The 144179-nt window shown below is 39.8% G+C and overlaps 3 protein-coding genes across 7 annotated transcripts in view; 2 read left to right on the forward strand and 1 right to left on the reverse strand.

Annotated features, from left to right (window-relative positions):
* Nucleotides 1-3918: 3918 nt before the first annotated feature.
* Nucleotides 3919-111585, forward strand: mad1l1 (mitotic arrest deficient 1 like 1). Of its 3 annotated transcripts, XM_088419257.1 has the most exons (19): nucleotides 3981-4067; nucleotides 7140-7273; nucleotides 15197-15352; nucleotides 15431-15571; nucleotides 34754-34933; nucleotides 40808-40932; nucleotides 40999-41080; nucleotides 41163-41293; nucleotides 41756-41870; nucleotides 42014-42075; nucleotides 60035-60121; nucleotides 67421-67565; nucleotides 76695-76835; nucleotides 79948-80004; nucleotides 85502-85593; nucleotides 86486-86558; nucleotides 92594-92813; nucleotides 93351-93544; nucleotides 109636-111585. In XM_088419257.1, exons 3-19 carry the CDS (start codon nucleotides 15206-15208, stop codon nucleotides 109786-109788), a joined length of 2145 nt encoding a protein of 714 aa, XP_088275383.1. In that variant the 5' UTR covers nucleotides 3981-4067; nucleotides 7140-7273; nucleotides 15197-15205; the 3' UTR covers nucleotides 109789-111585. The 3 variants fall into 3 exon arrangements, with proteins under 3 accessions (XP_088275382.1, XP_088275383.1, XP_088275381.1); XM_088419256.1 differs by lacking the exon at nucleotides 7140-7273 and having other exon boundaries at nucleotides 3919-4067; XM_088419255.1 differs by lacking the exons at nucleotides 3981-4067; nucleotides 7140-7273 and adding an exon at nucleotides 12197-12376.
* An 8744-nt stretch (nucleotides 111586-120329) lies between these two features.
* The window catches only part of LOC148420617 (protein ELFN1-like), a 104036-nt gene continuing 80186 nt past the window's right edge, over nucleotides 120330-144179 (reverse strand). For 2 of the 3 annotated variants that reach the window (XM_088419251.1, XM_088419252.1), the window contains 4 exons: nucleotides 129729-130172; nucleotides 129498-129651; nucleotides 128145-128311; nucleotides 120330-127996 (listed from right to left, as the gene is read on the reverse strand). In XM_088419251.1, coding sequence (XP_088275377.1) covers nucleotides 125968-127996; nucleotides 128145-128311; nucleotides 129498-129651; nucleotides 129729-129961 — 2583 coding nt within the window. In that variant the 5' untranslated portion in view covers nucleotides 129962-130172 and the 3' untranslated portion in view covers nucleotides 120330-125967. Of the gene's footprint in view, nucleotides 127997-128144; nucleotides 128312-129497; nucleotides 129652-129728; nucleotides 134565-144179 lie in introns of those variants that run through there. The other variant, XM_088419253.1, reaches the window with a different exon arrangement.
* LOC148420618 (syncytin-1-like) lies at nucleotides 137265-139672 on the forward strand. The gene has a single exon (XM_088419258.1). It carries the CDS (start codon nucleotides 138235-138237, stop codon nucleotides 139558-139560), a length of 1326 nt encoding a protein of 441 aa, XP_088275384.1. The 5' UTR covers nucleotides 137265-138234; the 3' UTR covers nucleotides 139561-139672.

A 144179-nucleotide genomic window follows, 5' to 3' on the forward strand; every position in this document is an offset into this window, starting at 1 on the left:
GTGGGAGCACGGCAACTTTCACAGGTCCCGACACGAGCGGGGAATGCAAATGGACCATGTGAAGTGGCGCACTAACTGCACTCACCTTAATTCCACACACAACTAAATCAGAACAACACGAAGTCTCCCTCGAGAGCGGCAACACACTAGATAGCATAAACGAATGACAGGCGGCAGTGTCACGGAGAATTGTCACCGGTACTTTATCAGGGCCCTTGTCTGTTAAAGAAACAAACCAGCGAGAAACGAACGGCTTGAAACGAGAGTCCACCGCTGCGTTCACCTCAAACTCAGGTAAAGGCGCAGCGTGACGCACAGGTGGGGACACCGTGTTGATAAAACCCACACCCGCGGAAGGTTTAGCATTTTTTTTCTTAAGCACCGGACAGTGAGCGATCAAATGGCCTGGCTCATGGCAGTAAAAACACTCGCGGCTCTCACCCGCAGCAGCTGGTGAAGGGCTTTTACGCGTCAGCTTTGGTGAGCGGTTTCTGCGCTCCGGTGAAGAAAAAACACTTTTGTGCGTTAAAATAAACTCGTCAGCCAAAACTGCGGCTTTTGTTACCGAGACTACCTTTTGTTCGTTTAAGTAAACGACAATCCGCTCGGGCAGACACTCTTTAAATTCTTCGAGCAAAATTAACTCTCTCAACTCCGCCATAGACTTAACAGTACAGGCTTGACATCACTTGTCAAACAACACGCTCTTGTCGCGCACAAACTCTACGTACGTCTGTTTAGCAGTTTTTTTACTATTTCTAAATTTCTGACGGTATGCTTCGGGGACTAACTCATAAGCCTGCAACACCGTCTTTTTCAATTTGCTGTAATCAAGGCTATCCTCAATCGACAGACTGGCACAAACCTCTTGGGCTTTCCCCACAAGGTTACACTGGAGCATAAGTGACCAGAACTCTTTGGGCCAACTCAGGGCACCAGCTATGCGCTCAAACGCGCTGAAATACGAGTCCACCTCGGACTCACGAAACGGAGGGACTAAACGAATGTGCCTACCAATATCAAAAGCAGGAGTGGATCCAGTGCTAGGGCTAACAGGAGACACCGGTGGGGGGGCTGCAAGAGCGCTTTTCTCCAGCTCCAGCGCCCTAATGCACAAATGCATGGCTTGCAGCTCGAGCTGCTTGTTTTTAGTTTCTACCTCTTTAATCTGGAGGGTTAGGCGGAGATCCTCCGTGGACATGTTACCCATGTGAGGATCTGTGAGCGGCCCAGGAGCCACACCCGCAGCGAGCGGAGCAGCCGCCTTCGCTACTGTCTCCTTCGCTTCCGATGCGTCACCATCCGCGTCAGCCGCAACAACCTCCGATTTAGGTAGGACGCCCCGTTCCACCAACTCCGCACACAGCAACTGTTTAAACTCCGCTTTTTTCATACTGTAGGGCACTTTTGCCCTATAATATTCCGCAACAGCCACTAAATCTGCTTTCCTGCATTCAACGAGTCTCTCTAACAACGGACTGGCCACAAACTCCTCCAACGAAAACTCCATAATTTCCCCCACACACCAAAACAAAAACTGCCAACCAGAGAGAACCGAAAAGCGAACACACACCAAAACCCACCGAAAACGAAGCGCGACAAGAAGCCGGACGAGCCCCCAATCAATGTTACGTCCCAGTCTAGGGTCTAGGACATAACATGAGTAATGGGCCGCGCCTTCCCCAACTCCCAAGCAGCCAGCCAATAACCCAAAGGTTTGGAAAACAAAAGATACATTTATTTACAAAAGGGTTACTAAAAGAGTGGAGCAATTAACTCAGGGTGAACCAAGGCCAAAATAACAAACAAAACAATCCCTGCAATAACCAAACTAACCTAGCAAACAAAACAACAAAAAGACAATAAACTTACCTCCCTAGCTCCAAAAACAGGAGGAAAGAAAATGTACAACAAAAACGGCGATTCACCCCTACTGCTCAGTTTCAAGAAATATATATATATATAATGTATGTATTTAGTAAAAATACATTTTAAATTAAATTGACTTACTATATTATATATTGACTTACTATAGTAAGTATATTGACTTACTATAGTTATTATCATTAATATAGTTTATTATAGTTATGATAATGTCAGGTTATATTAGGCTAGCAGAGAAGGCCTTGCTGGCCCTGACGCCCCACCACTGGGTGTCAGAAGTGAGATACAAGGATTTGGCATGTTTACAAAAGACAACACCTGGAACTTTTAAGCGCTTACAGCATTAATAGGGTAAGCATTGCTGCCAAAGTTGCTGTCAGAAGCAGGTTCCAAGGATTTGCTAGCTCAACAAAATGATAAAACAGACAATACTTTTTCCCCACGTTTTTATATGTGTTTGACAGTTTACAGTAGCGTTTGGAATACATAATGCCAGAAGTAAAATCCAAGGATTAACCAGCCTCATAAAATTACAAATAGTGTTTCAGCAGACTCACTCACATTGAAGAAAAAAAAGAAAGATTTTTGGTGTCTATTACAGAAGCATAGAAAATATTGCCACAAAGATTTGTATTTTGTCAGGAGTGGGATCCAAGGATTAACATCTGCATATATTGACAAAAAGACAATGCTCTATGTTTTTCTGAGGTGTTCGCAGTCATTTGCAAAATATAGCCACGATGTCTGGTGTCAGAAGTACGGTCCAAGTATTTGTCAGCCTAATAAAATGACACAAAGACAACTCCTGTACTTTTCAAACGTTTATGGCAGTGATGTGGAGAAGTGCCACAATAAGGTCAGAACTGGGATCCAAAGCTCCAAAGGTGGGATCTAAAAATTGGTCAAATCCGAGCAAAAGTGAAGTCCTGCTGTTTGTGATAAAAAGTGCAAGCAGAGTGCGGGCAGAGGACCCGATGGAATGGTTAAAAGGAAGGTGAGTCATCAAAAAATAAGAAGTTGTGGCACTAGGACCATGTCTCTCACCCAGTAGGCATGATGCAAGTGTCCGCCACAGAGTCGAATTAAAGTGAAAGTGACAGCCCTGCTGAGAATAGCGGCAATTGCGTCACCAGTCCGATCACCGACATATTTCAGGAGTTCATACACGCTATTCGAGCTCCCTCTCAAGACGGTACATTTTCAGTAGCGTCCTTCCAAGGTAAATTCGGCAACTGCAACAATGCACTTTTGTCCAATGGAACACTGGCACTATCTACTGGACAAACATTGCACATGTTGGCCTCTTTGTCGGAATGGCGCTGAGACTTATTTCGAGAAAATACAAATGCTTCGGATTTAATGCTAAAATCACCCAAACTTTATTTAATCGAATTTAGGCCTTGTCTACGTGTAGTCGGGTTCTTGCAAACCGGCAGTAAATATCTCCGCTTTGCCCTATTTGCTATATGTTGCCGGGCCTTTTTTTTTCAGCAAAAGCGAATGTTTCAAAACCTCCGGCAAATATGGAGATTTGCCCAAGCCACTTGATTCGTGGTTGAATGTAACCAGCTTCAACAGAAATTTGCGTCATCGCGCTTTCCCGCCAAAGACAAGGATACAGATCACGTCAGAGGCAGAGGTTCTTTCTGATTGGACAGAATTTGTGAAATTACTGCCGCCTAGTGACTTGGCATGCTATAAACAAATTTGAAACCGCTCTATGCGGTTTCATTTAGACGCGACTTTTTTTTTTTTTTAATAAACAAACAGCAACGACGAGAGGGTTTCGTGTTGACAAGGCCTTAGACAGCTCCTCTGTATGTTTTGCGACTTCCTGGTCTAATTTCCGTCACCTGCCATTTGAGTCCAGTACACCAAAGTTCAGCTTTACTATTATAAAGTACGTCTTACATAATTTACAAAAATAATTGAAAAAATAAACACCCTGAGAAATATACACACCACACAATGCTAAAATAAATAAATAAATACTGGCAGTAGTCGACATTTTGGAAAATCTTCGTTTGAGATATCAATTCTCGCGACGTTTGGTTTGAGCCAATCGGGAGGGCGCACGTTTTTCACGCGCTAACGTGAAGCTAGGCTACAGCCAAGCAAACCAGCTCTCTTATCACCAACAATCATCAAGTCGTCACCAACAAGACGGGACTGAAGTGAAGACGGTGCGTAAACTCTCATGGACCCGTTTTTTTGTTTCTTCTTGCTTAATTTTTTCGAAGACGCCCACTTATCGTACTTTGGCCGTGAATGGCGGTGAAAATGTGATGTCGGAATCTGGGACGTAGCATTCACTTTGCTCTTGGTTCATCATTATTGCGTGTTGGTCGTTTTTTATTATTTTAACAGTTATTTATGATTAATTAGACAATGTTTGGGTACGAATGTAAATTAAGACTTACAATAAGGTAAGCATTTTAATGTTTCCATTTAAACTTAATGATGACACCAAACTACCCATGGATTGATGGGTTTCAATAAATGTATAATCCGAACAGGAAACTTCAGGAATATTAACAATTTAAAAAATTGGAAGAGTAATCAAAGATTGTATTTAATTTTGAGTTGCGTACTCTTACTTTGGGATATTGGCCCACAAACGGGTTTAATCAGGCCCGCGAAATGAATTTGTAATGTGCAGTATATATTAAAAATAAATAAATACAATACTTAAAATGTTTTATGATTAATAGAAATGTAAATTTTATGATTAAAAGTGATGTTTTCCTTGTACTATTTGGGTTAGGGTTAGGTATTGAAAAAGAATAATGCATTTGAAGTTGTTGTTTTAAAGTTTTATAATTACTTAGCATGATTTCTTTGGCCCATTTGGGAATATATTTTACTCCATTTGGCTGGCAAGCTAAAACGAGTTTGACACCACTTCTGTATAGTATTAATACTCAAGCAAGCATAAAAAAAGTCCATGTGTAAGTTTATTCCAAACATGTAGTCATGAAAAAGCAACCAAACAATAATAAAAAAAAAAAAATCAACAACACAGTCATAAAGCAAAATCATTTCAAATGAAAACATGAACTATTAGTCCTCAAAAGTAGGAAGATAAGTTTTTTTCACTCCATAGCCCTAGCTTTGCATTTCTTGTAGTTGTTCACATTTTGGAAAAACTTCTATTTTAGACAAGTCAAAAATGCAGACCAAAATTCATGTATGGTGTACATAAACAAAATATATGAACAAACAGTATAGAGGAGTAAATGAAAAAATGATTCAAGTACTGCATAAATAGAAAAGTAAGTTATGAGTTTTTTTTTTTTTTTTAATCCAAAATTTAAAATGCCCAAAACAAAGTTTGAACATTCAGATATTGCCCAACAGTATCACTTTAACAACAACAATAATACAGTGATCCCCCCACTTCATGGTTAATAGGGGGTGTCAACCTCCCACGAAGTCTGAAACCCGCAAAGTAGGGTACCAGTTCCTAGATTTCTATGTACGCACCAATATAGCCGCAGTAATCATAAACAATCCTTTTTTTGTGTGTATTTTTTGCGTATTTTATTTCCTTTCTCCTATTATTTAACATTACATTAACCTTATTAACATTATTGTATATTTATTAAATAACTAATATTACTTAGTTTGTTGAATTGTTCTCAGGACTGGTTATCTGCACCAAGACTCCGGTGAAAGAGTACGCAAGTCATCACATTGAACTTCACATTTATTTTGGCTCATGTATGGTGTATCATGTAGTATCTGTTGAATAATAAATCAACAACAATGTTAAAGTCAGTAAACCAACATATAAACACTTGCCGAACTTTAATCTATGAATTTACTGTATATTAGCCGACATTAGCGGGTTAGCAACAACTACTAACTATAAAGTGCAACCTCTACACAAACGAACACATAAACTGAATAAACACCCGATAAATTAAAAGCATGCATTTCATAGTTATTAACTAATATTACTTAGTATTTGATGAATACAGTACTGTATAATGTACCATTTTGCTTTTTTTCAATTTTTTTTTTCCATTTTTGTGCAGTTTTTAAATTATTTTTTATTTTGAAATATTTTAAATTTTTCCTGGAAAAACCCGCAACGTACTGAAACCGCAATATCTGAGACCGCGAATTAGGAGGGATCGCTGTAAATTGTTTCAAAGATATTAAATGTAACATTTCCCCCAAACAACAACAACAACAATAATGTTAATAAGAGGAACATTCAATGTTACACATGTATTGTAGAAATAACATTCCTTCTCAACAAAAATACTCAAGTAAAATTTCAAATGTATTTTAGTTGCCATTAAAGGGACAGTGTTAAGATAATGGACCATTTTTCATTAAAAAGGAATAAATGATTGTAAATTAAAAAAACGTGCAAATAAATGTGTTCTGAATGACCAACAGTATGTTTTAAATGTAATCATAGGTCTAGTTATCATTAAATTGTATTATAAGAGGGATAGCACTTCTCCGGAGGAAGCCATATTTGTTCTCGCTATGGACAATGTTAAATGCAGCACCTCCTGCTGTCTGTAATGAAAAACTGTCTAAATTTTACACAATATCCCCTTAAACTACTGTATTATTTGGACTATAGACCACTATTTTTTTTTTCTCATGATTTGAGCCCTGTGGCTTATAATCAGTCCAGTGCAGCTGTTCTGCAAGTTTTTAGTCAGTCCAGTGCAGCTGTTCTGCAAGTTTTTAGTCAGTCCAGTGCGGCTGTTCTGCAAGTTTTTTTCGTTCTTCCTTTTTGTTTTTTGTGCTAGCCAAAAAGCAGGTTTTGTGAAAACTCTTGTTTGTTAACCCTGAGATGAGGGAAACTCTTAAGTTTTGAGAGGTAACTTAAACTCTTGAGTCTGTTACTGCAGTAACTTACTCTGCGAATCTAACCTGCTCACTGGCAGGTTTTATCAAATAAACCCTGAGTTTATCCCTATCTCCTCCCTCCTGTTGAGCTGAGAAACATGGTGTGTCTAAACCGTCAATTTTGAAGCGGAATAAAACTGCAGAGCCTTGCGTCAAGAGAAAGTTTTTCAATCACTGATTGATATTTTGTCATTGGCGGACAAATATTTAACTGAGCATTACCGTTTTTCATCTAACTCCATCATTTATCTGACCAACATTCTTCGGTCACACATTTGTAATCTCACACACCATGGACGTGCTTAGAGTTCAGATAATTTTTTTTTAAGCTGCTTTATGTTTCTTTGCAAATGGTAGTTTTCTCTATAATATTGTCGTTGCAGAGCATTTGGGCAAAGTGATGTCTACTGAGCGACAAGAGACGTGTCGTTGGCACTCAAACATTTGCTCCACAATTTTGTGGTGTTCCCCAGGCACAAATCTTTCAAGATAATTGAGGAATTATACAGGACTGCAGGTGACTGATATAACAATAATTCTGTTGAAGTTAAAAACCACATTTTAAATTGTATTCTATCCATGACATTCTGCTGTAACCTCTGACTTGGATCAGTAGTATGGTTTTATTTTGTAGGGCTTCCTCATGTTCTTATTTTTATAATAAATATATATGTAAAATTTATAAAATATATAAATATTTAAAATATACAATGTATTATATAATATTTTCTATTTGATTCCTAATCCTCTGCCTTCTTTCTGTTTGGTGAGTAGAACTCAAATGTTTATCTAAACTGCACACAGAATCTCGGGGTGAGTCAACTCAGAGCTCTGGGTTAAACTCAGAGTTTGTTGAACCTGCTTTCTGGAATCAGGAGACAATCCACCAGTAAAATAAGTGTATCTGTTCAATGTGTCAACTATGAAATAGAACTGAAACGATGTGAATGAATGGCTATGCTCAAAAGGGTTATAAAAAGGTAGTACAGCGGATTCCCGGGTTACGGCCTCCATGGCCTAAGTTTTTTTCACATTACAATGTGGAATGCGGTGGACCCCCGTATTACAACGTTCCTTACTTACGGTATTTTTATGTTGCAACCTGGAATCCTGACTTTTTTCCATTCGATCTTTATGACATTTTCCCTGATGTGTGCCCAAAACAACTCATGACACTAGGGGCTTGCCTGTATTTGTGTTGTTTCGTCTCCATCTGCGGGCGGGTTTTAAGTAATTTGGGCCCGAGCAGCCCGTCCATGGTGTGTTCCTCTCCAGATTATTATTATTATTTGGGCCCGAGCACCTACCGCTGCGAGAGCCCTCTTGTTTTTCTCCGGATTATTAGGGCCCGAGCAGTGACCACTGCGAGGTCCCTATTGTTCCTCCCCAGATTATTATTATTAGGCCCGAGCAGCGACCGCTGCGAGGTCCCTATTGTTCCTCCCCAGATTATTAGGGCCCGAGCAGCGACCGCTGCGAGAGCCCTCTTGTTTTTCTCCGGATTATTAGGGCCCGAGAAGCTACCGCTGCGAGAGTTCTCTTGTTTTTCTCCAGATTATTATTATTATTATTATTGGGGCCCAAGCAGCTACCGCTGCGAGAGCCCTCTTGTTTTTCTCCGGATTATTAGGGCCCGAGCAGCTACCGCTGCGAGAGCCCTCTTGTTTTTCTCCAGATTATTATTATTATTATTATTAGGGCCCGAGCAGCTACCGCTGCGAGAGCCCCCTTGTTTTTCTCCGGATTATTCGGGCCTGAGCAGCTACCGCTGCGAGAGCCCTCTTGTTTTTCTTTGGATTATTATTATTAGGGCCCGAGCAGCTACCGCTGCAAGAGCCCTCTTGTTTTTCTCCAGATTATTATTAGGGCCCGAGCAGCTACCGCTGCGAGAGCCCTCTTGTTTTTCTCCAGATTATTATTCTTATTATTAGGGCCCGAGCAGCTACCGCTGCGAGAGCCCTCTTGTTTTTCTCCAGATTATTAGGGCCCGAGCAGCTACCGCTGCGAGAGCCCTCTTGTTTTTCTCCAGATTATTATTATTAGGGCCCGAGCAGCTACCGCTGCGAGAGCCCTCTTGTTTTTCTCCAGATTATTAGGGCCCGAGCAGCTACCGCTGCGAGAGCCCTCTTGTTTTTCTCCAGATTACTATTATTATTATTATTATTATTATTATTATTATTTACTGTGCAGCGCTTTTCCATTTTTTAGGGCCTAAACATGCACGAAAAGTCACCAAAATTTGCGCATTTGTCGGGCCCGGTAAAAAATTTGATATTTTTGTGTTTCCCAAAACAATGCAAAAAAAAATGGCTCTGCAGCGCCACCTAAGGTCGAAAAAGTGCACCTGGTCCCGGCCCGTTTGACCTAGAGCTATGAAAATTTTTAGGCATATGTAGGACCTAGAGACCTACAAAAAAGTCCGCGCGAGCCATGTGCTCAGATGTACAGAGAAAGAGTTATGAATTTTTGAATGTGCATTTTTGGCCCATTTTTGCACGTTTGCAGGTCCCAAACTGCTCCTTGTTTCTCCTAAACGCTTTACTCAATCGCCTTCAAATTTGCTGTGGAATATAATTAGACATAGGGGCACAACTGGGCAAAATTTGGTGCAAATCCGCTGACATATATGATAGGGGCGTGGCTTCAAATTATGTGTTTAATTTTTCCTTCGCCAAGAGTGACATAAACCTTAATAACTTTGATGTACTAGCTTAAAAAAATCTTAAACTTCATAGATACATGCAAACTTATTTTTTTCACACCTTTGAAAAAGTTTTTTTAAGTATCTACTAGCGCCGCCTAGTGGTTGATTAAAATGTCATTTTTTACACTTTCATGTATTGTGCTCAGTCTGTTTGAGTAAAACAAGTGAAAATTGGTCAGAATATCATTAAGACATGGAATATTAAGATTTTATAATTTTACGACTTTTTGATAATGGGCGTAGTCTGCACGTCACCTCAAAGTCAGATGACTCGCCAAAACTAAAAAAGTGGCTGTAATTGGCCCCAAAATGGCCTTATGAGTGGAAAATAGCCTCTCACTCCCGGCCCGTTTGACCTAAAGCTACAAAAATTTGTAGCCTTATGTAGGACCTCGAGCCTTACAAAAAAGTCAGCGCGAGCCATATGCTCAGATGTACAGAAAGAGAGTTATGAATTTTTGAATGTGCACTTTTGGCCCGTTTTTGCTCATTTGCAAGTCCTGAACTGCTCCTCTTTTCTCCCAAACGCTTAACCCGATCGACTTCAAATTTGCTGTGATGTTTTATCTGACTGAGGTACAATTGTTCAAATTCTTGTGACGATCCGCCATCAAATATGTTGGGGGCGGGGCTTTATATTATGCCTTTGATGATTACTTTGCCACATGTGAAACAAACCTTTATAACTCAGCTTTACAAGCTTGGAAAAATCTGACACTTCACAGACACATGGAGACTCAAGCCCTTAACACAAGTGTTTAAACAAATCTTCAATTGCTTATGAGGCCATCTAGTGGCAAACAAGAATGTCAGTCTGATGTCTCGCCAAAACGAACAAAGTTGCTGTGTTTGGTCCCAGATGGTCTTATCTTTTCTTAACTTCATATATTTGATGGGTTTCCAATGCGGAATACACCTATCCACGTATTTTTTGTTATAGTGCCGGCGCCACCTAGTGGCAGCCAAAAATATAGCATTTTTTAAACGTTTTTATGTGTTTAGCTGAGCCCTTTGAAGTAATATCGCTGAAATTAATTCTGAAAAGCCTCTAGACAGCCCTGCTGACCTCCACCAAATTTTACGAAGTTTCGATAATGGGCGTGGCTTCTACGTGAAGATTATTATTATTTTCTTCTCCTAATCGCTATACCCAATCGCCTTCAAATTTGCTGTGGTCCATTATCAGACATAGGGGCACATCTGGGCAAATTTTCGTGCAGATAAAGGGGCGGGGGAGATAGGGGTGGGGCTTGAAATTTTGTTTTCAATTAATATAATTTGACCAAGATGATCTTCTCTAAATTTCATTTAATTGGAGTACAACGTGAAGCTCACTTTTCTTCTTTGTAGTGCTGGCGCCACCTGATGGCAGCAAAATTTTTTATTTTTAAATACATGTACTTTGTTGAGCCTGTCAAAGTAATATCACTGAATTTTTTTTCTGACAGGCCTTCAGACACGCCTAATTTCCTCCACCAAATATTACGATGTTTTGATAATGGCCGTGGCCTCTACAGCAGTTTTCATCCCGACGATTTATCGTAATGTACAGTATATGTAATTCTACCCCTATGATCTTATCATGTCACGACTTCACACATTGAATGAAAGTCAATTCCTACAGACATCAACAAACGTATATTCCATTGTTGTGCTAGAATCACTTTGTGTCATAAAATATTATATTACCTGATTTTTTATTCTGTATACTCAGCTCGGCCCGTTGAACATATCGTAATTGTATATGTAGTTCGACCCCTATGATCTCATCATGTCACGACTTCACATGTTGAATGAAAGTCAATTCCCTACAGACATCAACAAACATATATTCCATCGTTGTGCTAGCACCAGCTTGTGTCATAAAATATTATATTACATATTTTTTTATTCCATATACTTAGTTGAGCCCGTTGAACAAATGCTAATGAAAATTTGACCTTTTCTTAATCATTGACTTCTACAGTTCGCTTGCAAATGCACTAATATATTCATACACAAATATGTTCATACCTCGAACTGTTCATCCTTTAACGTGCTCAGGTCTGCGAGGGCCCGTTATAGCTGCTTGCAGCTCTAGTTACACTTATTTTCAGTTGCCATCCCGTCACTACAATTCTGGCCTGCTATTTGTCGGCATCTCCTCACAGAGATGGTGGTCTGCTATTTGTCGGCCTCACTTATTTCAAAATGGCGGAACAGTAAAACTTTGTTCGATTGTGAGTGGTTACAAAAGCGCATTATATAGTGCATTTTACTGCTTAATTCAAAATTGAAAGGGTTAGCCATGGGTCCCAAGATTGCTAATGATCTTAAAGAGAGAAGTAAGAAGATGATTTATATGGAAACGATGCTGGATATAACCCTTATTAGGGAATATGGGCATAACAAGCGGCAGTTAAAGGTAATTAAATCCTTTCTCTATTTTTTACTTATGATGTTTTCTGATTGTCGACATGTATTTTATATATACGTAGCTCTTACTATTTTGGTACCCATTTTTAATATGCATGTACAATTTAGATATTTCTACCTGGGGCTCTAAACGCATTGGCTATTTAACATAGGTTTGTGCCCTTTATGCGGTGAATGCGCCTTACGACCCCAACCGCGGAACAGATTTATCTCGTAACACGGGGCCCACTGTACTGGTTTTTTTTGTCCCCTCTTTAAGGCATTTATCACGCTTGATTATTAACATCAACAACTGTCATGACCTGTGGGGTTAGTTGTGTTTTGCTTCACTCTTGAGGCGTTTTTAAGTAATTGCTCTTATTTCCTGTTAGCGTCAAACTGCCTCCGCTGCAACGTGTAACTACAATGCTGGTCTGCTATTGGTTGGCGCCTCGACTCCCTAAGATACCTTTCTACTATTGGTCAGCGTGATGACGTCACGAAGATGCTAGTTTGCTAATGGTATATAATTGTATGTATGTATACTACAGTATATATATGTAGCACTTACTATACTAATTTAATACCCATTTTTAATATGTATGTACGATTTTAATGTTTTTCAATCAATCAATCAAATTTTATTTGTATAGCCCTAAATCACCAAAGTCTCAAAGGGCTTCACCGATGAAAAGAGGTCATGTGGAGACCTCTTTCGAAAAAAGAAGTCGTACAGAGACATCTTTTCAGTGTAAGGTACATAACAGCATCTCCTGTCAAAGCTCACAGAATGGGAAGGAAAAACTCAAAAACTCCAATTTGGGGAAAATCAGAACTCTCCAGAAGGGACCACAGGTGGGAGGACCCCCCTTCCAGGCCCACAGGTTGAAGTGGATGCTGCATGTACCAAATACAGACATACACATAAACAATATAGATTACAGAAAATATATTGTGCTATATAGTGCAGTGATGTATTGACAGCAGGCAAAGCCATTGGGCAGGAACCATCCCACATTCCAACCAAGTGGACCGCATGCGGCCGATCTCCTAACCCGCGATGGTCGATCAGCGCAGGACCAAATGGAGGCGGTCAAGTCAACCCTCACCATCGAGCGAGCCCCCTCTCCGAGCCGGAAGAGGGGGGCAGAAAAAAGGAAAAAAGAAGAAAGCTGCAGACAGGCTGATTTAACTAAATGCTTTTGAAAATAAGTGTTTTTAGTCGGGATTTAAAGATTTCTCCTGAGGTGGCTGCGCGAACTTCCATAGGTAGGGCATTCCATAGTACTGTCGCGCGAATGGAAAATGCCCTTGACTGAGATGTCGTGTGTCTAGCAAGGAGGCTAAAACGATTATGCGTCTGAACAGGCTCACCACGGCTAGCAGGCTTCTTAGGGCTAATGTTAGCCGGACTAGCGGGTAGGCTACGAACCGCACTAGCCGATGCTAGCGGCATTCCGGGAGGGCTACGTCCCGCACTGTCACTATCAGATGTGTCCGTCTGGTCTACGATTATCAGACTACTCTGCTCTAGCTGACGCTCTGCTCTAGCTGACGCTCTGCTCTAGCTGACGGACATGACACTCTAGGAGAGAAAGCCTCTCTATGAGAATAATGCAGGTGTTGCAGGTGACTGATGTAGCGGTGGAGGTGCACGAAGCCATGCTTACCTTAGTATAGCCGAGCGAATACTTACGCTAGCAGAGCTGCACGAGAACGAGGACGAACGAAGCTAGGAGCTGTTCAGAGAATCGGCGAATTACTAGCTATCGAAAAATGGAAACAGTCCTCAAAAATAAAGAAAAAACACCGAACACAGGTCCGACGAGTGGTGGTAAAATGGAAAAATAGAAAAAGAAAAATATTGTTCGTCTCTCCAGCTAAGGCTAAAACAACGACAGCAGGAAAACACCCGTTTTTACCTGGGGTTTTACACACATTAGCTAAACAACATAGATTTGGATTGCCCACCATATGGCAAATTTGCATTACGATCCCAACCACGGAATGGATTAATCTCATAAATTGGGGGCCCACTGTATTAAAAATATTAAAGTAATGTATAAATTGAAAAAGCGTGGCTTATCTGTGACAAAAACCGTTTTTTTGCTTATTGTTTGCTGCTATTCCTTATTTGCTGGAGCGGCTTATAGTCCGAAAAATAAGTTACTTTTTTGCATAACAACTTCTTCCATCTCATCTTGAACATATAAATCAGGGGTGTCGAAGTAATTTTAGTTCAGGGGCCGCATAGGGAAAGTCTATTCTCAGGCGTGCCGGACAGCTCAGAATCATGCTGTAAAAGTTAAAAACAATAAATTATAGGTAGATTTTTGTCAATTCTCAATTCATCAGAAAAAGCAGGAGTCAACTCTAAACATATTCTTGTAAAGCCAAAATTAGCTACATAAATAAAGATAATATTAAAAGATAATTTTGGATCTTTTGACAAGTGACATTTTTCCTTTAATTACCTGAAATGAATGAACATTTTCTGTTATTTTTTATTCTTTCATAAAATACATATTTTAATACACATAGTAAGATGCATAACAACATCCATGTTGTGTTGAAAATTCATCCATCCATCCATCTATCTTCTATAAATATGTTGGTGCTAAACATGCAGGCATGTTCAGTCTGTTGAAGATAGGATGTTGCTGTGAGAAGGAAATTTAAAAAAAAGTTTTAAATTAAAAAAACATGAAAAAAAAACTTCCATATGCAATCTTTCTGCCTAAATATCTGATGTACCAACATGCAGGTTATAGTGTGAAAAATACGGTACCCTGCAAATGCAAATTCACGCAAAATTCTATGAATTAAATGTAACACCACAAATACACTCTGCTTTGTCACTTAAGTCATACACTTCCAGCCATTTTAGAGCATTTTGACAGTATTATCAAGAGTGGACTCACAAACTGTGTTCATCTAAAATGGCCGGTGTCCTGCACGTTTCATGGTTTTCTCTCCTCAACACACCTAATTCAAATGATCTGCTCTTTAGATCTGCAGGAGCTTGAAAATCATCCTAATCATTTGAAGTGGTGCACTTGAGAGAAAAGGTTAGAAAACATGCAGGATATTGGCCCTTGTGGACTGGAGTTCGACACCTGTGATCTAAAACGAGGCCTCAATGCCATCTACTGGTGACTGTGCATAAGTAAAGTTGTTTACTAAATTGAAGTTCACAGTGGATGGCATCAAATGCTAACTTGCTTATCCATACTTAATGTTTATCTGCTAAATTGATTTCAAGTTCTGTGGATTGTGTGACGTAAGAAATACGTCTTGAACTAGCATGTACTGTAATACTTGTGATAAATTTGTCTTCTACAGACTTTTCCAATGGATTGTGACGAAACCACTACTCTGTTTTCCACACTGAAGTCCTTCAATTCCTTAATTGGCGGGTCGGTGCGTTCGCCCCATCTGCCAGCCACCTCAACGGTGGTCACGCCCAACCTGCAGAACAAGTACAAGCGCAGCATGGAGGTACACCAAGACACGCTTGCGCGACATGCATGGATGTTGTACAGTATTTGCTGTGGTGACGCGTATATTCCCACGTAGTTGCTAGAAGCGGCCGAGAAGGTCCAGTCGCACAGTCGCTACCTGAAGCTTTACCAGGAGAAAAAACAGATGGAGCTGAGTCACAAACGTGTTCGCGTGGAGCTGGAAAAAAGTGCCAGTGACACGGCATGCAACTTGAAGGTAGTGCTCACTTCAAATCTTGGTTGACTGCAGGAGGCTCCCAAAGTGTTATAAATGTTGAATTTTGCCACTTCAACATTAGTAGTTCAATATGTCAAGTTAGAGTGTGCACCTCCTCTAGGGCTGCACGATTATGGCCAAAATAATAATCGTGATTATTTTGTAAAATATTGAAATCTCAGTTATTCATCATGTTTGGTCAAACATGTCTATTTATTGCACTTTTTTTTTTAAACAACCAGTACATATAAACAAGGCTTCTAGGCTTAAAAACAATAATAACTAGAGCTGCAAGCAGCTATAAAGGGCCCTCGCAGACCTGTGCACGTTGGGGTATGAACAGGTCGGGGTATGAACAAGGACTATGAACGATGAAAAAGTAGTTGTAGATGACTTCAGTGCAGGACTCTTTCAAAATATGTAAAATTTAAACAAGGTGGGACAATGTGGGTGGAGTTACTGCAGCTTTTATAGTTCCAATTTTGTGACTTTCAATGCCATATAGGCCACACCCACTGTCGAAACATCGTACTGATTTGTGGAAGGCATAAGGCATGGCCACTGGCTTTTCAGAAAACATTTAAGGGATATCACTTCAAGGGGCTCAGCAGAGTACATAAAAACATTAAGGAATTGTTTATTTTTTGCTGCCACTAGGTGGCGCTCGTACTATGATAAAAAATAGGCTCTTAGGTGTGTTTCACATTGGACTCCCATCCCATATATGAAGTTTTAAAAATATCAGATCGTCTAGGTCCAATTACAGCAACTTTTACTGTTTTCGCGAGACATCGGATTTTGAGTTGGCATAGAGGCCACGCCCTTAAATGAAAAGTCATAAAAGTTGAGAACCTTAATGTTCCAATGTGTCATAGCTTTTCTGACCATTTTTGAGTTCATTTAGTCAAGCAGGTATTTCACAGTACATAAAAGTATAAAAAATGAGATTTTTGTCCGCCACTGGGTGGCGCTGTAAATGATTTGAAAGTTTATCACATAGCTGTATTATTGCATGACTTTTAAAGTCCCAGGAAAGTTTCAGATGGTTTGAAACTGTTATAGCTGAGTTATTAAGATTTTTGTCACTCTTGGCGAAGGAAGTATTAAACATAATTTGAAGCTCCGCCCCCATCTTTTATGTCAAGAGATCTTCACGATATTTGGCCTATATGTGCTCCTCAGTTCGATAATGATTCATGCCAAAGTTGAAGGTAATGGGGTGAATCGTTTAAGAGAAAAAGGCACTAGTTTGAGACCAGCTAATGTCTAAGAATGGGACAAAACTGCACATTAAAAAAATTCATAACAATTTTTCTGTATATCCTAGCACATCACTTCTATTGACTTTTTTGTAGGTCTTACAGTCCTTCATTTGCCTACAAAGTTTCATAGCTGTACGTCAAACCAAAGAGGATTGACTGTAATCTTTCGACTAATGACATTTTTTGCAGCCACTAGGTGGCGCTAGCTTTAAACTGGAATACATTTTTGTCAATATGTTCAGGAGAATATTTTCATCCAATGTGTGAAATTGTGAGAAGATCAGATCATCTGGGTCAAATTACAGCAACTTTTACTGGACAGATAAAGCTTCGGAATGAAAATTGTCGTAGAGGCCACGCCCATTATCGAAACTTTGTAAAAATTGGTGGAGGTCAGCAAGCCTGTCTAGAGGCTTTTTAGACTTAATTTCAATGATATTACTTCAAAGGGCTCAGCTAAACACATAAAAACGTTTAAAAAATGCTATATTTTTGGCTGCCACTAGGTGGCGCCGGCACTATAACAAAAAATACGTTGATATGTGTATTCCGCATTGGAAACCCATCAAATATATGAAGTTTAGAAATGAAAAGACCATCTGGGTCCAAATACAGCAACTTTGTTCGTTTTGGCGAGACATCAGACTGACATTTTTGTTTGCCAATAGATGGCCTTATAAGCAATTGAAGATTTGTTTAAACACTTGTGTTAAGGGCTTGAGTCTCTATACGTCTGTGAAGTTTCAGATTTTTCCAAGCTAGTAAAGCTGAGTTATAAAGGTTTGTTTCACATGTGGCAAAGTAATCATCAAAGGCATAATATAAAGCCCCGCCCCCAACATATTTGTTGGCGGATCGTCACAAAAATTTGAACAATTGTGCCTTACAGTCAGATAAAACATCACAGCAAATTTGAAGTCGATCAGGTCAAGCGTTTGGGAGAAAAAAGGAGCAGTTCGGGACCTGCAAACGAGCAAAAACGGGCCAAAAGTGCACATTCAAAAATTCATAACTCTCTTTCTGTACATCTGAGCACATGGCTCGCGCTGACTTTTTTGTAGGGCTCGAGGTCCTACATAAGGCTACAAATGTTTGGAGCTCTAGGTCAAACGGGACGGGAGTGAGAGGCTATTTTCCACTCATAAGGCAATTTTGGGGCCAATTACAGCCACTTTTTTCGTTTTGGCGAGTCATCTGACTTTGAGGTGGCGTGCAGACTACGCCCATCATCGAAATGTCGTAAAATTTTAAAACATTAATATTCCATGTCTTAATGATATTCTGACCAATTTTCACTTGTTTTACTCAAACAGACTGAGCACAATACATGAAAGTGTAAAAAATGACATTTTAATCAACCACTAGGCGGCGCTAGTAGATACTTAAAAAAACTTTTTCAAAGGTGTGAAAAAAATAAGTTTGCATGTATCTATGAAGTTTAAGATTTTTTTAAGCTAGTACATCAAAGTTATTAAGGTTTATGTCACTCTTGGCGAAGGAAAAATTAAACACATAATTTGAAGCCACGCCCCTATCATATATGTCAGCGGATTTGCACCAAATTTTGCCCAGTTGTGCCCCTATGTCTAATTATATTCCACAGCAAATTTGAAGGCGATTGAGTAAAGCGTTTAGGAGAAACAAGGAGCAGTTTGGGACCTGCAAACGTGCAAAAATGGGCCAAAAATGCACATTCAAAAATTCATAACTCTTTCTCTGTACATCTGAGCACATGGCTCGCGCGGACTTTTTTGTAGGTCTCTAGGTCCTACATATGCCTAAAAATTTTCATAGCTCTAGGTCAAACGGGCCGGGACCAGGTGCACTTTTTCGACCTTAGGTGGCGCTGCAGAGCCATTTTTTTTTGCATTGTTTTGGGAAACACAAAAATATCAAATTTTTTACCGGGCCCGACAAATGCGCAAATTTTGGTGACTTTTCGTGCATGTTTAGGCCCTAAAAAATGGAAAAGCGCTGCACAGTAAATAATAATAATAATAAGAATAATAATCTGGAGAAAAACAAGAGGGCTCTCGCAGCGGTAGCTGCTCGGGCCCTAATAATAATCCGGAGAAAAACAAGAGGGCTCTCGCAGCGGTAGCTGCTCGGGCCCTAACTATAGCAGCAAGCAGCTATAAAGGCCCTTCACAGACCTGTGCACGCTGGGGTATGAACAGGTCTGGGTATGAACAAGTAGTAGTATGAACGTGTTTGGGTACACGCACGTTGGGGTAAGTGAACATTAGAAGTCATTGTGTTAGAAAATGTCCAATTTTTATTACATTTGATCAACAGGCTCAATAAAGTATAAAGAAAACGCAAAAATGATGTTATATTATTTTGTGGTGTTAGCACTACGATGAAAAATGAGTTCGTAGATGACTCGTACAGGACTCTTATCAAATACAGTCGGCCCCTGATTTACGAACACCCTCTTTTACGAACATTTCGACTTACGAGCGTGGACCGCAAAGTTTTTTGTCCCCCACTTACATACAAACCTTCCGTCTTACGAACAATACGACATGCTGTTCATTGTATTCGTACATTTATTTTCGCTTTGCTACGTCAACTAAATCAGAAGTTGACGCTCATCACGGCAACGTCGAACGCTATTGCTCTTACAATGTCATAGTCACTGTCTCAGTCACGGTGTCATTCACGGAGTCAGTCACGGAGATGCCAATATGCTATTGGTCGATTAAGGTCACAGTCTCGGTCTCACTCACGGAGATGCTATTGGCCGGCGTCACGTCAATCACAGAAATGCCGATATGCTATTGGCCGAACGCCTTTATCTAGCTTGATGGCACAGCTGGTCGGGATGGAAGGAAGGAGAGAAAATGAATCAAAAACGGAAGGAAGGAATGTTGTGAAGACTTTGCAAACTTTATCTGTTAGACATGGCTTCTAAAATTGCAAGTGGCGGTAAAGGAAGAAATAAGAGGATGATGACAATAAAAACCAAGCAGGAGATAATAAAAAAATACGAAGGAGGCGCATGCATAGTTAACCTTGCTCGTGAGTATGGACGGAAATCAATAAATTCTGCAGGTTGGTCTCTGCTCACCTCCGTCTCCACTCAGCTCAAGTCACGTCGCCCCAGAGGAAAATGTCATTTATCCTTTGTATATCCATGTTAATTAAATTAACTGTACAGTAGATTATCGTACTATTTTTAAATATGTGTGTAAATTCGTGATGGTTCGAACTGATTTAATCACGCGTTGCCAGTCAATGTGTACGTACAATTGACCTCGCTCTGCTACATCAACGAAATCATCTGCTCACGCATGACACAGTAACGCTGATAGGCTATTGCTCTTACAATGTCACAGTCTTTGTTTCAGTCAGTCACGGTGTCAGTCACGTAGATGCCGATATGCTATTGGTCGAACGCCTTCATCTAGCTTGATGGCACAGCTGGTCGGGACGGAAGGAAGGAGAGAAAATCAGTCAAAAACGGAAGGAAGGAATGTTGTTAAGACTTTGCAAACTTTATCTGTTAAACATGGCTTCTAAAATTGCTAGTGGCGGTAAAGGAAGAAGTAAGAGGATGATGACAATAGAAACGAAGCAGGAGATAATAAAAAATACGAAGGAGGCGCGTGCATAGTTAACCTTGCTCGTGAGTATGGACCGAACCGCTCGGCAATCTTCTAAGGGCAAGACTTTCCTTGCCGGGGGACGAACCTCGCTCAACAACAAAATGGAGAGGCTTCTTCTATTATGGATTAAAGAGAAGGAAATCGCCGGTGATATGTTCTATTTTGAGAAAAGTTCCCGTTTAAGAAAATAAATAAATTCTGCGGGTTGGTCTCTGCTCCCCTCCGCCTCCACCCAGCTCAAGTCACGTCGCCCCAAAGGTAAATGTCATTCTTCCTTTGTATATGTTATTTAATTTAACTGTACAGTAGATTATGTTACTCATTTTTAATATGTGTATAAAGTCGTGATGTTTTTACCTAAGGTTTTTGCACGCGTTGCACGCATTCACTAATTAACATAGTTTTGGATTGCCCGTCATACGAGCAGTTCGAGTTACAAGCGTAGCCACTGAACGGGTTAAGTTCGTAACATGGGGTCTCACTGTATGTGAAAATTAGAGAAGGTGGGATTTCACGGGTTGAGTTACAGCAGCTTTTGTTGTACAGTTGTGTGACTGTGCTGCCATATACTGTAGGCCACACCCATTATCGAAACATCATCCTATTTGGTGGACGGCATTAGGCGTGTGTAATGGCTTTTTAGACAACATCTAAGCGATATCACTTCAAAAGGCTCAGCAGAGTACATAAAAACATGAGGTAATTGCTACATTTTTTGCTGCCACTTGGCACGTGGTGCTCGCACTACGATAATTAATAGGCTTGTAGGTGTATTTCACATTTTTTCTCCCATCCCATATATGACGTTTTAAAATGATCAGATCATCTAGGTCCAATTACAGCAACTTTTACCGTTTTGGTGATACATCGGACTTTGAGGTGCCATACAGGCCACGCCCTTTTTTTCAAAGTTGTACAAGTTGAAAACCTTCATGTTCCAATGTCTCAAAGCTTTTCTGACCAATATTCAGTTAATTTACTCAAACAGGCATTGCACAGTACATGAACGTGTAAAAATATTTTTTTTTTGTCTGCCACTAGGTGGCGCTTTAAATAATTTGTATGTTTAATGGACTCTAATCCAATGTAAAATATTGTAAGATCAGTTCAGATCATCTGGGTCAAATTACAGCATCTTTTACTGGTTGGATAAATCTTCAGAATGAGAATGGACGTTGAAGCCATGCCCATTATCAGAAATGCGTGAAATTTGGTCAGCAGGTCTAGAGCAGGGGTCGGCAACCCACAATGTTGAAAGAGCCATATTGGACCAAATAAAACAAAAAACAATTATGTCTAGAGCCGCAAAAAGTTAAAAGCCTTGTAATGAAGGCAACACATGCTGTATGTATCTATAATAGCTATATTAGCCTACTATCAAAATGATTAACTACGAATACATAATGAGGCTTCATGATTAAATGTTTATTTTTCCTGCAGTGCATCCTGACACACCACATGACTACTCTGTTGTGCGATGCCGCCTCAAGTTTAACTAAATTACAATATTAATGAATTATGTTTCGTTGCTTTGATTAAATTAAATAAAGCAGATTTTAGAAGATTTTATTTATGAGGATTCGAAAAAAACAAAATGGAACGTGTGGTGGCCCTTATCTGGGCAATAGAGTGCAATAAAACGTAGCCTGCATCTATAAAAATTAAACATCAGCCACATACCTGCATAAACGTGCAGTCTGTTCAATATCGATCACATCACCGGCAATTGAGTATGCTGGCGCTGAATTAATGTCCTTGGTTTGTTGATCGGTGTTGCCTGCCATTTTAATTGTTCTTTCCTTCACTGTCTTGGCGGAGAGAGGCGTGTCTTTTTTTTGTATTATCCCGGTTTTGTTTATGAAGTCCTTAAATTGGTGTTCTGATATGTTAATGAATGACTCCATGTAGTCACCAACTGTAAACGGTTTGCCACGTTTTATTATCTCCCGGGTTGCAACGAAACTTGCAGCAGTCGTGGAGTTTGAAGATGCAATCCACTTCTTAAATATATTTTTGCGCTCCTTTAATTTCTGCAGAAGTAATGCAATCGCACTTTTTCTCTCATTGCCACCTGGGTACTCGGCAACGAATGCAAATGATTCGGTCCGAGAAATGTCGAATCGTCTGTTCTCCTCAGTTATTTTTCTCTTTTTCCCTTTGGGATCCATGGCTCATGGCCGCCGGTTTGTTTACAACGGCCACTAGCCTAGCATCCTGCCCTGCTGATAGAAACGCGTGTCTCAGGCTATGACGTAATTCTTCGTTGACAGAAATGTTGAAATGTAATATTTATTTTACACATTTTTACAGCATTGGAAAATGTTAAGAATGTTTTTGTCATGTTTGTCCCCCTACAGAAACCACATTAAAACGAAAAAAAATATTTTTCTCCCCCATCTTTTTCCATTTTCAGTCATTTTTGAAAAAGCTCCAGGGAGCCACTAGGACCTCGCCAAAGAGCCACATGCGGCTCGAGAGCCGCGGGTTGCCGACCCCTGGTCTAGAGGCTTCTCAACCTTAATTTCTGCAAAATTACTTCAATGGGCTTGGCAAAGCACATAAAAACACAAAAAAAGCTGCCTAGGTGGCGCAAAATGGCGAAAAATACGTCGGTAAATGTTTTTCGCATTGGACACCCATCAAATTTATGAAATTTTAAAAAGATACAACCATCTGGCTCCAAATACAGCATCTTTGTTCGTTTTGGCGAGACATCTGACTGACAGTTTTGTTTGCCACCAGGTGGCTCTATAATGCAAAAAAATATTAAACAGATGTATTAAAAGCAGCGGTCCCCAACCCACGGAACCGGAACCGGTCCGCGGATCAACTGGTACCGGGCCGCGTGGGCTGCGCCCGAAATAATGTTTTGGAGATGATTTAGTTTAATGCTACGTGCAGACCGAACGCGAACGAGGCGAAAAAGCGGAGAGTTTTGTATTGTAGTCAATAGAGTTCGAGTGACTGGGCGCAAATGCACGTCGGGCGACGCGATGGACGCGAATGAAGCGACGCGAATGGCCGCGCGCGGTCACGAGAAGCGAAATTTCGCCTTTCGAGTGAAGTTAAAAAAAATTTTACGATTTCCGCATTTCGCGTCGCGAGAGCCAATCAACTTCGGGAACATTCAACGGCTCACACAGAGGGCAGGAATGAATCATGGCGGCCGCTTTGCGGTCACCGGGAGTGATCCAACACGGCCAGCTGAGCTTTCAATACGAAACAGAGCCAAGCAAGAGCACTCACCTGGCTTGTAGAAAGGCGGAAGCGACAACTTGGGACAACTGGTATGCGCAGCGTTTGCTTCACTTAACAGCTGTTGAACCGTAGTTACTGTGCTAAGCTAACGATAGTGCAGCATTGTCAGCATAATATTTAGCACGGTCTCTGCCACTTGATTGCGACATTGAAACTTTTTTTTTTTGGCAGGCGAGTATTGCCGCAAAGAATAAAGGTGCTGTCGGTGAAAATATTGGCTGTCACATCCCAGAAAAGTGAAAATTTTCACCAATGCTCTTCTTTCCGGATCTACCGTAAAGTGCACAGCAAGCTCGCTCCATTCCCCTCCCCTCGCGCGACAAAAAAGTGGACAAAAAGTACAAAAGCGAGAAGGATGATGTGGTTTTTAGAGGAGCCAGCCCCCCCCGTAAAGTTCTGTAAAGTTTCCGATTTTTTTTAAGCTTGCACAGCTGAGTTATTAAGGTTTTTGTCACATGTGGCAAAGTAAACAGGTAACACATATTTTGAAGCCCCACCCCCATCACATTAGTCGGCAGATCTTCACCAAATTTTTGATCAATTGTGCTCATTAGTCTGCCGATACACCACAGCAAGTTTTAAGTTGATTGGCTCAAGCGTTTAGGAGAAAAAAGGAGCAGTTCATGATCTGCGAATGAGCAAAAACGGGCCAACAGTGCACGTTCAAAAATTCCTAACTCTTTTTCTGTACAGCTGAGCACATTGCTCACGCTGACTTCTTTGTAGTGCTTGAGGTCCTACATATGCCTACAAATTTACTTAATTCGAAGTCAAATGAACCGGGACTGGGAGGATTTTTTCCACAATTAGAGCCATTTTTTTCATTTTGCCGAGACATCTGACTTTGAGGCGTTGTACAAACCACGCCCTTTATCGAAAAGTTGTTAAATTTGGAAACCTTCATGGTCCATGTCTTAATGGTATTCTGACCAATTTTCAGTTAGTTTACTCAAACAGACTTAGCACAGAAAGTGAAAGTGTAAAAAATGACATTTTTATTAACCGCCAGGTAGCACTATTTCAAAATGTTTTAATTATATTTAATAAAAGCATGAGTCTTTATGTATCTGCGAAGTTTGATTTTTTGAAGCTTGTACAATAGAGTTATATTTTTTTTTTGTCACGCTTGGTGGAGAAAAAATTTAACACATATTTTGAAGGCCCACCCCCATCATATATGTCAGCAAATCTTCACCAAATTTTATCCAGTTGTGTCCCTAAGTCTGATGATGTACCACAGCAAATTTGAAGTTGATCGGGTCAAGCGTTTTTGGCAAGACATCTGACTTTGAGATGGCGTGCAGACCACCACGCCATTATCGAAAAGTCGTAAAATTTGAGACTCTTCAAATTCCATGTCTTAATGATGTTCTGACCAATTTTCTGTTATTTTACTCAAACAGTATGAGCACAGTACCCTAGGAAGCGGCGCTATGAGCTATTTAGGGCCCGAGCAGCTACCGCTGCGAGAGCCCTCTTGTTTTTCTCCAGATTATTATTATTAGGGCCCGAGCAGCGACTCCTGCGAGGTCCATATTGTTCCTCTCCAGATTATTATTATTAGGGCCCGAGCAGCGACCGCTGCGAGGTCGCTATTGTTCCTCTCCAGATTATTTTTATTACTAGCGCCCGAGCAGAGCAGCGACCGCTGCAAGGTCCCTATTGTTCCTCTCCAGATTATTATTATTATTAGGGCCCGAGCAGCGACCGCTGCGAGATCCCTATTGTTCCTCTCCGGGTTATTATTTTTAGGGCCCGCGCAGCTGGGCAAAATTTGGCGAAGATCCGCCGACATATATGATAGGGGCGGGGCTTCAAATAATGTGTTCAATTTTTGCTTCGCCAAGAGTGAGAAAAACCCTAAGAACTCTGATGTACAAGCTAAAAAAAAATCTAAAACTTCATAGACACATGAAGACTCATGCCTTTAACACCTCTTAAAAAATATTTTTGAAATAGCTACTAGCGCTGCCTAGTGATTGATAAAAATGCCTTTTTTTTGTGATTTGAACTTTATTGGCTTTTACCATCTTTTACCACCTTTTACTTCAATCAAGTCATGGATAACGACCACTTAGGGCCACTACCTTACCACAGGGAATGTGCAATTCTTTGGATCTCGTAGACATATGGCATCATATTAACCCAACAGCCAGGGAAGTCACTTTTTATTCTTCTCCTCATAATGTTATGACTAGGATTGACTATTTCTGTATTTCAAAATCATTGATCTCCTCAGTGACCCCTTGTGAAATTGGCAGTATCCTCCTTTCCGATCATGCCCCAGTTTTCATGTGAGTCGTCCCACCTTACAGCCCTCAGAGATCTCCAAGATGGAGGCTCAACTCTAGCCTTCTCCTTGAGCGAGATTTTGTGGCGTCGTTGAAATCAGAAATTACTTTTTTGTTGAGGTCGACTGGGCTACAGCTTCTTCGGTGGGTGTGGCATGGGAAGCTCTCAAGGCATTTGTTAGGGGACAAATTATCCGTTATGCTTCTTTAAAAAAAAAAAAAAACTCGTATGGTAAAACAGCTTGAATTGGAGAGAAACATTGCATTAGCTGAGACATCATTTAAGCAGGATATGAGCGACACCAACCTATCGTCCTTAGTAAAACTGAAGTATGAGTTGAACTCTATTCTGACTCAGAAGGTGGAGTTTTCCCTGTTTCCTCTCCGGCACAAGCAGTTCGAAGAGGGAGACAAAGCGGCCAAAATGCTCGCTATGTATGTTAAAATCGAAGACTCACAGAATGTTATTCCAGCAATCAAACTGGATGATGGAACCCTGATGTTTGATCCCGGTGACATCAACAACAAGTTGTTTATATTATGGTTTTACCGGACACTCTACTCATCTGAATCTAAGGCTTAACCCCATGAGATACGCTCCTTTCTGTCCTCGCTCTCCTTGCCAACTCTCTTGAAGGAGCAAATTGATTCGCTCGATGAGAGGACTAGAGAGGAGCTATCCAAAGTTATAAGAGGTCTTCCAGCCAGCAGAGCGCCTGGTCCCGGACAGAATAAGTTGTGAGTTCTATGCGACGTTTGTAGAGGAGATCTCTCCCTTGCTCCTCAAGGTGTACAATGAGGCTCTGAATCGTGGGAGTCTTCCTCCTACGCTGTATGACGCCCTAATTACTCTGATTCTAAAAGGCGATAAGGAACCTCTTGAATCTAAGAATTACAGGCCAATAAGTTTGATGAACTGTGACTGTAAGATCCTTACAAAACTTTTGGCAACTAGACTGGATAATGTGATGTCCAGTCTAATACATTCTGATCAGGCGGGTTTCATCCGATCCTGCAGTGCCATTGACAACATAAGGCTTTTGGACGTCATTTGGGCTGTCCAAAATTATCCTACTCTTGAAGATCCTGGTCCTGTTGCAGCCCTTTCCTTAGACGCGGAAAAAGCATTTGACAGGATAGAGTGGTGTTAACTTTTGGCTACTTTGAAGGCCTATGGATTTGGTAAACAATGAGTTTTCTCACGTGTCGGGCTACAAAGTGAACTGGACTAAATCGGAGGCCCTCCCATTGACTCCTCGCTGCCCTGTGGAACTGTTTTGACCTGGTAACTTCAAATGGCCACAGTCGGGCATGAAATATCTTGGGGTTCTATTTCCTCACTGTCTTTCGGACTTAGTCCGGGTCAATATCGAACCACTATTGGATTCTTTCAAGGCAGATTTTGAACGATGGACTCCCTTGCTCTTGTCTCTCTGGGGTAAGGTTAATGTTATTAAAATGATTTGCACCCCTAGGTTCAATTATCTTTTTCAGATGCAGAATTCAACAAGATTTGTAATGAATTTCTATGGTATGGCAAACGTCCCAGGATCAAGTTGCTGCGTCTGCAGAAGCGTACTGACCAAGGGGGGCTAGGTGTTCCTAATCTGCTTCTCTACCACTATACTATGCCTTTGGTCTGAGACATCTGCTTCACTGGGCCCTCCCTCCTGAAAGAGCACCCCCTTGGCATGCCCTTGAGAGCTTCATCTGCAGCCCGCTTCCCTTGTGGCACTTTAATGTCATGCAACTCCCTGTTGTATTTCGGATTTATCCCATGGTGTCATTTTTGCAACATGTTTGGAAGAGGATTGCGTCTATAATCGGTTTTCATCCCAACCTTCACGTTTCGGTCCCTATCTGGAATAATCCAAGCTTGTGTATCAACAAGTCTCCATTTCACTGGGATTCCTGGGTGGAAAGGGGCATTTTGATGTTGGGGGACCTGTATGAGGTGGGTGCCCTTAAATCCTTTACTCACTTACGGTCACAGTTTGGATTGCCACAAAACCAATTCTGGAGATTTCTCCAACTTCGCCATTTGCTGGGTTAAGTGTTTCGCTCTTTGACTTCCCCGCCCGTTAACTTGGACTGGCTTTCTTGGTCGTGGCAAGTCTCGGGGAGGGTTGGTTAGGCCTCGCTTTTTTACAGTATGCTCCTTAAGGGCTCGGAGAAGGACCCACTGGCTTTGAAATCGGTGTGGGAAAAAGACCTCAATATAAACTTTACTGCTTTCGAGTGGGAAAGGATTTTGCGGAATGTTAAAAAGCTGTCGAGGGAGCTGAGAACACGCCTTGTACAATATAAGTTGCTTAATAGAATTTATTGGACACCCTATAAATTGTATAGAGTCAAAATTTCACAATCACCATTATGTTGGAAGTATGGGCTGGAGGATGGGACACTTGTCCACATGCTCTGGAGCTATCCGGTGATTCAGGACTTTTGGTGTGAAGTCAATCAGTTTGTCAGGCGGATCATAAAACATGACATACCCTTTTTGAAAAAGTTGTTTATATTAGGGGACCCATCCTCTCTAGACTCACTGCCCTGCTTTACGGCGGAGTGGACACTGACTGCTTTGATGGCGGGTCGCAAAATCATCTTGTCCAATTGGAAATCTTCATCCGCTCCTCTTATCAGAATATGGCATCAGACCCTGGGTAATTTGGCAGCATTTGAGGAGCTCTCATTCAAACTCAGTGACAATTGGATTGGGTATCTCCAGAAGTGGGGCCCTATCTCACCAGTTTGACTGGGACAATGTAAGGTTGAGACCGGACATTCACTTTGTATTCTTTACTGGGTGACTCAAATTTACTGGTGACTATTGTCGTGGACATTAGGTTTGCTGTTAAAATGGTTTACTTCATTTTTATTTATGTTTTATTTTTTTATTTATTACTTTATTTATTTATTTCTGTTTTATTTTTTTAATTATTACTTTTATTTATTTATGATTATTATTACTTAGTGTGTGTGTTTTTTTCTTTTTTCTTTTGGGTGATATGTTTGCAGAAGGACACCTACAACTTTTATGGTTCATATAGCTCCTCTTTCCTTGTACCTTGCTTATATATATATCTGTACTATTTGTAGTTTTTGTTGCAGGTGCAAAACACTTCCTCACCTAACTTCTTCTTTCCGGGGTAGCCTTCAGGTGACCCTGGGCCCTGGATGCTGTTTGACAGGGCCCTGAAAAGACTTCAACAACCGTTATCACTAACATGACCCGGAACGCACCTTGTGTGGGACATGTTGCTACCCTAATATCTAATAAAAAGGAGTCAAATGTATAATCACTATGTGAATCAACAACAATAATAAATCATCTCAACAATTAAGAACATTTGATCAATATAATTGCTAACACATGATTGATTGGTACACATTGATTGGTACTACTGATTGCTGTATTAACGACTTCAATTAACATGTCATAATTGATTGGCACATTTGATTAAACACTGATTTATTACATAATAAAATAAAAGGTTTACTAAATTTCTCCAACAGAGGCACAATTGTTCAAATTTTTGTGGAGCTCCGCCATCAAATATGTTGGGGCGGGGCTTCATATTATGCCTTTGATGTTTTTTTCGCCACATGTGACACAAACCTTTATAATTCAGCTTTACAAGCTTTGAAAAATCTGAAACTTCACAGACACATGAAGACTCAAGCCCTTAAAACATGTGTTTAATAATTTCTTCAATTGCTTATAAGGCCACCAAGTGGCAAACAAAAATGTCAGTCTGATGTCTTGCCAAAACGAACAAAGTTGCTGTATTTGGACCCAGATGGTCTTATCTTTTCTAAACTTCATATATTTGATGGGTTTCCAATGCGGAATACACATATCAACGTATTTTTTGTCATAGTGCCAGCGCCACCTAGTGGCAGCCAAAAATATAGCATTTTTGAAACGTTTTTGTGTTTATCTGAGCCCTTTGAAGTAATATCGCTGAAATTAAGTGTGACAAGCCTCTAGACAACCCTGCTGACATCCACCAAATTTTACGAAGTTTCGATAATGGGCGTGGCCTCTACGTCCATTTTCATTCCGAAACTTTATCGGTCTAGTAAAAGCTGCTGTAATTTGACTCAGATGATCTGATCTTCTCACATTTCACACATTGGATGTAAATCTATACTTGAAGAAATCGACAAACATATATTCCAGTTTAAAGCTAGCGCCACCTAGTGACTGCAAAAAATGTCATTAGTCGAAAGATTACAGTCAATCCTGTTTGGTTTGACCTACAGCTATGAAACGTTTTAGGCAAATGAAGGACTGTAAGACCTACAAAAAAGTCAATAGGAGTGATGTGCTAGGATGTACAGAAAAATTATGAATTTTTTTAATGTGCTGTTTTGCCCCGTACTTAAACATTAGCTGGTCTCAAACTAGTGCCTTTTTCTCTTAAACGATTCACCCCATTACCTTCAACTTTGGCACGAATCATTATCCAACTGAGGGGCACACATAGTCCAAATATCGTGAAGATCTCATGACATAAAAGATGGGGGTGGAGCTTCAAATTATGATTAATATTTCCTTCGCCAAGAGTGACAAAAACCTTAATAACTCAGCTGTAACAGCTTTAAACAATCTGAAACTTTGCAGGGACTTTAAAAGTCATGCCCTAATACAGCTATGTGATAAGCTTCCAAATCATTTACAGCGCCACCTAGTGGCGGACAAAAATGTCTTTTTTTTTTACACTTTTATGTACTGTGCAATGCCTGTTTGACTAAATGAACTCAAAAATGGTCAGAAAAGCTTTGAGACATTGGAACATGAAGGTTTTTGACTTTTCTGACTTTTCAATAGAGAGTGTGGCCTCTATGCCAACTCAAAGTCCGATGTCTCGCCAAAACCTTAAAAGTTGCTATAATTGGACCAAGACCTGATATTTTCAAAACGTCATATATTGGATGGGAGTCCAATGAAACACACCTACAAGCCTATTTTTTATCGTAGTGCGAACATCACCTAGGGGCAGCAAAAAATATAGCAATTCCTTAACGTATGTACGTTATGTACTCTGCTGAGCCCCTTAAATGTTGTCTGAAAAGCCATTGGCCATGCCTAATGCCTCCACCAAATAGTACGATGTTTCGACACTGGGCGTGGCCTATACGGCAGTGCATCTTCACTGTAACAATAAAAGCTGCAAAAATGCAACCCACATTATCCCACCTTCTTTAAATTTTACATATTTGAGGAGTCCTGCACTGAAGTCATCTACAACTAACTTTTCATTGTTCATACTCCTTGTTCATACCCCGACCTGTTAATACCCCAACGTGCACAGGTCTGCGAGGGCCCTTTATAGCTGCTTGCAGCTATGGTTATTATTCTTCTCCGAAATGAATCGCATTTTTTAGGGCCTAAACATGTACGAAAAGGTCACCAAAATTCGCACACTCATCGGGCCTGCTTTAAAATTTGGTATTTTGTTTTCACACGTGAAATCTAAAAAATTGATTTTTAGCGCCACCTAGAGTCAAACACTTCTCCTGGGTAACGGCCTGTTTCACGTAGAGCTATGAAATTTTTTAGGCATATATGGGACCTGAAGACCTGCAAAAAAGTTATAGAGCGCCGTATGCTAGGGATGTACAGAACCAGAGATAAGAATTTTTTCTAAATGCATTTTCGGACTGTTTTTGGATGTTTGCAGGTGCCAAATTCTTCTTAATAGCTCCTAAACGGTTGACCTGATCAACTTCAAATTTGGCATGCCCCATATTAGCCATAGGACCACAACTGAGCAAAATTTTGAGAGGATAGGCCAACAAATGTACGATGGGGGCGGGGCTTCAAATTATGTGTTATGTGTCAAATTTCCTTCCTTCCAGTTTGCGCTCACATCAGCTAAATCTACTGTTATTGAGCACAGGTGATAATAAACCAGTTTTGACCCTTTTGACCTAAAGCTACGAAAGTTTTTATGCATATGTACTACCTCAAGACCTACAAAAACATTATAGAGCGCCATAAGTTAGGATGTACAGAACCAGAGTTATCAACTGTTGACTGTAGCATTTGGCCCGATTTTGTGCATTTATCGGTACCAAAACCCTTGACCCGATCAACTTCACATTTGACTTGCTTCATTATCTGACAGTGGCACAACTGGGCAAAATTTCGTCAAGATCGGCTAACATATATTATGGGTGCCAGTCTTCAAATAACTTGTTTCAAATTTCCTTTCCCACCAGTGCTAAAAACCTTAATATTTCAGTTTTTGCACTGTGCTAATCCTGTTTGAGCAATTTAATGGAAAATTGGCTAGATTAGCGTTGAGGCATGGAAACTGAAGGTTCTTTATATTTACAACTATTTGCCAATGGCCGCGGCCAGTACCTCGTCTCAAGTTCCAATGTCTCGCCAAATCCGAAAAAGTTTCTGTAATTGGACCTAGATGGCCTTATCTTTTCTAAATTTAATATAGTTGATGGGAGTCCAATGTAAAACACACATTAGCCATTTTTTACGTCATAATGCGAGTGCCACCTACTGGGAGAAAAAAATGTCATTATAGCCAAAGGATTGCAGCCAAACCCAGTTGGTTGGCCTTACAGCTACCAAAACTTGTACACATATGCAGGACCCTAAGACCTAAAACAATCAAATACAGCCATACGCTAGGATGTACAGAAAAAGTTGCAGATTTTTGAATTTGCAATTTTGATGCATTTATGGCCATTTGTAAGTCTTCCACTGCTGCCGCCTCCTCTTATACTGTTGACCCCATGAACGTTCATTTTGGCGTAGACCATTATCATTCTTAGAGGCACAACTGGTCCAAAAATTGTCACGATCTCATGAAATATATGGAGATGCACTTTCAAAACATGAAGTCAATGTTTCCTTCACCCACAGTGACAAAAACCTTTATAACTCAGCTGAACAAGCTTTAAAATATCTGAAAATTGACAGTATCATTTAGACTCATGGTCTAAATCTTCTACATGACACATTTCCAAATTACCAATAGCAACACCTGGTGGCAGACAAAAAAGTTAAGTTTTTACACTTTCATGTTCTGTGCTATGCCGGTTTCAGTAAATTCACTGAAAATTAGTTAGGAGAATATTGAGACATAGGGAACAATATGAATCTCAAGTTTTATGAATCTTCAAATTTGGGCGTGGCCTTTACGCCTCAAAGTCCGATGTCTGGCCAGACCGGTAAAACTTAGTGTAATTCAAATCAGATTTTCTGCTATAAATGTCATTTAATGGGAATACATTGCTAAACACACTTTTTTTTCTCGTTGTGCGGGCCCCACCTGTTGGCAGCAAAAAATTACATATTCATTTATGTGTACCTTGTTTAGCCTGTCAAAGTAATATCACTGAATTTTTTTTTCAGAGAGGCCTTCAGACACGCCTAATTTCTTCCACCAAAGATTACGATGTTTTGATAATTGCCATGGCCTATACAGCAGTGCTCATTACGATGATTTATCGTAAAATTAAATGTTGATGCAGTTTGAACCAGATGATCTCATCTTGTCACGACTTCACACATTGAATGAAAGTCATTTCCTACAGACATCAACAAACATATATTCCATCGTAGTGCTAAAATCACCTTGTGGCAGAAAAAAATACATTTCAGTTTTTACGATTCCAGTTACTTAGTTGCGCTCGTTGAACAAATGCTAATGAAAATTTGACCTTTACTAAAACATTGACTTCTACAGTTCGCCTGCATATGCACTCATACATTCATACCCAAACATGTTCATACCTCGAACTGTTCATCCTTCAACGTGCTCAGGTCTGCGAGGGCCCGTTATAGCTGCTTGCAGCTTTAGTTTTAAATTATTATTCATTCTTTTAAGTTTTGACAACATCACATATATTGACACGTTTTAATTGCTGATGCGGCTTAATTGAAGTTTAAATGTCCCGGAAAATAGCCTGTCTAGTTCATTAATACGTACGTGTGCGCATGAGGGGTATTGACTCGAGAGTCTGACATCACAGAAGGCGTACGTGTAAAAGTCACGGACCGCCACTGAGCTATATATATATATATATATATATATATATATATATATATATATATATAGATAGATATATATAGATATATAGATAGATAGATAGAGAGAGAGATGTCATTTTTTAATTTTAATTGCGAATCCTACAGAGTACTGTGTATACACTAACAAAAACATTGATTACATTGATTAATTAAAAAAAAATTGAATAGCCATTTTTAATCTGTTTTGTAGATCTAAAATGTTGAGCATCCATATATTTTGAGCAGATTTGCAGCTGTTGATGCTTTTGCATGAATTTGGTTCAAATTTATTGATTTTATTTTGAATGTGTGACAATTATTGCAAGTACAGCGCCTCTCAATGACCAAGGTAAATAGACACAACAACCGACGTTTCTGATTGGTTCAGCAGAGCATTCATGTCATAGCACTAAATATGGTATAGTACAATGCTTTGCACATTTCTAACATGTGACCAGCCACGATAGTAAGAGTGTATTCATTTTCTGTATTTTTATCAAGGTTTGAGTCCCACCCCTTTACACTACATAAATCGCCCAGGGACTATATTCAAGTCTTCCCAGTAAGCCTAAACTGAGAAGTTGACATTAAAAAAAAATGTAGAAGCCCTCTACTGGTTGTTTCATGAAATGTTTTTTTTTCCACAAGAGCGTTTGTAATTGCATGTTTTTGATGAACAAAAGTTTGAAGCAGCAAATTTATTTAGTCTATGGTATTCGTAGCAATTGGAAGAGAAGAACAGTGAAATGGCATCACAACTGAAGAAGGCAGAGGAACGGGAAACGGAGGCCATCAAGAAACTGGCGCTGCAAGCTGAGGCCAACCGAGACCTCGGCAAGAACCTAGAGGGCCTCACAAAGAAGCTGGATGAGCGAGACGTCCGACTCAACATCGCTAACCAGGTAGGAGGATGGGAAAGCTTGAGTATTGACTGATACCTTGTATTATTTCAAGGTATTGGTACTCACAGTGGTCAAGCATATTTATATAGCCCTGAATCTCAACAGTCTCAAAGGGCTTCATCGAAGAATCAGAATCATACAGAACATCATAAATACACAACAAGATCACCTGAACAAAGCTCAGAGAAGAGGAAGAAAGAATTAAAAAAAAAAAAAATCTGGTAAAAATGAAAAGCCTTAAGAAGGCACCGTGGGGGGAGGAGATCTCTTCCAGACTAGTAGTAGCGAGGACTCCACTATTAATCACATTTTAATCGTGATTGTGATATTGGCTGCCATGATAAATTAAGCTGATCGCCAGCGATATTAACATTTAAAAAGCTGGCTCTCAAATCAAGCACCTTCAGTCACACTACCACCAATTTCCAAACGCAAGGGTAAGACTTCAGCTTGAGAAATAGCAAGCAAGCAAATCCTGCAGTAGCGGCTAAAAGGGCAGTAGTATTAGCAGCAGCCTCAACTGAAAGCCTACCGAATTAGTGTAGCAATGGAATATTTTGCGTTTGATCTGAACACAGCAAGAGTGGGATGCGATAACGACGCTGGTTGGCTTTGCAGACTCAGCTTTCGATTCCACCTTAGAAGCATCTAGTTGGCAATGTTTCAGACTTGTTTACATAACAAAAGCCTTTGATTTTCTCACCCCCTAATATACTGTGCTAGCTGTCAATTGAGACCCATTTTGAAAAATCCGATTGGCAAAACATTTGAATGAGTTCAGTTTGAAAAGACTGAAAATGACAGTCCATACTCACTTCGAGTGATTCTGATACTTTCAGCAGCCTCTCATCAACACCAGAGTGCTTGAATTTCTCACTTGATTCCTAATCTAAAACTTGCTAGCTGTCAAATGACACCCATTTTGGAAAATCTGATTAAAAAAATACGACAAAAATCAAGGAGAAATCTATTCTTACAATTTATAAAATACAGTGAAACCTCAAGATACGGTCACATCAGTACAGGTTTTTTTCTTTATATTATGAAAATTATTTTGCACAAAAAAGAAACAAAGTTAAACAAAACAAAACTTGAAATCTCAAAATTCACATTTGAAGTACAGTGGGCCCCTGTGTTACGAACTTAATCTGTTCAGCGGCTACGCTCGTAACTTGAACTGCTCGTATGACGGGCAATTCAAACCTATGTTAATTAGTGAATGCGTGCAACGCGTGCAAAAACCTTAGGTAAAAACATCACAACTTTATACACATTAAAAATGAGTAACATAATCTACTGTACAGTTAAATTAAATAACATATACAAAGGAAAAATGACATTTACCTTTGGGGCGACGTGACTTGAGCTGGGTGGAGGCGGAGGGGAGCAGAGACCAACCCGCAGAATTTATTTATTTATTTTCTTAAACGGGAACTTTTCTCAAACTAGAACATATCACCGGCGATTTCCTTCTCTTTAATCCATAATAGAAGAAGCCTCTCCAGTTTGTTGTCGATCGAGGTCCGTCCCCCGGCAAGGAAAGTCTTGCCCTTAGAAGATTGCCGAGCGGTTACGGCCATACTCACGAGCCATGCATGCGCCTCCTTCATATTTTTTTTTTTTAATTATCTCCTGCTTGGTTTCTATTGTCATCACCCTCTTACTTCTTCCTTTACCGCCACTAGCAATTTTAGAAGCCATGTCTAACAGATAAAGTTTGCAAAGTCTTAACAACATTCCTTCCTCTCGTTTTTCACTCATTTTCTCTCCTTCCTTCCGTCCCGACCAGCTGTGCCATCAAACTAGATGAAGGCGTTCGACCAATAGCATATCGGCATCTCCGTGACTGACACCGTGACTGACTGAAACAAAGACTGTGACATTGTAAGAGCAATAGTATATCAGCGTTAACGTGTCATGCGTGAGCAGATGATTTCGTTGATGTAGCAAAGCGAGGTGAATTGAACGTACACATTGCCTGGCAACACATGGCGAAATCGTAGTTAAAACCATCACGAATTTACATACATATTTAAAATTAGTACCATAATCTACTGTACAGTTAATATAACAAGCATGGATATACAAAGGATAAATGACATTTTCCTCTGGGGCGACATGACTTGAGCTGAGTGGAGACGGAGGTGAGCAGAGACCAACCCGCAGAATTTATTTATTTTCCGAAACAAGAACTTTTCTCAAACTAAAACATATCACCGGCGATTTCCTTCTCTTTAATCCATAATAGAAGAAGCCTCTCCATTTTGTTGTTGAGCGAGGTTCGTCCCCCGGCAAGGAAAGTCTTGCCCTTAGAAGATTGCCGAGCGGTTCGGTCCATACTCACGAGCAAGGTTAACTATGCACGCGCCTCCTTCGTATTTTTTATTATCTCCTGCTTGGTTTCTATTGTCATCATCCTCTTACTTCTTCCTTTACCGCCACTTACAATTGTAGAACCCATGTCTAACAGATAAAGTTTGCAAAGTCTTCACAACATTACTTCCTTCCGTTTTTGATTCATTTTCTCTCCTTCCTTCCATCCCGACCAGCTGTGCCATCAAGCTAGATAAAGGCGTTTGGCCAATAGCATATCGGCATTTCTGTGATTGACGTGACGCCGGCCAATAGCATCTCCGTGAGTGAGACCGTGACTGACACCGTGACTGAGACAATGACTGTGACATTGTAAGAGCAATAGCGTTCAATGTTGCCGTGAAGAGCGTCAACTTTTGATTTAATTGACATAGAAAAGCGAAAATAAATGTACAGCTAAAGTACGAAATCAATGTCCGGTATACAATGTCCGGCATTTCGTATTGTTCGTAAGACAGAAGGTTTGCACGTAAGTGGGGGACAAAAAAATCCGCGGTCCACGCTCGTAAGTCGAAATGTTCGTAAAAGAGGGTGTTCGTACACCGGGGGCCGACTGTAAATGAAACATGAGATTCTACTGCACGGTAATATGACTGCTCGAATATTATTGTGCTTCTCAGGAACACATACAGATGACTTGAACCTTGTGCGGGAGGCCGAGATATAATTATAGAAACAAAGGATATGCTATCTTCATATCTTAGGGTTTTCTTTTTCTGCTGTTTACCCTCCTCCTCTGACACCACTTTTTCTTTGAAAGGTAATGTATTGTCACATTTAATGTGGTGTTTTGAAGCGCTTGGAAGGATTTACATGTGAAACACGATTCATAATATGACTAAAATCATAATACAAAAGCCATTTTAAAGTGGATTAAAAAAAAGAAATATTTATGAATATAAGGCATTTCAAAACAGATACGTGACACATTGTAAACTGAATGTTGTATTGCAATATGCGTATTGTGCCACTTCATATCATGATATATTATTGGCCAGCACAAATTACTACGTATTCAAGGGACAATTATAGTTGCATAGAAAACATGTTTGCTTGTTCCTCTTATATCAATCCTTTTAAAAGTTGTTAGCTTATGAAAACCCACATAACGGTCCCATTGAATAAAGAAAAATAACATAAAAATGAGCTGCTGAGGACATGTGTAATTTTAGCAATAAAATAATTTAACATTTTACAAAAAAAAGGCTACACACAGCCTTGCATCCAACTGATGGTTTGATGACAAGTATTTTTCTACATTAGGGCTGCACAATTAATTAAATTGTAATTGCGAGCAAGATATTGGCTGCCATGATTAATTAAGCTGATTTTCTGCGATATTAACATTTTAAAAAACGGCGACTGTATTTGCCAAATCAAGCACTTTCAGTATTCCTACCACCAGGGGACAAATGCAAGATTAAGACTTCATTAAGAAATAGCAAGCGAGTAAATCATGCAACAACGGCAACGGAGCGAGTAGGACGCAATGACGTCGCTGAAGTTGGCTTCGTGTGTGCACTCCCGAGATTTCAGCTTTCAATTCCACCTTTAAAGCATTCAGATGGCAATGTTTCCCACATGTTTGCATAGCAAAAGCCACTGCTTTTCTCACCCCCTAATATACCAACGTCAAGTGAAAAATCATTTTTAAAAATTGGAATAAATTAGTTTGAAATTACCGAAAATGACATTTTGATTGCTAAGTCCATTGTCATTTTGATTGATTCTGGTACTTTTGTAATCTTTTTTTCCTGCAAAAAAAAAAAAAAAACAAAAAAAAAAAAACCGGATTTGTCAGTTTTGTTACAGGCCGGTTGTTGGTGTATGTGCTTTGTTCTAAGCAGTCAGGTAGTCAGCAAGTAGGTTAGCTGGGTAGCCCTATGTGTCAGGTTTTTGCCTTGGGTGTCTTGGGTGCCTTGGATGTCTTGGGTGATTTTATTATTTTTTGAATATTTTAATTTTATATTTCTTTGGGGTTTTTACAGTATTTTCCACACAATAAGGCACACCTAAAAGCCTTATTTAAAAAAAAAAAAAAAAAAAAAAGCTGATGGTGCGCCTTATAATAAGGTGCGCCTTATGTATGGATCAATATTGAGATTGGGATTCGTAGCTGGGGAATGAACTGATAAAGTAAGCTTTACCTGTTTCTTTTGTGTGTTTACTGTTGAACAAGGTTGGTCATACCAGTGTGCCACTGGTTGAAAAACACTGGTGTAGAGGTTGCACTTTATAGTTAGTAGTTGTTGTTAGTTGTTGCTAACGCGCTAATGTCGGCTAAAAATACAGTAAATTCATAGATTAAGTGTTTATATGTTAGTTGACTGACTTTAAGATTGTTGTTGATTTATTATTCAACAGATACTACATGATACACCATACATGAGCCAAAATAAATGTGAAGTTCAACGTGATGACTTGCGTACTCTTTCACCGGAGTCTTGGTGCAGATAACCAGTCCTGAGAACAAATTCTCAACAAACTAAGTAATATTAATTATTTAATGAATACACAGTAATGTTAATAAGGATAATGTAATGTTAAAAAACAGGAGAAAGGAAATAAAATAGGATTGTTTATGGTTACTGCGGCTATATTGGGGCGTACATAGAACTGACACCCTACTTCGCGGGGAGTTGACAGCCCCCATTAACCGCGAAGTAAGGGGGATCACTGTATGTCATTAATTGAGGATGCGCCTTGTAATCTGGTGCACCTTATATATGGAAATGGTTTTAAAATATGTCATTAATTGAGGGTGCGCCTTATAATCCAGTCCGCCTTATAGTGCAGAAAATACAGTATTATTGTTTTAAGTATCAAGCCTTGAGGCCTTGTTTAATACTGCTTGTTTAAAAAAAAAAAAGCAAAAAATAGACATGTTTGACCAAACATGATGACTAATCGTGATTTCAATATTCCTTACCACTGTCTGCGATGGTATTGCTTGACAAACGGACACACCTGCTCACAGTCTTTCTCCTTGAAGTTCGAACAAGTATTTGGCTTGATATCCTTTTTTAAACAGTTTTTTAAACTGCCATTTGCATCAGCTTTTCTCTTTCTGGACATTTTAGGATCATGATTTATGTCTCAATTCCACTTGCTGGCATGGATTTGGAAACACTGCCATGTTGTGGCGGTAAGCCGTCACTGCGTAGTTGACAGACATTGTGGGAAATTTAATTTTTAGTGAAAGTATACTTTTTGTGTATTTTGTTTATATTTATTCTTAGACACTTAAAACCTTTTAGATCTGGCGGGTCTTGAATTTGACACGATTGTGCTCTAGTGGTATTTGTACTTGGTATCAGTATTGGTGCCTACTCAAGAGCTGCGTACTTGTTCTAGCATCGTCCTGAAAAAAAAAAAAAAACATTATTTTAACATACCAAGGTTTTATTACAGTAATACAGAAAATGCCGTGGCAACAATCGGTCAGAAATTGGTTTCAAGTATTGCACACCAACCTTTGGTGTTTACCATCCATGTTGTCAGACCGTCACCTCCCTGAAGGATGAAATCAGAGAGCTGAAACAGAAGCTTCAGAACCAGGACTCCCTCGTTTCCACTCAGAACTTGGAGGAGTTGGCACTCCAGGAGCAGCTGGATTTACAGCGCAGGTATTGCCACACCTAATGGTTGCTGAAATGACAAGTACCTTCCTCTGATTGGCCCGTTTCTTTCAGGAAGTACCAGGAAGTGTCCGAGCTATGCCAGAGTCTCCAAGCGTCGCAGTCGTCCTGCTCGGACCACGTTATCAAGATCAAGGTATGCGCACATTCATACATAAGCCAGCAGAACAACTGTCCACCATTTTGTGTGTTTTTCTAAATTTACTTACTTTTTCCAGGAGTTGGAAAGGCGTCTGTCTCTCCAGGAGCAAGACTTCACCATCATGACGAGCGTCAAGTTGGAGGCCACCAGGGTGCCCGATCTGGAAAAGGAGCTCAAACGACTACGAGAGGAGAACATTTTCCTCAGGTCAACCATTTGCTATCTGCCATTATGGATCGGTGCGGCTTTTTTAGGAAAATAATAGGACTTTTTTTTATTATTATTATTTTTATCCGCGTTGGTGCTGATATGAGTCATAGAGTAATTCAAGTTTAAGTTTCAAAAAATGCTCAAGACATTTTTTTCTTGCCCTGGATACCCGCTTAGTTGTGAAAAATATGTCAAACCAATGGCAACAAAAAATCACAGTACTCTCCAGGGTACAGCAAGAATTTCAAAATTTCTTTGCCCAATAATATGTGTACACAAATGCCTCAGTAAACTTTTATTGCAAAAATGTTCCTGGCATCCAAATTCTCTCTAGAACTTCCAAATGGCAAACTATTCGATAGCTGTGCCCCGACACACTAATTTGACTAATAGTAGAAAAATGAAGCCTTATGAAGCACTTGTTGTCATGTGACAGCTTTGAATGTTTTCTTAATACAGGGAGAGCAGAGAGAACTGTAACCTGCTGAAAGAGGAGGCGGAGGGCCTCAAGAAGAAGCTGGAGCGCATGGCTAAGGCCAAAGAGGATTTAGTCAACTTGGAACTGGAGAAGGAAGTACGAAACTGGAAAAAAAAACAAAAAAAACGAACAAAACATTGAATCAGCATTTTGCTTATTTTTAGAGGCATGTCTGTCCTTCCATTGTTCATCTGTGATTTGGTTGCTCTAACCATTGATCTCCATTGTTTTCCTCCCAGAGGTTGACAGAAAAGGTCAGATCGTGGGAGAATCTTGGCCAGTCCACCGGACTCAACATCAGGTTAGTTTGTGTGTGAGTGCAAAATAAATAAACTCGTAATGTAATTCCTATATACAGATATACAGTGATCCCATGCTACTTTGCACTTTGATTTTTCACGCCCACGGTCTTTCGTGTTTTTTTTTTTGGGGGGGTGAATGCTATTTGGACACACTGACCGGCATGTTGAATGGTTCGTAAGACGAAAGCTTTTTGCGTCAGAGGGGGATGGGCGCCCGGTTAACGAACCGCCTGTCTTACGTATTTTTCATCTTACGACGTGGACCACAGCATTGTTTTGTCCCCCTTTTACGCACAAACCTTTCGTTTTACGAACCATCCAACATGCCGGTCAGTGTGTCCGCACTATTTTTTTCGCTTTGCTTTATCAACAAAAACAACTTTTCTCGCATGTCGCGGAAATGCCGATATGCTATTGCCGATATGCTATATATTAAGGCAGTGACGGAGATGGTGATATGCTATTGTCTGGCGTCACGTCAATTACAGAAATGCCGATATGCTTTCTCCGAACTCACTCATCTTGCTCGATGGCACGAGCTGGTCGGTATGTTGTCAAGACTTTGCAAACTTTTATCTGTTAGACAAAATTGCAAGTGGCGGTAAAGGAAGAAGTAAGAGGATGATGACAATAGAAATGAAGCAGGAGATAATAAAAAAATACGAAGGAGGCACACGCATAGTTAACCTTGCTAGTGAGTATGGCCGTAACCGCTCGACAATCGGTACAATTCTCAAGAACAAAGAAACCATTAAAGCAAGCAAGTCTTCTAAAGGCATGACTTTCTTTGCCAGGAGACGAACCTCGGTCAACAACAAAATGGAGAGGCTTGTTCTATTATGGATTAAAAAGAAAGAAATCGCTGGTGATATGTTCTTGTTTAAAAAAAGTTCTCGTTTAAAAATAAGTTCTTGTTTAAAAAAGTTCTTGTTTAAACAAAAAAAAAACGTTCTCGTTTAAGAAAAAAAAATCCTGCGGGATATCGCTTTCAGGGGCTAAGCAGAGTACATAAAAAAGTTAAGGAATTGCCATATTTTGCTGCCACTAGGTGGCGCTCGTACTATGATTAAAAATAGGTTTGTAGGTGTGTTTCACATTAGATTCCTATCCCATATACAAAGTTTTGCAAATATCAGATCGTCTAGGTCCAACTACAGCAACTTTTACCGTTTTGGCGAGACATCGGATTTTGAGTTGGCATACAGGCAACGCCCTCTATGGAAAAGTCATAAAAGTTGAGAACCTTCATTTTCCACTGTGTCATAGCATTTCTGACCATTTTTGAATTCATTTAGTCAAACAGGCATTGCACAGTACATGAAAGTGTAAAAAATGTCCGCCACTAGGTGGCGCTGTAAATGATTTGGATAATTATCACTTAGCTGTAATAGGGCATGACTTTTAAAGTCCCTGCAGAGTTTCACATGGTTTGAAGCTGAAACAGCTGAGTTAAGGTTTTTGTCACTCTTGGCGAAGAAAATATCAAACATAATTTGAAGCTCCACCCCCATCTTATATGTCATGAGATATTCATGATATTTGGACTGTGTGTGCCCGTTAGTCGGATAATGATCCATGCCAAAGTTGAAGGTCATGGGGTGAACCGTTTAAGAGAAAAAGGCACTAGTTTGAGACCAGCTAATGTCTAAGAATGGGACAAAACTGCACTTTAAAAAAATTCATAACAATTTTTCTGTACATGCTAGCACATCATTTCCATTGACTTTTTTGTAGGTCTTACAGTCCTTCATTTGCCTATAAAGTTTCATAGCTGTAGGTCAAACCAAACAGGATTGACTGTAATCTTTCGACTAATGACATTTTTTGCAGCCACTAGGTGGCGCTAGCTTTAAACTGGAATATATTTTTGTCTATGTTCAGGAGAATATTTTCATCCAATGTGTGAAATTGTGAGAAGATCAGATCATCTGGGTCAAATTACAGCAAATTTTACTGGACAGATAAAGCTTCAGAATGAAAATGGTCGTAGAGGCAACGCCCATTATCGAAACTTCGTAAAATTTGGTGGAGGTCAGCAGAGCTGTCTAGAGGCTTTTCAGACTTAATTTCAGCGATATTACTTCAAAGGGCTCAGCTAAACACATAAAAACGTTTAAAAAATGCTATATTTTTGGCTGCCACTAGGTGGCGTTCGCACTATATTAAAAAATACTTTGATAGGTGTATTCCGCATTGGAAACCCATCAAATATATGAAGTTTAGAAAAGATAAGACCATCTGGGACCAAACACAGCAACTTTGTTCGTTTTGGCGAGACATCAGACTGACATTTTTGTTTGCCACTAGATGGTCTTATAAGCAATTGAATATTTTTTAAACACTTGTGTTAAGGGCTTGAGTCTCCATGTGTCTGTGAAATTTCAGATTTTTCCAAGCTTGTAAAGCTGAGTTATAAAGGTTTGTTTCACATGTGGCAAAGTAATTTTGACTTTTCATGCATGTTTAGGCCCTCACAAATGGAAAAGCGCTGCACAGTAAATAATAATAATAATAATAATAATAATAATAATAACTGCAAGCAACTATAACGGGCCCTCGCAGACATGAGCACGTTGAAGGATGAACAGTTCCGAGGTATGGACAAATTTGGGTATGAATGTATTTGTGAATTTGCAGGCGAACTGTAGAGATCAATGTTCTAGAAAAGGTAACATTTTTATTCGCATTTGTCCAACGGGCTCAACTAAGTAATTGGAATCGCAATTTGGGTAATATATTTTCTGCCACGAGGTGATTCTAGCACTACGATGGAATATATGTTTGTTGATGTCTGAAGGAATTGACTTTCAATCAACGTGTGAAGTCGTGAGAAGATGAGATCATCTGGGACAAACTGCATCAGCATTTACTTTTACGATAAATGGATGAGCACTGCTGAATAGGCCACGGCCATGATCAAGACATCGTAATATTTGATGGAAGAAATTAAGCGTTTCTGAAGGCCTGTCCGAAAAAACTTCAGTGATATTACTTTGACAGGCTCAACAAGGTACCTATAAATAAAAATGTCATTTTTTGCTGCCACCAGGTGGCGCCGGCCCTTACTACGAGCAAAAAAAGTGTGTTTGGCATTGTACTCCCAAAATGAAATTTAGAGAAGATCATCTTGGTCCAATTACATTAAGTTTTACCGGTCTGGCTAGACATCGGACTTTGAGGCGGAGTAAAGGCATTTAATTTTACGATAAATCATCGTAATGAGCACTGCTGTATAGGCCATGGCAATTATCAAAACATCGTAATCTTTGGTGGAAGAAATTAGGCGTGTCTGAAGGCCTCTCTGAAAAAAAATTCAGTGATATTACTTTGACAGGCTAAACAAGGTACACATAAATGAATATGTAATTTTTTGCTGCCACCAGGTGGGGCCCGCAGAACGAGAAAAAAAAGTGTGTTTAGCAATGTATTCCCATTAAATGACATTTAAAGCAGAAAATCTGATTTGAATTACATTAAGTTTTACCGGTCTGGCCAGACATCGGACTTTGAGGCGTAAAGGCCACGCCCAAATTTGAAGTCATGAAACTTGAGATTCATAATGTTCGCTTTGTCTCAATATTCTCCTGACTAATTTTCTGTGAATTTGCTGAAAGCAGCAAAGCAGAGAACATGAAAGTGTAAAAACTATCTCTTTCGTCAGGCACCAGGTGTCGCTATTGGTACCATTAAATTGCTCAAACAGGATTAGCACAGTGCAAAAACTGAAATATTAAGCTTTTTAACACTGGTGGCATAGGAAATATGATTCAAGTATTTTGAAGCCCCGCCCCCATCATATAGGTTAGCCGACCTTGATGAAATGTTGCCCAATGGTGCCACTCTGTCAGGTAATGGAGCACCTCAAATGTGAAGTTGATCGGGTCAAGGGTTTTGGTACCGAAAAATGGACAAAATCGGGCCAAATGCTACATTCAACAATTGATAACTCTGGTTCTGTACATCCTAACACATGACGCTCTATGATGTTTTTTTAGGTCTTGAGGTCTTACATATACATATAAAATTTCGTCGCTCTAGGTAAAACTGGTCAGAACTGACTCTCGTTTTATGATCACCTAGGCTCAATTACAGTAAGTTTAGATGACTTGAGCAAACTCCGAATTTGGGGTTGCATACAGACCACCCACTTTATCACAAAGTCATAAAATTTGGATACCTTTAATCTCTAAGTCTCGATGCTATTCGGACATATCTTCAGTACATTTACTCTGACGGGCTGAGCACAACACATGAAATTTTAAAAATAGACATTTTTGTCGGTGACTAGGTGGCGCTATCATTAAGTTGATAATCAACCATGCAGGTATTTTAAAGCTATGATGAGTAAAATATCTGTAAAGTTTCAGATTTTTTAAAGCTTGCACATTGGAGTTATTAGGTTTTTGTTGCTCATGGCGAATGAAATTTGAGTTTAAAACACGTATTTTGAAGCCCCACCCCCATCATATATGTTGGCCGATCTTCACAAAAATTTTCCCAAGTGTTCCCCTATGTTAGATAATGGGGCACGCCAAATGTAAAGTTGATCGGGTCAAGGGTTTCGGTACCGAAAAATGTAGAAAATCGGGCCAAATGCTACATTCAAAAATTGATAACGCTGGTTCTGTACATCCATATGCTGCTCTATGATGTTTTTGCAGGTCTTGAGGTCCTACATATGCATAAAAAATTTCGTAGCTCGAGATCAAACGGGTCGGAAGGGGCTGCCGTTTGAAGGATCATCTGGGTTCAATTACAGCAAGTTTTGCTGATTTGGGAAAACTCTGACTTTGAGATGGTGTACAGACCACCCCCTTTCTCACATACTTGTAAAATTTAGAAACCCATATCTCTTAAGTCTTGATGCTATTCTGGCAAAATTTCAGTTCATTTACTTTTACAGGCTTAGCACAACACATGAAAGTTCAAAAATTGACATTTTTGTCTGTGACTAGGTGGCGCTATCATTAAGTTGATATTCAACCATGCAGATATTTTCAAGCTTTGACTAGTAAAAATCCTGTAAAGTTTCAGATTTTTTCAAGCTTGCAAATTGGAGTTATTAGGGTTTTTGTTGCTCATGGTGAAGGAAATTTGAGTTTGAAACACGTATTTTGAAGCCCCACCCCCATCATATATGACAGCCGATCTTCATGAAATTTCGCCTAAGTGTTCCCCTATGTCAGATAATGGGGCACGCCAAATGTGAAGTTGATCGGGTCAAGGGTTTCGGTACCGAAAAATGTAGAAAATCGGGCCAAATGCTACATTCAAAAATTGATAACTCTGGTTCTGTACATCCTAACATATGGCGCTCTATAATGTTTTTGTAGGTCTTGAGGTCCTACATATGCATAAATTTCGTAGCTCTAGGTCAAATGGGAAAGAAGGGGCTGCCGTTTGAAGGATCATTTGGGCTAAACTACAGCATGTTTTGCTTATTTGGGTAAACTCCGACTTTGAGGTGGCATACAGACCATCCCCCTAATCACAAAGCCGTAAAATTTGAAAACCCATTTTATCTAAGTCTCGATGCTATTTGTCCAAATTTTCAGTCCATTTACTCTTTTGGGCTTTGCACAATACATGAAAGTTTAAAAAATGACATTTTTGTCTTTAACTAGGTGGCGCTGTAAATAATTTTAAAATTTATCATGCAGATATTTCAAGGACATAACTAGTAAATTTTCTGTAAAGTGTCAGATTTTTTGAAGCTTGCACATTGGAGTTATTAAGGTTTTTGTCGCTCTTGGCGAAGGAAATTTGACACATATAATTTAAAGCCCCGCCCCCATCATATATGTTGGCCGATCTTCACGAAATTTCACCCAAACGTGGCCCTAAGCGTGATTATGGAGCATGCCAAATTTAAAGTTGATCGGCTTCATTGTTTATGAGCTATTAAGAAGAATTTGCTACTTGTAAACATCCAAAAATTGTCCAAAAAGGCACATAAAAAAATTCATATCTCTGGTTCTGTACATCCTAGCATATGGCGCTCTTAACCTTTTTGTAGGTCTTGAGGTATTATATATGCCTAAAAAATTTCAAAGCTCTAGGTGAAACTGGCCGTGACCCCGGAGAAGTGTTCGACTCTAGGTGGCGCTAAAAATAAATTTTTTAGATTTTATGTATGAAAACACCAAAATACCTAATTTTACAGCAGACCCGATGAGTGTGCAAATTTTGGTGACTTTTCGTGCATGTTTAGGCCCTCACATTTGCGATTTACTTTGGAGAATAATAATAATAATAATAATAATAACTAGAGCTGCAAGCAGCTATAAAGGGCCCTCGCAGACCTGTGTACGTTGGGCTATGAACAGGTCGGGGTATGAACAAGGACTATGAAAGATGAAAAAGTAGTTGTAGATGACTTCAGTGCGGGACTCTTACCAAATATGTAAAATTTAGACAAGGTGGGACAATGTGGGTGGAGTTACTGCAGCTTTTATTGTTCCAATGTTGTGACTTTCAATGCCATATAGGCCACACCCACTGTCGAAACATCGTACTGTTTGTGGAGGGCATAAGGCATGGCCACTGGCTTTTCAGAAAACATTTAAGGGATATCACTTCAAGGGGCTCAGCAGAGTACATAAAAACATTAAGGATTTGCTTTTTTTTGCTGCCACTAGGTGGCGCTCGTACTATGATAAAAAATTGGCATGTAGGTGTGTTTCACATTGGACTCCCATCCCATATATGAAGTTTTAAAAATATCAGGTCGTCTAGGTCCATTTTCAGCAACTTTTACCGTTTTCACGAGACATCGGATTTTGAGTTGGCATAGAGGCCACGCCCTTTATTGAAAAGTCACAAAAGTTGGGAACCTTAATGTTCCAATGTGTCATAGTTTTTCTGACCATTTTTGAGTTCATTTCGTCAAACAGGCATTTCACAGTACATAAAAGTATAAAAAATGAGATTTTTGTCCGCCACTGGGTGGCGCTGTAAATGATTTGAAAGTTTATCACATAGCTGTATTATTGCATGACTTTTAAAGTCCCAGGAAAGTTTCAGATGGTTTGAAGCTGTCATAGCTGAGTAATTAAGATTTTTGTCACTCTTGGCGAAGGAAATATTAAACATAATTTGAAGCTCCGCCCCCATCTTTTATGTCAAGAGATCTTCACGATATTTGGACTATGTGTGCCCCTCAGTTACTGCTGCCACATTTTCTGGAGTTCAGTACAAGGCCGGCCGGTTGATTTTCGTTTCAATGCAGACCCAGTAGCTCTGAAGCTGGTAACCCATAACAAGATAATGTTAAGAGCTGGTACGAGATCATGTCTACAAAGTTTGAAGTGCAAACGGAACGCTCGTTTTGTTGCAGTTACAGATTCGTTTGTATTGATAAACGTTTCCACAATGAAAGCGCGATGTTCACCAGTCCAATTTATGGCATCAACTGAAAAAGAAACAAAAAATAATGGCACTATACAAAAACAAAACAAAAATGCATTATACAAAAAAATGACTTTATATGTACTTTTTGAAAATCAAAACACTTTTGACTTTTGTTTCTTTTCTTCATTTGTCTTTTATTAAACCTACAAATGTGTCAGATCATTTTGCCCCTAAATATGGCCCACAACTTGATGATTGGGAAAAAATTGTTTTCCTTCTGAAGGTAGGCCTTTTGAGAACCACTGCAAAATCCATAGCACGAGTGTCAAACTTGTTTAAGTGTGCAGACAGCATGAAGGAAAATCTATTTCCAAGTCTGTCGGACCAATAAAATCATGGTATACATTTATCTAACTTTAAAACAAAAACTTCAACCTTAGTATTCGTTTTTAATACTGTCCAAAATAAAACAAGTACATCACTATTAATCATAAATATTAACATTACTTTTAATCATACAACATTTCAAGCTTTTCATTCATTAAAAAATCCTGCTAATTTTTGTACTCCACAAAATTATCTCATCTGCCGGTTTGAATCCTTTTGCGGGCCAGGACGTGGGCCTTATGGTTGACACCCTGATTAAGTTGCTATATCTGTCAACTAACACAAGCTCAATGCTGCGTTCTCAAAATTATCATCCAAGCAGAACCAACAGATTATAAGTAGCATTATGTTTCATGTCGCTACAGATGAAAAAAAACTAATATTATTTAGACATGTGTGCATCGTTTGTAGTAATATATTTCTATATTTTATATAACATATTTATAGTAATGCAAATTCCCCTGACAGCTCATACAGCAAATAAATGTTGTCTTGACACAAGAAATAGCGTTAGCTAACTTAGCATGAACTTAAACCAAATAACTTAAGCAAATAACTTTTTGGTCTCCATCTCAATTACACTTTAAGGCCTTGCCTACATGTAAGTGGCTAGTCTAAATCCACATAGACTCCCTCTCATCATTGTTGTTTGTTTATTTAAAAAAAAGTTGCTTCTATTAGTGGTTTCAAATTTGTGTACAAGCATGCCAAGTCGCTAGGCGGCAGTAATTTTTAAAATTGTGTCCAATCAGAAAGATCTTCCACCTCTGACTTATCCAATCAGAAAGAACTTCCGCCTCTGACGTTACCGGTATCTGCGTCTTCGGTGGGAAAAAAGAGTAGCGCGATGACACAAATCTCCTTTGAAGCTGCTCACACGAAACCGGAGCTTGGGCAAATCTCCACTTTGGCCGGAGGTTTTATAACATTCGTTTTATTTTTAGGAAAAAAAAAAGCCCATATAGCAAACACATATAGCAAAATATGGCAAAACAGAGACATTTGCTGCCCGTTTGCAAAAACCTCGGCTACATGTAGACACGACCAATTGGAACCTCACGCTGGACAACTACACCAGGTTCCTGAATCAAAGCAACGGCAGCAATGTTGAAAAAGATTTTGGGACCGGCGGATTTGCTCCGTTTGGCCTCGCCGGCATCCTGTCTGGTGCCGCCACCTGCTTCTACGCCTTTGTTGGCTAATTATTCAGTGCTACCACTTACATAAGATGGCGGCGCGTGTATACGCAGCGGCCACTCGCTCTCCCGACAATGCGTTGTCTTGTGTACATGTAAAACACAGAGGATAGTGAGAAACGCTATTTTGATTCCTTTGTATGTTAAGCACATGTGAAGAAATTGACAATAAACTTGACTTTGACTTTGACTTGACTTTGACTTTGACTTTGACAAGGCCTAAATCATCAAAATTATAAACTTAACGATTTCTTTTCATTCCTCCTAATCGCTCCTACCCGCTCACTGAAGCTACACTTGAATAAATTACCAATATTAATTAGGCATGTGCACATTTTTTATGTCGAGTGAATACAGTAGCAATGAATTACTAGACTAAGTAATATGCTTCTTGCTTCTTTTTTCTTGCATGATCTTTTTTATTGTGTCCTTTTTTTGGGGTGCTTCTCTTGTAAAGCGTTTTTGTTTCCGATTACCCTTTTATGTATGCTTAGTTTTTCTTTTGTGTAATTTGCACTTTAGGGCCACCGTACAAATGGAATGCTAAGTAGAACATAACCTCATAAACCAAACAAAAATTTAAATATAACTTGCACCTCATCACTTTCGTTCTCAAGTCACACACGGGAGTGACTCTTGCATCCACTGGGATTGCAAATCACTGGTAACCATAAAACCTTTTCGACATCTGAAATGAAGATAACACCGCCCACAAAAAATATGATTGTAAAACTTCTGTTTAAGTACAATCCTCTTATTTGTGAAATTAAAGCCAAACCAAACAGCCATCTTTTTTGTCACCATTTTTTGCATGTACTGTAGATCTTGCAAGCTGTCCAGTTTATAAAGGTACTCTTTCATTTCCTGTACCTTATTTTCCACATAAGGCGCACTGAAAAGCCTTCAATTTTCTCAAAAGCTGACAGTGTGCCTTATAATCCAGTGCGCCTTATACAGCGTATAAACCATGAGTTTTCATTTTTAGGGGGATGAAACAAAAAAAAACCTCATCGCTATGTGAATTGTTAAAGTTTTCCCCCGCAACTCAGTTGTGATGTATTTTTTTTTACAATGTCAAAGTTTCACAATACACTGTTTGAAATTAAAATATTCTATACATGCTCCAATTTTGAAGATTCATATGGTGACATTGCGTAAAAACCACAAGTTTTTGTAAAAGAAAGCGAGATTTTATAAAGTAAAATATAAAATCCAGTACGCCTCATACAGTGTTACGACGGACGGAGAGAGGACCCAAGAGCACGCATGAACTGGTAAGGGCAATGGCAGAGCGTTTATTGAACAGAAGGTGAAGGTAGTGGTGAGAGCTGACGGGAGCGTGGTACAGAGGTCTGGGGGGTTCCGGAGTCAGGGGAACTGGGGTGTGGCTGGCAGCCGGGCAAAGGAAAGCGGACGGAAAGGGGACTTGGGCAGACTGGTTAAAGCGGCAGGCTAGCGAGCGGTCCGAGGCAGGCAGGGTCGAAATACCAAGGATCCAGTCAATTCGGCAGGCAATCGGGTGGTCAAGGACGAACAGGGTCGGACAACAGGCAGGCTGGCAGGAGGAGTTGCTGGAAAGCTCGGCGTAGCGCATAGAGACGATCTGGCGGGTTGTGGAGGGAAGTGACCGGGCTTTATACTGATCGAGTAAGTGGTTGCAGGTGTTAGTGTTCGAGGCTGATTAGCAGGAGGGCTGAGCAGGTGTGGTGAAGCTGGAAGTGAGGTGGCTGAACTGGTGAACTGAGACAATACAGTGCATAAACCGCAAGTTTAAAAAGGGATTATTAGAGGATGTGCATCATTGAAAGATTGTGGAAAAACTTATAGTGCGTTTTTCTCTAAATGAGGTATTTGGCAACATTCATAAAGCTGTTACTTTGTCAAAGCTTGAGCTACTTCCTTGTATAATTTCATTTTAGTAGGAATTGAGTATAGCATTAGACGAGTATATCAATGTCAAGTTTCAGTTTCTGAGACACAATTTTGTGAAAACGCATCACATATAATCAATGAATTGCCTATTTTAAGAATTTTTCATACATAGGGCACAGCGCATTGTGAGGCACATACAGTAGAATAGAGGCTACAGTCATGGCCGGGCTTGCATTAAGCATCCACTAGATCAGGGGTCGGCAACCTTCTTTATCAAAAGAGCCACTTTGCCCACCCCCCTCTCAAAAAAATGTGTCTGGAGCAGCAAAAAATTACAGAGTTTATAAACTTCTAAAAGTTGTAATCTTTATTTAAATTTTAACAGTTGAAACAACTTAATCCAACAAACAAGCCCACTTTAATATATAATATGTTTAATAGGAGTAACTCATGCGTTCTCCCGTCCTCTTCGGGTTTGTTGGCAGCCAGCAGATAAGACGGACTGTCATCTTTTGATAAAATTGAAGGCTTTTAGGTGTGCCTCATAGTTCGGAAAATGCAATAATTTGTGTTAGTACGTCTTTCGCTGATTGTACCACATGTGCATGCAGCATATCGTATGTAGCAACGGTTGTTTTGAAGTTCTTTATATGAAAAGAAAGAAAATGGTCTCAAGGAATATATAAAATCTTTCCACCAAATTACGTCATTTTGTTTAGGGGGGTGATCTATCAGTAGTATCTCTACCTGTTATCGGTAATGGTAATTGCATGGTCTGCCATCTTGGTTTTCACACATTCATTTTTGCCATTTCTAGACTGTGACCTATATTGTCCAACAAACTGAACATATAGCGAAGACATTTTTGTGCCTCTTTCTCAGTGCCCACTGCAAATCAATATTCAGCGCACTCACTCCTGCGTCTGTCTCGCTCGCAGAAGCTGGCGCAGCTGCAGAAGATGCGCCACATGCTTAGGCCAAGAGGGAGCTGACCCGTCGAGCTCGGTGTGCCACCGTCGCGCTCAGATGAGCTTTATCTCAAGTGCGCTTATTGCTTCAAGTAGCTATCGGCACACCGCATCTTGTCACAATGACAAGGCGCAGCTCATCGTCACTTGGTGTCCACTTTGCTGCTTTCCCGTAGAGTGCTCCCAGCGCTCTCGTCAAGCGTCGGCAGCTGGCTGTGGATGAAAGCCCGAAAGAACGGACTGCAACGCAAGTGGCACTGGCAATGGGTGGCTGCATGAGTGACTCGGAACGATAAGGTTCAAACAGCAAAGAAAAATTTGGGAAGGAACCCGCTGTGCTGGATTTACCTTGTGTGGTGGCAAGAGTTTAAAGGGATTACATTCAAGATGTTTCAAATGCCATGAGAAGGAAAGAAAGGACCAAAGAGACAAGATTTTGTTTCACCGCCAGTTTTCGTTCCTTCCTTTGCTTCCTTCATGTCCTTCCCTCCTATCATTCCTTTTCCTCCCTCCCTTCCCTCTTTCCTTTGGTTCCTTCTTTACTTACTTTGCTTCCTTCCTGCCATTCCTTCCTTGGTTTTCCACCCTCCTTTCCCTTCTTGTGTCCTTCTTTTCTTTCTTTCTTTCTTTCTTTCTTTCTTTCTTTCTTTCTTTCTTTCTTTCTTTCTTTCTTTCTTTCTTCGCATACTTTACTTCCTTCCTGTCCTTCCTCCCTATCTTTCCTTTTCCTCCCTTCCCTTCCCTCCTTCCTTCTTTCTTTCCTTCCTTCGTTCCTTCCTTAACACACCTGATTCAATTTATTAGCTCATCAGAAAGCTTTGCAAGAGGCTGAAAATTAGACTAATCATTTGATTCAGGTGTGTTTAATAGAGCAGGATCAAAAGCATGCAGGTTTTCGCCCCTCAAGGACTGGAATTTGAGACCAATGTTTTTAGACACTATGTTTTGCTTAGTTGTTTGAACTGCAGGCCGCTACCAAGGTCAAAACTTGAAAGCTAGCCACCTTTTGCTCATGCCTGAATTTTCTCACCAGGATGTAGGCATTATTTATGGAGAAGTTCAGCCAGTTAGCCGCTGCTAACTGCTTTGGGTAGTTGGAGAAAGAAAAATACGTCGGAAATCCATATCTGCCATTTTTTTTTTCCCCTTGCCTTTTTTTTCCAAGTAGCTTGTGTGTGATCCTGCAAAGAGGAAGCAATGCAGAGGTAATAAATTGTGCATTTCCCTTCATTTTTGAGCTCCGGATGTTGTTTTGAGGCCGATTGCTGGCTCTTGGGGCTGTGCGGAATCACTGAAGTTATTCCATCGTATGATTCACGGTGCCTCATACTTTAGTCATGAGATTAGTTTGGTTGCGTGACTACCCCCAGCAAAGGAGCATAAATCCGGGCCCTACCACTTCTCCACTTCAAACTCATCAGCTTTCTCCCCATCAGAATTGACGCGTTGTGCCGTGGAGGACAAACATAGCGGGTCCTGATTGATTTGGAACCGATTGAGATGGTCCACGTGACATCTTTTCCGTAATACCCCAGAGGACGGCCGCGCCATGTCAGCCTATTGATCTGGATACAAGGCCAAGGTACCAAGGAGTTCATATTTTGACGATTGACACGTACCTTTGGGGCGACGTGACTTGAGCCGGTGGTGGGTAGGGCAGAGACGAACCCGCAGAATTGATTTAGTTTTTTTTCTTAAACGAGAACTTTTCTTAGACGAGAACATATCACCGGCGATTTCCTTCTTGTTAATCCATAATAGAAGAAGCGTCTCCATTTTGTTTTTGACCGAGATCCATCCACTGGAAAGGAAAGTCTTGCCCTTAGAAGATTGCCGAGCGGTTACGGCCATACTCACTAGCAAGGTTAACTATGCGTGCACCTCCGTATTTTTTTTATTATCTCCTGCTTCGTTTCTATTGTCATCATCCTCTTACTTCTTCCTTTACCGCCACTTGCAATTTGACGTGACGCCGGCCAATAGCATATCCGCATCTCCATGACTGAGACCGTGACTGTGACCTTTAATCGACCAATAGCATATCGGCATCTCCGTGACTGAGACCGTGACTGTGACCTTATATGACAACTAGCATATCGGCATCTCCGTGACATGCGAGGGGTTCGTCTTCCATGCTTCCTCTAGCATCCTACCCCAGACTTGCTCAATAATGTTCATGTCTGGTGACTTCGACTGGCCAGTCCTGGTGGATCTTGATCTTCTTTGCCTTGAGGAACTTTGAGGTAGAGATTGAAGTATGCGATGGAGCATCATCCTGCTGCAGAATTTGTCCCTTTTTATGTTTAGGTGGCAGCTAAGATTTGTTGATATAGCAGACTATTTATGTTGCCTTCCACCCTGCAGATCTCTCGCACACCCCCATACTGGAAGTAACCCCTGACCATGATTTTGCCACCACCAAACTTCACTGTTTTCTGAGTGATCTCTGATCCATGCGGGCTCCAGTAGGTCTCCTGCAATATTTGCGGCGACTGTGGTGTAATTCAATAGAAGATTCGTATGAAAAATCCACCTTTTGCCACTTTTCCAGCGTCCATCCTTTTGACAGGCTGCGGGGCCTTGGCAAATGCCACACTGTTTATTAATTGTCTTTTGTTAAATGCTGGTTTCTGGGCACTGATTGGACCATGGAGGCCATTTCCAGACAGAATTTGACAGTCCGTTCTGGTTGACAGAGGGACTTCAGGTGACCAGGTCTCGTGGAGCTCTGCTGCAGTGGAAAAGGGACAAAGAACCTGCTTGGGAGGACTGGTTGTTGGCTCAAAAATCCAAAGCCAGGCCTATTTCCACCTCAGCAGAGTTCCATGAGACCTGGTCTTTGAATTACACCACAGTCGCCGCAAATATTGCAGGAGACCTACTGGAGCCCGCATAGATCCGAGATTCACTCAGAAAACTGAAGTTTGGTTGGGGCAAAATCATGGGCTGGGGTTACATCCAGTATGGCGGTGTGCGAGAGACCGTCCCCTCTTTAAAGGCATTTATCCCGCTTGGTTGTTTATTGTTTTGCCTCCCTTTTGAGGCATTTTTAGGTAATTGCTCTTATTTTATGTTGCCGTCAAACTGCCTCTGCTGTAACGCGTCACTACAATGCTGGTCTACTATTAGTTGGCGTCTCGATTCCCTAAGATACTGGTCTACTATTGGTCACTGGGATGGTGTCACGAAGATGCTGATCTGCTATTGGTCGACGCATGGAGTCACAAAGATAGCTGCCTAAAGACTTGATCTTGTGTGAGAGTGCTTTCAATATTGTATTTATCATGCATTTTAAGGGCTTAATTCAAGTTTGAATTGGTTATCCATGAGTCCCAAGATTCCAAGTGATGTTAAAGAGAGAAGTTAGAAGATGATACATATGGAAACGGAGCTGGAGATAATCGAGAAATACAGTGGACACCCGGGTTACAGCGTCCCTGTCTTAACGTTTTATTTCATGTTACGATGTGGAATGCTGAGTTTTTTTCATCCCCCCTTTACGGTATTTTCCCCGCTTTGCGACAAAAACAACTGTCATGACACTAGGAGGTTGGCTGGATTTGTGTTTTTTCTCTATCTGCAGGCGTTTTTAGGTAATTGCACTTATTTTCTGCTCATTTGCCTGACTGCCTCCATGCAACGCATCACTACAATGCTGGTCTGCTATTGGTCAGCGTTTCCTCACGGAGATGCTGGTCTGCTATTGGTCGGCCTCACTCTTTTCAAAACAGCAGAATGGTAAAGCTTTGTTCTATTGCGAGTGGTAACAATACCGTATAAATAGTGCATTTTACTGCTTAATTCAAACTTGAATGGGTTAGCCATGGGTCCCAAGATTGCTATATATGTTAAAGAAGTAAGAAGATGATTTATACGGAAACGAAGCTGTAGATAATCAAGGAATATTAAGCTAGCCTAGCCTTTTTTATTTATGATGTTTTCTGAATATATACAAATATATTATATATACGTAGCACTGACTATACTATTTTGGTACCAATTTTTAATATGTATGATCCCGACCGCATGACCTGGGCCGTGACGCTACCCGCTAGTTGTGCTCTTATCCTTGCCTTACCAATGTGACCTTCTGCTGTGTGCGATAAATGTTTGTGTATGTGTGTTTTCGTGGCGCCGTAAGCAGGCTTTAATCTCGCCGGCCTCCCAGCTGGACAATAGGGAAAACGTTTCTGGTCTTTGTCGCATCCACAACACAAAACAAAGTGCTTTTTTTTTTGGACTAAAAGCTGCGAGAGAGAGCCCCTGTGTTACGAGATTAATCTGTTCCACGGTGGGGGTCGTAAGGCGAATTTGCCGTATTACAGGCAATCCAAACCTATGTTAAATAGCAAATGCATTTAGAACACCAGGTAAAAACATCAAAATTGTACGTACATATTTTGGTACAGTTTAGTATCATTATATCACAATGATATATATATATATATATATATATATATATATATATATATATATATATATATATATATATATATATGTATATGTATATATATATATATATATATATAGTATATATATATATATATAGTATATATATATATATATAGTATATATATATATATATAGTATATATATATGTATATATATATATATATATGTATATACATATATATACAGTATATATATATATATATATACATATATATATACAGTATATATATATATATATATATATATATATATATATATATATATATATATATATATATATAAAATTGGTACCAAAATAGTATAGTGAGTGCAACTTAGATATAATATACATGTATACAATCAGAAAACATCATAAATAAAACATAGAAATGATTTATTTACCTTTGAGTGCCGCTTTTTATGCCCTTATTTTCTAATAAGGATTATTAGCATCGTTTCCATATAAATCATCTTCTTACTTCTCTCTTGAACATCACTAACAATCTTTGGATCCATGGCTAACCCTTTCTACTTTGAATTCAGCAGTAAAATGTGCAATAAATACGATTTTGTAACCACTCACAATCGAACAAAGCTTTACCGTTCCGCCATTTTAAAACAGTTGAGGCCGACCAATAGCAGACCACCATCTCAGTGAGGAGACGCCGACAAATAGCAGACCAGATTTGTAGTGATGTGTTGCAGGGACGGCAAATGAAAATAAGTGTAATTACCTAAAAGCGCCTGCGGATAGAGACGAAACAACAAAAATACAGCCAAGCCCCTAGGGTCATGAGTTGTTTTGGGTCAAATCCGGGAAAATGTCCTAAAGAGGGGATGAAAAAAAAATCAGTATTCCAGTTCGCAACATGAAAATAATGTAAGTCAGGGGCGTTGTAACATGGGGGTCCACTTCATAAATACATATATATCATATCATAAATACATATATATATATATATATATATGTATATATGTGTGTGTGTGTGTGTGTGATTGTATATGTAAATAATGTGCAATGTGTTTATATGTTCACACTAGCTGAAGGGATCAATTTAAAAAAAAGTTTTTAATAAAAGTTTTAAAAATCACAAAACTTCCATTAAACCGTCTGAGCAAATATCTGATGTTACGACCTGCATCTTCTAGTCCGATGTGGCTTATATGTGAAAAAAAAAAAATTGGGGTTAGATTGTTGCTGCTGCGACTTATATGGTGGTGAAGCTTATAGTCCGAAAAATACAGTACTACAGTACAATACTACATAAATAAACATCAAGCTAATAATAAAATATATTTTTGGTTCTCTATACAGTGTATATCTCAAATAGCATTTTTCTTTAAATTGGAGTAAATGAACAGACATTTTCTATTAGCATATTTCCGTTCTTAATTTAGAACACATAAAAAGGTGCATCCAGCCTCTAGCACCATCACAACACACCGTGTCCGCCTTCCCAAAACCAAGAAACATGCCAGCTACCGCAATAGATGCGTAATCGACACAGAGCCCCTCTTCTCTGATTTCAAAATCTATTGAAAATAATTTGCAAGCTCAAACGGCTCAGGATTTATGGCGATTCGGAAAATTATCTCGCAGGCTGGGCTGAACCTCTATGCAGGCCATATGTTTGACAACTATGGCATAATGATACTAAACTGTTATGTTTGTATATTTTCTTCTGATTTTGTTTGTCTCAAAGAAATTTGTGTTTCCATGCTCAATCTTTTCATCTCGCTGTTATTTGGTACAGGAAACCACAAGATCTGTCCAGCGAGGTGATACAGATCCAGCAAAGGGAAATTGCCCTAAAAGAACAGAACTACTTTCTCAACAGCCAGTAAGTCCCCTTGCCAACATCCATTTAAGCGTATCTCAGAACACTCCTTAATGGTCACCAAGTTAATTAGCAGTGATGCATGTGTTCACGTGCAGACGCAGGCCTAATTAATGGCGTCCTCTTTTCGGCCGAGGTGAAAGTCTGCGGGGAGGCCCACATGCACACGCTTCCTCCGAAAGCTTTCATCAGCTAGCTGATGAGTGTCTCGGTTTTCCGCCGTATTGGCCTCATTATAAAATATTAGAAACAAGCAGGGGGGGTGTAACTATCCCCCCACTCCTCCTTTTAAAATTACCTTCCTATCAATGAGGCCCGACACAATGCAGCACATTATCTCTGAGAAGGCATGACGCGCAACTTGTTTTCGGGCTACGTCATCGATCCACAATTCTTGGTGGGAGCCAAGATAGGTCGCTCATTTCGTTTATCTTGCATATATGTTGACATGTTGAGCTCGTTCGAGGCAAAAGACAAGATATGTGACTTTGATACTGCATGCTGCCTCGTTTCTATCGACAAGGCAAGACATGTTACTCCATTCTAAAGTGTTTAAGCGACGATTAAGCTAGTTTCTCGCAATTTGTCATGTTGACAAAGTGAAGGCAAACTATGTTTGCTCGATGAGTTAAATTGGCAAAGACAAAGTGAAAGGCAATGTTTATCTTGTTTGTATTGAGAGACAACAAGATCTACTACCATAGCACACCTTCATTGAATGGCCTATTTTAAAAGTGTTTTCATATACAGTATAGGGCGCCGCACATTATAAGGCTCATGGAATAAAAGCTACTGCAGTGACTGGATGGAGCTGCTCTAAAGCAAATCAAAACAAAACAATCAAATAAGTCAGTCTAACTTTTCAATCAGAAATGAAGAATAAGGATGATTTGTGGAAAGAAGTATCAAAAGAATGGGCAAAAATATCTCTTGATTACATGAAAAGACTGTTTAGATCAGGCATGGGCAAACTACGGCCCACGGGCCAGATCCGGCCCGTTGGTCTTTTTAATCTGGTCTGCCTGTAATGGCACAGAATTAAGGTTTGGTTTGAATGATACTGTTATCCGTTCCCGTTCATCTGGTGGCCGTAGATACCAGATACGGGGGAAACCTCATTTCCAGGGCCGGAGTTGCCCGTCCGGGTAAATAGCCCTCGCAGGACCGCTCGAAGCGGTACAGACGGCAACGGGGAGGCAGCGCCGGTCTCAACCGTCACTTTTATTTTAGTAAATACAACAGAGAGCTGCACAGCACTTACACAGTTGTTTTTATACGTTAACGCGTTTTTTTTTCAGACCCAGAACTCTTCATGCGCATGCGTCGTCTTTTCTTCACATTCTCCTTCTCTCTCGCATGATCAACCACTCTCTCTCCGCAACAATACCATTCATTTCATTTTGACTTGTTATAACAGACTACCAACACCAGGTATTGCAGTAGGCATAGTGACGTGATTTTACAGACCCTCGAGGAAGAATGAGAGCCAGAGAGGGATAGCGCAAATGAGACATTTAAAAAAAAAAAGTGACAGTTAGTGCCAAGTATTTAAGGAAGAATGGACGCATATAATATAATAGCAGCCATCACTTGTCCACCAAGGTGTCTAATTATGCCAGCAACAATTCAACACAAGAATGTACAGCTACCACTGTCAGGTTGGTAGCTCGTGTGCAGGCTAGGCAAAACATCTTTTTATGAACAGCGACCATCAAAGAAGCTAACACGAAGACATTACTACCATTCAAACTAGCCAAAGCCAGCAAGCCTTTCTCTGAAGAGGACTTTCTTAAAGAGTGCAAGGTCGAGACCTCAAGTATTTTATGTCCTGAGAACTATAGCGTTATATTTGTGCCACAATGGTGTGCGTGCAAAAGAAAAAAAATTGAGCGCAGAAAATAAAAGTGAGCGAGCGAAAACAGATTTTGAGCGTAGGAAAAAAACTTTTGAAAAGAAGTTGCTTGCTCAAAATTCCTTTTTGCTCACTCCCAATAGCCCGCTCTCGCTTAACATCTTGCTTGCGATACTCCTCCCTCCCTTGCTCAACATCTTATTCGCTCAACATCGAGCTCTTGCCCGCTCGAGTCGTCCTCTGCGTGCGCTCAGTTCTGTTCACATGTTACGTTTGTGCCACAAAGATAGCCAATCAGAGCTTGTTAAAGCACATTGATTGACAGCTTGGTGTTCAATGAGATTGCTTGTTGTGTTCACCCGGAATGAGCAAACGAGAGTGTGTCACATCGACTTGAGTGGGAGGAGGTGGGCTTATATCATTAAAGTACAAAAACTAACAAGGTAGTTCTGTCAAATAACATGATATAGCAATAATAATAATACTAAAAGTAATGCCCATACATTGTTTCCAAAGAAGTCTACCTTCTCCCTCCCAAGTTCGTGTTGACACAATCTCGTTTTGAGTGAGCAACTTCTTTTCAATAGTTTTTTTCCTGCGCTCAAAATCTGTTTTCGCTCGCTCAGTATTAATTTCTTCGCTCATTTGTTTTTTTTATTGCGCGCTCGCAATTGTGACACTAATATAATTCCATAGAGAACAAGAACACATTTGAAAATAATTACTCATCATGCAGTTTTAGTGACTTGTCTGATTGACGTAATTGACGAGCACATAATTGCAAGCTGAACAATAAATCAGCATCATGTTCATTATATTCTTTGGCACTGGACAAAAGCAATGAATGATCGCACTAAGTTACTGTACCATTCTAATGTCCGCTGGTTAAGTTTAGGAAAAGTATTTCAACATGTCTGGGAGCTCAAACAGGAGATTATTTCATTTTGGGAGCTACTTGAAAAAGCTGACAATTTTCCAGAGCTGAATGACACAGATTGGCCATTGAGTGTTATGAGTGTTATGAATAATGAACACCTCAGATCTGTTCTGAGAATTGCTACAACAGGATTACTGCTACACTTTGATGCACTGGCTAAAAAGGGTGATAAACAACATTTTTCTCAATAAAAAGTATATTTTACGGTATGTCACGGTATAACACTTTAGCTATGTATGTTTGATATGTACTGTTAACAGAATGGGTTTTTTTTTTTTTTTTTTTTTTTTTTTTTTGTATCTTGTTGCTGTCCTGGCCCGGCTGTCAAATTTAAAAAAATCAATCTGGCGCCCCGAGCCAAAAGGTTTGGCATTAATATTTCCTTATTTCAGACTTTGATGCAATTATTTGTTTCCGTTTTAGACTAACCTGTAACCTGTATAAACACTGTAAAAAGTAGTTAACAGTTGTTGAAAATCGATTTATATTGTTTCTTTCTTTTGTTAACATTAAATAGAATACAGTTTTAGACATACTTATTCAATTGTTTATAGATAATTAGCTTAATTATACTAAGCGCGGAGAGTAGGCGGGGCCTCAAAATGTTTACGCTCTATATATATATATATATATATATATATATATATATATATATATATATATATATATATATATATATATATATATATATATATATATACTAGAGCTGCAAGCAGCTATAAAGGGCCCTCGCAGACCTGTGCACGTTGGGGTATGAACAGGTCGGGGTATGAACAAGTAGGAGTATGAGCGATGAACAATGAGTTGTAGATGACTTCAGTGCAGGACTTTTATCAAATATGTAAAATTTAGAGAAGGTGGAATAATGTGGGTTGAGTTACTGCAGATTTTATTGTTACAGTTGTGTGACTTTGCGCTGCCACGGCCATCATCAAACAAACATCATACTATTTGTTGGAGGGCAATAGTTGTGGCCAATGGCCACTAGGTGGCGCTGTAAATGATTTGGAAGTTTATCACATAGCTGTATTAGGGCATGACTTTTAAAGTACGGGCAAAGTTTCAGATGGCTTGAAGCTGAGTTATTTAGGTTTTTGTCACTCTTGGCGAAGGAAATATGAAACATAATATGAAGTTCCACCCTCATATGTCATGAGATCTTCACGATATTTGGACTCTGTGTGCCCATCAGTCGGATAATGATCCATGCCAAAGTTGAAGGTAATGGGGTTAACTGTTTAAGAGAAAAAGGCACTAGTTTGAGACCAGCTAATGTCTAAGAACGGGGCAAAATTGCACATTTAAAAAATGCATAACTGTTTTTTTGTACATCCTAGCACATCACTACAATTGACTTTTTTGTAGGTCTTACAGTCCTACATATGCCTAAAAAGTTTCATAGCTGTAGGTCAAACCAAACAGGATTGACTGTTATCCTTCGACTAATGACATTTTTTGCAGCCGCTAGGTGGCGCTAGCTTTACACTGGACTACATGTTTGTCGATGTCTTCAGGAATAGATTTACAACCAATGTGTGAAATTGTGAGAAGATCAGATCATCTGGGTCAAATTACAGGAGCTTTTACTGGTCCGATAAAGCTTCGGAATGAAAATGGACGTATAGGCCACGCCCATTATCGAAACTTCGTAAAATTTGGTGGAGGTCAGCAGGGCTGTCTAGAAGCTTGTCAGACTTAATTTCAGCTATATTCCTTTAAACGGCTCAGCTGAACACGTAAAAACGTTTAAAAAATGCTATAATTTCGGCTGCCACTCGGTGGCGCTCGCACTACGGCAAAAAATACGTTGATAAGTGTGTTCTGCATTGGAAACCCATCAAATATATGAAGTTTAGAAAAGATAAGACCATCTGGGTCCAAATACGGTAACTTTGTTCGTTTTGGCGAGACGTCAGACTGACATTTTTGTTTGCTACGAGATGGCCTTATAAGCAATTATTAAACACATAAGAAATTATTAAACACACGTGTTAAGGGCTTGAGTCTTCATGTGTCTGTGAAGTTTCAGATTTTTATAAAGGTTTGTGTCACATGTGGCAAAGTAAACATCAAAGGCATAAAATGAAGCCCCGCCCGCAACATATTTGATGGCGAATCTTCACAAAAATTTGAACAATTGTGCCTCCTAGTCTGATACAATACCACAGCAAATTTGAAGTCAATTAAATAAAGCGTTGAGGAGAAAAAAAGAACAGTTCGGGACCTGCAAACGAGCAAAAACGGGCCAAAAGTGCACATTAAAAAATTCATAACTCTTTTTCTGTACGTTTGAGCATATGGCTCGCGTTGACTTTTTTGTAGGACTCGAGGTCCTACATAAGGCTACAAATTTTTGTAGCTCTAGGACAAACCGGGAGTGAGAGGCTATTTTCCACTCATAAGGCCTTTTTGGGGCCAAATATACAGCCACTTTTTTTGTTTTGGTGAGACATCTGACTCACCAAACAGACTGAGCACAATACATGAAAGTTTAAAAAATGACATTTTTATCAACCACTAGGTGGCGCTAGTAACTGTTTCAATTCTTTTTTTCAAAGGTGTTAAAGGCATGAGTCTTCATGTGTCTGTGAAGTTTTAGATTTTTTTAAGCTTATACATCAGAGTTATTAAAGTTTTTGTCACTCTTGGCGAAGGAAAAATTGAACACATAATTTGAAGCCCCGCCCCTATCATATATGTCGGCGGATCTTTACCAAATTTTGCCCAACTGTGCCCCTATGTCTGATTATGGACCACAGCAAATTTGAAGGCGATTGGGTAAAGCGTTTAGGAGAAACAAGCAGCAGTTTGGGACCTGCAAACGTGCAAAAATGGGCCAAAAATGCACATTCAAAAAATCATAATTCTTTTTCTGTACATCTGAGCACATGGCTCACGCTGACATTTTTGTAGGTCTCTAGGTCCTACATATGCCTAAAAATTTTCGTAGCTCTAGGTTAAACGGGCCGGGACCAGCTGCACCTTTTCGACCTTGCATTGTTTTAGGAAACACAAAAATATCAAATTTTTCACCAGGCCAGACAACTGTGCAAATTTTGGTGACTTTTCGTGCATGTTTAGGCCCTCAAAAACGAAAAAGTTCTGCACAGTCCGGAGAAAAACAAGAGGGCTCTCGCAGTGGTAGCTGCTTGGGCCCTAATAATATCAAGAAAAACAAGATGGCTCTCGCAGCGGTAGCTGCTCGGGCCCTAATAATAATAATCTGGAGAAAAACAAAAGGGCTCTCGCACCGGTAGCTGCTCCCGCCCTAATAATAATAATCTGGAGAAAAACAAGTGGGCTCTCGCAGCGGTAGCTGCTCGGGCCCTTGTAATAATAATTGGAGAAAAACAAGAGGGCTCTCGCAGCGGTAGCTGCTCGGTCCCTAATAATTGAGAAGCACTTGTTTAGATCAATACCAAGATGAATCAAGAGTTTAAAGGATATAATTATTATTCAATTAAATACTAAACATACATTTTTAAATCAAATTGCAACCAAAAACCTTCAAAAATTTTGTTTTGTTAATTTAAAACAGTTTCTGGATTTGTTTGATAAACTTTCTTTTACAAAAACTCTTGAGTTTTTGCTACTTGTTCCCATATAAATTGTTTCAAAATTAGATGACCTAAACAGGATGTCAAAAATATATTTCTAACTGAAATGCAAAGGTAAAAACCCAATTTACCTAGCGATCAATTCATTTCATGTTTTTGTCCGACAAACATAAAAACTGGCAGCTTATGCACTGCATAAGGCGCATTGGACTATAACACACACTAGCAGCTCTAGAGAAAATTGAAGGCTTTTAGGTGTGACGTATAGTGCAGAACATACGGTATTTGTATGGCTACGGGTGTCATAGTAGCTCAAAATACACCAGAAGTGAAACAATTGATTGAATAATACCAAATATGTGGACAACTCCACATTTTTGTCATTGCTTGCTAGCGCTAATTACAGGAAAACAGAACAGTTTGCTCCATCCCACAAGATTCCTCAACATCCCCCATTAGCCCGGTTAGTCTAATGCAGTGTTTTTCAACCACTGTGGTGAGCCGCGAGATATTGTCAGGTGTGCCGTGGGAAATTATCCAATCTGTGTGCTTGTGCGGTGTAGCGCCTGGCAGCGTACTCATGTAGTACTCTTCCATACCGTGCACAGCAAGCTCGTTCCACTCCCCTTCCCTCTCCTCGCGCGATTAAAAAAAAAAAGTGCACAAAAACTACAACAGTGACAGAAAGCCCCGTCCATACATTTGTGATGTTTTTTTAGAGCAATTTCTTTTTTAGAGCAGAAAGCACCCAACCCCCCTCCCCCCATATTGATTTATAAATCAATATAAATCTGAGGCGTGGTGACAAGGATCAAGAGCAGACAGCCCCCCCCCCCCCCCCCCCCCGGTCCGCAGTCTAAATTTAAGGCGTTGACCGTGCCGTGCTGATCAAAAGGTTGGGAACCACTGGTCTAATGGATGCTGTAACACACCTCATCTCCTTTTCCCCAAAACAGCGTTCGAAGCCTGGAGGGCTCACTTTCTCAGCTGCAGATGGAGCTGCTGCAGCAGCAAACCAAAACGCTGGAGGAGCAGAAGAAGCGAGAAACGCACGACGTTCTCCTGCGGCGGCTTCAGAAGAGGCTTTTTCTACTCACCAGGGTGATGCGCACAAACACACTAACCTTTAGCCACATACAGTATGTGCACCGTATTTTCTGAATAAGGCCCATCGGATTATAAGGCGCACCTTAAATGAATAGCCTATTTTAAAAGTGTTTGCAATTATAGGGCGCACCGCATTATAAGGCACACAATATAGAAGCGATAGTAATGACTGGGGTTGCTGCATCCACTAGATCAGGGGTGTCAAACTTGCTTTAGCTCGCGGGCCGCATAGAGAAAAACCTATTCTCAAATCAGCTAGACCAATAAAATCACGGTATACAGGTATATTTTTATAGCTTTACAGCGACTTCAGATTTATTATTCTTTTTTAATGCTGACCAAAATAGTATAAGCACAACATCACTATTAATCATAAAACATTAACACAACCATTAATCATATAACATTACATGTGTTTCATTTATTGAACGAATTCAGATCATAAACTAGAGGTCCCCAACTGCCGGTCACTGTTAGCAGCCAGTGACTGTTGAAGCTAAGGACAGCTCTTGTTAACTAACATTATTGTTATGCATTATTTTCGATAAAAGAAGCGAGCAGGCTAAACCAACGTCTGAGTCCATTCTTTTTCACGCGCAGGAATATTCCTTAAATGGAGAGGATCATGTAAAAGTTATGATGTCTCCAGAGTCTCAAGGTATGGTGCTTAGTGCGCTGGTTAGAAAACATGGAAAGGTATTCCATTTGACTCGTTAATTAATGGATAGATGGTAAATGGACTTGCACTTATATAGCGCTTTTCTACCTTGTGTACTCAAAGCGCTTTACACTAACAAGTCATTTATCTACCGATGATGCAGCATCAGGAGCAACTGGGGGTTCAGTGTCTTGCTCAGGACACTTCAACATGGTCTTGATGGTCGGGGGATTGAACCCGCCCACTCTACCATCGAGCAATGCGCTATGTGGTCTTTTGGCCTATACCAGTTTAACTATATTTTGCCAGGCCCCCCCTAGAAAAGAGAAAACTTTTCGCCCCCCCCCCCCTCCCCCAGTTGATGCGCTGAATATGAATAAGATTATTATTGATGAAAATTGTTTAAGTATACCTACACATGTATCCTTTAACATTAACAACAGAAAAACACAATATAAATCAACTTTCAACAACTGTTAATTATTTTTATCGCGTTTATACGGGTTATAGCTTAGTCTAAAAACGGAAAAAAACAAAAGCAAGTACACCAAAGTGCCTGAAGCTAAAAGAAAATGATGAAAATGATTACTTTATTGCAATTACATTCCACATGGCAAAAACAAAGCCTTTTTCCTAGAATCATCCGCGCCCACCCTGGGGGGGGGGGGGATTATTTGAGAAGCACTGGCCTATACACGCAATCATTAACTAGGTAAAACACAGATGATGTGAAACTTCAGGTATTTGTGGCAAAAAGAACTGCGTCTCGAGGAACACGGGTTACAACTGCCTTGGAGCACATTCAACATTACATTGGTGAGGCGTTCACTGACTGCTCACAATGTGGGAAATCCGAAATACACTTAAACTACAAATATATAACTGAACGTAATATATAACTTTACCTCATTTTAATTTTCTCTTTTCTTCTCATTTTGTCTCGTATATTTTCCCTATATGTTTCTTTTTTCTTCCTTTCCCTTTTCCTTTCATTCTTCTTTTCACATGTTCCTTTTTTCTTTCCCCTTTTTTCTTTTCTTCTTGCAGTACCTCTTCTTTTTTCCTTTTTCTTCTTTTCTTTCCCTTCTTATACTTGTCCTTTTGCTTCTTTTGATTTTCTTCTTATTTTTCTTGTTTCATATTTTCCTTTCATTCTTCTGTTCACATTTTCCTTGTATTCTTTTCCCTTTTTTCTTTTCTTCTTGCAGGACCTCGTCTTTTTTCCTTTTTCTTCTTTTCTTTTCTTCTTCTTGTACTTCTTCTACTGTTTTTGCTTCTTTTGATTTTCTTTTGATTTTCTTTTTCTTCTCATCCGTTTCATTTTTATCTTTTCCTTTTTCTTTTGTTCATTTCCTTTTCTTGTTTTTCTTCTTTCTTTTTTCTACCTCATTTTCTTTTCTCCACCTTTTTGTCTCGTTTTCCTTTTCATCTTCATTTCTTTTCATTTAACTTCCTTGTTTTTCTTCTCTTTTTTTGTCTTTTCTTTGTAATCATGTCCCTTTTCTCTTTTCTCCCTTTCCTTTTCATCTTCTCACCTTTATATCCTTGTATTCTTTTTTCCCTTTTCTTTTCATTTTCCTTTTCTTGTTTTTTCTTTTTCTTTTCTTTACCTTATTTTCTTTATGTCTCCTTTTCCTTTTCTTAATTCCACTATTTTTCAAAATGTTCTTTTCCATCTTATTTTCCTTGTATTCTTTTCCTTTTTTTCTTTTCCTTCATTTTCTCCTTTTCCTCTTATTCTTCTTTTCCCTGTATCCTTTCATTTCTTAAATGTTCTTGTACCTTTTCTCTTTTTCTCTTTCTTGTACTCCGTCATCCTTCTGCTTCTTTTGATTTTCTTATTTTTTTCTTCATTTTCCTTTTAGTCTTTTATCATTTTCATGTTTGTCTTTGCCTTCCCCTGCCGTTGACCTGCAGGCATGGTTTTAAGAGGCCATGAAATGCCAATGACCGTTTTATAGCCTTGTCCTCTTTTTGCCTTTTGTTTATGTTTTTCAAATTAAGAGCCTTTTAGTCTTTATCTGACAGATTTTTGATTTAGATGAAACATGCGTAAATAGACCGTAAATAGCCACCAGGGCTCCGCTGCTCAAAATCCATCCAATGCAAATCATTGCAGTAAGACTTCACAAGGAAATTTTGGCATTTTGTGTCAAACTCATAGCTTGTGGGACGCAGAGAGGAAAATGTATTCTCAAGTGGGCCGGACCCGAGAGACATAGTCCCTCCAGAGTGTCCTGAGTCATCCCTGGGGCCTCCTTCCAGTGGGACATGCCTGAAACACCTCACCAGGGAGGCGTCCGGGGGGCATCCTAACCAGATGCCCGAACCACCTCAGCTGGCTCCTCTTAACGCGGAGGAGCAGTGGTTCGACGCTGAGCCCTTCCCGGATGACCGAGCTTCTCACCCTATCTCTAAGGGAGAGCCCGGACACCCTGCGGAGGAAACTCATTTCGGCCGCTTGTATCTGGGATCTTGTTCTTTCGGTCACGACCCACAGCTCGTGGCCATAGGTGAGGGCAGGAACGTAGATCGAGTGGTAAACAGAGAGCTTCACCTTTCGGCTCAGCTCTTTCTTTACCACGACAGACCGGTGTAGAGCACGCATGACAGCAGACGCCGCTCCGATCCGTCTGACAATCTCAAGCTCCATCCTACCCTCACTCGTGAACAAGACCCCGAGATACTTGAACTCCTCCACTTGGGGCAGGACCTCATCCCCGACCCGTAGAGGGCATTCAACCCTTTTCCGACTGAGGACCATGGTCTCAGATCTGGAGGTGCTGATCTTCATCCCAGCTGCTTCACACTCTGCTGCGAACCGCTCCGGTGAGAGTTTGAGGTCACAACCTGATGAAGCCAACAGCACCACATCATCCGCAAAAAGCAAAGATGCAATGCTGAGGCTCCCAAATCGGACCGCCTCAACGCTTCGGCTCCGCCTAGAATTTATGTCCATAAAGGTAATGAACAGAATCGGTGACAAAGGGCAGCCTTGATGGAGTCCAACCCTCACTGGAAACGAATTTGACGCTGGAAATGCGGGCCAAGCTCTAACATTGGTCGTACAGGGACCAAACAGCCCGTATCAGGGCGTCCGGTACCCCATACTCCCAAAGCATCCCCCACAGAGATCCCCGAGGGACACAGTCGAACGCCTTCTCCAAGTCCACAAAGCATGTAGACTGGGCGAACTCCCATGCACCCTCAAGGACCCCGCCGAGGGTGTAGAGCTGGTCCACTGTTCCACGGCCAGGACGAAAACCACACTGCTCCTCCTGAATCTGAGACTCGACCTCCCGACGGACCCTCCTCTCCAGCACCCCTGAATAGACCTTACTGGGGAGACTGAGGAGTGTGATTCCCCTGTAGTTCAAACACACCCTTCGGTCCCCCTTCTTATAAAGGGGGACCACCACCCCAGTTTGCCAATCCAGGGGCACTGTCCCCGACGTCCACGCGATGTTGTCCAGCGTGTCAGCCAAGACAGCCCTACAACATCCAGAGCCGCACGGAGGGGGGCGTATCAATCAATCAATCACATTTTATTTGTGTAGCATGAATCTCCAAAGTCTCAAAGTGCTTCACAGATGAAAAGAGGTCATGTCGAGACTTCTTTCGAGAAAGAAGTTATACAGACACATCTTTTCTGTGTAAGGTACACAACAGCATCCCCTGTCAAAGCTCCCAGAAGGGGACGGAAAAACTCAAAAACCCCATTTTGGGGAAAATCAGAAACCATCAGAAACGACCACAGGTGGGAGGAGCCCCCTTCCAGGCCCACAGGTTAAAGTGGGTGCTGCTTGTACCAAATACAGACAAATAGATACACCTTACAGACAAATACAGGTACACAATATAGATTACAGAAAACTTTGTGCTAAATAGTGCAATGATGACTTGACAGCAGGCAAAGCCATTGGGCAGGAACCTTCCCCGCAGTTCAACCAAATGGACCGCAGACGGGCGATCTCTTATACCGCGATGGTCGATCACCCCAAATGGGGGCGGTCAAGTCAACCTTCACCATCTAGCTAGCCCCTCTCCCAGCCGGGAGAAGGTGGCAGGAAAAAAAAAAGAAGAAAGCTGCAGACAGGCCCATTAACTAAATGCTTTCAAGTACAAATGTGTTCTTAGTCGGTATTTAAAGATTTCTCCTGAGGTGGCTGCGCGAACTTCCATAGGTAGGACATTCCATAGTACTGGTGTGCGAATGGAAAAGGCTCTTGATCCTGCGGACTTCTTTTTGGCCTGTGGGGTCGATAACAAACTGGCATTTTGTGATCGATGTTGTCGGGACGGAACATATGGTGATGCTAAGTCGATGAAATTGGAAGGAGCTGAACCGTGTAAAATTTTATAAGTAATTAACAACACCTTGAAATCACATCTCATGTGTATTGGAAGCCAATTCAGGTCAGCTAGAATCGGAGTAATATGATCAAACTTTCTCGTCCTTGTTAATAGTCTCGCTGCCGCATTTTGTACAGACTGCAGGCTTTTGACACAGGACATGGGAAGCCCAGAAAACAGAACGTTACAATAGTCTAGGCGCGACGTAAAAAATGCATGAATTATTGTTTCAGCATTGCTAGGAGAAAGAATAGGGCGAATTTTAGCTATATTGCAAAGGTGAAAAAATGCCGTTCTTGTCGTGTTATTAATGTGTCCGAAAAGAGAGAGTTAAGTCAAATATCACGCCGAGATTTTTTGCAAAACTTCTTTGGAAAATAGTACAATTATCCAGGTTAGAAGTGGTATTTTTAATCAAGTGCCGATGATGAGCAGGGCCAATAATTAACATCTCTGTTTTACTAGGATTAAGAAGCAGAAAATTGGAAGACATCCATTGTTTAATCTTGGGACGGCAGGCCTCCATTTTACTGCACTTGCATGGATCTGTTATTTCTAAAGGCATGTATTGTTGGGTATCATCAGCATAGCAATGAAAACTAACAGCAGGTTTACGTGTAATATCGCCAAGAGGAATCATTTAGATATTGAACAGTAAGGGACCAAGTACTGACCCCTGCGGGACACCACATGAGACGGGGAAAGATTCAGAGATCGCATTGCCATAAGAGACACTATGCGTCCTTCCCAGGATGTAAGATCTGAACCAAGAACGTGCTGATCCCGAGATACCAAAACATGATTTAAGACGTTCTATAAGAATATGATGATCAATAGTGTCAAATGCGGCACTAAAGTCAAGCAATGATAATATTGATGAGATGTTGGAATCCATGGCTAAGAGAAGATCATTCGTCACTGTTACAAGGGCTGTCTCAGTTGAGTGGTTGGCCCTAAAACCTGACTGAAGGAGTTCAAATCTATTGTTATCTATCATGAAATCGCTAAGCTGTTGTGCTACAACTTATTCAAGAGTTTTGGCAATAAACGGAAGATGTGACACTGGTCTATAGTTAGAGAGATTTTCTGGATCTAGGTGAGGTTTCTTGAGTAATGGTTGGATGACAGCCGTCTTAAAAGCTTCAGGTACAATGCCAGAGGAGAGTGACAGATTGATAATATTCAAGACAGATGACCCTAAGATCGGGAATAAGTCTTTAACGAGTTTTCCTGGAAGTGGGTCAAGCATGCAGGATGTCGGCTTTGCTGCATTAACCAGGTGTGTAAGACACTCCAGGGATACTAAATCAAACTGGGATAAGGTTACCAGACTTTCATGAACCTGATTGTCCGAACTAGCATCAGCAATCACAGAACCCGAGGGGGTAAGTGGCGCTGCCTTTTTTACTTCGTTCATTATTAGCTGAATTCGCTGAGTAAAGAATCGCATGAAATCGTGTGCTGAATGGAGGGAACTATGATTAATCTGCTGCTGTTGCGTTAGCTTTGCTACCATATCAAATAAATATTTTGGGTTATTTTTATTAAGACCAATCATTTTGGAAAAGTAATTTGTTTTTGCTAGCTGTCAGAGAAATCTCTAAAAGAAGACTAGGACAAGCCTGGCTTGAGTAACTCAGACCAGCCAAGATTGACTTTTCTATACCATGGCATAGGGAAAAAGCTTCGGCGAACGAACCCGTGCGTTCCCTGCACTAATTCAACTGCTCAAGCGCCCCTGCCTGGTTTTTATTCATTCAGCAAAGCATTGCACATTTCAAGACATAACAAAAAGAGACATTTGGGCGCCACCAACAGCTGGGCCATGGTCCCAGCTCACACTTTACTGCGTCAACAGCTTTATCTAAGGACTGGGGCGAGATGAACTAGGACTGCATACATAGATAGCAATGCACACTATTCTAGACAAGAAATAAGCACATAATGATAAAAACCTAATATATGATTTCCTACACACTAACCTAAGAGCCTCTTTATATTTCAGCAAGCTATCGCACCAAGCCCGACGGAAAACCTTGAGTTTAGTTGTTCGCCATTTACGCTCCAAGTTGTCTACTTAACAATTTAAATGTACGTGTTTCATCGGTAAACCACGAAGTGTGCCACTTCGGACGTGTTTTAAGTCTTAACGGCGCTATAACGGCGCTATAAGCTTTGGTTGTGGTCAATAAGACCACACTGAGTTTGGACTTCGGATGTTATAAAATAGGGATCAGACATAGCGTTAGTATATGGCAAACTTGTGACATTTGAGGCAGTTAGGCCACGGGTTAACACTAAATCTAAGATATCACCATTCTGGTGTGTCGCTGCTTCAATTAGTCGTGTAAAACCAAATGCATCGATTATTGCTTGAATTGCTACAGTAAGTGGCTGGTCTGAGTTACTCTTTTTGCTGCGTAGCAGCTAGGCTTGTTCTAGTCTTCTTTTAGAGATTTCAATTGGGAGTTCATATGAATATTGAAGTCACCCTTAATTAATATATTATCTGCATAAGTTATTAAATCAGTCATAAGTTAAGGGAATTCATCTAACAATCCAGAGAATGGACAGGGAGGACGGTAAATAACTACCACGTAGAATGGTGGTGAGGAGCTCAATCGAATAACGAGAGCCTCAAATGTCTTGAAGGTATGATTAGTGGTCGTGCTAAGTTTAAGACCAGATTCTGAAATTAGGGCGACACCTCCCCCTTTTTTACAAAACGGCAACGTGTGAGCCCACAAAGTTTGGGAGTGAGGCCTCATTTAATGATAAAAATTCATTTGGTTTTAACCAGGTTTCGCAGAGACCAAGCACTTTAGGATTGTGATCTCTAATAAGATCATTTACCAGAAGGGCTTTTGAGGAGAGTGACCTAATATTTATGAAGCCGAATTTAAACTGGGAAGTTTTTCCTGAACTATTCTGAGTCTAAATGTTAGTAGTACTAATCCTAACAAGATTTTGATGGCTGGGGCCTCAATTTGTTTTTTGAGTCATTAAAACCTCGTTGCAATGCTAGTAATGTAGAAATTCGATTGTTGACGGCTACAACTCACGTATGAATATTAATAATCGGCCTAGGTACTTTGTCACTAATCCGACCGGTTAAGGAGGCATGACTACTTTCCTTAATCAACACCACCTCAGCAGAAATATTATCACTAGGGATTCAGCATTAGGTATTGTGTGGATTGCAGTGAGTATACTATGTGTTTTGTAGCAATCCAGCCTAGTGCCAGTTAACTCTAGCCTTAACGACTCCACACCAGTGTTCACTCTAAGCTGCGCGTCTGCGCAATTGCGCACTGTTCGCATGTTCTCAGCGCACAAGAAAAGCTATGCTGCGCATAAAACAAAATGCAATATAAACATATTAAGTGATATCTAATATTAGACCTCATCCTTTGTGATTAATTAGACCAATAATATTGTTTTCTGTACCATTTTGCATCGTGACAGCGAGTGACAAGTGTCCAGCCAATGATACGATAAGTTTCACTTAAACTATTCATCCAATCAAACGCATGGACAGAAACGTTCCCTGCATATACACTCAGTGCAGGTTAGCTAGCAAACAGTGCGAAATTAAGAGATGCACATGCTAACCTCTTTTCTTTGCGAAACAAACGAGCAGCGACACATCCACTCATCCAGCGAAAGTAAAAAAGAAATGCGCTTCTTTTAAGATGGACTGACTGTTGGAGTATATGCAAGTAGAAGAACAAGCGGTGAAAGTGAGTGAGATTTTTTTTCTTTTTCACAACGTGGCTCGTTTATTGCCATGGGGACAAGTGCTATATACATCACACTGTCATGTTTAAAACACTTATTGCTCAAGATATAAAAATATTAATGACAAACGTAATGAAAACAAACAAAAATAGTTGTGATTTGTTAAGCAACATTGTGCGGGTTGAGACCCCTCCCCCCACGGGCACGCTCCGACCGCTGAGAAATGCCAGGCCAATCAGGGAAATAGCAAATAACGAGACACGCTTCATTTCCTTCACAAAAGTTGCGTGTCAGACATACCGTAAAGGCGCGACCTTCTCTGTCAGCAAATTTCCCAGGAGGTTAACGTGCGCATGCATGCGTATGTGTTGCAGGAACGCGACGGCATGCGCTCCATCCTGGAATCGTACGACGGCGAGCTGGCACCCACCGAACACTCGCCGCAGCTGGGCAAGCGTCTGAAGGAGGCAGAGGAAATGCTGCACAAGACGCAGAATCTCAGTGCCGAGATGGAGGTGTATTACAGTCGCTATTTACTGTATTTTCCACGCTGCAATGTGCACCCAGAATGAACGACCTATTTTAAAACTTTTCATATATAAGGCGGATTGCATTATAAGGCACAAAGAATACAGTAGTAGTTGAAGTTGAGTTATTCATCCGCTAGGTGGAGCTGCGCTAAAGGCAGAATATCAAAAAGACAATCGGATAAGTCAGTCAAATTTATTAATAGACTATTAAAAATTAATAAGGATAATTTTTGGAAAGTACTATCGGAAGAATGGGGGGGCAAAACACCTTTTCATTACTTTAAAGACTGTTAAGATCAATACCAAGATGATTAAAGAGTTGTAAAGAATAACACTATGATTCTATCAAATATTATTAAAAAAAAATCATCACTCAATCATCTCCCGGGCTGGATCAAACTCATTTGGGGACCATAACCAGCCCACGGGTCGTATGTTTCACACACCTGGTTTGGATCAAGGCCAAGACGAATCAAGAGTTTAAAAGAATACAATTATGATTCAATCCAATATTAAACTTAAATTTTTTTTAATCAAATTGCAACCAAAAACCTTAAAATATATTGTTTGGTGTAAACAAAAACTGTTTCTGGATATATTTGATAAAATTCCTCTCTCTTTCACAAAAACCCACAGTTTTTGCACTTTTTCCCCATATAAAGTATCAAACTTGGAGCATATATATCCTATCAAAATTTCAAACAGGGTGTTTTATTTTTTTTTTTTAAATATATTGTTACGGGTGGGTTCACTCAGGGGTCTTGCTCTTTGGTACCGGCCTGCTTTGTTTCTTTGTACCCTGTGTTTCCTGGCATCTTTTTTGTAGGTGTGCCCCAGCAGTGCAAGGATTTGTCGGCTCCAGGAAGGCCCATGATTGGCTGCTGCTGATTGGCAGGTCGCACACCTGCTATATATTGAGCCGAGATGGCAGACAACTCTCTCGTCCTCCTTCGCTCCCAACCAGCCACGCATTTGTACTGATAGTTATGGAAACCGAGCAGTACGGGTGAACCGCCGTTTTTGTTTCCTCCATTTTCTTTCCTCCTGTTTTTTGGAGCTAGGGAGGTAAGCCTATTGTCTTTTGGTTGTTTTGTTTGTTAGGTTAGTTTGGTTGTTGCAAAGACAGATTGTTTTGTTTGTTGTTTTGGCCTTGGTTCACCCTGAGTTAATTGCTCCTATCTTTCAGTAACCCTTTTGTCATGTAAATAAATATATCTTTTGTTTTCCAAACATCTGGTTTATCGGCTGGCTGCTTGGGAGTTGGGGAAGGCAGGGCCCATTACCTAAAGACTAAAGAGTTTCATGGCGATTAGGTTCATTAAATTTTTTTGTCCCCCTTCCCCCCCTCCCAAAATAAACTCTCAGTTTATGCACTGTATAACTGTCAGTTTTTGAGAAAATTGAAGGCTTTTAGGTGTGCCTTATAGTGCATAATATACAGTATTCCCACTATATCTTTAAGCCGAAAGAGCCATCTTCGGAAATCAGAAAAATATCACAAGCTTTTTGTGAAGCTTCATTTGTCCAGCACTACTCAGAACCTTCTCTTATGTTCAGGCCCATATTCAGCAATTTGTCGGCCTCTTTTCAAAATCACACAGCTGATTAGAGCTCAATTTGAAACTGGGTTAACTTCAGGGAATTGTTTAAGGCAGGGGTCCCCAAATTTTTTATCATTTTATCCATTTCAATACAAAACGTTCATTTGATGCAAATGAGTTCTTATCAATACAAAAGAAAATGTTAACCAGTGAAACACATACGAGGCAGCACTAAATAATATGCTGAAGATAAGAAGTAGCATTAGCTAGCATGTTATCCACAGTCAAAAGTTGTTGGATCTACAAATTAATTTTCGGCATATACATGACAACATTCTTACAAAGAAAATACAATTTACAGGCACTCGTGGGTCAGATTTCAGCGAGACAACAAGGTGTGTGTGACTGACAATGACTGCTCTCAAGTGAAGCTGCACCGTGTCCTTCCTCATTGACAAAATGTAAATCAACAGTGGCCAGGGGTAGTGCCAAAAAACAACAGGCCAAACAAAGCACTGATTATTGAACTCATAAAGGATCAATTAAATCAGATCCAAAACATTGTTATTTTGGGTGCGGCCCATGCCGCCCGGTATCAGTTGATCCACGGACCGGTACTGGGCTGCCAGCTGGCGGTTGGGGACCTCTGGATTACGGTATTGAAATTATTTACAAGAGATGTTGCTGACCCAGGGAACTGTATGCACGTTTTAAATAAAACAAATAAATGGACATTTAACATTTCAGTCATGTATTTATTTATTTTGTGGGTTCACCCATGACAAAGTAATTAACGCTTGTGCTGTATTTTGACCGTTTTCGGGTCATTTTCTTCCACATCAAATTGCACAATTTTAACCAAGGTATGGCACACTCATGCTAGTTTGATAATTGAGTCGTTGTGCCATGTTGAACGTTGACATGTTGTCACCACCTGGGTGAAATTTCAGCTCCCAAGTGTCTTCTTTTCAAGTGCTTTCTCTTTGATCTGAGATATGTTTGATGTAAAGATCCAAGAATTGGACAAAATAAGCATAGGCCACTGTTGTCAAACAGGCCCGGCGGCCATATCCGGCTCGCCACATCATTTTATATGGCCCACAAAATGCCGATTTGACTTGTAGGTTTCTGACTAAAATACCAAACTTGTGAGTTGTCTTCAACTTTTTAAAACTTGGGGGGAAAAAAAACAAGCATTTTTAAAATTCTCAATCTCTTGAACAGTTTTTGCCAGCCTCTTATTTGAACAGTTTTTGCCAGCCTCTGATTTCTAAACTAGGTGCAGTATGTGTGTTATGATCACATTTAAATTTTTTGGACTTCATTCATACCAGCTGTCTGACAGAAACAGACTATAATGCAGCACAGGGTAAAAATGAGTTTGATGCCCCTGGCATAAGGGTTTAAAAAAAAAGTTGTACCTCCTGATCTGGTTCCTTGAATGCAGCCCAAGATATGCTGTGAAAAGAATTCAAAACATGCCAGACTACAAATTAAGTTCTTAATTTTTAGCATTTGCGATGCTTTGTAACATTGTGTTGTGTTGTTGCATTCAGGTGCAGCTCACCAAAGCACAGGACGAGAACGGGAATCTAAAATTGCAGCTCGAGACTGTAAGTCAGAATACACGCATACACGCCCCTTTCCTGTTTTTCATTCAGACCTCCGCATCAAAAGCTGAAGCATTTGATAAACAAGTGTCAAGCTGTAAATCAGAACCGTAGCGCCGTCAGGCTCCTCGCGTTCTTTGATCTTGCGAGTCGCTTGATGTTAGGCAGTATTATATTCAAGCGCTGACTAAAAATATCAAGGACAATGCTAAAAATGGACCATTTATTAATGCATTCTCTCAAAAACGTTGAAAGCTGGACCTCGTGAAATATGGCTTCATCCAACAGTGTTTGGGTCCAATTTGGGAACTCACGGTTCAGTTTGGATTGCGCTCTACATACCAAAAAACGATTGAATTTGTTTGTAGGTTCGCACTTATAGAATATGGACATAAACATTTATGCATGGTCCCTTCGAGGTTATTATACCGGTAGTTAGGGCAGGGCGATTAATCAAATAAATTTGTCATTTTTTAAAACGACAACTAAAAAATGAGCTACCATGTTTCTCAGGGTGCAAGTTGAGTTTTTCCCCCCTCATTTTCAACCCCCATATTAGGGCTGCCCACTTCTAACTGCATAACTCAAAACATCTTTTTTTTTTCACATATCTGTTTGAATAACATTAATTCAAATGCAAAATAAGTAATATCTTGTTATTTAAATGGCTTTAAATTATTTTATATATTCTGTATTTTCCACAATATAAGGCGTGCCAGATTATAAGGTGCACCTTCAGTGAATGGCTTATTTCAATATTATTAATAGAATTATAAAATATCTAATATATAATTTAATATTAATTATATTTTCGTATATAAAGCACACGTGATAAGACGCATAGAATAGACGCTACAGTAGTGGCTGCTCTTGCGTTATGCATCCACTAAATGGAGCTTCCACTCATCTTTTGAGAAAATTTAAGGCTCTTTGTTTCACCTTATAGTTTGGAGAATACGGTACCTTTAATTCGATATTGTATGCATCAGTTTTAGAACAGAACATCACAAAAATGCACTTACGTCAAGTGCGCCCAATTTTCCGCTTGTATTCAAGGCTATGTGGATCATTTTTTTTGGCTGAATTTGATGCAATATGAACAGGAAAAGACAGAGTGACTTGTCTCCTTTAGCCCTTGGTCATATGCTTGAAAAAGCTGGCATGGATTTCGGCGGGGGGGGGGGGGGGGGGGGGGGCGGCGCGTCCCATGCTCTGATCTCATAAGAGTCGTCACTTGACTAAAGAACATCCCAAGTAAGATGATCTGAAAATCATCTCTGAAGGCCTCCATTTCAAACAAATTGGGCGCGCCTGAAGAAGACTACCAGTCGAAGAGTAACGAGGATGTCTAAAAGTTTTGGGGTTAAATGGGAGGAGCTATTTGGTGTGTCAGAGAGTTAATTATGGCTTTTGGAGCTGTTATACAAATTAATATTCAGCTGTGTTAAAAAATAAAGCATTGAAGTTTAAAATTCTTTTACTGTTGCAACATTAGTTTTAGCATTTGCATCTACGCGTACATTGCCTCACAATCTTGTCTCATTTCCGCCCCACCCCCTCACCTCCATAGCCACAACAATATGTTATTCGATATAAGATGAAGAAATGTGTCTAAAAGTACTGTGATTTTGTCTTTGCAATAACACACACTATGTGTTATAATTGGACAGCCATGATTTATGTAACCAATAAAGTTAGGGGTAGACTTATATCCGTGTTTTTGCAAAATTCAAATTAAGTAAAAATGGGGGGTCGACTTATAAGCGAGGTTGATTTGTACTCTGAGAAATATGGTAAGGCGTGAAATCAATGTTTCATATGTAGCAGAATGATGGATGGGCGGTTTACCATGTAATAGTTACTGACTACGTTATACCATTTCAGCAAGTTATGCACAAGCTAAAAATTCCGTTATTCTCCATAAATATGACACACCTGTAAACACGATGCACCCTTAATTTTGGTTTTAGATTCTAGTATTTTCTTTGTTACTTTATATAAGATACACCAGCACTTTGGCAAATATGTAAAAACTATACACACACAAAATGTAATAAATTGCATCTTACATCTTCCGAACCCTTTTCATATTTTCTTGTATTCATAATTAAAGTACCGTAATTTGGCTCTCAGCAGCTAACAACAGCTTATGTTAAGGTTGTTACGGCATTATTTATAATACAAGAAGCGAGCAGACTAAACCACCATCCATGTCCATTCTGGTTCGCACTCAGGAATATCACTAAAACTGAAAGGATCATGTAAAAGTTATGTCTCCAGCTGATTCAATTAAAAGAGCACCAGTAAGAGAATACGGAGAGGTATTCCATTTGACTCTTTATCAATTGTGGTCTTTTGGTATACAGCGATCCCTAGCTACTTTGCGCCTCGCCTATTGCGCCCTCAGTGCTACTGCTATGGTACAGTACCTGTTTTTTTGTTTGTTTTTTTTTGCACAAGTATTTAATGCTAAGTTTATGTTTAAACTGATTTCAAATAAGTTTACATTGTTATTTTCTTGACAAAGTTAACACGATTTTTTTTGAAAATGTTTTTCGGGTTTGTTACTGTTTAAAACCATAATCGTCCAGAATGCCTGAAAGAAAGTCAAGATTTTATTTGTGGGTCATATTACTCAGCCCTACATATAGCGTAGTAGAAAATTAACAAAATAACCAGAGGGGGGCAACCCCTCACCTTTGACTTTAAGAACCAGCGGAAATTTGTAAAATGGCCATCTCGTGCAGACGAAGTTATAACAAAAACATATGTAACAATTGTTGTATAATGGACCAACTGAATGACGATTAAGGATATGTTCAGCTTGAGAAAAAAAAAGGATGGACGGACAAATTTTCCTCTTTGTCAGTAAATACCAAACATGATATCAGGCTTCATTTTTTATGCAAATCTTGCTATTAGTGAGAAGTACCCCTCTAGCCACTTTTTTATACCTAGACCGTCTCTGTATGCGCACACTCCATCCTCCGTCTTAATGGCCCTTAGTTGCCGAGGAGACGTCAAGGCAGCGGCGAATAGCTATTAACGCGTGAAATCCACCCGTCTGCCAGAGCGCTAATTACTTATCTGTCTTGGGGAGGCGGTCGCAAGAATTAGTCCAAGATGCTGTCAGCCAAAGGTGGTGAATGGAAATGAGGCATAATTGCCAAAAAATGTAGAAACGATAAGTGGCAAGTGAGCATGCGGAGAAAGTCTCGGCGGACACACCTTGGATGAACATCAAAGTCTCATCAACTTGTAGGATAGCAAGTATTGCTGTCACGCTTGCCTTATTTTGATCTGTTGGCTGACCCTATTAGCAGATACTTTGGGCGTAAAAATCGGACATTGGATTGTTCCTGTTTGCCAGTATTTTGCGCAACAATGGTGACCTTGATTAATCTGTAAATCATTATGAGCGACACAAAGAAAGAAAGAACGAATGAAAAAAAAGTAAAAGAACGAACAAACTTTTTTTTATTGTTACGGTGCAGTTGTGTTATTTGTGTGTATACGTGTGTGTGTGTGTGTGTGTGTGTGTGTGTGTATATATATATATATATATATATATATATATATACACACAGTGGGCCCCCGTGTTACGAACTTAATCGTAACTCGAATTGCTCGTATGACGGGCAATCCAAACCTAAGTTAATTAGTGAATGCGTGCAACACGTGCAAAAACCTAGGTAAAAACCTCACGACTTTATACACATATTAAAAATTAGTAACATAATCTACTGTACAGTTACATAACATAAATATACAAATGAAAAATGGCATTTACCTTTGGGGCGACATGACTTGAGCTGGGTGGAGGCGGAGGGGAGCAGAGACCAACCCGCAGAATGTATTATTTATTTTCTTAAACGAGAACTTTTCTCAAACGAGAACATATCACCGGTGGTTTCCTTCTCTTTAATCCATAGTAGAAGAAGCCTCTCCATTTTGTTGTTGACCGAGATCCGTCCTCTGGCAAGAAAAGTCTTGCCCTTAGAAGATTACAGAGCGGTTACGGCCATATCACTAGCAAGGTTAACTATGCGTGCGCCTCCTTCATATTTTTTTATTATCTCCTGCTTGGTTTCTATTGTCATCATCCTCTTACTTCTTCCTTTACCTTCACTTGCAATTTTAGAAGCCATGTATAACAGATAAAGTTTGCAAAGTAAGTTTGCAAGTCACAACACACCGACCAGCTGTGCCATCAAGCTAGATGAAGGCGTTCGGCCATTAGCATATTGGCATTTCTGTGATTGACATGACGCCGACCAATAGCATATCGGCATCTCCGTGACTGAGACCGTGACTGTGATCTTATAAGACCGATAGCATATCAGCGTTTCCGTGACTTGCGAGAATAGTTATTTTTGATGATGCAGCAAAGCGAAAAAAATAGTGCGGACACACTGACCGGCATGTTGGATTGTTCGTAAGACAAAAGGTTTGTGCGTAAGAGGGGGACAAAAAACGCTAGGTTCCACGTTGGTAAGATGAAAAATTCATAAAACAGGGAGTTCGTAAACTGGGGGCCCACTGTGTGTGTGTGTGTGTGTGTGTGTGTATATATATATATATATATATATATATATATATATATATACACACACACACACACACACACTGCACTTTAAGCCGCAGGTAATAATATCAGATCGTTACGCACAAAGATGGTATATGAAGTTCATAATTGTTTTTAGTTATTTATTTTACGTATTTATTATTCTTTATTTATTTGCGTATTCATTTGGAATTGTCTGCCAGCAGCAATACCCTCTATTTAAAATACTGAACATGCCTGCATGTTTAGTCCCAACATATTTATAGAAAATGGATGGATGGATCTGTTTGTTAAATAGCAATTCAAACTCGAAATCAATACTTCAATAGCATCTTTTTTTTTCTCCCTTTGTTTGATAATTTATTTTAGTGAACACAATAACACATTCTATATAATTCATATATAATCATAAATACATAAATAAAATCACATATACCGTGTGCTGTGTATAAAATTTACACATCACAAATTTACCCAAAATTTTATACATTCTCTTATTAAATTTAGACAAATTATTTTATAATAATATATTGTTTTAACTCTTTTTGAGCACAGCTATTGATTCACATCTTTTTCAGTTCTTTTTGATAGTTGTTCCATAAATTGACACCTCGAACAGATCCACACATTTGCTTGCTGGTGGCTAGCAAATAAAAAACAAACAAAAAAAAAAACAGATAAGCCGCAGGGCTCAAAACATAAAGAAAAAGTCGCGGCCTATAGTCCGAAAAATATGGTACACACACACATATATATATATATATATATATATATATATATATATATATATATATATATACACACACACACACAGTGATCCCTTGCTACTTTGCGGTTCGATTTTTGTGCCCTCAGTCTTCAAATTCAAGTTCAAGTTGATGCATTCACTGACAAACGTTGAACGAGTCTTGACCAAACGAGTCTTGGGTGTTCCAGATGCAGTTTGAAATGGAATCCCTTAAGAAGCTGCAGGCCTCCACAGATGACATCATCTCCTCAGCGGGCAAAGATGAAGTCACCATTCTTAGGTGGGTGGCTACGCCCATTTGGCTGCACGCGTTGTGTAACTGGCATTCATTGACCCAACCATTTTAATGCTACGTGCACACCGAAAGGGACAACGTGCGTCGTTTACGCTCTACACGAGGCGTTTTGTTGCGGGGTCAATATGATCACTTTTGTGAAGCCACTTTTTGTTGCTGGAAGCGGAGGTAAGGGAGGGAGCTTGTGGTCCACCTTATAGTAGATACGGAAAGAAGAGCATTGCTGAGAACTTTCACTTTTCTGGGATGTAGCGTAGCCAATATTTTCTCCTACAGCACCTGTATTCTTCTTTTTTCCACTGTGTCTCCCTCCCTTTGCAGCAATGCTCGTCTGCAAAAAAAAAAAAAAAAAAAAAGTTTCAATTTTGCAATCAAGTGGCTGTGCTAAATATTTAGCTGTCAATGCTGCACTATTGTGATCTTGGCACCGTAACCATGGTTAAACAGCTGTTAAAGGAAGCAAACGCTGCACATGCCAGTTGTCCCAAGTTCTCCCTTCCGCCATTCTACAAGCCAGGTGAGTGGTCTTTCTTGGCTCCGATTTTTGTGTTGAAAGCTCAGCTAGCCATGTTGGATAGCTCCCAGTGACCGCATGAATCATTCCTGCCCCCTGTGTGAGACATTGAACCTTCCTGAAGTTGATTGGCTGTCCTCACGCGACACACGACAGAAGTTAAATTTTTTAAACTTAACACGACAGGCGCAATTACGCGCCGCACGGCATCTCTCATCGCTCCATATGCATTCATCGCGTCGCCCGACACACCATCGTGCCCTGTCGCGGGAACTCTATTTAGTACAGTACAAAATGTCCACTTTTACGCCTGGATCGCGTTCAGTGTGATCGCAGCATGAAAGTTTTGCTAACATTTTACAGGCAGAAAATTGAAGAACTGGAGTCGGAGCGGCAGCGTTTGGAGGAGCACAACGAAATGCTTAAAATGAGGCAGGCAAGTACAAAAACACACATTTTTTCTGTGTATGTGTATGTAGCACACAGTCATACTATGTATATTATTGGTCGGAATCCCATCGATTCATCGAATAGTATTACTAAAATAGTATTAACAGTACAAGTACAAGCAGGAAATAATAAAAAAAAAAAAAAAATTTAAAAATATTAATTTATATTACAAAATTATTTTTCCCAATTAGTTGATTTACATTTAATTTAGCAATTAAATTATATATATAATATATGTGTGTGCATATATGTGTGTATATATATATATGTGTGTGTATATATATATATATATATATATATATATGTATATATATATATATATATATATATATATATGTGTGTGTGTGTATATATATATATATATATATATATATATATGTATATATATATATATATATATATATATATATATATATGTATATATATATGTGTGTGTGTGTATATATATATATATATATATATATGTATATATATATATATATATATATATATATGTATATATATATATATATATATATATATGTATATATATATGTGTGTGTGTATATATATATATATATATATATATATATATATATATATATACACAGTGGGCCCCCGGTTTACGAATTCCCCCTCTTACGAACTTTTCGACTTACGAGCGTGGACCGCGGCGTTTTTTGTCCCCCTCTTACGCACAAACCTTGCTAGTCAATATGTTCGTACAATTATTTTCGCTTTGCTGCATCAACAAAATAAATGATCACGCTAGTAACGGCAACGCTGAACGCTATTGCTCTTACAATGTCACAGTCACTGTCTCAGTCACGGTGTCAGTCACGGAGTCAGTCACGGGGATGCCGATATGCCACTGGTCGATTAAGGTCACAGTCCCGGTCTCACTCACCGAGATGTGGATATACTATTGGCCGGCGTCATGTCAATCACAGAAATGCCGATATGGTTGGCCGAACGCCTTCATCGAGCTCAGTGTTTACCAACCTTTTGATCACCGCGTCACATTTAAAGCCTTGAGAGTGCTGTCCGCGGCACAGTCAATGCCGTAAATCTATACAGCGGACCGGGGCGGGGGGCTGTCCGCGGCACAGTCAATGCCGTGAATTTAGACAGCAGACCAGGGGGATAATTTCCCGGGGCACAACTGACATTATCTGTGCCGCTGTGCACTCCATGGATCTAGCTTGATGGCACAGCTAGTCGGTGTGTTGTGAAGACTTTGCAAACTTTATCTGTTAGACATGGCTTCTAAAATTGCTAGTGGCGGTAAAGGAAGAATAAAGAGGATGAAGACAATAGAAACCAAGCAGGAAATAATAAAAAAAAAATTCGAAGGAGGCGCACGCATGGCTCGTGAGTATGGCCGTAACCGCTCGGCAATCTTCTAAGGGCAAGACTTTCCTTGCCGGGGGACGGACCTCGCTCGACAACAAAATGGAGAGGCTTTTTCTATTATGGATTAAAGAGAAGGAAATCGCCGGTGATATGTTTTAGTTTGAGAAAAGTTCTTGTTTAAGAAAATAAATCAATAAATTCTGCGGGTTGGTCTCTGCTCACCTCCGTCTCCACTCAGCTCAAGTCACGTCGCCCCAGAGGAAAATGTCATTTATCCTTTGTGTTTCCATGTTAATTTAATTAATTGCAAAGTAGATTATGGCAATAATTTTATATATGTGTGTATATTCGTGACGGTTATAACGATGATTTCACCATGCTTTGCCAGTCAATGTGTACGTACAATTGACTTCCCTTTGCTACATTACATCAATGAAATCATCTGCTCACGCACAACACGGTACCGCTGATATGCTATTGCTCTTACAATGTCACAGTCACTGTTTCAGTCTTGGAAATGCCGATATGCAATAGGTCGAACGCCTTCATCTAGCTTGATGGCACAGCCGGTCGGGACGGAAGGAAGGTGTCAGGTTCATTTGTCAGACATTTGTAAGAAATTGTACACAAAAAAGGAGACAAGGCAATCTTCCCAACTCATGCATGAGGGGAGCGAAGAGGAACCGGCCAAGGACAATTCTACTGCGCTCTGCCAATCTCTCCGACTCCCCTTACTTTTATTTGTTACAGAGATCCCTAACTACATGAAGGTCCCGGCCCTCAAGGGGCAGGAAAAAACGCAAGTCTATGGCCGGGACCTTGTGTACTTGTCCTTCTATGTGTGAGCATGTGGGTGAGAAACTAATGCATGTATGAAAAAATACGTAGCGAAACATTCTGATAATGCATAGCAAAAACATCGATAAGAGTCACAGGTGTGGGAACGCTCCGACTGGCAGGCTTGAGCGGCCTTCCTTCTGCTTGAAAGAAAACAATGACGAGACAGTTCTTTTCCCACAAACAGTGCACTCATTCTCCCAGCGTATCATCAACATACCTAGCAGTACATCAGCAGTTTATTCATTTATTATTATCTTTCAGTATGTGTTTATTCATTGACACAGCAAAGCATTTCTTCATTGCGAGCATTAATATTTTGTAGCAAATGTATAATCACTATATCTATAATTATTCTAACAATAATTATTCTAACAGGAGAGAAAATCAGTCAAAATTTTTTGCATATTTTATTTCCTTTTTTCTATTATTTAACATTAGATTATCCTTATTAACATTATTGTATATTCATTAAATAACTAATATTACTTAGGTTGTTGAGAATTTGTTCTCAGGACTGGTTATCTGCGCCAACACCGTAACGAGCCAAATGACGCACAGAGAACGTAAAACAGGAGACGGAAATGCAACGCGACCCAACAAATTAAAAGCATACATTTCAAAATACGATAACAAACGTCACGCACTCTAACGCTTGAATAATTCTTAATTATTAACTAATGATTACTTAGTTATTTGATGTATACAGTACTGTATAATGTACTTTTTTGCTTTTTTCAATTTTTTTCCATTTTTGCGCATTTTTTAAATTATTTTTTTATTTTGAAATATTTTTACTTTTTCCTGGAAAAAGTACTGAGACCGGGATCACTGTACATATATATATATATATATATATATATATATATATATATATATATATATACACACACACAGTGTGCCCCCAGTTTACGAACTCCCTGTTTTACGAAATTTTCATCTTACGAACGTTGGCCGCGGCGTTTTTTGTCCCCCTCTTACGCACAAACCTTTCGTCTTACGAACAATCCAACATGCTGGTCAGTGTGTCCGCACTATTGTTTTCGCTTTGCTGCGTCAACAAAATTAACTATTCTCGCATGACACAAACGCTGATATGCGATTGGTCTTATAAAGTCACAGTCACGGTCTCAGTCACGGAGACGCTGATATACTATTGGTCGATTCAGGTCACAGTCCCGGTCACAGTCACGGAGATGCGGATATGCTATATGCCGAAATGCTATTGGCCGAACTCCTTCATCTAGCTTGATAGCACAGCTGGTCGGTGTGTTGTGAAGACTTTGCAAACTTTATCTGTTAGACATGGCTTCTAAAATTGCAAGTGGCGGTAAAGGAAGAAGTAAGAGGATGATGACAATAGAAACCAAGCAGGAGATATATGGAGAAATATGAAGGAGGCGCACGCATAGTTAACCTTGCTAGTGTGTATGGCCGTAGCCGCTCGGCAATCTTCTAAGGGCAAGACTTTCCTTGCCAGGGGACGGACTTCGGTCAACAACAAAATGGAGAGGCTTCTTCTATTATGGATTAAAGAGAAGGAAATCGCCGGTGATATGTTCTCGTTTAAGAAAAGTTCTCGTTTAAGAAAATAAAATGATAAATTCTGCGGGTTCGTCTCAGCTCCCCTCCACTTACCACCAGCTCAAGTCACGTCGCCCCAAAGGTAAATGTCATTTTTCCTTTGAATATTTGTTATTTAATTAACTGTACAGTAGATTGTGTTACTAATTTTTAATATATGTATAAAGTCATGATGTTTTTACCTAAGGTATTTGCACGTGTTGCACGCATTCACCAATTTAACATAGATTTGGATTGCCCGTTATACGAGCAATTCGAGTTACATATATATATATATATATATATATATATATATATATATATATATATATATATATACACACACATATACACACACACACACACACAAACACGCACACGTATACACACAAATAACACAACTGCACCATAACAAAAAAAGTTTGTTCGTTCTTTTTCTTTTTTTCATTCGTTCTTTCTTTGTGTCGCTCACAATGATTTACAGATAATTCAAGGTCACCATTGTTGTGCAAAATACTGGCAAACAGGAACAATCCAATGTCCGATTTTTACGCCCAAAATATCGGCTAATAGGGTCAGCCAACAGATCGAAATAAGGCAAGCGTGACAGCAATACTTGCTATCCTACAAGTTGATGAGACTTTGTTTGATGTTCATCCAAGTTGTGTCCGCTGACAGACTCTTGGACTAATTCTTGCGACCGCCTCCCCAAGACAGATAAGTAATTAGTGCTCTGGCAGACGGGTGGATTTCACGCGTCAATAGCTATTCGCCACTGTATAGGTAAACTACTTTTTTGATCAAATTTGATCAAATTTGAATAAAATCATGATCGTCTACACTGACTGAGGAAAATTTTGTTTATTTTGTATTTAATTTTTTTCAAATTGGTTCTTATTTTTAAATTTCTTGTTTCTTGTTTTTTCTTCTTTTTTCAAATATTTTTGTTATAAACTCTAGTGATAGCCCTAAAAAAATGGTATTTAATATCCCTAAACTGAATCTGAATCTTCACTAGCTCTGAATACTTATCCAAAATTTTTGGATGATGATGACCACGCGGACATGCTCCTCTCACTGAGTTCTCTGCTTTATTGTCGTTTTTGAAACGTTTGACATCGCAGAGTAAACGATTATTTATGTTGCCTCATATTATCCTGCGGATGCCGGCGGCCATGCAAAGCTGCAGCTAATTTGATTCTCTCTCATGGCGAGCTCCGACGCCACTGCCGCTGTGGCAGGAGTCGACCGTGGTTAACATTCACTTGCCTGCTTCTTGTTTTGATTGAGGAAACGAGGAAAATCGTTTACTTTCTGCTCTCTAATTAATGAGTTAACTTTGTGTTTTTGTTGTTTGTGGAGGGGGCTGCTCAGTTTTTGGATCAGACATTTGGGACACGGCCCATTTTCAAGCTAACACAGTGAAATTCTTTGATTTGGTTGTGACGAGGCTTGTCACTCCGTGGATCCCACTTCTGACACTAATTCTTGTAGCAATCAATCCCGAAGACATTTTTTTTTTTTTTTTTTAGGATTCCAGCCATGAATCCCACAATGAGTATTACTGAATGAATGAAGTACTAAAGAAATCAATCACGTTGTACAATAATTTCAAACAATTTCTTTAGGTACTTTAGTAAGATATTATGTGGGTACTAAAGTAATGAAGGCCCAAAGTAATTGATTAATTTCTTTCTTAATACCTATAATCATCGATTTGTTTAATACTTAATGACCTGAAGCAAGTGAGTATTTTAGTACTTTCATACCCAAGAGGTTTTTAGTACTTTTAGGACCTAAAGTAATCAATGACTAGTCATTTAATACCCAAGCTAATCAATTATTCTAATATTTATCTTGTATCTAGTATCTAAAAAAAATCAATTTCTCTAGTACTTTAATACCTTAGATAGTAAATAAGTTTAGTACTCTCAATAACCAAAGTAATCTATTACTCTAGTACTTTAATACCCTAGACCATCAATTATTTTAATAATTTTATGATATAAAATAAATATTTACTTCAGTGTTAACTTGTTTAATTAATTTATTTCTTATGACCTAAAGTAATTGATTGCTTTAGTATTTTAATACACAAGATAATCATTTTAGTACTACGACAACTAAGATAATCATTTTAGTACTCCCTAAAATAGTCAATTACTTTAGTACTCATTATTAACCGGGTTATCAGACTGATATATGTATTGGATCAGGACTTGGATTGTGTGTGTGTGTTTGTTTTTTGTTTTATTTCCCCAAGATGTCACCATCTGTTATGTTTGTCAGGGCGACTATGATCCCCTAAAGACCCGCGTGCTGAACTTCAAGATGAACCCCACCGCGGTGGCCAAGCAGCAGCGGCAGCAGGAGCTCGAGGACCTTCGGAATGAAGTGGAGCACCTCCGGGATGTGGTGCGCAAAGTGCAGAATGGTGGCCAGGCGGCTCACGTGGATGCCGCTCTCAGCTCGGCCAACCTCAGCCTGCCGCCATCCAAGGAAGTCCTGGGTGAGAAACACGAAAATTTTGTTTAGGGATGTTTCATACCACTCAAATAGAGGTTTTTGTAATATGTGCTTTACATGGCTAGTAGGTGCTGCTGTTTTGGTTAATAGTTTAGTTTTAATGGACAAGTACAGCAACTCCATGAATCCTTGATAGTGTTTGTGAAATCAGATGTTTTTAAAAATAGCGCGATCGTCCCTTGTCAGAGTTATCAATAAGACAGACTGGAGTTAGAGAACACAACCTGAGTCAACAACCTTTTATTAAAGGCGCAGGCTTATGTCTTTTCAGACTTCACTGTTCTTAAGAAGCTTTTATTTTTTCCTTAAGCAAGATGAGGTTTACAACCTCAATTCGTGAAGTTTGCTTGCAAGCAGATTACATAGCTCCCCAAATGGTCAGGGACCTTCCACTCATTATACAGAACTATTTTCCCCCCTTTCTTTTCCCCCAAATCAGCCCCCACTCAGAAGCAGGTGCTATTTCCAAAGGTGTGCAGGAAAGAAAAAAAAAAATCTCCTTTACGTTCCTCCCTCACAGATTTGCTGAAGCAGATCGAGCTGTCGGAGCTGAAGAACCAGCGTCTGAAGGAGGTGTTCAAGCAAAAGATCCAGGAGTTTCGCACCGTCTGCTACATCCTCACTGGCTACCAGCTGGACATCCCCATCGAGAACCAGTACCGCCTCACCTCCGTCTACGCAGAGCATGTGGACGACTGCTTGGTCTTCAAAAAGGTTGGTTGGCCCATCTTAATCATCTTCTTTGCTATGCTTTCTATTCAAATGCACAGAGTGAGAGAGAGAGGAATATGACCTTGAGGCGCGCAAGAACATTTATGCACCATTAGGCCACCCTATTGCTTTTTGCCCCATTCAGTTGTGCAGCCAGAACGACACTACGGCAACACTCATTTGTTCTTTCTGTGGGAGTGTGTGTGTACGCGTGCGTGTGCTTGTGTGTGTGTGTGTGTGTGTGCATGCGTCCACATGTGCGTGTGTGCGTGCATTTGTGTTCGTGTGTGTATGTGTACTTATTTATGCACGCCAGACTTGAGACACTGCCTCTGTTATCAATCAGGGGCAGTGACTCAAGTCTGGCCTGCATAAATCGATACTAGCTGCACACACATTTGTATGCACAGAGTCTTTTTGTCTTTGAGCAAATTGTGTCTGAAGTACAATGAAGCACTGCCGGTTGATGCTTTTGCAAGCATGAGTTTCTACGGCAGAGTTGTCTAACTCATTTAGTTTGCGGGCCGCATGGAGGAAAATCTTTTCTCAAGTTGGCCGGACAAATAAAATCACAGTATATATTTATATAGCTAAAACAACAACTTCAGATGTATTATTCTTTTCTTAATCCCTGGGTGCCTGAAAAATTAAAGCAAATGCAACTATGCTGTATATTTATATATATGAAATTAAAATAGGAATACTGTAAATATTATTTCAATTAATTTTGAAGACTTTTGCATTATGGGAGTCCAGGCTAAGTCATCGAAGTCACTGAAAGGTTTGTTGCCACCTAGTGGTGTTAACACAAAAGTTTCCATTGCCCCCACTCGCAAATTGCCGTTGAAAAGATTTATGCAAAAATCGGGGGAAATGCAATGTTAAAACATTGGGTTTTCAATATGTCCAACATTGACAATATTTTCAATTTTGAATGGCAATAAATGAGCCCAACATGGTCTACATTTGACACCTTTATGGCGTACCTCTCCACCTCCCGTCTGCAGGCATACAAAGGGGATGGCGGCGTGGCATATTGAAATTCGTCATGTTTTCAGAATTCATGCAATATCTTAGCCTTCGAATGTTTTTCTGCGTGTTTTTTCATTGATATCACACATCAAAAACATCAAAAAGCCCAATTTGGGTCAAAATTTCTCCCAAGGGGATACTACAGTCCAAATCGTACAAGCACAACATCACTTTTATCATAAAAGATTTCAAGTTTTTAATTTATTGAAGAAATTCAGATCATTTACTACTATACTATACTATACTATACAATACAGTATATAAGTATACAGTACTACTATACTTTACAAAATTTTCTCACAGGTATGTTTGACACCCCTGTTCTATGGTTTCTGATTGAGGACTTCCCACTGAATGGTCAGTTGAAAGTTATTTCAACTATTTACTTATTTTTCACACTAAAAGGCACACCTAAAAGCCTTCAATTTTTTTATAAGCTGACAGTGCGCCTTACAATTCTGGTCCCATAATTTTAATTGTAAAACTGTAAAGAAAAGAAAATATATCAAACAAAGGCTGTCTGTGTATCTCTCTTCAATATTAAATATTGCTATAACTCAGTTACTCGGATAAGTCCCATATGCAAGAATTATATAGCTTACAAATTACATTGATTAAATCAAATGCTATTTATTTCAATACAAAACATTAATTCGATGCAAATGAGTTCTTATCAATGCAAAACGTTTGCATATGCTAACATATACCAAAGGTAAATAAATACCTGGCACAAACAAAAATGCTAATGAGATAAACGTATACGAGGCAGCACTATATAATATGCTGAAGATAAGGAGTATTAAAATTCAAATTAATTAAAATCTGTATAACACCGTGTTTGAAATTTTCATATGAATTTGAAATATGTGATCAAGATTTAGTCATTTTATCAAATAAATCCTGAAACTTTTTAAATCAAAAAAATAATATATTTTAAGGTTTTTGGTTGCAATTTGATTTTAAAAATAAAGTTTGATAATTCAATCACAATGATATTATTTGAACTCTTGGCATTGATCTAAACAGTCTTTTCATGTAATCGAGGGTTTTGTTTTTTTTTTTTTACGTTCTTCAGGTGCTTTCCACGAATTAACTTTATTTTTAATTTCTGATTGAAACGTTTGACTAATTTATCTGATTGTTTTGTTGACATTCCTTTTAGCGCAGCACCATCTAATGGATGCATAACGCAATGCCAGTCACTGCTGTGGCTTCTATGCACCTTATAATGTACTGCGCCCTATATATGAAAACACTTAGAAAATATGCTCTTTATTGAAGGTTCTGATAAGGCACCTTATAATCCCATGCGCTTTATAGTGTGGAAAATACAATACTATTTGCGTCATCGCACTTTTGTAGCAGTTACTGGAGCATCTATAAGGCTTTGAAGGGTCAATTTGGAGGTTTTTAGAATCAATAGTTAAAGTTTGTTTTGAGTTTAAATTATGACTCTAGCCAATTTATTTCTTTTATTTATTTAGAGGGTAGCTATGTGTGTTTGTGTCTGTGTGTGTGTAAGTGTGTCTGAAGGTGTGTGTATGTGTGAAGGTGTGTGTGTGAACATCTGTATGCATGTAGTCTGGCAGAGTGGAGGGGTGAGTGGAGAAGAAGAGTGTGAGGCGAGTGTGCCACTGCACATTTATGTGGGCTTTCTCATTCTGTGTGCATGCGCGCATGTGCACTCTGAGGTTAATAAAAATCGACAGGGAATTATCTCTCGTGATGGGGGTTGCAGGTGGATTGGATGCAGGTGCACTCGCAACCCTCTCTCTTCTTATCTTAGCATTAGTGATGATCTTATCGAGATGAAGTGCCAGCCCTCGTAAAAATCTGGCACTAACTAAATCGGCAGCACCCTATCTGAGAAAACCTATCTGAGAAAAAAAATGCTGACTATCAACTCATTCAATCACAAAGACAGTTTATATAGTTTTTTTAAGAGTCAAAACATTCAATCTAAGGTACTTATTATTGTTGTTGTTGTTATTATTATCTTCAGTTTGGCTAAAGCAGGCATGCTCAAACTACGACACAGGTGCCATATGCGGCCCACTAAGGTCTTTAATCCGGCCCGCCGAACTTAAACAAATTGTCAATCAGGAGAGTAATTTCAATAAATAGTTGAATACAAGGCACTTGAATAACACTGTTGTACCACATTTTCTGCACTATAAGGCATAGCTTCAATGAATGGCCTATTTTAAAACCGTTTACATATAGCGGGAAAACCGTATTATAAGGCACATAAAATAGAAGCTACATTAGTGGCTGGGGTAGCGTTATGCATCCATCCAAAGGGAATGGAAAAAAGACAAATAAGTCAGTCAAATGTAATAGACTATTAAAAATTAAGAATAAAGATCATTTGTGGAAAGTACTTTCTAAAAATATGGGAAAAAAATACCGCTTGAATACATGAAAAGTCTGGTTAGATTAATGCCAAGATAAATCAAGAGTTTAAAAGAATATAGGCGTTAGATTCAGGCAACCTAGAACATTTAATAAATAACAAACAGGAAGGAAAACAACTAGGTTCTTTTTCTCATGAGGAGAGAAGACAAGAACCTGACCTTTTCAGATCTCCTTCCAGTCTGGTTACAGATCTTTTCCGCTCCTCGTTTATTCAATTGGGTTGGCCCTAGATACAAAAGCCATTAACCCCTTTCACACCAAAAAAGGGCAGGAACTAGGGAGTTCCTTGTCGCGGTGTTCCGGGTCAGAGGTTTCTGGTCTTCGGCCCATCCCTTTGCTTTCATATCGAGGAACAGCAGAGGGGGTAGGTTATTAAAATAAAATGTCAGTCTTGCTCGGCCACACCACTCCCTCTCTTTCTCGTACGTAACTCAAATGCGTTAACTAAGAACACATCCATTCAAAACAGAAAACAAACGTAAACTAGAGCTGCAAGTAGCTATAACGGGTGAATGTCTGAGTGTGTCACGGTATTTGCAGTGAACAGTAGAAGACAATGTTTTAGAAAAGGTCAAACTTTCATTAGCGTTTGTTCAGCGGGCGCAACTAAGTAAATGGAATCGGAAAAATCGTTTTATAATATTTCCAGCCACAAGGTGATTCCAGCACGACAATGGAGTGTAAGTTTGTTGTTCAACGTGTGAGATTGCGATAAAATTAGATCATCTGAGTGAAATTACAACAGCATTTACTGTTATGATAAATCATCTTAAAGAGCACTGCTGTATAGGCCACGGGCATTATCAAAACATCGCAATATTTGGTGGAGGAAACTAGGTGTGTTTGAAGGGCTGTCGGAAAAAAAAATTGTGATATTACTTCGACAGGTTCAACAAAATACATAACAATAAAAATGTAGCTATATTTTTGTTTATCTTGAAGCCCCGCATCCATCATATATGTTGGCCGATCACGAAATTTCACCCAGTTGTGGTCCTGTGTCTGATAATAGAGCACGTCGAATTAGAAGTCCATCGTGTCAACCGTTTAAGAGAAATTAAGAGAAACTAACCCTAAACATGCACGAAAAGTCACCAAAATTTTCACACTCGTCGGGCCTGCTGTAAAATTTGATATTTTGTTTTTTTCATACATAAAATCTAAAAAAATGATTTTTAGCGCCACCTAGAGTTAAACAATTCTACTGGGTCACGGCCCGTTTCACCTTGAGATATGATTATTTTTGAGGCATATGTAGGACCTCAAGACCTACAAAAAAACATAGAGCGCCATATGCTAGGATGTACAGAACCTTAGTTATGAATTGTTTTTATGTGCCTTTTTGGACCGTTTTTGGATGTTTGCAGGTACCAAACTCCTCCTAATATCTCTTAAACGGTTGACCCGATCAACTTTAAATTAAGCATGCTCTATTATCAGACATAGGGCCAAAACTGGGCGAAATTTCATGAAGATCGGAAAACATATGATAGGGGCGGGGCTTAAATATGTGTTTCAAATTTCCTTCGCCATGAGCGACAAACACCCTAATAACTCCAACGTGCAAGCTTTGAAAAATCTGAAACATTCCAGAAAATGTACTTGTCACTGCTTTAAAACATCTGCATGATACATTTTCAAATTAATTATAGCACCACCTAGTTACAGGCAAAATTGTCATCTTTTACACTTTCATGTATTGTGATCACTCTACGCTTGTGAGGGAAAGAGTTTATCATAAAAAAATTAACATTGGTGCTAATCATAAAACATTTCAAGTTCCTCAACTAATTTTGAGACTTTACATTACAAAATCATTACGCAGGCAGGATCAAACCTGCTCACAGGCCAAAACCGGCCTGCGGCCCGTATATTTGGCATCCCTGATCTAGAATCGCCTAATTGCGTTGATGAAGAACAAAAGAAAGATGTGAGACTTACAAAGAGGATTGTAACGTCATTCAAGTGAGCCGTGGTGCCACCGGATAATCCGGCTAATTTGACCGTCACGACATTGCCACCCAAATCCTCACCGTGTTGTAAGCTATTGAACCTGTTTACTCCCCAATTATCACAACATGGGTAATCATTCCTATAGGATGCAATGGAAATTCAAATGAAGTTCCATAATTAAAATTTTCGCCATTAGAAAAGCCTTATAAAGGTGCAAATATGTTTTACTCGACATGCATTCATATTTTCTTTGTGGAATAAGCATTAAGCAAATGAAGTCATCCATTTCAATGTAATTTTATAGGGCAGCGGTCCCCAACCACTGGTCCGCGGCCCGGTAGCGGTCCGTGGATCAACTGATACTGGGCCGCACCCATAATAATGATGTTATAAAAAAAAAGAAGAAATAATCAGAATTTGTTATATTACAGTTACATAAATACAGTGACTCCTTGCTATTTCGCGCTTTTTTGCATCCTCGGTCTATTGCGGAGAAGTGCTATGACGGGTTCCTGCATGCCAGACAGACGAGGTAACTATAAATGCACTTGCCAGGGACGTCGAATTACTGCACTACATTAATTTACTTAAATCTTCAATTATTAACCTTTATATAGTAACTTAACAGTTGCCCCTTTCCATATCCTTTGAAATCTCGCAGCTGCCGCGGTCATTCATATTAGCGGAATATTAGAAGTCGAAATAAAGTCAAAGTGTAGATAATCAAACATGATAGCATTCAGAGTTTACACTTGAAATACCGTTTTATTATAAAAGAAAGCTTGGTAAGAGATTTCCAACGGTGCAGTGAAGAGATCTGCTTCTCTGTCTTGTTCTCTGTTGCTTGTGTGTTTTTTGCTTGACAGCTGGCTTGTGTGTCTAAAGTGGAAGTTAGGGCGGCAGTAGATTACACCTCCTATTCTCATTGGTCGATGGTGGCACCGGGAGCCAAGAGGGTGATTGGCACTTTTAATAAGACGCTCCTCGCGCAACCATCAACCAATGAGGGCAGGAGTTGTAATCTACTCCAGCCCCAACTTCCGCTTTAGACGAAAGCACCAGGGATCACTACGTAAATGCGTTTGACATCCCTGCTATAAATTAATCAATATTTAGTATAATGCTTTTGTTGCAATAAAGTCTTGCGTTGCAGAAAAGGCCTAACTAAAATGCATAAAAAATAAATACATAAATGATTAAGTAAAGTTTACTTTACTTATTTCTTCCATTTACCCATTCAATCCCAAAGACATACTTTTACGTCTTCTTAGAGTCTGGGTATTCAATCTAAATAACATTGTATTTCTCGGAATACAAGGACCTCGCTTACAAATCATTTTTGGACTCCACAAAATTATTTACAATTATTTCCAGTTTGAACCCATTTATGTTTGTTTGCCACCCCTGATTCAGTTGCTGTATCTGTCAACCATTGATGGGAAAAGTACACATTGTTGAGTAAAAGTAAAGCTACCTTATGTAAAACAATACTTGAGTAAAAGTAGTATTAGTAAAAGTTCTGAACCAAAAATCTACTCAAGTAAAAGTACAGTCTTTGTAATGTACTTTAAAGTAAAATAAAAAGTAAAAAGGTTTTTTTTCGCAATTCAAAGATCGCTATTCCAATTTTTTTTTTTTTTGTATGCCGTTAAGATAAATATTGTCAGTTATGTTCAAGAAGGGGCGCTTGGCGGAAGAGCTGACTTCTTCACAGATTCTAAAAACATGCATGGTTGGTGTGTTGGACACTAAATGCTCACACTCGAAATTAGGGGTGTCAAACATGTTTTAATAATGACAAAAAATTAACATTACTATTAATCATAAAACATTTCAAGTTCATTAAAAAAATAAAAGTCATTTAATTTTTATACTTTACAAAATCATCTCCCAGGCCAGATTAAACCTGTTTGGGCCAGAACCATCCCGCGAGCTGTATGTTTGACACCCCTGCTTTAAATTGTTATTGGTGTGATTGGGTGTGTTAATGGCTGTTCGTCACTGTGTGCCCTGGAGTGACTGGCAACCAGTTCAGGGTGGCAATCAGTTCAGGGTGTCCCCCACCTACTGCTTGATGACTGCTGGGAGAGGCACCAGCAAGCCAGCAACCTCAGTGAGGCTAAGCAACTACATGCATTATGCTATAATGCACAGGTGTCGAACTCCGGGCCTCGAGGGCCGATATCCTACATGTTTTCGAACCTTTTCCCTCAAAAACACATGATTCAAATGATTGGGATCATTTTGAAGCTCCTGCAGAGCTTGCTAATGAGCTAATCATTTGAATCAGGTGTGTTGGGGAAAGAAAACCGGAAAACATGCAGGATGCCGGCCCTCGAGGACTGGAGTCCTCCGGGAGTCTATCCGGGATAGATGCATGAATGTTCAAGAAGAACTGCCAGGCAAGATAGTTCACTATATATACTTCACTATAAAGTTAGCAACATTAGATTATTTGTTATTTACACATCACATATTGGTGTTCTGGATGAGACCATGATTATCTTAACCCTAACCCTAGGATGAAATCATACTCATAGGCCCATCTTTTAATACATGTTTTTAATAGTATAATTTGTTCTTCATGACATTTTACAGCAGTGCGTTTTATTTTTCTCAAAGTGGCATGAGTATAGAGTGGTACATCCAGACTGTTACCTTAAGAATGTGCATTGTCCCATTTAAAGAAAATACAATTAAGTTGCACAATGTGAAAATCATCCATCCACCAATTATCTAGAGACGTTTATGCTCACTAGGGTCGCTGGATTGATGGGGCCCTTTCCGACTGTCTACGGGCAGTAGACAGGGGACACGTTGGACGTTGCCAGCCTGTCATAGGGCACAATGACGAACAACCATTCACGCACCCTATCATACCCAAGGACAATTATGAGTGTCCATTACACCTGCCATGCATCTTTTTGGAATGCGGAAATTAGCCAGAGAAAACCCACTCGAACGAGCTGGATTTGAACTCGGGACTCTGTGAGGCGGAATTGCTAACCACTCTTGCACCAAGCTGTGCTGTGTAAATCAAATAACCAAATAAAGACACATGTGCCAAGGATATTAAAAAAAAATGTAAAACTGCAAATGAATCAAATTGAAGTACTCAATTCCTTTCAAACTCCACTCTCCTTGTTTGCACAACAGTGTAATAAGCGGATAAATAAAATGATAATACAGTGGACCCCCGGTTTACAAACTCCCTCATTTACGAACTTTTCGACTTACGAGCATGGACCGCAGCAGTTTTTGTCCCCCTCATACGCACAAACCTTTCGTCTTACGAACAATCCGGCATGCTGGTCAAGGTGTTCATACAATCAATTTCGCTTTGATGCAACAACTATTCAAGTGATCACGCTTGACACGTCACCGCTGAACGCTATTGCTCTTTCAATGTCACAGTCACTGTCTCAGTCACGGTTTCAGTCGCGGAGATGCCGATATGCTATTGGACGATTAAGGTCACAGTCCCGGTCTCACTCACGGAGATGCGGATATGCTATTGGCCGGCGTCACGTCAATCACAGAAATGCCGATATGCTATTGGCCGAACGCCTTTATCTAGCTTGATGGCACAGCTGGTCGGGATGGAAGGAAGGAGAGAAAATGAGTCAAAAACGGAAGGAATGTTGTGAAGACTTTGCAAACTTTATCTGTTAGACGTGGCTTCTAAAATTGCAAGTGGCGGTAAAGGAAGAAGTAAGAGGATGATGAAAATAGAAACCAAGCAGGAGATAATAAAAAACATACGAAGGAGGCGCACGCATAGTTAACCTTGCTCGTGAGTATGGCCGTAACCGCTCGGCAATCTTCTAAGGGCAAGACTTTCCTTGCCAGGGGACGGACCGCGGTCAACAACAAAATGGAGAGGCTTCTTCTGTTATGGATTAAAGAGAAGGAAATCGCCGGTGATATGTTCTCGTTTAAGAAAATAAATAAATTCTGCGGGTTGGTCTCTGCTCCCCTCCGCCTCCACCCACCACCAGCTCAAGTCACGTCGCCCCAAAGGTAAATGTCATTTTTCCTTTGTATATTTATGTTATTTAATTTAACTGTTCAGTAGATTATGTTACTAATTTTTAATATGTGCATAAAGTCGTGATGTTTTTACCTAAGGCTTTTGCACGCGTTGCACGCATTCACTAATTAACATAGGTTTGGATTGCCCGTCATACGAGCAGTTCGAGTTACGAGCGTAGCCGCTGAACGGATTAAGTTCGTAACACGGGGGCCCACTGTAATCATAATCAAAATGATTTTCGATTTTCATATTTCTTCCTTTGGGACGTGTTTCTGCAGCCAAGTTCAATAATGCCTAATGTGGATTTCATATTAAATCTTAAATTTAGGGTTTAACGTGAGTAATCACCTCTGTGTTTTTTATGGTGCTATCAGCAAGCTAAAGGCACGCAGGCACAAATAAATCCAAGCAATTAAATTTTGCTGGAAAAATCAGCACAATTTTGCTTGGTCTACCCCTTGTGCTACCCCTTCTAAATGGGGTTTGTTACCTTGATAGAAGATAAAAACAATGACAATATAGACCTTTTTGCCTTGTCTAAAGCGGAAGTTGGGGCAGGAGTAGATTACAACTCCTGCCCTCATTGGTCGATGGTCGCACCAGGAGCCAAGACAGTGATTGTCACTTCTGTAAGACGCATGATTGGCTCCCGGTGTGAACATCAATCATCATATGTGGAAAAAAATTGGTGTTCTGAGTTATACAAATAAGTCAATAAGGGGGTAGGTACGATTTGTACTCATAAAAATACAGCATTAATTTGTTAGTGTTAGGGGAAAAGAGTCGGAAAATGTCCAGCAATGAATGTGTTAAGGGAAGGGACTCCTTGTCGACCAGCTGCTCTGACATCTTAATCTGTTTCAGTCATGGCAGAGCGGCGCGATTGTAGGACTTGGTCTGTCATTGTTCCAAACCACAAACCACAGGTCATTGGTTGTCTTGGACCGTTTTTTTTTTCCGCAGCTCAACCTCTATTAGACTTTTTTTTTTTTTTTTTGTCTGGCAAGTTGGGAAGCAGAGAAACACAGGAACGTGTCAGTGAATAAATGTGCATAGCGTGCTCTGTTTGAGTCATAATTTGCACAGGTAATAACAGGAGCTGGGGTGTGTCATTCGTATTTTTAGCGCACCCCCCAAGTGAGATGTTTGATTAGCATCCGTGATGAGCTATTTACGAGCTCCTGCTAATCAGGGAGATAAATGGTGGATAGCTGTGCCAACTTAATTTATAAGTTTCAAAGCGAGGGAACGACTTTCCCTGTAAATAGACTGCTCCCCTTCAAGCAACTATATTCAACTCATTTGCCTGCTTTCATCTGTCAAATTAGATCTGTTGTACATCCCAAATGTTGGAACTTGCGCAAAAAGAGTTAAGCGCAAATGTTTCCAGGCCCTATTGGAGATACAAAAGGAAAAACAAAGTATTACCAGAATGACTGTTTACTTTCAGCAGTGTCCCAAAAATGAAGCCTTTTTTGTATTACTTGCTCAAGAGAAACACACCGTATTTTCCACACTGAAGGCACACCAGATTTTAAGGCGCGTCTTCAATGAATGGCCTATTTTAAAACTGTTTTCATATATAAGGTGCACTGCCTTATAAGGCGCATAGAATAGAAGCTACTGCAGTAGTGGCTCTACTGTATATAATTGATTCAGTTAAAGTTTAAACTTATATTTTCTAACCCAAATGCAACCAAAATTGCCTTCAAATAGATTGTTTTGTTGATTTAAAAACACTTTCTGGGTTAAATTGCATCGCGCACATAGAATAGAAGCTGCAGTAGTGGCTGGGGTTGCACAAAGCATCCACTAGATCGCCGATAGACCCCGTTTTGCCGACAAATGGCGGGAATGCTCAAAAGAATGGCCATATAAAAATGTCGGGATAGCAATTTTCATCAGTCGTCGTAACCATCGGATAGACATTATGTCAGATATCCGCCATATGTCCGTCATCCGGACACACCCCTTTTTGTTTAAAAAAAATATAATTCAATTGACTTACTGTAGCTGTTTATCGGCCATATTGCTACATTGTTATAGTACAAACAGCAATCAGCCTGCAGTCAATGTGACAATAGTCACTTTACAGCATTACCAATCAGTGGAGAAATAAGTTCAATTGAGTGAATAAACGGGGTTTGTTTAATTCACTACTTGTGATTCAGGGCAATAACACGACTGTCTTTACTGGAGATTTATTTGTAGTTGCTCCCTTAGTCCTGGTATCTGTTCTCTTGCTTTTAAGAGCATTCTGGAAACGTAGAAGAAATTCGCATTATTTCTCTGATTGGCTCTTGGCCAGGAAATGCAAGATGAAGTTTTTGTTTACTAAATGTGATGGATGAAATTTAGACACATTAAAGAAATTGTCTTCTAAGGTTCAAGAGCAGGCAGTTATAAATGAGAACTGACATCCACCAATTGTCATGGAAAGCTTGATAATGCCATTCACTAGACATGATTGCTAATTGGACTCTCGTCCCCTGAATTGCTCAGATGTGGGGATAATAAACATGATGGTATTTTATAGCCCAGGGTTAAGCCCCTTAGCTGGCTTTGTTTTTGTGTAACATTTATACTTGCATTGGTGTGTTGTGTTTCGATTTATTTGTGTATATATATATATATATATATATATATATATATATATATATATATACATACACACACACACACACATATGTGCGTGTGTGTGTGTGTATATATATATATATATATATAATATATATATTGTGGGGTCGCGTGAGGTGTGACAGGGCAGACGGGGTCACAGAGGTAATATGTTCTCAATAGAATGTTTATTTCGTCACTCAAAGTTCAAAGAAACTTTATCAAAACAGGGGGTCAAAAGACAGTAATCGAAATTAGGTTGGTTGTTCGAGTTCAAAACTGCTCGCTTTACAAAGTACCAACGGAAGCAGGCAAAATATATGATCAGAAGTGCAAAAACTTGAAATAAGGTCTGTTCACGGGATTCCAAAACTGGCGCACAAAGTTCAACCTAAAGCAGTTCAAAAAACGGTCCAAATAAAACCTGTTCTCGCGACTCTCTGGCTTTGGCTTCGGGGCCATTCTCTGGTTTTACGTGTCTCTTCCTCAGCAGCACAGTCTCTCTCCCCCCAATCAGCCAGGCCGGCTTTTATCCCATTACTTATCAGCTGCACCCGTTGAGGCAGTGAGGCATGCTGGGCAATGGAGTCCTCGGCATCTCTGCCATTTTGGGGTGTGGCATTTGTTCATTGAAGGGGAAGTAGCGGCCCTCCACTACACGTCCCCTTGTGATGCCACAATATATATATATATATATATATATATATATATATATATATATATATATATATATATTAGTTAGTTAGCTAGTTTTTTATATATGGTTTTTTAATATTTTTCATAATATATTTATATTTCTTTTTGAGCTCCGTTCGATTTCATAGTTGTTCTATAAACTGACTCCTTGAACACACATTTGCTTGACCGGTGGGAAAAACCACACTGGACTATAACCGGTTGGGTTCAAATCATGATGAAAAAGTTGTGGCTTATAGTCTGAAAAATACGGTACTAATAATCATAAAATCTTTTCAAGTTTTTTATTTATAAAAATTTTGGCTCATTTTTATGCTTCACAAAATCATCTCTGGGTTAAACCCATTTGCCGCCCCGAACAGTTTGACAACCCTGATCCAGATGCTCTATTATCTGTCAGCGAAGGCAAGCTTAATGCGGTGTTCTCAATATGATCGTCGTTTCATACTTTTGAAACTCACTGGAAATTTTCCGACAGCTTGGATAACAAATTAATATGATTGTCTTGACACAAGGAATAACGTTGGCTAACTTTGCAAGCTCAAGACAGATTTGTGATGCCGAGCTAGAGAGGACTTAGTTTACTCCATTCCTCGCTGCTGCGGGCAAATAACTTTCTGATATCAATCTTTGAGTTATACTTTTAGTCAATTCAATATCATATTTTTAACACGTTGTTGCTAAATTTACCGACTTCTTGCTGTGATTTTGTCTTCAGCCGATCCCCTCTTGCGCTCACGTAATATACATGAATAAATGACTAATTAATTAGCCCTGTGCGCATTTTTCATGTGAATTGAATACAGTAGAAATGAATTACTATACTAAGTAGTACCTGTACGGTATATGGCATGTGAGCTCTGAAGTGAATTTGTTTTTATTGGTGAAGTTACCCGAGCACTGCAGATCAGTACTTAGCGTGTACCATGAGTACATCTGTCTGGTGACGTGCAGGTTATAAAGGAAGTCAAACAACCCTTAATAAAATAAAACATGAAAAATCAAGTAACGTATGAAACAAACAGCACTGGGATTGTGACAACGATCAAATTGTCATCTACTTGATCATTACCTCACAATTCAGCTCACAAATACCAGTATTTTTGTAAAAAAAAGATGTGTTATTTTTTTCTCAATTGTTTTTTTTTTTCGCAAGATCAAAACAAAATGGCAGACGAAGTTGTTAATAATATTTGTAAGTTGTCAAATTTTGTTGAATATAAGAATAGATGAACAATGATTCATATTTTGATGTAAAAAACAAACAAAAAAAAAGATGCGTCTGAAGGACGCACGTTGATGGGAAAGCATGTGTCCCCTGGCAAAAGTTATGCGTTGCAGACGCAGGGTAACAGGGAACACTGAACACCCACGGTTTTTATTGATTGAGTTTTTGAGATGGTGTCACATTTTGCAAATTGGGCTATTCCATCAAGATTGGGTCTTAGATTCCACCACATTGATCACAAGACAGCCTATCTTAAGATGACTTGTTTCCTCATGCAAGTACCAAAAAAAAAAAAAAAAAAAAGATCCTTTTGCTTTCTAATTGGATTTTCATGCCGATTCATTGTAGCGTTTCATCTAAGTAGTGGCAAATTAGTGCAAGGTTTCACCGTCACACGTTGACACTGAATTTCCACTAAAACTCTTGAGAAATCTTGTTAATGAGGACCAACAAATGGATGCAGAAGCACCCATGTGGAGCTTTTTTTTTTTTGTAGCAAAGGTGGAGCTTGGCCATGTGTTGCCCGCGTTGCGCTTTCATCGCTCATTTGTAACTTTTTAAAGTTTACGAGCAAGAGGATGAAATCAACAGACCTTTCCGCTCCTCTGGTTTCATTTCAGATTGGCTTTAAAAATGGTATAAGTGCATGGCGCCGATTGGAATATGAATATGGAACGAGCGGGCGCTGATTCCGACATTGTTCTTTGAACCATTGTATGGAAAATGTCACAATCTGCATTTCAATCACGACAAGCTCATCTGCATTTTGCATACGTTTTTTTCATTAAAGTGCCACAGTACCCCCCTGCCAATTCAACGCAGCGATCAACAAACAACTGTGCCCTTTGATTGGCTCCATGTTGACATATACTCCGTTGACTGATTGCCACTGAAAGTTACAGACGTCTACGTCCCTAGAATTAGATCAGCACTTCTCAATTGTTTTTTTGTAAGTCCCCCCAAGAAAAAAATTTTGGTCGCTGCAGTGACCACAACTTAGAATCCATGAAAATTGTATACATTTAGCTAAAATTGTATTCTTTTTAACCCTGACAAAGAAAAAAAAACATTAAAATCAACTTTCAGCAAATGTTAACTTTTTTTCAGGCCTTCTACAGGTTACAGAAAAAGATGCTCAAATGCATCAAAGCTGATAATCATCTATGAAAATTGTATAAATATATCTATCTAATATATCATTATTAACATTGACAAAAGTAAAAAGCCATTACAATCAACTTTCAGAAAATGTTTACTTTTTACAGTCATTATACAGGTTTCATCTTTTTCTGAATCTGGATTAAAATGGTTAGAGTGCATTCAATCAGCTCTTTATTTATGAAAATTGTATAAATATCCCAAAAATTGCATCCTTTTTAACACTGTCAAAAGAAACTAGCCATTAAAATCAACTAAACAAACATTGAACTTTTTACAGGCTTCTTTATACGTCTTTTTCTAAAGCTACACAAAGTACACCAAATCAGATCCTTATCAATGAAAATTGTATAAGTATACCTAAAATTGTATCATTTTTATCATTGACAGCAGAAAAAAGCCATTAAAATCAACTTCAAGCAAACGTTAACCTTTTACAGGTTTTTCACAGGTTACAGCTTATTCTGAATCTGACAAAAATGCTTAAAGTGCATCAAATCAGATCATTCTCTATGAAAATTGTGTATATGTACCTAAAATTGTCTTAATAGTTTTTTTTGTTTTTTTTTTTAACTATTGTTGCAGCCCATGTTAAACACTGCATTCAGTTGATGCCATGCGCCACTCAAAAATGAATTTCAGGCCATAAAGGGCCCTCGGGTCACAGTTTGGACACCCCTTGTCTTGTGGTTTGGTAGCCATCTAACAAAACCTCAAGGAGAAATGTGTTTTCCAAGAACAAAAGCAGCCCAAAATGGCCACTTGACTCACAACAGGCTTAATAGTGGTTATCAGTATCTCGAGCGACATCTTTGTTTTGTCCTCGTGGTGAGCAAGAGTGATCAAGATGTTTGCAAGCTTCTTGCTTTGTCCCTCGAGATGCTCCGTCTGATAAATCCTGGCAGATTTCCCTCTCCCATGCAGATGTCAACTTGATCCTTGTCACGTGTGTGTGTGCGTCAGGGTCCGTCGGGAAGCATGGAGCTGATGGAGACGGCCTTCTCGCGAACGTTGGACGAGCTGGTGGAACTGCATCTGCGCCACCAGAACAGCATCCCCGTTTTCACAGCCACCCTCACCATCGACCTCTTCGGACGCCAGACCGCCATTGCCTGAAATCTGCCTTTGAGCTTGAAATTCCAACATGCTTTTGTGCTTATTTTATTGCAGAAGGCGACATGGCAATACAAGTTTTTTTTTTACCCCAAAATTAGCACATTAAACTGTATATTTTTTTTTAATTCATGCTGGTTGCCTGTGACATATTTCTAGTGTTAAAACAACCACCTACTAACAAAATTAATTTGCAAGTACAGTAGAACTCCTCTACAACAAAATTTTATATGCATGTATGTATGTATTTGTGTGTCTGTGTGAGTGTGTGTGTATATATATGTGTATATATATATATATATATATATATATATATATATATATATATATATATATATATATATATATATATATACGTACACAGACGGCCCCCGGTTTACAAACACCCTCTTTTACGAACATTTCGACTTACGAGTGTGGTCCGCGGAGTTTTTTGTCCACCACTTACGTACAGACCATTCGCCTTACGAGCAATCTGACATGCCGGCCATTTTATTTGTTCACGTCATCCCGTCATCAAAATCAGTAGTTAAATCATGTCACGGCAACAATGAACGATATTGCTCTTACAATGTCACAGTCACTGTCTCAGTCACGGTGTCAGTCACGGTCTCACTCACGGAGATGCTATTGGCCGGCGTCACGTCAATCACAGAAATGCCGATATGCTATTGGCCGAACGCCTTTATCTGGCTTGATGGCACAGCTGGTCGGGACGGAAGGAAGGAGAGAAAATGAGTCAAAAACGGAAGGAAGGAATGTTGTGAAGACTTTGCAAACTTTATCTGTTAGACATGGCTTCTAAAATTGTAAGTGGCGGTAAAGGAAGAAGTAAGAGGATGATGACAATAGAAACCAAGGAGGAGATAATAGAAAAATACGAAGGAGGCGCGTGCATAGTTAACCTTGCTCGTGAGTATGGACGGAACCACTCGGCAATCTTCTAAGGGCAAGACTTTCCTTGCCGGGGGACGGACCTCGCTCGACAACAAAATGGAGAGGCTTCTTCTATTATGGATTAAAAAGAAGGAAATCGCCGGTGATATGTTTTAGTTTGAGAAAAGTTCTTGTTTAAGAAAATAAATCAATAAATTCTGCGGGTTGGTCTCTGCTCACCTCCGTCTCCACTAAGCTCAAGTCACGTCGCCCCAGAGGAAAATGTCATTTATCCTTTGTTTATCCATGCTTGTTATTTTAACTGCAAAGTAGATTATGGTACTAAGTTTAAATATATGTGTAAATTCGTGATGGTTGTAACTATGATTTCTCCACGCGTTGCCAGTCAACGTGAACGTACAATTGACCTCGATTTGCTACATTAACGAAAGCCTCTGCTCATGTATGACACGGTAACGCTGATATGCTATTGCTCTTACAATGTCACAATCACTGTTTCAGTCACGGTGTCAGTCACGGTCTCACTCACGGAGATGCTATTGGCCGGCGTCACGTCAATCACAGAAATGCCGATATGCTATTGGCCGAACGCCTTTATCTAGCTTGATGGCACAGCTGGTCGGGACGGAAGGAAGGAATGTTGTGAAGACTTTGCAAACTTTATCTGTTAGACATGGCTTCTAAAATTGCTAGTGGCGGTAAAGGAAGAAGAAAGAGGATGAAGACAATAGAAACCAAGCAGGAGATAATAAAAAAAAATACGAAGGAGGCGCACGCATGGCTCATGGGTATGGCCGCTCGGCAATCTTCTAAGGGCAAGACTTTCCTTGCCGGGGGACGGACCTCGATCGATAACAAAATTGAGAGGCTTCTTCTCTGGATTAGAGAGAAGGAAATCGCCAGTGATATGTTCTAGTTTTGAGAAAAGTTCCCATTTAAGAAAATAAATCAATAAATTCTGCAGGTTGGTCTCTGCTCCCCTCCGCCTCCACCCAGCTCAAGTCACGTCGCCCCAAAGGTAAACGTCATTTTTCCTTTGTATATTTATGTCATTTAATTTAACTGTACAGTAGGTTATGTTACTCATTTTTAATATGTGTATAAAGTCGTGATGTTTTTACCTAAGGTTTTTGCACGCGTTGCACGCATTCACGAATTAACATAGGTTTGGATTGCCCGTCATACGAGCAGTTCGAGTTACGAGCGTAGCCACTGAACGGATTAAGTTCGTAACACGGGGGCCCACTGTATATATATATATGTGTGTACACACACACACACACACACACAGTGGGCCCCCGTGTTACGAACTTAATCCGTTCCGCGGCTATGCTCGTAACTTGAATTGCTCGTATGACGGGCAATCCAAACCTATGTTAATTAGTGAATGCATGCAACATGTGCAAAAACCTTAGGTAATCACGACCATCACGACTTTATACACATATCAAAAATTAGTAACATAATCTACTGTACAGTTAAATAACAGAAATATACAAAGGAAAAATGACATTTACCTTTGGGGCGACGTGACTTGAGCTGGTGGTGGTTGGAGGCGGAGGGAAGCAGAGACCAACCTGCGGAATTTATTTATTTCTTTTCTTAAACGAGAACATATCACCGGCGATTTCCTTCTCTTTAATCCACAATAGAAGAAGCCTCTCCATTTATTGTTGACCGAGGTCCGTCCCCTGGCAAGGAAAGTCTTGCCCTTAGAAGATTGCCGAGCGGTTTCGGCCATACTCACTAGCAAGGTTAACTATGCGTGCGACTCCGTATTTTTTTATTATCTCCTGCTTGGTTTCTATTGTCATCATCCTCTTACTTCTTCCTTTACCGCCACTAGCAATTTTAGAAGCCATGTCTAACAGATAAAGTTTGCAAAGTCTTCACAACACACCGACCGGCTGTGCCATCAAAAGCTAGATGAAGGCGTTCGGCCAATAGCATATCGGCATTTATGTGATTGACGTGACGCCGGCCAATAGCATATTCGCATCTCTGTGACTGAGACCGTGACTGTGACCTTATAAGACCAATAGCATATCGGCGTTTCCGTGACATGCGAGATTAGTTATTTTTGTTGATGCAGCAAAGCGAAAAAAATAGCGTGGACACACTGACAGACATGTTGGATTGTTCGTAAGATGAAAGGATCGTGTGCAAGAGGGGGACAAAAAACGCCGCAGTCCACGTTCGTCAGATGAATAATTCGGAAAACGGAGTTCGGAAACCGGGGGCCCACTGTGTGTGTGTGTGTGTGTGTGTGTGTGTGTGTGTGTGTGTGTGTGTGTGTGTGTGTATATATATATATATATATATATATATATATATATATATAGTGATTCCTCATTTTTCGTGGTTAATAGGGACCACAATACCCCCTGTGAAAAATAAAACCCGCAAAGTAGCGCCCCCACTTTTCAAATTTAAAAACTTTAAAAAAAAAACACGTTTTTTTCTTTTTTTATGTGAAAAGTCTTCATGCTATACATGTTATTTAAGACAAATATTACAAATTTGGCCCCTATAAATTATGCTCCTAAAATAACAAAGACCTTGTTTTTTTTTTCTACAAATTTAACTTAAAAAGCCCATAGTGCCACTTCTGACCCCTGCATGGGGCCATCTAGTGGATGAATATTGCACTTACATGAGTCAGAGTGGTGATATCAAGATGGGTGGCAACATGATGTTTTGTTGAGTTAGAATTCAATCCAAACAAAACCATCTTCTCAGCACACCATCCGAAATTGTGTTGTTGTTTTTTGTTAATCTATTTCATAGCATGTTGCAGAATGCTTAGGAGTATGTTTTATTTATATATTTTGATAAATTAGCAACTCTGAGCTAGTTCAAAAAACAGTGGGTCAAAAATGACACTTTGGGTGTATGAGGTAAAAAATGTCAGCCACATTGGTTCCAGTGACTTTGTCACAGAGAACGGTGACAGTTTTGTATTTAGCTAAAGACTTGAAATTTGTTCATTTGTGTAATATATTTTACTAAGTTAAACATATAGGGACAAATAAATATTGTATTTTCCGCACTATAAAGCGCACCTAAAAGCCTTTTTTTTTTTTTTTTTTTTTTAAAGCTGATGATGCCCCTTATAATCAGGTACGCCTTATATATGGATCAATACTGAGATTGGAATTCGTAGATGGGGAATGAACTGATCAAGTAAGCTTTACCTGTTTCTTTTGTGTGTTTAAAGTTGAACAAGGTTGGTCATATTGACATTGAGTTATGCTATTGGGAGTTTATTATTTGAGTTATTATTGTTATTACTTTGAGCATTACTATATTGTGATTGAATAATTTTTAAAATCTGTCATTAATTTAGGGTGTGCCTTATAGTGCGGAAAATACGGTACCTATATATTTTCAGGGAATATGACTAGTTACTCTTTAAGACAGGGAAAGCAACAGAAAAAGTGAACTCTAAGACAAGTATTGGAAAAACTTGAAGCTGATGATAGTGACTTTGGTACTGAATTGTACAGCGATAGTGATTCTGATGAATCATTTCAACCACATAAAAGTGAGGGCGGTGAATCTTCTGCCCAAGACCGTGACTCATCCAATGACTCGTCCATTGATGATTTGCAATTTACAGAGACTGCAAGCCCACAGTTAGACCCAAATAGTGCCACTAAAACTTACGGGTAGCGAAAGAAAGTGATTGAGTTACCTGACTTTTCAAGGACAACAAGTTGAGTCATACGAAGATGCCACAACAGACACACCACTGGTTTACTTTCGCCGCTTTGTTTCCCTTGATATGTTGGAAAATATTGTAGAACATACCAATCAGCGCAGTGTTCAAAAATACAGGGAATGTGTAAACACTTCAGTAAAGGAGATAGAACCAGTTCTTGGAATGTATTGGAATGGCCTGTCAAGGAGGAAAATCGCCGTCGCTGTGCTGTGTGCAAAGACCTCAAGACTGAAATGCACTGTGAAAAGTGTGCAGTCCCTCTCTGCATTAACAAAAAAATAAATTGTTTCAAAGACTGTCACAATGTCTAGTGTCTAGTGAGTTCTGACAGATTTTTGGATAAGAAAGACCAATATTGTTTTTTGTTTTTTTTCCAGCAGTGATTTTGTCCCTGTGATCTTGTTTCCATTGGCCAAAGTATGTTTGTACATTCAAAATCCAGTTTTAATATACAACAAACAAAACAAAAATATATATATTGGTTGATGTAGCTGTGTATTCGATTGATTATTTTCCTAAACTCTAAATAGTTTACTGACAATTTTTGTTATTCTGATTTTTCGAAATTATACCCCTAAATCCCAAAGGGTCAAATTTAGCCCTCATCTTTAATTAGTGAACAAAGGGTTAAAATTGAAAAATCATATATTTTCGTGTTCAGTGAACTTATAGCAGTCATTTAATGCAGGATCCCCGCGGGTCCTTAAAAAGTCTGAAATACAGTATTTATTTTGACTTTCAAGGTCTTTAAATGTCTTGAATTTTAGAGTTAAGGTCTTAAATTTCATGTCTTTCCGATCCGTCTGGTCTCGTGCTTAATTTTCATTTTAACCAACGCACAATCTGGGGGGCGTAGCCTAGTTTCATGCAGCAGAGTGAGAGTCGATTGGCGATGGGAAAGTATGTGTTTAGTGACGGTTGGAGGACGAGAGGTATCAGGGATGGTTGATGAAAGTAGAGAACGTTCATGAAGCAAGGTGAATAATAAAATAATGTCTTTTTAACAATTGCGTACATTTTGCGTAATCAGCCGCGTCATAAACCCGGAAGCCGCCATCTTGGAGGTACTCGGTACAATAACACTGCATTGGCACTAAATATATAAATCTGAAACATCGTTAGGAAAAATGGTCAATTATTGCCGTGTTTCGGGTTGCACAAATCGGGCAGACCGAGAAAAATGTTTAGACTATTACAGGCTTCCAAAAGTGATCAAAACTCAAGGAGAGGAATGCCAGAAATTACCGGAGGAAAGGAGACGCCTATGGTTGGCAAAACTCAACCAGGATCTGAGAGGAGAAAATCCGGACACATCCGAATTTGTTCCGCTCATTTTTTTTCAGTTAAGAAACTTGATTGCAAGCAACTAATAACAAAGTTTGTAAAGCAATTATGACGTTTTAATAGTAACTTGTAAAAACGGTTATTGCTTGTGTTGTTTTTCTGACTATTTGCTTATTTTCATGTAAGGGTTGTTGGTATGACATAAATAAACATGGACATAATTCTCATTATCAAGCTACCACATGTTGCATAAATGAGTTATGTTTTTCCAATTCTTCTGAAAATGTTGCGTCTCCCTCACCCATCCACACACCATCTGGTTGTAAGCCTCCAAATCTTTGTAGGATTTAAGATCTTCGGCTGTGTCTGGGCTCAGTGAAAAAAACAACAAGTAGTTGACTATATCTGGAAGTGTAATTGTGGGAAGAATAGCCGGATCGTCGTTTATCCAGGATGAGTCAGCCAACTCATATGGATCGACAACGCCGATAAACTAAATTTTCCACATACCGGGCCTTGTGTTCTGAGTCCTTCAATGTATGCCTTCGCATCAGCGACAGGCTTTTCTAAGGTTTGTTCTTTTTTTTTCTCAAAATTGATCATTTTGTTTAATCCCTCCAGGATACACATGATGGCATTGCACTCTGTTTGACGAGTACCTCCATAATGGCGGCGCATCCGGGTTAGTCCCCACAATGTTGCGTCTCCCTCACCCATCCACACGCCATCTGGTTGTAAGCCTCCAAATCTTTGTAGGATTTAAGATCTTCGGCTGTGTCTGGGCTCGGTGAAAAAAAACCAAGTAGTTGACTATATCTGGAAATGTAATTGTGGGAAGAATAGCCGGATCTTCGTTTATCCAGGATGAGTCAGCCAACTCATATGGATTGAAACCGCCGATAAACTGTAATTTTTCCACATACCGGGCCTTGTGTTCTGAGTCCTTCAATATATGCCTTTCCATCGGTGACAGGCTTTGCTAAGGTTTTTTTTTTTGTTTTTTTTTCTCAAAATTGATAATTTTGTTTAATCCGTCCAGGATACACATGATGGCATTGCACTCCGTTTGTCGAGTACCTCCATAATGGCGGCGCATCCGGGTTAGTCCCCACAATGTGACATCAGTGAAAACCCTCTAGTTTAATGTGTTAGGACTGTTCTATGTCTTTTTTTTTTAATTCCTACGTGGGCCCACAATCGAGAAATTACCTGAAATACATGTACATATACAGTTTATATATCCACTTAACCAAGTCAAGATGGAAAATCAGCTCCCGATCTGTGTCCATCTGACGAGTCTTAAACTCCCTGATGAGCTGTTTAGCCTCACCACACCACTGTGGTGCTCTGTATGTATGTCTTGAGTTTTCCTCTCAGAGGACTTGTAAAGGTCTTAAAAGTCTTTAAATTTGCTGCTAAGATACGTGCAGATACCCTGTTAATGTATAATTCATAATTTTCCCAAAAAGAAAAGGCTTCTTGGGTTCTCTGGGGTTAAACCTTATACACTGTACAGTGAGAAGTAACAAAGGAAAGCCTTTGAAGTCTTGCGCAGCTGCGGTCTTAATAGCAGTGGCCCGAACGTTGAATTAAAGTAAAATCTGTACATAATCTAACATGATAACAATGGAGAGTTTACACTTGAATAACAATTTTATTTTAAAAGAAATCCAGGTAAGAGATTTCCATTGGTCAGGTGCGTGCACTTACTGCCTCAACAGTGTGTGTGCCTTTACTGTGAGTGCATTTGATGACAACACGGCACGTCCTTGGGTGTAAAAGCGGAAGTAGATTGCAACTTCACAGGGATGTGCCAAGTAACTCAGCAAACGCACCCCAGCACGTGTCAACTGGCAGAGAGGAGAAAAGACAACATTCACCAGACTGTTGGAAATCTCTTCACTAGAGTTCAATCAATCAATCAAATTTTTTTTGTATAGCCCTAAATCACCAGTCTCAAAGGGCCTCACAGATGAAAAGAGGTCATGTGGAGACTTCTTTCGAAAAAAGAAGTCATACAGAGACATCTTTTCAGTGTAAGGTACACAATAGCAGTTCTTTTATAATAAAATGGTATTTCAAGTGTGAACTCTCCAGTGTTACCATGTTTGATCATGTACAGATCTGACTTCAATTTAACGTCCAGGCCGCTGCTAATATGACTGCAGCTGCGCATGACTTCAAAGGAAAGGGCTTATCACTTATCAATTACTGTACAGTGTATAGGGTTTAAGCATTTAGGACTTAAGTAAATATGTGTACTGCAAGTAGTTCCACATCTGAGGAGGGCCCATGGCAAGTGGTTTTATAATTACCTGTCTGGCATGCAAGTAACCATTACAGCGTGTCTCTCCACAATAGAGTATAGCTTTTTTTTCCCCCCTAAATAATCTCGAAAGACCGAAGGCGCAAAATTACACATACAGTATACATATACAGTGGGCCGCCGTGTAACGACATTAATCGGTTCCTTGGTTTATGCCGTGAGGCAAATTCATCGTATGACGGGCAATACAAACCTATGTATAATCAGAAAACATCATAAATAAAAAATATAGAAAGGATTTATTGACCTTTGAGTGCTGCTTGTTATGCCCATATTGCCTAATAAGGGTTATCTCCAGCATCGTTTCCATATAAATAATTTTCTTACTTCTCTCTTTAACATCACTAGCAATCTTGGGACCCATGGCTAACCCTTTCAACTTTGAATTAAGCAGTAAAATGCACTATAAATATATAAATACGGTTTTGTAACCACTCACAATCAAACAAAGCTTTACTTTTCCGCCAATATGAAACAAGTGAGCCCGACCAATAGCAGACCAGCATTGTAGTCACGTGTTGCATGGAAGCAGTTAGGCGGCAATAGTAAATAAGTGCAATTACCTAAAAATGCCAGCATATGGAGGCAAAACAACACAAATACAACCAAGCCCCTAGGGTCACGACAGCTCTTTTGCTCTCATGACCAGTAAATGTCATAAAGATTCGTAAATCAGGGAAGTTGTAACACAGGGGTTCACTGTCTTGTTGATAATATATATATATATATATATATATATATATATATATATATATATATATATATATATATATATCAAATCAACAACTGGGGTTGTCGGCATCTCGACTCCCTAAGATGCCGGTCTACTATTGGTCGCCGCATGGGGTCACAAAGATGGCTGCCTAGACTTGATCTTGTGTGAGAGTGCTTTCAATATCGTATTTATTATGCATTTTACTGCTTAATTCAAAAAATAAAAACAATTAAAAAAAAAATCTCGTCAAGTAAGGTTTTTATGAATAGTTGAATTACAGTCAATGAATGCGTAATTGGGTGATAAGGCGACATCTGCAGTACTTTTTTGGTGCAAGGGTCATGAAGTGATGCAACTCACAGCCAACAAGACAGCCAATCAATTTTTGGAAAGTTAAAAATAGGAAACAGAAATACTGTGTGGCCTTCCAAATTAAAAGTTTACATGTTTAAAGGAAGATATAAGATCATTAAAAGCAAAAGCGCTTTAAGAATTCTTAACAAAAATTTATCTTGCCATTTTAATGCCCCTGCATGTGAACAAGGATGGACTCAAACGTTGGGTCGGTCTGCTATTTCTTTTTGCGGATTATTTTGGGGAATTAAAAAAAAAAAGCTATATTATGATATAGGCATGCAAGACCAGATGAATTATCTTTAAATGCACTTGCCACGGGCACTCCTTGGACGTCCAACTACTGCAGAACACATATTTATTTAAATTGTAGATTATTAAACCTTATACTGTGACTGGACAGCTATACGTTCCATTTCCATGTGTCAGTTGTAGTAATCGGGATCATGGTGAGCCGCAGCCTGCAGTTGCTTGTGTGTTCAACTAATAGCTGACCAAACATGATTAAAAGGCAAAGTTTACACTTCAAATTCCAATTTATTACAAAAGGTTAGAGGATCACAAAGCTTTCTTTCCTTCCTCGATGTCTCTCAGACGCTCAAAAAGAAGAAAAAAAAAAGTTGTACTGACTGGCGAGCAGTCATTAAGCTCAAGGGGCACTCCTTTGCGGCAATCGACCAATGAGGACAGGAGTTGTAACTCACTCCCCTCAGTTAAAAATATAATTAAAAGCCTTACTATAAGTGATCTTTTTTTTTTAATAATAGCCTGACTATACATGGTTGTTTTTATACAGTAAAACGCCTTATTAACATTATAAGCAAAAAAAAAAAAAAAGCCTAACACTGTCATTTGTCACAATAAAGAAGCCTTAAGAAACATGGTCATCTTATTGCAAAAAAAAAAAAGCCTTAATATATATTGTATTCCAGTGATATATATTGTAAGACAGTGACGCTATAACACAGGGGTCCACAGTGTGTGTGTGTGTGTGTGTGTGTGTGTGTGCGTGTGTATGTGTATGCGTGTGCACGTGTGTGTGAGAAAAAAAACAACAACCATGTAGAGTCATGCTTTTTGGGGGAAAAAATCAACAACAACAAAAAAACTTTTTTTTCCCATGTATTTTTAAGGCTTTTTTTTTTTTTTTTTAAATAAATAACCACACATAAAAGCTGAAACCACTAGTACCCTTACAAAAGCAATCATTCCTATGGCTGGGCAGAGAGAAATAATTGCAAAGCAAATGAAAGAACTAGATTTTTATTGTGCTCTTTTTATTTGCTTGACAAGAAAAAAGACAGAAATAAAGAAGAAAAGCATCTGACAGATTTCCGTCTCTTCGCCGAGAAATTTCTGGCGTTGGTTCGGTGTCCAAACAGGACATGCTGCAACCTGTTTTTCCAGGCGTCCGATTTTCAAAAGTCCTGTCGATGATGACCTCGGTGAAAATAAAAACGAGTCCAACAAAGAGCATAGCGGTGCTAATACCTACCATGACAACATGGTGTGTCCGCTTGGAAAACAATAAACAAGATGAGCAAAGCAAATTCAGTTTGGAAAACAAACAATGACAAGTAAAACAAGGAGATTTTTTTTAAAGGCTGCTTTTTTTAAGTGCCTTCCAATGCACTTTGTGATGCAAAAAAAAAAAAAAAAAGAACATCTGCGTGTTCTCACGAGAATTTTGTCTTAAATTGTACAAAAAGGAAAGCCTGACAGAAAACAATGCCTCATGATCTAGACCAGTGGTGTCAAACAAATTTTTATTTTGGGACGCATTTTAGTGATAGTTTCTATCAGAGGGCCCGAATGACTGTGAATTCAAATACATTTTAAGTGTGTTGATCACACATTTACCAAGAATTGATACCAGAAGCCGGCAAAAACTGTTCAAAAGAGATTTGGAGAATAAGAAAATGTTTGTTTTTTCTTCCCCCGAATTTTTAAAAGTTAAAGACAACTTGCAATTTTGGTATTTTAGTCAGAAACCTGAAGTCAAATCAGCATTTCAAGGGCCACAAAAAGTGAAGTGGCGGGCCGGATGTGGCCCCCAGGCCTTGACTTTGACACCAGTGATCTAGATGTTGCTTTTAGTGTCTGAAAATAAGGCCAGAATTTTCATTTCACAGTGTTTGAATCTTGACTTTCTCGTCTTTAATTTCGGAATCCTGGCTAATGCCAGAGTTCTAAATTCAGAGATCTTATTTGTCTTTAGTCTCAGAATTCTCATTTCAAAGTCTCATTTTAGCATGAACTTTATTTTAAAGAGTATTTAACATTGTTATTCTCAAAATCTTGACTTAAATCAAAGTGAGAATTTTAACTTTAAATTCTAAATTTGAAGACAGAAGACAAGTCTTAATTCTCAGAATCTTGACTAAAATCAAAGCCAGAATTCTAAATTTGAATTCAGAAATGTTAGTCTTTTCTCTCAGAATTCTCATTTTAAAGTCAGAGTCTTGATTTTAAAGTGAAAAGTTTAAAATCAAAAGTCTGATCGATCTGAGAATTCTGACTTTATTCCCACAATTCTCATTGTAGACGGAATGTTTATTTTGAAGAGACTTTGAAGTCTTTCTTCTCTGAATCTTGGCTAAAATTGAAGAATTTCAAGTTTGAAGTCGGAGATTGTATTTCAAAGTTTCTACTCTCAGATTTTTCATTTCAAAATCTGGATTTTGACTATAAATTGACTTTCTAAGACTTTATTCTCGAAATCCTCACTAAAGTCAAAAGTCGGATTTGAAGTTACTTTAGTCTTTAGTCTCAGAATTCACATTTTCAACTTTGGATTTTGACCTTAGTCAAGATTCAGAGAATAAAATCTTCAAGTCTTCTAAAGTCAAAAGTCAAAACTCTGGGTTTGCTGTCAGAAATTTCATTTCAAAGTATTGTCAGAATTCTCATTTTAAAGTGAGAATTTTGACAGAACTTTAAAGTAAAAATTCTGACATCTTAGAATTCTGACTTTATTGTCAGTAGTCTGTATTCTCAGAAATTTTATTTGAGTCTCTATTTGCTGAATTCTTAAATCTGAAATTTTATAGTCTTTGTCCTCAGAATTTTGACTATTCAGAAGTGAGAAATGTGATTTTAGTCTTTATTTTTACAATTCTCATTTTGAGTGAAAGCTTTAAAGTCAAAAGTCTGTCTCGTCCGAGAATTGTGACTTCATCCTCAGAATTCACATTTTAGTCTGAATTTTTAAAGATACTTTATCTCAGAATCTTGACTAAAATTGAAGGCAGAATTCCAAGTTCATTATTGTCTGAATTCAGACTTAAAAGTGAAAACTTTGAAGATCTGGGTTAGGGTTAGAAGTTCACAGAATTCTCGTTTCAAAAATAGAATTTTTTCTCAGAATTTTGACTTCGGAAATTTGATCTTAGTCTTTATTCTCACAATTATCATGTTTAGGTCAGAAGCTTCACTTTGAAGTCAGAATTCTGAAAAAGTGAGTCAAAATTCTGACTTTGAGAATCCTGACTTTATTCTCATAATTCTCAGGTCCAGTTCTAATTATCTAAGTAGAATCCAAGGTTCAAAATGACAAGTGGAGATTTTCACCTTTCAACTTGCTTTTTCTTAATATATGAGAAAAAAAAAAACATGATTAATTTTAAAAATGGGATTGTCACAAGAACACCTTGGCAACAGGTCTAGGGACACTGTTCCAAAACAAAAGAGAAAAAAATTACATTTTCTTGACAATGTTAAAGGCGATGACCAGAAATGCTCCATAGCGTTGAGAGTACCAGTTGGGCCCTTTTCCTATTGAAAATTTTCAATTAACGCGTCGGAAAGAATACATTCAACCTGTGTTTTGTAAAGTGTGTGTGTGTGTGTGTGTGTGTGTGTGTGTGTGGGCCTGCAAGGGTTTGTCAATTCCTTTTAGCACAGTACTTTGGTCTTAAGGAGGATTGGCTCAATGAAAAAAGGTGACACCTTCTTGTGCAAATTTCTCATTTGGCAAATGTGGGCAATGTTTAGAGAGAGCAAGACCACTTGCCGTTTGGAAAATTTGGCACCGTGGGAGGAACCTACCAAAGATTAGGGCCAGTGGAGAAAAAAAAATCGATTTTTATCTTGGAACTCTGACTTTGTTCTCAGACTTTTGACATTATTTTCAGAATTTTCAGAAATTCTTTTTGAGAGACATTTAAAACGTACATTTTCACAAGGTCAGAAATCAGACTTGAAAATGACAGTTGTCAGACATCTCATTTTCAAGACAATGTTAACTGTAAAGGGAGATATTCTCACTAGAAAGTCAAAATTTTGACTTTTTTCAAATTTCTCCCTTCAAGTCAGAATTTGGACTTATAAATTCTTTTTGAAATACATTTTAACTTTAATTTTCACGTGAAGGTCAGTATTCTGATTTTATTCTCAGAATTCTGTTTCCTTGCCAGCGACAAGAATTCTCATCATGTAAAATACTGTTTGCCATTGACTACGTTTTCCTTTTTTTTAATGGAAAATGAGCACTGTAGTAATGAAGTATCGCTCTCGATAGCTACGAAAGATGGGAGCAGGTGGTTGCCTTTTTCCAATAACATTTGGTACGAAAAGAGTTTATTTTGAGAATAAAGTCAGACTAGATCAAGATCCAAATCCTGCCAACTTTTTCTTCTGCATCTTCACTGGGCCTAATTATCTTGTGTAGGAAACAGAAAAAATAAATAAATAAAATAAAACAACACAGTCCGCCATGGTTGTGTTCTGTCTCGTTTGGTCGCTGACCCAGGGGTCGGACCGACGTCGGGTCAGGTGTCTTCTAGTAAGACCATCACAAAAACACAACACAAACCATGTTGGTTGCTGCATTTTTTCGTTTTTCAAATCAGCGATTCACACAAAACAAAAGTACAAAAAAAACACAAAAAACAAAATGAACAACAAGAGTTACAAACGTTGTCGCGATGACACACAGTGAAGCTACGGCATTATTTTTTACAGAAGATTTCTTTTTTTCCCCAAAAAATGTTTCAACAGTGCAGTTTTTCCCACTTTTTTCGTAGGAATTACAGACATTCACTTTAAGTTTTTTTTTTTTTTTTTAAGTCAAAAAACCTGCACTAACTAACTCCAGGTGGGGAGAAAAGTCTGAAAGGTTTCCAAAACATCTGTTGCAAATATATAGAAAGTTCTAGAAGCATTTTGAACAGGGGCACTGTTGTAGTCTGTCCTCCAGGTAGAAAGAGGGCGCCCTTGTGTCCCATGCTATCAAGTCCCGTGCCACATTCAAATACATGAGAAAGGATCATAGGAACAGTAAGATGATAGGGACAAAAATTCATATTGTTAATAATAATAATATTAATAATAATAATAATAATAAGATATTGTCATTTTCTTAATTCTTCTGGATATGAAAGTGTTTGGCAAGGAGAATTCAGGAGTATCTGGCACATTATATGGCACTCGCCAAATTTGAGGTGGTTGCGTTTCCACTGCAAACAGTATTCAGCATCCATTTCAAGGTCACCATGAGAAAAAATAACAAACATGGGCGATTTTCTCGAAGCGGAACGTGAGGGTCTGGAGGGGTTTAAAATAGGCACCGCTAATGTTAGCATTTGTTTGACGTGCTTACTTTTTCGCTGCAAAAGGTTCTGAATTACTTATCCAAGAAGTACTTATCCAAGGGGAGACAAAGGGCCACTGCAGCATGACCGACAGCTTGGAGTTTCATACAGTCATCATTATTGTTAGCATATGTTGAAGATGCATGCTTTTTCAATGAAAATAATTCTGTTGTACTTGGGTAGGATTTATCCAAGAGGAGACTGAGGGCCACTGCAGCAACTTTTTTCCATGAGGAGGTGAAGGAGAGCAGCAACAAATTGGAAAATGTGGAGTTGACGACTGCAAAGATGACAACATGCACCGTTATGTCTGAGGTGCTTGCTTTTTCACTGCAAATAATTCTGTAGGTCTTAGGTAGGATTTATGCAAGAGACTGAGGACTGCTGCAGCAAGTGTGGAGCTTCATAGTGCTAGCACGGTGTTTGTCATTTTTAGAGAGAATAGATCAGCCAGATGGAGGAGCCACCCACAGTTATTATTATTATTATTATTATTATTATTTATTTTATTTTTTTTTACGAAATGAATTCAAATTTTATCCATGAGGAGACCAAGGGGAGCAGGAGCAAACCGTAAAGGGTGGAGCCGAATGCTGCAAGCACATGGCAACAGGCTACGCAAATGCTAACATAACAGTTATGTAGAGAACGTGGTGATGACGGATGAGCTCCAATAACGAGCAACCAGCTCAGTTTATAAACACAAATCAGAGTACTCTTGATATTCTGAGAGGAGAAAGGCTCACTGCAGAGAACTGGATATTTTTCTTCACAATACTCTACACTGAAAGATAATGAATCCGCTTGAGCGAAGACATAGCAGTGATAATCAACGATAAGTACTCAGGTACTCAAAATAGTCCCTGATTTTTTTTCAAGTGGAAACGCATCAGTATAAAATTTCGAGTGGCTTGCAGGGGAAAGGGAGCACAAATGTTGCCTGGCGACTTGTTCTGGAAGAAAATCACAACAATGTCCAATCCCTTATAACGTCTCTCAAAAAGTTAGCCCGTTTCCTTGTCTCTTGATGACTTCCGAAATAAGAAGAACGGCAATCTATCCCAAAATTTGAGGATGGTTTGCCAGGTGACTTAATGTCCTCTCTCTGTGAAAACATACAAACAGCTACATAAGTTGGACCTATTAGTATCGTTAGACTAGGAATAAAAATATCTAAATTGTGATTCTTTTCCACTTTCCTGTTTTTGATTTTTCACTTCCTGGGTTTTGTGTTTGTTTTGTTTTATTTTGTTTTTTATGTACAGGTTGTCCACAGTGTTGTTTTCACTTGTCCTCAGGCCTTCTGCTGGGCCGAGACCCCCTTCCAGTAGTCTAAAATGTCGTGTAGATCCTCGTCCTTGGCGAACTGGACTTTGCGACGCAGCGCGTGCCCGGCTGCCACATAGCCTTCGTCCTCCATGGCCGTCTGCCGGTGCCGCTTCCGGTGCAGTTTGAAGCGTTCCCACAGGCCCAGAGTCGGGGTGCAAAGGAGTCCTTCCTCTTCTTCCTCCTCCTCATCATCCTCTTCTGGGCTGGAGCAGTAGCTGAGGTTGTGGTACTGGGGGGACAAGGAGTAGTGGGGGGCCAGCTGGGAATACACCAGCTCCCTCTGCTTGGCCTGCCGGCTGAGTGTGAGCGGGTCCAGGGCAGAAAGCTTGCGTCCCTCGAGGTGGTAGTTGACCTCCTGCATGATCTGCGGGTGGTGCTGCATTTCCTGGGAGCCCGGGTATGAGTGGCGGTGCTCGCGGTACTGCCGAATTCTCTGGGCCTCAGCTCGCAGAATGGCCGCCGCTGGGTTTACCGCGTGGGCCGGTTCCTCGCCATTCCGGTCGCCGGGTGAGCTCCTCTCGGTGTAGCGAGTCTCTGAGCTCCGGTAGGCCCCCTCCGAGTGGAATGAAGGAGGACTCCGGGCCGAGCCAGGGGACGAAGAGGTGCTGGGTCTCTTGGAAGTCACAGGGGCTTCCATGCTGTGGTGCCTCTGCAAGGAATGGTGGTAGCCCCGTCCCCCTCGTCCCCCCTTGTAGACTGGGGAGAGAAACTCGTCCCCTCTGTCCCCTGCCTGCTCAGAGAGGAGCACTAGCTGTGGCTCGACAGTGGATACAGCCCCCCCACCCGCCGAGGTAGAAGACCTGATGCCCTGCTGGAAAGAAGTGGACTCAGACTTGAGGGCATCAATGCAGTTGTTGATGATCTGGTTGACCTTGTCCACTTCCTTGGCAATAGTGGAGATCTCGGCCACGGAACTCTGGGGGTTGGCCTGAGGTGACATCTCCCGCTCCATGCCGGACCCACGCACCTCCAAGTAGTTCAGCTTGGCAGGCTTGTGCACAGGTGTCTCCGTCTCTTCCTGCAACTGATAGGGCTCTATCTCGGTGCCTTGAGGCAAGTATGGCATCCTGGGCAGACTGTCCCCGCCAGGGGTTAGCTTTTGAGAAACAGGAACTCCACCACCTTCAATATCCTCTTCCTCACCATACTTGAGCTCTATCAGGGTTCTCTGGATCCGGCTCACCTTGTGCTCTTTCTCCTCCGCGATTCTCTTCCGTCTTAGGCAGTGGACTACCAGACCTAGAAAAAGAAGCATTCCGAACAGGCAGCCCAGGATGGTCATGATGTAGTGGGTGGCCGATGACTGATTGGCAATCCTTTCCGGTCTGGACCCGCGACCTGTGGAGACTGTCAGACAGGTATGGTTAAAACGCAGGGAGTTGCGTATGGAGGCCACGCAATACGTATAGTCCGTGTTTGCTTTCAGGTTGGTCAGTTCAATGTCCTGCCTCTGGTACTTCAGGTTCTGAATGTCGGTGAAGAAGCTGTTGTTGTATAACATCAGGATGTACATCTTCCGGTATGGATGCGGGATCTCCACCGTAATCACGGCGCTGGAGTGGAGCACCTGCTTCAGCGTCATGACGGGATTGATCTCGGTGAAGATTGTGTGGTAGATGACTTCATCAGGTGGCGTTCCCGATGCACAGTCGTCCAATCCGCACGGGGAGAAGTCTGGTGATGACGTGGTGGCATCCAGCAGGCCACCGATGTAGAAGGTGGTGGAGTTGCTGCCATCCTCAGTGCATACTAGACTCAGCACGTGGAGCGCATTGCGCTGAGTGGGCGCGCGAGGGTTGGGGCTCAGCAGGTTGTAGCCAGAAAAGCCGTGAGGGGAGTCGCAGACCATGCGCTCGCTGGTTCGGTTGGGGAAGGCGGCGAGCCAGCGCAGGAATGGCAGAAACTCACAGGAACAGTTGAAAGGGTTGGTGTACAACTCACAGGTGGTCAGCTTCGACAGTCCTGAGAACAGACTACCATCCAGTGCCTGGATCCTAAGGAAGACAAGAATATATTTGAAACAATTTGCCCAGTCCTGGCCTAATGTTGTTCAGAGTTACAGGTAAGAACCAGAATGAGATCGGAATCATGGTGGCCGGAACTGACCAGTCACTGGGCTACAACCTCTTGGTTAAAAGGTACCTGTTCATGGAGAGGTCAATGTTCTCAATGTTGGGACACTCCCAGAAGGTGTTGGGTGTGACAGTTTCGATTAGGTTGGCCTGCAGGTAAAGGTACTGCAGCTTTCCCAGGCCTCGCAGCATTCCCTCCGTCAGGTTCCTCAGTTTGTTGAAACCCATCTGGAGAACCTTGGGGGAGGTCATGAGGATGGTGAGTGGGGAAGCAAAAACGAGTGGGATTACTACTGGTAATCTCCAGTGAGCTACTGTGAGAGAGATGCCAGTTCAACACACCCTTGATGCTGAATGCTGATCAAAGCATCAAAGTTTTTGTAACATCTCTGGGCAAAGTGACAGGAAGACACGGGAATACTCTGAATTGATTAGTTTGGTCTGGAGGGACACTTTCCTTGTGGATGTTCAGATGACAGCTACCTTGATGCCAGAAAAATGACTTTTACGGATACGTCGGTGGTAAGGTCATGCCACATTTAATTTTGATCAGTGACATTGACGCAAGGTAAAACATGGTTAAGGAGGAAAACAAGTATAGGCATTGATGTGGTTTAAGTGTTAATCTAGTAAATTGTCAATGATGCCACTTAGAGCATGTGTCAAATCAGGTCAATATGTAATAATATGTCATCACTTATTTATTGTTACTTTTACCATGTGTCAAAGCCTTTGTGTAACTTGTCACGCAATGGGTCTCAGACACTTCAACCATTTGTCAATGCTATCACATAACGTTCCATATGAACCATATCTCAATGGAATGCCTGTTGTCAACTTTACTACAATAGAACTCTACAACAAAAAATCATATTTGCTCCCAGAAAATTTTCAGAACAGGGGACTTTTCACAACAGCAAATATTTGTCTTGGATATAAACGTATAAAACATGTTTTGCAATCTACAATCTGAAAAACAAAATCATACAACATTTAAAAGAAAAAGGAAAGAAAGAAATTGCAAATTTAATATATATTGTTTTTCACTTTGCTTCATCCATCTTTATTACTTTTATCCTGTCTTCAAGTGTCAAGCTTGGTTTAAGCATAACACGTCCGCAAATTCCATTCCGCGCGTCAAATGACATTTATTTCGGCAACCACGCCTCTCAGAAACAGATTTTCAAAAACGTGTGTCTTTCGAAATTTCTTTTTCGAGTGGACAACATGGCGGCTGAACTATTACTTATGGAAGATTGCTGGTAAAAACACCTTTAAGATTAGTCTGAAAAGGAATGCCGTAATCTAATTCGTGTGAACAACTCCTTGTCAGTGCTGTCATCTTAACGGCTTGACAACTTGTCACTTTAACCATGTGTCAATGCCATCATTCAACCTATCACTTTTACCCTGTCTGATTTACCTGCAGGTTGAACTGCGCCGAAAAGGCGCCATCCTCCACGTAACTGATGTCATTCTTGGTGAGGTTCAGGTAGGTGAGGTTGCCAAAGCGACTGAGCGAAGAGTAGTGCACCGAGCGGATCTTGTTCTCATTCAGCCTTAGATCCACAATAGTGCTGTGTTCGGCACATAAAGGCAGATGGAAATTCTCAGTTTGGCCCGTAGATGAAACTGGACCTGGAATGGGCAATACCTGTTGATGTGGGCCGGAATGGACTCATAGGGCGGCTGGTTCATGCTGCAGATGGCCAACCACACAAAGCCTTTCTCACCCTCGATGAGCCAGCAGTCGGCTGTCGCCGCCGGCAACCGCAAGACGGCCAGCAGGACGAGCCAGCCCAGGAACGAGCCTAGGGTGGGCCAGAAACCTCCGTTGGCATTATCTCTTGGCCGCTGGGCCCGATGAGAAGTCATTGCAGTATCCATTGGAGAAAGCCGCACGAGAATATGTTGCAGAATCAAGTGAACAGGAAGCAACAAGAACGAAGGCTTCAACTATTTTCAGGTCATTCATCGGTGGTGTGAAACGGCCCCAATTTTTTGGTCCTCGTCCTTTGCGGCCATCTAGCTCCCTGGTTGGACGAGTACTTCTTCTGGCACTCGATCATCCTCAAAATTCTGGTGCTGAATGGACCCCCTGGAGAAGATGAGAACACAGGTAACAGCTTCCTCCTCCTTTACACACAGTTAACACCGGAGCCCGGTAAAACAAGTTTATGACAACAATGACAATGGACACTGAGGTACAGTGGATCCCCGGGATACGTTTTTTTCAGTTTACGACGTGATCTGCGACATTTTATTGTCCTCTCTTAACGGTATTTTTCCTGCTTTATGACAAAAACAACTGTCATCACCCTAGGGGTTGGCTGTATTTGTGTTGTTTTGTCTCTGTGGTCAGGCCTTTTTAGGTAATTTCTCTTATTTTCTGGTCCCGTCAAACTGCCTGCGCTACAATGCGTCACTCAGAGGCTGGTCTGCTATTGGTCTGCGTCACGACTCCCTAAGATACTGGTCTGCTATTGGTTGGTGCCATTGTCAAGATGGCGGGATGCTACGGACTAAATCACGTCTGAGTGCTTAAAATAACTATTTATTGTGAGTTTGACTGTTTATTTCAAACTTTAATGGGTGAGCCATGGGTCCCAAGATCACCAGTGATGTTAAAGAGAAAAGTAAGAAGATGATTTATATGGAAATGAAGTTGGAGATAATCGAAAAATACGAAGGCTAAGGTAGGGTAGGCTACCCTCTCTAGGGAATATGGCTATAACAAACTCATCACATAAAGGTAAACAAATCCTGTCTATATTTTTTTATTTATGATGTTTTTTCAATTGTGTACATGTATATTTTATATATGAAGCACTTACTATACTATTTTGATACAATTTTTCTAATATGTATATACAATTTTGATGTTTTTACCTGGGGTTTCACAACATTAACGAATTAACATTTGGATTGGTTTGGATTGCCTGCCATACGGCGAATTTGTGTTCCGATCCCAACCGCGGAACGGATTAATCTCGTAAACTGGGGGTCCACTGTAATTAGAGATGACATAGAGAACAAAACTTGGGGCCCTATTTATTTATTTAATTATTTTATTTAGAATCTGTCTCCCTGTGCCTCAATTGAATTCACCAAAATTGCAAAATATCACTTCTGCCACAACATCTAGTCTATTCTGCGTCAAAATTGTCAGGAGCCACGCAAGTGAAAATGCCGTTGGGCCACTGGATCGCCCAGCAGGGGGCTGCGCAGCCTGCCAAATTCCCAAAGAAGTTAAACTAGTTGCATGTTGGCCACGATCATTTGAACAAAGATCACAACTGTCAAGTTTTTCTCACAGTTTTGATGGGCGCTCCCCCAACATCCGCGGCTGGAAAAACACGACAGGATACAGGATGTATTTATCTGCTATTTTGCTACGCTGTGTTGACGGCACATAAATGAGAATAAGGGCAATCACATTCATAACAATGAGCAATTAACTAATGCAAATAATTAATTAATTAATGCAATAGCATTAGAGCGCACACAAGTATCTACGAATGATTGCGAGCATCTCCTGTTTGTCTCTGGCAAATGTACAACGGAGAATGCACCACTTGGAATATGGATTCAAAATAATAGCAATTCAATCTACTTAAAATACATCTAATATGGAATATTAAATCATTCAATTCCAAAAACATATTTTTACATTTCTTTTAAATCCAGACATCCAATCCAATCCAAGAAACTTTTTATTTTTTTTTAAGTGTTTGGAAGGTCTAAAAATGCTAAACAAATTAAGCACTAATAAACAAGTAATCAATTCATTCAGTAACATACTTTAGGGAATTGAGTATCAAAGTAACCAATTATCTCACGCGAACAAGTACTGAAAACATACTTTTTTAGTAAAAATACATTTCTGATTTATTCTAATAAAGTAAAATTAAAGGAAATTAAAAATAGAAATTTATAAAATTGAAAATTAATTAAAAAATAAAGTAAAATTACTGCACTTAAGCAGTAAATTTAAAATTACTTTATTATCTCAAGTGATTACTTTTAAAACTTTAGAAGACAATATAATCCATTACTAACCCTAGAGCACAGATGTCAAACTCAAGGCCCGGGGGCCAGAAGCGGCCCGCCACATCATTTTATGTGGCCCGCCAAATGCTGATTTGATTTCAAGTTCCTAGCTAAACTTGCAGATTGTCTTCAAAAATAACCATTTTCTGTTCTATCTATCTTCTGAACAGTTTTTAATCGGCCTCTGTTTTCAAAACTAGGGAAAGATGTAAACCAGCAAAAACGGCGTTTATTAGACACGTTTTTCTATTTTTGAGTCCTAAATTTTCAGGATTTTAGAGAAATTAAAGGGGTACGTTAAAATTGTAGCTTTTTTTAGACTTTTTTTAGATTTATTCCGGCCCTCTAACAGACACTATAAGTACAATGTGGCCCACGATAAAAATCAGTTTGACACACTTGCCCTAGAGTAAGTGATTACTTCTAGTACTTTAGTACATAAAGTTAGTAATTACTTTTAGTATTTTAGAACCTAAAGTGATCAATTACCAACCCTCAAGTAATTAATTATTTGGGGACTTACAGTTCCTAAAGAAGTTGATTCAAAAATAGATCAATTAGAGTACTGGTAATCGATTTCTTTTAGAAATTATTAAATGAAGTGACCTATTGCTTAACAAATATTTCAAGCTATTTTTAAACTGACCTTTAGCCAAACACTTGAAAAAAAACTCTGAAAATTATTAATAAGTATCTGGGATCTGATAAAAAATAAAAACATCATAATATGTCTTTGTTTGAAGCTAAAATTATGAAAAAAAAAATAGTGAAAATGAAACATACATTTGAGCCCCACTGTAAAAATTACAACTGTAAAAATAAGAGACAAAAAAAGGTTAAGCCTCCCTTTATGTTTGATTGCAAAGAAGTCTCTGGGTCATTTTGACGAAACGTGGCAGAAATGTCTAAAATCCAAATTTGATACTTTGTTTTAATGAGTGTATTATGTGCTAGAATTAGCACAAATTTATTGAATTTAGGAACGTCAATAAAATTTATGGGTCAATAAGACCTGGAGGTGTGTTCAATTTTCCAAGTGACAGAAAAAAGTTTATTTGAGCTTCTAAACCTACTAAAACAAGCCAATTTTCCTTCCCATTTTCCTTCCTAAGCCCAATTTTTTTCCTCAGAAAACCGCACTAGTATTTGTGGGTCATTTTGACCCTAGTTGAGCTCAGCTAAAAAAACGACATTAATTTTAAAGTGCACCAACGAAAATGTCATTTTTAATCGGATATGTTGGCCATATATAATTAACAGAGGACTTGGTACCCCCCAAAAAAACTTTTACTGTAACATTTAACTCATTCACTACCAGAAACATTTTTTTTTTTTTTAATAGACTGGTAATGAATGTGTTATATGGGTTTGACCCATAACATAAATTTATGCTTTGGCTTCCCCATTGAGTGATTAAGATATTCACTATTTCCAGCTTTTAGGACAAATTCACAGTCAAGCGTGCAAAAAAACGGAAGCTTAGGTAAGGCGCTTTAGTATTCCGAGGAGAAAGGGAACAAAGGAGTGATGGAGTGACAGATGCAAGGTTGAAGCGCGCCAGGAATGTGATTGGGATTTTCCACCCCCACCAAACACGTTGACATTGACAGTCAAGATGGAGGCAAGAAGAAGAGCACTTCTTGCATCTAAGGCCTTGTCTACATGTAACCGGCTCATTTAAACCCACATAGCCGCCCCCTTGTTGTTGTTGTTTGTATATTTTAAGAAATCGTGTCTATATGAATCCAGCACAGTGCGATTCCTTTCACTTACAAGCATGCCAAGTCGCTCGGGGGCAGTAGTGTCGCCAAGTTCTTTCCAATAAGAAAGAACTTCCACCTCTGACACCACCAGTATCTGCGTCTTTAGCAACAAAAAGAGTAACGTGATGTCGCAAATCTACGGTTTAAGCAGGTTACACACAACCACGAAACTGGAGGCTTGGGCAAATCTGCACTTTAGCTGAAGGTTTTGAAACATTCGGTTTCAATGAAAAAAAAAAAAATCCCAGCCACGTATAGCAAATAGGGCAAAACAAAGACATGTAATGCCAGTTTGCAAGAACCCCGGCTACATGTAGACAAGGCCTGAGCCATTGCCTGTCAGTTCACGCCACTCACGACATTTACGCTCCGTGAACATCAAAGGCAATTCCGACAACCTCAACAGTACTTTCATCACATGTTATCACTTTTCTTTAATGGACTTAGCACATTACGTTATATGAAGATTTACAGATATATTTTTGTATATTTTCTAAAAAATATCAAGGACTAGTCTTCAAAGAATCTATTGTGTTTTTGTAAACCTCAGGCAATTCCGACAAATTTAACAGATGTTCTTTCGTCACATTTTCCTCACTCGTCTTTTATGGGCATAGCACATTACATTATATGATGATTGATAGATATATTTGTATATTTTCTTAAAACATATCAAAGACTAGTGTTCAATTAACCTATTGTATTTTCGTGAACTTAAGGAAATTTTGACAAACTTAACAGCTTTTCTTTCATCACGCTTCATCACTCGTCCTTAATGAACCTAGCACACTTTTATATGACAAATAGCACATTATTTTATATGACGATTTCGAGATATAAAAATTTATATTTTCTAAAAAAATATATGTCAAAGACCAGCCTTCAATGAACCTAACGTGTTTTGGTAGTTCGCAAAGGCAATTTTGTCATAAATTAGGTGAGCAACCACTTTTCGTAGATGTCAAATGCAATTTTGTTAACCTTGAAAGCAATTTAGTTGTAAATTAAGATAACAGCCCAGTTCTGGACTTCTGGTAAATATAAAAGAAAATGTAAAATTATCTTTCGATTAAAATGTATATGTTGAACTAAAAAACCTTATACTGTAGATGTATACAGTACTCTATAACATATTAGGAAAAATGTCGATTCACATAAAAGTTGCTGTGGTTCTGTAAATCTCAAAGGCAGTTTAGTCATATATTAGGCCAACAATGAGTTTTCGTAAAAATCAAAATTATAGTCAATTAAAGGGTGTTCAGACAAAAATTAAGTACTGTATTTTCCAGACTATAAGCTGCACCTGTATATAAGCCGCAGCAGCAAAAATTTACTAAAAAAACATCTTTTGCCACGGATAAGCCACACTGGAGTATAAGCCACAGGTCATATTAACAGGTATTTATGCAAAAAGATGGTATATGAAAGTTTACTTTTTTTTTGTATATATACAGTATATATTTTTTTTAACTCGTCTACCAACTACAACATCCTCTCTTTAACAGCATTCTGTCTCCCATTGTTTAATTGATAGATTTATTTAGTGAACAATGCACACACATAAATAATGTATACAATCATAATATAAATACAATCATATATGCTGTATACTGTATATCAAACACAAACTTTTATAGAAGCTCTTTATGCCGTCCTCACTCCAAAGCGTCGGGTTTTTCACCAGCTAGACAGCTGGATAACGATGTTTCAAACAACCAGACTGTCTTTCCTTTTAGTGTGCTTTATTTGAACAATGGCCATTGACCATTACCCTCTTTAGGTCGCCGTAAAACTAGAAAAATAAAACACGTAATCAGCTAATGATAGATAGCACCTCTCGAGCTAACAAACAAGTTGCACAACGAAAAAATACTCTTATTTGCAACCACGTTACTGCCACTTCCTGAGGATGGTGGTCAACATGATTGTCAGGAACTGGCAGAACAAACAACTAAATGTAGACCAGATTTAAAAGACAAACCTTTACAGAACGGAACCGTCCTTTTTGTTGACGGTTCATCTAAGAAAAATGAGTTTGGAAAAACACAATCAGAGTATCCTGTGGTTTCACTGGACACTGTGCTAAGATCAGAACCACTTCCTTCCCATTATTCAGCTCAGGCTGCTGAGCTTGTGGCTCTGACGGAGGCATGTAAGTTAATGATGGGAAGAGTTGTCACAATCTATACTGACGGTCAATAGGCTTTCTCTACATGTCATGTATTTGCGCAATATTGCGAAAAATAGAGGGATGATAACATCTGCTGGGAAACCAGTAACGCATGCTGAACTCCTATCAAGTTTGTAAAATGCTGTTCAGTTGCCGTTTCAAATCGCAATGTGCAAGTGTGCGGCGCACACTACTGGGACTGATGAGGTTACTTTGGGGAATGCGTTTGCAGATAGGACAGCAAAAGCAGCAGCTACAAAACCCTTTTTAGGGGTGGCTGATTGCACGCCACTAGATAATGTTCTATGGGATGATATTCTCATGGACATGCAACAACAAAGTCCTGTGCAAGAACAAAAACAATGGGTGACTAAAGGGGCAGTTCTTATTGATGGCATTTACGTCAGCACAGATAACAAGCCAATTCTTCCGAAAAATCTTTTCAGGTGGGCTGCTATATTGACACATGGGGTGACTCGTGTCAGCGGGGGTATGGTAGGACAAATACAACAAATATATACAACGTATGGTTTTAATACATTTTCAAAAAACTTTTGTAGGGCCTGTATGATCTGTGCTCGACATAATCCTCAGGGAAATGTCCGCCCAAAACGAGGACAGTTTTCCCAAGCAACATACCCTTTTCAACGAATCCATATGGATTTCATTGAATTAAGCAAAAGTGAAGGAAAACAATATTGCCTTGTCATCATAGATGCATATTGAAAATGGGTAGAAATCTTTCCAACAAACAAACCAGATGCATTAACAGTAGCGAAGGCATTATGTAAGGATATAATACCAAGATATGGCATACCGGAAACCATTTATAGCAATAATGGAACACATTTCGTGAACGAAATCATAGATAAAATAGACCAAATGTTTCACATAGCCTTAAAGCACCAATGTTCATATCACCCCCAGATTGCAGGATTAGTAGAGAGAATGAATGGAACAATAAAAAATAGACTGAAAAAATGCATGGAAGAAACTAAACGACCCTGGACTCAGTGTGTGGATCTTGTAAAATTATATATTAAAATCACAAGTGCCTCAGGTCTAACATCTTATGAGGTCTTTTTGGCAGACCATATAGACTGCCTGCCTTCTCCACCCACTGGGAAGTTGATAATGAAGCTAGCTTAGCTGATTACATTCGGAAAACATTAGAAAAAAGAGATGAACTGACATTACCAGAAGGCGATTGTGCTTCTTTTCAACAGGAAGAGCTGGTCGCTCCAGGGGACTGGGTTCTGATCCGGAGCCTCAAAAAGAAACATTGGAACTCTCCAAAGTGGGAAGGCCCTCACCAAGTACTGCTGACCACACCAACAGCCATAAAAACTGCAGCAAGAAACACTTGGATACACCTTACACATTGTAAAAAAGTCATCTCAACCGAGTTACCCAAAAAGAGGGAAAGGTGAGCAAAGTCTGGTGAGAAGGTGGGAGCAGATTTATAGTATCTGAAAACACTTGAGGCCAGTGAAGTTTCCAAGACACCCTACCTTATTAGGGGTTCTCGGTCGACACGACTATCATGTGGATAAGACTAGTGGGGTTATGTTGTATAGTTTCTGTTGCAGTGAAGGCTGTGCATACACCAGTAAGCCATGATAGAGGAGGGTCAACAAAGGATACAAGGTTACCTGATAATAAGAAATTCACCTTATGCACTAGGAGTGATAGTCTTGACAACTCAGCAGCAATGATTTGTTTGCCAGCTAACAATGTTACAACTGTCATTATACCATGGTCCCAAGTCAAGTTGAGTGAAGCGACTGTTTTTAAAGTGGGACGCCATGTGAACAGTGCGCAAAGTTATGGACCGCCGTACACATGGTATCTAACCGCAAGAACGAGGGCATGGGGAGGATTGGTAGCAGAAACAGGGGAGGACTGGTCTGATTGGACTACTGATAGATGTGCAAAAATCTTATGGCCAAAACTTACATTGACACATGTGAAAGTGGGACTACAGCTAACTGTTAACACCACAAATTGGGGATGTGACGACAATCCATGTGAGGAGTTGGATTTGAGCCCACATGCTCAGGGAGTAAATCCTTATCACACCATTGTTGTTTGCGTATCTTCTACTTTAAAAGATCCCGTGGAAGCTGTCGGTACACATAAATAAAAAAAATGAAATCTCAAAGACTAAGTCGTCCCAAATGGTGATAAAATTGAAAGGGAATCTTTCTGTTGATGATAAATATTTGGCTATCACAGGAGTCACCCAGCTAGGGAATAATTGGCTACTATTAACGGAAACAGCTGCCAAGGCAGCAAATTATTGTTGTGTTACATGTATGGGTCCAAGACCACTACTACGGGTAATTCCAGCAAATATCCCATCAATGTGTTTTCTAGAAGTAATGACAAAATGGACACCAAACGCGACTTGCATTGAATGGAATAATGTGTATCCTGTAACCAAAGCGACAACAGACAAGCCGATTTTCTCCATTGACGTTGCAAAGGCTGACTTTTCTTGCATAAACCTTACAGGAACACAAAATAACGTGGGGAGCCTTCCTTCAACATGGTGTAAGAGAACTGTGTTCCAAGCAGGTCCACTACTGCCACGCAGCGATGTGTGGTGGTGGTGCGGGGGCACCAAGTTGTTCGATTCCTTGAAGGACGCGTCTGGTGTTTGTGCATTGATGTCACTACTCTTACCGGTGTCTATTTTCCCATCCACAGCAGAGGATATTCAGAGAGCAGTTGCAACCCATGATCCCTTTTATCATCTGTTCAGAAGGCGTCGCGCTTCCTGGTGGGATGGTGGGCCAACCTATTTGGACGCAATTGGGGTTCCCCGCAGCATGCCAGATGTATATAAGTTGGCTGATCAAATTGCAGCGGGGTGGGAATCTATTTTTATTTGGATTACACCCAATAAAAATGTAGACCGAATCAACTACACCCATTACAATGTACATAAATTGGGGAACTATACTGAAGAAGGATTTATAGCTATTAAAGAACAATTGGCTGCTACATCACTCATGGCATTTCAGAACCGCATTGCAGTTGACATGATACTTGCAGAGAGGGGTGGCGTTTGCGCTATGTTTGGGGACCAGTGCTGTACTTTAATTCCCAATAATACATCTCCAGAGGGGTCCCTCACAAGAGCCATTGAAGGCTTGCGCATCCTGAATCATAAGATGAAAGAACATTCAGGAGTGTCCACCTCTGCATGGGATGAGTGGTGGGAGAAAACATCAGGTAAATATAGGAATTTTGTGTTTTCTGTCATGGTTTCTATAACTATGTTCACCTCAATTATTGTGCTGTGTGGATGTTGTTGTATTCCCTGCATTCGCGCATTACTTGTCCGACTTATCTCATCTGCAGTCGCTCCCACAAATTCTAGACTACAAGAGATGTATCTTTTGCACACGTACAGACATGGTGGTGTGGGGGGTGACACCGATGACCAAACTGATGATGATGAAGTGATTTCTCCTGTAACCTTATTCGACGCTTCATAAGTCTAATGACAACGACTAAACAGAAGGGAGTTTCAAGTTTGCTATCCAGTACATGATTCAATTGAATAAAGCCTATGGGAAGTTCTTTTGATGAGGGTTTTTGGGGCAAATGTAGAATAAACAGGAGGGAAATGTAGGAATCATTTTTTAGTAGGTATTATACATTTGCCATGATAGTACATATTTGTAGCGTAAGAGAGTGTTTTCAGCTTGGCTGTGGCTACAAGACGAGGACGATTCGACTGCGGAGTGCGAACAGCTGATAAGGAGACATCAACGGCAGAGCCCCTGGGAGGTGACGTCAGGACCTCTGGGCTCACACGCACTACCAGAGAATGTGAAGATTGATAAAGGATTCTTGCTAAATAGTACCATATAAACAAGTATGCTGTGTGCCAATTTTACATGTAATCAGATGCCTCTGTATCATATAAAATGGGGGGTGTTAGAAGTATCGTTAGAGAACGAATGTGCAGTGACCAAATAAACGCTACACTCCTTCTCTCTCTCTCGAGAAAAATATATACTGAGTGCCTTTTCTCTCTTTATTGGCTAATTATTATAAATGTCTATTTGGTGAACCTGACACCAACGTTTCTAACGATAAACAAAACAGATGAACTGTCTCATAATTTTGACAACTTGTGTACTTACGGACAATTTTCTTCCAAGGCAAAACAAAATAAGATCAGCAATCCTCTTACATTAACCTGTCATTTTTGCGTGATGCCACATTGGATAACTCACGTCTACTGAGAATAACAATATTCTAAGTAACCAGAAGAGGGTGCTCTAAGTGTATGTACAAATCTAAAACAACAAAGGTGGTGCAGTGATCCCTCCTACTTCGCGGTCTCAGATATCGGCAGAATATCTTCCACGTCACTGTTGGGGCGGGGGACATTAAGACTCATGTTCCGCACCCCCATTGTCGAGGCCGCTGACAGGTACCGGCTGGCTGCGCGGAATGCGGCTTCGGCAATCACCGAGGAAGAAAGGTGTGGGATGAGTTCGGTGAGGCCATGAAAAGTGACTTCCAAGGCAGCTTTGTCGAAATTCTGGTTCACAATCTGGCGTCTCAGGAGGAGAAGCAGTGCACCATTAACACTGTGGACAGTGGAGATGAGGTGCTGCTAACCTCTACTGGTAATGTCGTGAGCTGGTGGGCAGAATAGTCTGACGACCTCCTCATTTCCACCAACACGTGTTCCACCTAGGAAGCGCTTTTCCATCTCTGGTCATCGAGTTGATCAAAAAACAATTTGGTGGAAAAGGCCCAGAGGGTGGATGAGATCCGCCAGGAGTTTCTAAAAGCTCTGGATGCTATAGTTCTGTCCTGGTTGACACACGTGTAGGAAGGTTTTTGGGACAGTGCCCCTGGATTGGCAGACTGGGGTGGTGGTCCCTCTTTTGAAGGGGGACCGGAAGGTGTGTTCCAGCTATAGAGGGATCACACTTCTCAGCCTCCCTGGTAAGGTCTATTTAGGAGTGCTGGAGAGGAAGGTCTGGCAGAAAGTTGAACCTCAGATTCAGGAGGAGCAGTGTGGTTTTCGTCCTGGCTGTGGAACAGCGGACCAGCTCTACACCCTCACCAAGGTCCTCGAGGGTGCATGGGAGTTCACCCAACCACAGTCTACATGTGCTTGGATCGAGTGAACTTGGAGAAGGCGTTCGGCCGTGTCCCTCAGACAGCTCTGTGGGGGGTACTGCGGTAGTATGGGTTTCCGGATGCCCTGATACGGGCTGTTTGTTCCCTGTATGGCTAATCTCAGAGTTTGGGCTGCGTATCGGTCAGTAAGTCGAATTCTTTCTGGTGAGGGTTGGACTCAGCCAAGGCTGCCCTTTGTCACCAATTCTGTTCATTTCTTTTATGGACAGAATTTCTAGGCGCAAACAAAGCATTGAGGGGGCCAGTTTGGGAGCTTCAGCATTGAATCTCTGTTTTTTGTGGATCATGTGGTGCTGTTGGCTTCTTCAGGCTGTGACCTGCAACTGTCACTGGAGCAGTTCGCAGCCGAGTGTGAAGCGGCTAGGATGACGATTAGCACCTCCAAATCTGAGACTCAGTCGGAAAAATGTGGAATGCGCTCTTTGGGTGGAGGATGAGGTCCTGACCCAAGTGGAGGAGTTCAACTACCTCTGGGTCTTGTTCACAAGTGAGGGTAGAATGGAACTGGAGATCGACAGGTGGATGCAGCATCTGATGTAATGTGGGTTCTGCACCGGTCTGTCGTGGTGAAGAAAGAGCTGAGCCGAAAGGTGAAGCTCTCTATTTATTGCAGCCAAGTGTGAAGCGGCTGGGATGAAGATCAGTACCTTCAAATCTGAGACCATGGTCCTCAGTCGGAAAAGGGTGACGTGCCCTCTCCGGGACGGGGAGGAGTTTAAGTATCTTGGGGTCTTGTACATGAGTGAGGGCAAATGGAACGGCAAATCAAGACCCGTACAGCATCCGCATCACAGCGTATGCTGGACCGGTCTGTCATGGTGAAAAGAGAAATGATCTGAAAGACTTTCTGTTTACCCATGACCCACAGCTTGTGACTGAAAGAACGAGATCCCGGATACAAGCAGCCGAAATGAGTTTCCTCTGCAGGGTTTCAGGGCTCTCCCTTAGAGAGAGTGTGAGAAACTCAGCATTCTGGGAGGGACTTGCTGCTAAGCAGCTGCTCCTCCGCATTGAGAGGAGCCAGTTGAGATGGCTCGGACGTCTAAGGATTTCTCCTGGACGCCTCTCTCAGGAGGTGTTCTGGGCATGTTCCACTGAAGGAGGCCCCAGGGCCGACCCAGGACATGCTGGAGTGACTATGTCTCTCGGCTTGCCTAGGAACGCCTGGGGATCCTCCCAGAGGAGCTGGATGAATTGGCTGGGGAAAGGGAAGTCTCGGCTTCCCTGCTCAAGCTGCTCCCCCCGCCACCTGAAGTGGTAGTTAATAGATGGATGGACAATGAAATCTTTCACGTTAACAAGCTAAACATATTTTATCGTGAACTGTCAGGTGTAACATGGAATTTAGCATGGTTTAAAAAAAACTGTATAGTAAAATGTAACATTTATCATTAGATGGGAAACTTATAATGTTAATATGAGAAACTACTAACATCAAATTTTAACATGAAAATTATTATATTAAAATGTGAAACTTATCATGTTTGTACATAAAACATCATGAACTCTTACACGTTAACAAGCTAAATCCATTTTAACGTGAAGGATATCACATAAAATGTCATGCATCACATTTATGCATAAAAATTTAGCATGGACAATGCTAAACCTGTCACGTTAAAATGAGAGACTACTAACGTCACATTTTAACATGAAAATGATCATATTCAAATGTGAAATCCATTACGTTTATGTCAAACTTAGAATGTGACATGAAATCTATCACGTTAAAAAGTTAAACATATTTTAATGTGAAAGTTATTGTGAAATTTAGCGTGTAGTAACAGGAAACTTTACACTGAAATGTGAACTTTCTGATACAATGTGAAACTTGGCACGTTAAAACGTGTAACACATTTTAACACGTCACTTTTTTTTTCTAGATAAAAATTATCATTGTAAAACATATCAGGGTTGAGTGTGAAAATTGTCACATTAATTGTGAAATATAAATCACCGCGTTAAAAAGTGAAAACGGGTCAAGTTTTAATACCAAATTTAACACACAAAAACTTCGAACCAATCATGTTGAGATGAACGGACTAAACACCAATTCTTGTTTTAGTTCTTGCAATTCCGTTCTACTTGCAAGTAAAATTATCTTGGTGTTTTTCTTCCTTCATTGTGTTGTGTTTTTCTGCAAATGTCTATTAAATGAACCTGACAAGTTATAAAGCAAAAAATCACGACACATTTTAACACACATTTTAAGTCTTAACATGTTTGAAGGCTAAACTTACCGTGTTTTTGCATAGGAGCACATAAAAGGTTAACCGTAAAATTTATCATCGTAAAAGAAACATCTCACAGCTGAATGTGGATCTTTATTACATTATAACGCAAAATTTGTCATGTAATTGTACTGGCATTTATTTGTGTATTTTAGCATCCATACATTTACTTCCAAAACTAAAATAAAATTAAGCAATTTACACAAACACAAATTTGCATCTCCAGACAGGTTGTGTGCCACAAAGATGCTTTTTTAGTACACTTAATGAGATATCACACTTTCAAGTATACACTTTATGCTACACGCATGCAAGTGATAATGTCGCAGATAAAGTGAGTGAAAGCGATGCGACGACAAAAAAAGGCACGCGTGGGCATTGCTGCTGCTGACATGAATGTTTGGCAGCCCTTATTTCGACACATGCAAAGCGAGTGGAACCCTGGCGTCCTCCCTTACTTACACAGATATTGACTGAAAAGTGTCCTCACAGAAAAAGGAAAGCAACATGTTCTTTGTATGGAGAGTAGAAGCCCTGTTTTCACATAAGAAGACATATCGAACACATTTGCAAAATATAGAAATAATGTCCCTGGGTCACTTTGACCCGGGGTGTAATTAGGCACCCAAACGTGTACAAATTATGCATAATCCAAATCCAATATTTGGTTCCAATGTGTGATTTATGTTGACTTCTCAAGAAAAGCAGTGATGTGTATG

The sequence above is a fragment of the Hippichthys cyanospilos genome, chromosome 7, assembly GCF_059441005.1.
Source record: "Hippichthys cyanospilos isolate Australia breed blue-spotted pipefish chromosome 7, RoL_Hcya_1.0, whole genome shotgun sequence".
NCBI lineage: Eukaryota > Metazoa > Chordata > Actinopteri > Syngnathiformes > Syngnathidae > Hippichthys > Hippichthys cyanospilos.

Coding starts and splice junctions, on each gene's coding strand:
- mad1l1 (XM_088419255.1), top strand. Junction 41,871..42,013: donor ACTTGGAACTGGAGAAGGAA/GTACGAAACTGG, acceptor TTTTCCTCCCAG/AGGTTGACAGAAAAGGTCAG. Junction 92,814..93,350: donor GCCATCCAAGGAAGTCCTGG/GTGAGAAACACG, acceptor CCTCCCTCACAG/ATTTGCTGAAGCAGATCGAG.
- LOC148420618 (XM_088419258.1), top strand. CDS start 138,235: ATGGTGATAAAATTGAAAGGGAATCTTTCTGTTGATGATAAATATTTG.